This window comes from Pistacia vera, unplaced genomic scaffold, assembly GCF_008641045.1.
Source record: "Pistacia vera cultivar Batoury unplaced genomic scaffold, PisVer_v2 Contig470, whole genome shotgun sequence".
Lineage (NCBI taxonomy): Eukaryota > Viridiplantae > Streptophyta > Magnoliopsida > Sapindales > Anacardiaceae > Pistacia > Pistacia vera.
The window spans coordinates 678,937-819,067 of record NW_022196302.1 but is presented as its reverse complement, the minus strand read 5'-3'; the positions used below and the strand labels follow the sequence as shown (position 1 = coordinate 819,067).

At 36.6% G+C, this 140,131-nt stretch overlaps 15 protein-coding genes, 1 long non-coding RNA gene, 4 other non-coding genes and 1 pseudogene across 28 annotated transcripts; 13 read left to right on the top strand and 8 right to left on the bottom strand.

Annotated features, from left to right (window-relative positions):
- The first annotated feature begins 1,110 nt into the window (after positions 1-1,110).
- Positions 1,111-2,756, top strand: LOC116146013 (cytochrome P450 83B1-like). The gene is made up of 3 exons (XM_031431425.1): positions 1,111-1,583; positions 1,656-1,989; positions 2,127-2,756. The coding sequence occupies exons 1-3, from the start codon at positions 1,111-1,113 to the stop codon at positions 2,754-2,756; spliced, it is 1,437 nt and encodes a 478-aa protein (XP_031287285.1).
- Positions 2,757-11,949: 9,193 nt separating this feature from the next.
- Positions 11,950-27,803, bottom strand: LOC116145972 (protein RCC2). 2 transcript variants are annotated; one of them, XM_031431393.1, is made up of 17 exons: positions 27,349-27,803; positions 27,043-27,104; positions 26,872-26,939; positions 26,327-26,448; positions 26,062-26,167; positions 25,887-25,938; positions 25,477-25,594; positions 25,347-25,377; positions 25,213-25,236; positions 24,941-25,065; positions 24,639-24,720; positions 22,930-23,052; positions 22,787-22,840; positions 22,612-22,681; positions 22,159-22,192; positions 21,748-22,008; positions 11,950-12,103 (listed from the first exon to the last, which is right to left on the bottom strand). In XM_031431393.1, the coding sequence occupies exons 1-17, from the start codon at positions 27,548-27,550 to the stop codon at positions 12,006-12,008; spliced, it is 1,632 nt and encodes a 543-aa protein (XP_031287253.1). In that variant the 5' UTR covers positions 27,551-27,803; the 3' UTR covers positions 11,950-12,005. The 2 variants fall into 2 exon arrangements, with proteins under 2 accessions (XP_031287253.1, XP_031287252.1); XM_031431392.1 differs by lacking the exon at positions 11,950-12,103 and having other exon boundaries at positions 21,354-22,008.
- Positions 12,788-21,108, top strand: LOC116145966 (annotated as a pseudogene).
- A 511-nt stretch (positions 27,804-28,314) lies between the features above and the next one.
- Positions 28,315-31,766, bottom strand: LOC116146057 (probable transcription factor PosF21). Its single transcript, XM_031431472.1, has 4 exons — positions 30,578-31,766; positions 30,366-30,498; positions 30,153-30,237; positions 28,315-28,926 (listed from the first exon to the last, which is right to left on the bottom strand). The coding sequence occupies exons 1-4, from the start codon at positions 31,675-31,677 to the stop codon at positions 28,679-28,681; spliced, it is 1,566 nt and encodes a 521-aa protein (XP_031287332.1). The 5' UTR covers positions 31,678-31,766; the 3' UTR covers positions 28,315-28,678.
- Positions 31,767-32,196: 430 nt separating this feature from the next.
- Positions 32,197-33,839, bottom strand: LOC116146012. Its single transcript, XM_031431424.1, has one exon. The coding sequence runs from the start codon at positions 33,301-33,303 to the stop codon at positions 32,197-32,199; it is 1,107 nt and encodes a 368-aa protein (XP_031287284.1). The 5' UTR covers positions 33,304-33,839.
- Positions 33,840-34,906: 1,067 nt separating this feature from the next.
- LOC116146071 lies at positions 34,907-34,993 on the top strand. The gene has a single exon (XR_004130465.1). It is a non-coding gene; the product is annotated as a small nucleolar RNA snoR64a (small nucleolar RNA).
- Positions 34,994-35,057: 64 nt separating this feature from the next.
- Positions 35,058-35,143, top strand: LOC116146070. Its single transcript, XR_004130464.1, has one exon. It is a non-coding gene; the product is annotated as a small nucleolar RNA R38 (small nucleolar RNA).
- A 57-nt stretch (positions 35,144-35,200) lies between these two features.
- Positions 35,201-35,293, top strand: LOC116146072. Its single transcript, XR_004130466.1, has one exon. It is a non-coding gene; the product is annotated as a small nucleolar RNA snoR20a (small nucleolar RNA).
- An 89-nt stretch (positions 35,294-35,382) lies between these two features.
- Positions 35,383-35,463, top strand: LOC116146069. Its single transcript, XR_004130463.1, has one exon. It is a non-coding gene; the product is annotated as a small nucleolar RNA R38 (small nucleolar RNA).
- A 485-nt stretch (positions 35,464-35,948) lies between these two features.
- LOC116146058 (protein BASIC PENTACYSTEINE6) lies at positions 35,949-39,824 on the bottom strand. Of its 3 annotated transcripts, none has more exons than XM_031431473.1 (3): positions 39,668-39,824; positions 37,476-37,635; positions 35,949-37,328 (listed from the first exon to the last, which is right to left on the bottom strand). In XM_031431473.1, the coding sequence occupies exons 2-3, from the start codon at positions 37,542-37,544 to the stop codon at positions 36,384-36,386; spliced, it is 1,014 nt and encodes a 337-aa protein (XP_031287333.1). In that variant the 5' UTR covers positions 37,545-37,635; positions 39,668-39,824; the 3' UTR covers positions 35,949-36,383. The 3 variants fall into 3 exon arrangements, with proteins under 3 accessions (XP_031287333.1, XP_031287335.1, XP_031287334.1); XM_031431475.1 differs by lacking the exon at positions 39,668-39,824 and adding an exon at positions 38,992-39,394; XM_031431474.1 differs by lacking the exon at positions 39,668-39,824 and adding an exon at positions 38,371-38,533.
- A 1,087-nt stretch (positions 39,825-40,911) lies between these two features.
- LOC116146038 lies at positions 40,912-43,671 on the bottom strand. 2 transcript variants are annotated; one of them, XM_031431445.1, is made up of 4 exons: positions 43,660-43,671; positions 43,277-43,498; positions 42,258-42,428; positions 40,912-41,304 (listed from the first exon to the last, which is right to left on the bottom strand). In XM_031431445.1, the coding sequence occupies exons 2-4, from the start codon at positions 43,370-43,372 to the stop codon at positions 41,221-41,223; spliced, it is 351 nt and encodes a 116-aa protein (XP_031287305.1). In that variant the 5' UTR covers positions 43,373-43,498; positions 43,660-43,671; the 3' UTR covers positions 40,912-41,220. The 2 variants fall into 2 exon arrangements, with proteins under 2 accessions (XP_031287305.1, XP_031287306.1); XM_031431446.1 differs by having other exon boundaries at positions 43,277-43,487.
- Positions 43,672-45,569: 1,898 nt separating this feature from the next.
- Positions 45,570-46,943, top strand: LOC116145973 (histone H3.3). Its single transcript, XM_031431394.1, has 5 exons — positions 45,570-45,702; positions 45,806-45,911; positions 46,214-46,290; positions 46,394-46,484; positions 46,601-46,943. Exons 2-5 carry the CDS (start codon positions 45,840-45,842, stop codon positions 46,769-46,771), a joined length of 411 nt encoding a protein of 136 aa, XP_031287254.1. The 5' UTR covers positions 45,570-45,702; positions 45,806-45,839; the 3' UTR covers positions 46,772-46,943.
- Positions 46,944-51,064: 4,121 nt separating this feature from the next.
- On the bottom strand, positions 51,065-52,870 carry LOC116146039 (aldehyde oxidase GLOX-like). Its single transcript, XM_031431447.1, has one exon. It carries the CDS (start codon positions 52,805-52,807, stop codon positions 51,161-51,163), a length of 1,647 nt encoding a protein of 548 aa, XP_031287307.1. The 5' UTR covers positions 52,808-52,870; the 3' UTR covers positions 51,065-51,160.
- An 8,579-nt stretch (positions 52,871-61,449) lies between these two features.
- On the top strand, positions 61,450-62,062 carry LOC116146033. The gene is made up of 3 exons (XR_004130456.1): positions 61,450-61,583; positions 61,719-61,825; positions 61,933-62,062. It is a non-coding gene; the product is annotated as an uncharacterized LOC116146033 (long non-coding RNA).
- Positions 62,063-62,088: 26 nt separating this feature from the next.
- Positions 62,089-75,250, top strand: LOC116146011. Its single transcript, XM_031431423.1, has 14 exons — positions 62,089-64,423; positions 64,610-64,751; positions 64,981-67,269; positions 67,398-67,491; positions 68,023-68,447; positions 68,548-68,560; positions 68,694-68,758; positions 69,018-69,134; positions 69,185-71,473; positions 71,602-71,695; positions 72,227-72,651; positions 73,222-73,923; positions 74,078-74,152; positions 74,596-75,250. Exons 1-14 carry the CDS (start codon positions 62,157-62,159, stop codon positions 74,659-74,661), a joined length of 9,063 nt encoding a protein of 3,020 aa, XP_031287283.1. The 5' UTR covers positions 62,089-62,156; the 3' UTR covers positions 74,662-75,250.
- Positions 75,251-76,664: 1,414 nt separating this feature from the next.
- LOC116145974 (V-type proton ATPase 16 kDa proteolipid subunit) lies at positions 76,665-96,764 on the top strand. Of its 2 annotated transcripts, none has more exons than XM_031431396.1 (3): positions 76,665-76,869; positions 95,650-95,935; positions 96,323-96,764. In XM_031431396.1, exons 1-3 carry the CDS (start codon positions 76,791-76,793, stop codon positions 96,453-96,455), a joined length of 498 nt encoding a protein of 165 aa, XP_031287256.1. In that variant the 5' UTR covers positions 76,665-76,790; the 3' UTR covers positions 96,456-96,764. The 2 variants fall into 2 exon arrangements, with proteins under 2 accessions (XP_031287256.1, XP_031287255.1); XM_031431395.1 differs by lacking the exons at positions 95,650-95,935; positions 96,323-96,764 and adding exons at positions 76,959-77,244; positions 77,632-78,073 and having other exon boundaries at positions 76,670-76,869.
- A 793-nt stretch (positions 96,765-97,557) lies between these two features.
- LOC116146022 (1-acylglycerol-3-phosphate O-acyltransferase) lies at positions 97,558-102,059 on the top strand. 2 transcript variants are annotated; one of them, XM_031431432.1, is made up of 10 exons: positions 97,558-97,880; positions 98,245-98,481; positions 99,063-99,109; positions 99,248-99,366; positions 99,459-99,619; positions 100,046-100,155; positions 100,234-100,333; positions 101,157-101,280; positions 101,370-101,505; positions 101,753-102,059. In XM_031431432.1, the coding sequence occupies exons 1-9, from the start codon at positions 97,663-97,665 to the stop codon at positions 101,493-101,495; spliced, it is 1,242 nt and encodes a 413-aa protein (XP_031287292.1). In that variant the 5' UTR covers positions 97,558-97,662; the 3' UTR covers positions 101,496-101,505; positions 101,753-102,059. The 2 variants fall into 2 exon arrangements, with proteins under 2 accessions (XP_031287292.1, XP_031287291.1); XM_031431431.1 differs by lacking the exon at positions 101,753-102,059 and having other exon boundaries at positions 101,370-101,746.
- Positions 102,060-102,797: 738 nt separating this feature from the next.
- LOC116146021 (probable LRR receptor-like serine/threonine-protein kinase At4g36180) lies at positions 102,798-106,328 on the bottom strand. Its single transcript, XM_031431430.1, has one exon. It carries the CDS (start codon positions 106,326-106,328, stop codon positions 102,918-102,920), a length of 3,411 nt encoding a protein of 1,136 aa, XP_031287290.1. The 3' UTR covers positions 102,798-102,917.
- Positions 106,329-109,314: 2,986 nt separating this feature from the next.
- Positions 109,315-113,313, top strand: LOC116145970 (protein ACCUMULATION AND REPLICATION OF CHLOROPLASTS 6, chloroplastic). The gene is made up of 7 exons (XM_031431391.1): positions 109,315-109,717; positions 109,818-110,048; positions 110,191-110,415; positions 110,611-110,871; positions 110,979-111,945; positions 112,316-112,452; positions 112,858-113,313. Exons 1-7 carry the CDS (start codon positions 109,433-109,435, stop codon positions 113,149-113,151), a joined length of 2,400 nt encoding a protein of 799 aa, XP_031287251.1. The 5' UTR covers positions 109,315-109,432; the 3' UTR covers positions 113,152-113,313.
- Positions 113,314-113,461: 148 nt separating this feature from the next.
- Positions 113,462-119,928, bottom strand: LOC116145969 (kinesin-like protein KIN-7E). Of its 3 annotated transcripts, none has more exons than XM_031431387.1 (11): positions 119,405-119,928; positions 118,754-118,843; positions 118,550-118,650; positions 118,320-118,433; positions 118,125-118,206; positions 117,969-118,036; positions 117,811-117,876; positions 117,586-117,710; positions 115,079-116,822; positions 114,077-114,351; positions 113,462-113,969 (listed from the first exon to the last, which is right to left on the bottom strand). In XM_031431387.1, exons 1-11 carry the CDS (start codon positions 119,619-119,621, stop codon positions 113,621-113,623), a joined length of 3,231 nt encoding a protein of 1,076 aa, XP_031287247.1. In that variant the 5' UTR covers positions 119,622-119,928; the 3' UTR covers positions 113,462-113,620. The 3 variants fall into 3 exon arrangements, with proteins under 3 accessions (XP_031287247.1, XP_031287248.1, XP_031287249.1); XM_031431388.1 differs by having other exon boundaries at positions 114,077-114,345; XM_031431389.1 differs by lacking the exon at positions 119,405-119,928 and adding an exon at positions 119,010-119,081.
- A 9,416-nt stretch (positions 119,929-129,344) lies between these two features.
- On the top strand, positions 129,345-131,354 carry LOC116146056 (protein DMR6-LIKE OXYGENASE 2-like). Its single transcript, XM_031431471.1, has 4 exons — positions 129,345-129,699; positions 129,857-130,092; positions 130,499-130,826; positions 130,936-131,354. Exons 1-4 carry the CDS (start codon positions 129,424-129,426, stop codon positions 131,197-131,199), a joined length of 1,104 nt encoding a protein of 367 aa, XP_031287331.1. The 5' UTR covers positions 129,345-129,423; the 3' UTR covers positions 131,200-131,354.
- The last annotated feature ends 8,777 nt before the right edge of the window (positions 131,355-140,131 follow it).

Sequence of the window (140,131 nt, the reverse complement as noted above, 5' to 3'; positions counted from 1 at the left end):
TGGATTTGTCCAAGATGATCCTCCTTCTTTGTATTCTTTTTATTTTTAATGAAATTACTAGTTTACCCAAAAAAAAAAAAATATCTTTATAATATTTAAATCTTTTTTTATTAAGGATGGTTTTCTAAAATTCTGTTATTATATAATATAGGAGATAAGCGACATTGCAATGATACCAACCGCTAAAATTTTGTGTTTTTGTAAAGATGAGTTAAAATTGAAAGCGATACAATGAAGACTACATGTTAAATGGTTTCTTAAAATTCCCCATATAACTATCCATTGAAAGACTCCTTTGGTGCCTACCAGTCGGAGCTATATCTCTACTAGCACGCCTCTTGATACCTTCCCTCTTCTCACTTGAACTGGTCCCCGTCAAATTTCCATTGGCATGACTTTCCACTTCGTTATCACTACTTTCACCTCCATTTGTCTTAGTACCACTAGCTCTGCTATCCAAATCGTTATCCTCGGTACCTTAAATATAAAAAAATAATAATAAAGAAAAGAAAAGTTAATTTTAACCTTTAATTTAAATGGTACTTTGATCATTGTGATTAAAGGGGTGGTGGGACTTGACAATGTTTTTTATTTTTTATCAGCATAAAAGTTAGAATACATGAATCTTAAGAATAAAGTAGTAAGACTGATTAAGTAGATGATGGTACCATGATTATAAAAAAAAAAATTGTTTAATTTAATAAAGAAAATATATTTGTATTATTTTAATGAATTAAGGAGAGAATACGAATCACCTTAGATGGTCGCATGAAGTGGTTGAATATAAACTTTTGAGATATTATTTATGAGATCTTGAGTTTAATTCATCTTAATTACGTGATTGAATAGAGACTCTTAAGGTATTAGCCATGAGATCCTAAATTCGATTCACCTTGATACTAAAGGTTTATCCTATGATTAATTTCAGAGTTATTTTATCATACGGTGTTTTAGTTTTTATTGTAAGTAATAAATTGACTTTTGTTTCAACACCATGAAAAGTAAAACTAGAAAGTTCTCCAATATCTAGAAGCGTCTCATTTCCCTTAGTTTTCAGAATAACTGAAGTCTATTTATTGAGGTTATGGTTTTGCAGAATAACATAGTAGAATGGCATTCCTTACCATCCTTTTCTTTCTTCCTATCTTCCTCTTTTTTCTTATCCAAAGACGCAAAACCCACAAAAATATTCGTTTGCCACCTGGCCCTCGGGGTCTTCCCATAATCGGTAATTTACACCAGTTTGATGGTTCAAAACCTCAAAACGTGTGGAAGCTCTCTCAAAAGTATGGCCCCCTTATGTCTTTGCGTCTTGGTTTTTTGCCAGTCTTAATAGTTTCCTCTGCAAAAATGGCTAAGGAGGTCATGAAGACTCATGATCTTGAATTTTGTAGTAGGCCTGCCTTACTTACTTTCAAGAAGTTATCATACAATTGCTCTGATTTGGCTTTTTCTCCATATAATGATTATTGGAGAGAGATGAGGAAAATATGTGTCGTTCATCTCTTCAATTCTAATAGAGTTAAGAATTTTCGTCCCATCAGAGAAGATGAAGTTTCCCGGATGATTGAAAAGATATCAAAGTCAGTTGTTGCTTCTAAACCCGTTAGCTTAAGTGAGCTAATGATGTTTCTTACAAGTACCATTATTTGCAGATTGGGTTTTGGAAAGAGGTATGAAGATGAAGGAACTGAAAGAAGTAGATTTCATGCTCTACTTAATGAAGCTCAGGCCTTGGTTGCTAGCATCTGTTTTTCAGATTGTTTTCCCTTCATGGGCTGGCTTGACAAACTTACAGGCATGATAGGTCGACTCGAAAACAACTTTAAGGAATTCGACAGATTTTATCAGGAACTCATCGAGGAACATTTAGATCCCAAGGAACCTAAAAATGATCAGGAAGATATAATTGATGTTTTACTTCAAATACGAAAAGAACGAGGATTTAAAATAGATGTTAATTGGGATCAAATGAAAGCAGTGCTTACGGTATTATATTTTTCTTAATCCAAAATCTAATTTCTCAGTTTTTTTTTTATATTTAATTTTTACCGTTATATCTCCAAAAACCAAAATATAATTATTATTCCACGCCCGTAATTTTTGTGTTTTTCATTTTCTTGCAGGATGTATTTATCGCTGGCACTGACACAAGTGCAGCTACTGTGGTTTGGGCCATGACCTTGCTAATGAAGAATCCAAGAGCAATGGAGAAAGGTCAAGAAGAAATTAGATCTTCAATCGGAAATAAAGGTTTTGTAGATGAAGATGATATTCAAGAACTGCCGTATCTTAAAGCCATAGTGAAAGAGACATTGAGACTGCAACCCGTGGCACCATTTCTAATTCCAAGAGAAACAATGGAAAACTCCATCATAGAGGGGTATGAAATACCACCTAAAACACTCGTTTTTGTGAATGCATGGGCAATAGGAAGGGATCCTGAAGCCTGGGGGAACCCAGATGAATTTGACCCTGAGAGATTCATTGGTAGTTCTGTTGACTTTAAAGGTCAACACTTTGAGTTTATACCATTCGGTGCTGGGCGAAGAATTTGCCCAGGATTATATATGGGACTTGCAACGGTGGAGCTTGCCCTTGCTAATCTTCTTTACAAATTTGATTGGGAAATGCCCTCTGGGATGAAGAAGGAAGACTTAGATTTTGATGCTCTTCAAGGTCTTACTAGGCACAAGAAAAATGCTTTGTGTCTTATGGCTAGACATATAAATAACAGGGCAAATTCAGCACTTTGATCTATCAATTAAGTGTTTGATGTAAACGAATTTACCGATCGCTATGTGTAATCGATTCTACACTGGACTGCCGTTCGATTGGTTATAATAATGTTCTTCTTAATTGTTTTCTGCTGGTGCTAATGGCTATGTAATTAATAAAATAAAGTTCTTCTTTGTTACAAATTTCAGTGTGTTCATTTTCTGGTGATAAAAGATAAAAATAAAAAATCCCATTTTCCCTTGTAAAATGGACGGTGAATACCCATCAACATCATCTATATAATATCCTGCCGGCTTATATTATATAGGAACACAAATCATACATAATAATTTCACGTTATTAAACCGACTTGATTAGTTGATTGTGTGTTTTGATTTTTAACTTGTCATGTTATCTATCTAAATCAGTTTTAATGTCACATCAATTATTCAAGTCATTTTTAAAATCACATCAATTTTTAAGTTTAATACTATCTCAATATTTGTCCTAATCTTTAGATTAATAAAAATAGAGGGTTGAATGTTGAATCCTTTTTATTTCTATTATTTAAAAAAAAAAAAAAACAATATTGTTACTTCCCTTATTATTTTACTGGGATATATTTGCTAATTTCTTATTACTTAAATTTGAGTTGACATATATGTAGACAATTATTGTAGAGTGAGAGAATATCGACTGTATCTATATGATATTTCTCTCTTTTCAAATTATATTATTGCTCTTAGATGTTTCTTTTTTCGATATAATTTTAGTTCTATAAGAAAAATATTTGTATATTCATATGTTGCTATTTGAGTTGTTAGAGTATTTAAGCTTATTACACAAGACGTGATAACAAATTTAATTAATTATTTGGCAAGAAAGGAACATCATACTTTTCCAAGGTTTAAAAAGAAACCATGAAGCTCTTGAAAAGCTTATATGTGAAAAAGTTAGATTGCGGTTATTGTCTCTTAAATTCAAAAGAAACCCCAAAGTCCTCTCTACTTTACAAATATAGGATATCTATTTGACAAGAAAGGAACATCAGACTTTTCCGAAGTTAAAGAAGAAGCTGTGAAGCTCTTGAAAAGTTTATATGTGGAGAAATTAGATTGCAGTTATCTTCTCTTAAATTCAAAAGAAACCACGGAGCCCTCTCTACTTTACAAAGATAAGATATCCCGGTTGCTTGAAATGGATGTTCTTTTGTTCATTCAAGACAAACGTAAACCCTTGGATTAATCTAACGCTTGTTAGAAATTCCAAAGGTTAAGGACCTAATAATACGATTTCATTAACAAAATTGAGTGCATAAATCTGGTGATAGGGATACTTAACCAACTGAAACCTTTTTCTGATATCAAAATTCTACAAAAATTAGGACGACCACAAACAAATAAATGCTGTCTCCTAACTAGGACCACCTCACCTGATGACGATCGAAATAGAACAAAATAACTTTGGTGTTTGGCCTTCCTATACTACTGTTGATTGAAAATATCCAGTGAGCATTATTTGGTCCCAATACTCCCATAACAGTAGGGGCCTGGTGTTGTCATTGTTCATGAATAATTGCCACTTACAAACAAATAGCCGACGCCCCACTCGTGAACTGCCCTCTTGGCTGTTGGCCTTATTATTGACTGCAAAGTTGTGGTTGGAGGGGGGCTGCCTTTTTCTTGCAGCCCCTCCTCCTGTTGTGTGAATGCGTTTCCTCTTCTGACAGTACAAAGGATTTTTTTGCCTTAGTTATTTACTTATTTGTATACACCCTTATCTGTAAGGGTAATGCTATATTTACAAGTGAGTCACGTTAACCCAGGTGTCTCACCTTAACCCATAATTTGTATTGGCCACAAATCCGCAACATTGCTTGAAATGGATCTTCTTTTGTTGCTTTGTGATGCATACTGTATAGAGTATAGACCTTTTGTATAGTGGCCTTCTTTTATTTATGGTGACCTTCTGCTCTTTTGTCCTTCGGGGCTTGTTTTTCATGTGACTTGCCTCTTTTGTCCTTCGGGGCTTGTTTTTCATGTGACTTGCCTCTTTTGTATCTCTCTTGGACTTGTCCAAGATGAACCTTTTGTGAGGTTCCCATTCTTTGTATTCTTTTTATTTTTAATGAAATTACCGGTATATCCAAAAAAAAAAAAAAAAAAAAAAAAAAAGATCAATAGGGTCCATTTGTTTTAATATTTTTCCCCTATCCTACTCTTATTATTTCCAAAATACACATTTATTTCCCTATTCTAAAAATACTATTATATTTTATTCAGCTATTTTTTAAATCCCCTAAGTTTATTAATTTAACTAAACAACCCCCAAAAAAATTTAAAAATTGACAAAAACACCCCCACCACCTATATTTGCCAGATTCCAGCCACCACCTCGAAAGGTGGTCAGAATCTGGTATAATGGTGTATTACTGGCTAGATCTGGCCGATAGTACATCATATTCCTTTTTTGGCTAGATATACCGTGGATCTAGTCGAAAAAATCCAGATCTTCGGCCGTAGCTAGTTGTCAACGACGACCTAGATATGACTGTCGTTGACCATCTTTTTGTCTGGCCGTCAATGGTCATATCTAGTCATAGATCTGGCCGAAAATGGCCATCTCGGCGCACGACCAGCCATATCCAACCGATATGGCAACTGTGGCCATCCTCCAAGGGTGGTAGCCAGTATTTAATGGATGGGTAGGGGTATTTTTATAATTTTTAATGTTTTTATTACAAGGGTGTTTAGTAAATTAACAAACCTATAGAGTGTTTTTGTTAATTTTTAAATTATACCTTGTTATTCCCACCCAACTCTTACTTTTTCAAAAATACTATCTAAAATACTAAAACACGCACCTATAATATTTAAATCTTCTATTATTAAGGATGGTTTTCTGTTATTATATAATATAGGGGATAAACGACATTGCAACGATACAGACCGCTAAAATTTTGTGTTCTTTAAAGATGAGTTAAAATTGAAAGTGATGCAATGCCTACTACATGTTGAATGGTTTCTTAAAATTGAAAGCTTTCGGTATACATATACACGAAAAATTTAGAGTAATGAATAAGGCACAAACTATTTTCTTTAAAAAAATAATAATAATAAAGAAAAGAAAAGTCAATTTTAACCCTTTAATTTAAATGGTACTTTGACAAATGCGATTAAAGGGGTGGTGGGACTTTGAGATATGAACACAGTTAATCTCAAACATACGTTACCCTGAGACGGGTATGAAATATCTATAAGACTCATTTTTGTGAATACATGGGCAATAGGAAGAGATCCTGAAGCCTGGGAAAAACCCAGATGAATTCTACCGTGAGAGATTTATCGCAAGTTCTATTGACTTTAAAGGGCAACATTTTGAGCTATCAGCTAATACCATTTGGTGCTGGACGAAGAATTTGCGTTCCCAGGAATTTTAATGGCACTTGCTAATCTTCTTTACAAAGTTGATTGGGAAATGCCGCCTGGGATGAAGAAGGCTGAAAGAAGACATTTAATAAGAATTAAGAGAAAGAATGATTACTGGGAGTTTTGTCTGAGGCCAAGACTACAGCGAAGGTGTCAGGTTCTCGGGAGCAAGTAGAGGTGTTCAAAAAAATGCAAAAACCGAACCGAACTGTTAACCAAACCGGAAAACCGGTTAACCAAAAAAAAGGTTAGGTTATGGTTCAAAAAATTCAAAAAACCGAATTTTCGGATCAGGAAAAAATAAAAAGCGGTTAACCGAAACCTTTTTTTGAACCGGTTTTAAAAATAAAAATAAAAATTATATATTAAATAAAATAATAATATTATATATTAAATAAATAAAAATATTATATATTATATATTAAATAAAATAATAATAATATTTTTAATGTATTGGTAGTAGCGTTCAATAGATATGTATGAATGTTTAATTTTTATTTAGATATGTATTATTTATATTTACAATTTAATTTAGGAAAAAATAAAAAAAATAAGTTTTATAAAAAAAAATGGGGAAAACCGGTTCGATTTCGGTTTGGGAATTTTTCCGAATTGAAAAACCGGTTCGGTTCAAAAAAGCCGGTTAACCGCTTTTGAACACTCCTAGGAGCAAGTAGGTGGTTTTGAGTAGTCGAGATTGAGTATTGGAAATTGTTCTATAATGAGAGGGCAAGCTTTTGTTTTTATAGCGAACTCAAGGGGTTGGAATCCTAGTATGACACTAAGTCCTACTTTGGGAGATAATCCCTTTCAAGAAAGAAAGATGATTTCTTATCCTTATCATATTGGGCTTACTAGTTTCAGTAAGATTCATGATCTTAACAGAAGAGGAAATAGAATATGATTCTGATTTCCTATTTATGGACTGTTGTATGCTAGTGGGCCGATAATCCAATTTAGCTTAACTCATAGGATAACCCAACTCATAGAGTGGGCAGCTCACAAGGTGATTTTAAGCGTAAGCCTAACCAGAGTTGGGTTAAGGCCTTAAGTCGTGACATGTTTATTTTGTTATCGGGGCTCGTCAAATGCAAAACAATTTTTTGCCCATACAATTGTTTAATGAGTCACAACAATACCAAACTGACCCTTAATTTGAATGTATTTTCCTCAAATTATAAAATGAATTTAATTTGCCCACTACATTATATATTAAATACACTAACTCATTGTTATATTAGAAGGAGATTGTTGTTGATTTTCGTAAGTGTACAAAATCGTGCAAATAATAAAGTATATAAATACGGATATCGAACCCAAGGGAATTACTATTATCAATTACCAATTAAACTATCATATTACTATTTGATCAATCCAAATTTTATGAAAGAAGAATCTAAATTAAATAAAATTAACAATTGAAATTAAAAAGAAAACTGAATAGAGAACAATTAAAATAAACCTTTGGGTAAAAATAAGATGACTAGACCTAGGGCATAGACTTCACACCAACTCTTATTCATATATATCGATCTCTTATACTAATTTTATTAAGCTCTTTTAACAAGTCAAACTCCCTAAATTTCCAATAACTTTCTTTCAAACAATTATCAAATTAACCCCTAATTATTAACCTAGATTATCTCTAATCAGATTTAAGCAATTGGAGATCATTACGCTCTATAGAGTTTACCAAAACCTCACAAGTCGCGGTAACCTATCTCTAGCGTTTCGCTCAACCTATGGTTTTACTACCATAGACCAACTAAGTATCATCTCTCGATCTCAACTTAGTCCATTAGTTCATTCAATTCTTGGGCCCTTAAGAATCAAAAGCATTAGGAATAATAGTAAAACTTAGGAAGAATTCTTAATAAACATTAACAATCAAAGATCAATACATAATTAAGAGATTGGGCTACATCCTAGCCCTAGAGAATAAATTTAGTTCATAACAAACATGAAAGAAACAATCATCTTTATTAAAACATTCATCATGAGTTTACAAAAAAAGAATAAGGAAAACTTCTCTATATTGTGAATCAAAGCTCCAGAATATCTGTTACTTCTCTTCTCTCCAGATTTTTCTCCCTTTCTTCTCACCCAAGAATCCCTTAAATAATGCTAAAAGACTTCTATTTATATCCCACAAGGGTTAGGGTTTGTTTTTCCTTAATTCTATTTGATTTAGAACCCTTAACCCTATTCTCCTACCTAAAAACGGATAACAAGTTAGTAACTTCCGTGACTGTGCCGTGGCACTGTGCTGCGGCACAGTAGCTACTGGAAAAAGTGTGTCGCGGCACTATGCCACGGCACAATAGCTGCTACCCTTTTCCCGTATCATTCCACTATTCTTCAAAGATATTTATATTTGAACTTAATAACGATGGAATTTGGAAAAGTTGTAAACGTATGAAATATAGCCCTTTAAATCAGTTTTCCAACGGTTTAAGAATCGTCTTAATCTGAGTTCTACAGCTCAATATATTCTCAAAATACCGAGGCATACGCAAGCTGGAACGTAATTTAGAATCTTCTCTTTACTTCAACTTCCATAACTTCTTTAATTCAACTCCGATTCTTGATCCGTTTGTTTTCACTTGTCACTCATTCCGTTGCAAACATGATTCTTCATCCGAGCATAACATTTAAGTACTAGTGACCTGAAAAACACTCAAAAACACCCGTGATCCTGTAAAAGGCAATTATGAAAATATTAAGTAACTTTACCAAATTAAGCATAATTTCCCACAATTAATCCCCCAAAAACCACTAACTAAATGTGTATTTTCAAGCTCTTATCAGAGATCTCGTTAATATATTAACAAGGGTTAGACACATATATTGCGTGTTATACAAAAATTTGAAAAATAAAAGGAATTAACTATCTATTTTAAAAATGTCTATGTAGGCAAAAAGAGGTTGTGTCTCTTTTAATATATATAAGGTTTCATATATTATAGTTAAACAATAAACCTATAATATTCTCCATATATAAAACGTATTATCATTGTAAGCCGTACGCTCGGTATCGAAGTCGGCAACTATGTCACCACGTGGTGGCCAATACGATGACAACATGTTCATTTGAAATTAATTAATGTATAAGTACTAAATATTTAATGATCATAATTATTGGGTAATCTCGGAGTCACATGATAATTCATTTATTATACTGAAATTTTTTGTAAATATTTTGAGTTGAACCCTGGAGATGGTGATATTAAGAGACATGGCTAAACCCAAGGATCCTGTCCAGCTGATGCGGGATTTGCTTCTATCAAAAGATTCCCTTCAATTGATTGAAAATTGAATATAATTACTTGATTACATTCATTGATTCATGGTGAACTATATATGCACGCTACACATGTTGATCATCTAGCGTTTGTGTTCTTATTTTCGATATATTTAATTGTCAAACTTCATGGGAAAAAGTTGGAGGAACATCAACTTCATTGCTCTTCGATTATATATATGGGTTTCGTCGTTTTGATAAATTGAAATCAAATTGATTAGATTAATGTTTTACTGTATAAATTCAGCATCCAAATAAAGGAACCAATTGTTTAAATATTGAATTAATTGTTCGGTTCCTACCAAGAAAACTATATGGTAAAGATACTGTTTAAACTTTCAACAAAATCATGAAAGAAGACATCTTCATATACCCAGGTTTAATTTATAGCAGAGAAAATAGGTGATGCATACAGCATATACAATCGACTAGTTTAGAATGATATCGTAAGATATTGGTAAAAGATTTCACAATATTTTTTTAATTTTCTCTGCGACTGTGTTGTTACGTTGAGATTTGATAGCAGCTTTATTTATTGATATAAATATAAAACGCCGATAGTGCGAATCAAATAATTTGACCTAACAGCTTAAAATATTTATGTAACAGTACAACTTTAATATACGACAAGTAATATTCACATGTATTATTATAGATTGAAATACACTCAAACCTAATTTAATAAAAACTATATATATTAAAATTACTACTGTACACATATGCCAAAAACAAAAAAGAAGAAATCCTTTTAGATAGCTTTAAAATAAATCCTTTCCCACATTGAAAAATTTGTAATATTTTATATTAATATAAAAAAATTTATTGATAAAAATATAAAACACCAATAGTAAGATTGAAATAATTTAATCATCATTGGGTGGTCCAGTGATCAACTAAAACTTTTTAGTGTATTACTCAAGAGATTCTGAATTCGATCTATTTAGATTGTTGATAGCGGTGGCCACTGAAAGGATTTATCTGGTTGTCAACTTCACAGTCCTGAAAGATTAGTTGAGGTGCATGCAAGCTGCCCGAACCCGATCACAACAAAAATAAATAAATAAATAAATAATTTGACCTAACAGCCTTAAATATTGATGAAATACATTAAAATCTAATTATTGATAACCTCTGAAGTCTATTTATTTAGGTTCTGGTTTGCATTTGCTGTATGATTGAAACATACAACACAATGGCATTGCTAATCATCCTTCTCTTTCTTCCTATCTTCCTCTTCTTTCTTCTCCAAAGACAAAAAANTCGTCAGTCTGGCGCGCACCCACTGCACTGGCAGGAGCATGCTGCTTACGCCAGCACGCGACGTGGCCGCATCTGAATGGCTGCAGGATCTACCTAGACTCTGACCACTTATGCTGACTGGGCTCTACGTCAGTCCTACTTTTCCAGGCATAACAAAAACAAAGGTTTTGTAGATGAAGATGACTATCAGAAACTCCCTTATCTTGGAGCTGTAATTAAAGAGACATTAAGATTACAACCGGTGGATCCATTTTCGGTGGATCCATTTTTAGTTCCAAGAGAAACAACGGAAAAGTGCATTATAGAGGGGTTTGAAATTCCAGCTAAAACGCTCGGTCTTTGTGAATGCATCGGCAGTCGGAAGGGATCCTGAAGTTTGGGAGAACCCTGTGTAATCGATTCCGCAGGACTGCAGCTCGAAGGTTATAATAATGCTTAATGATAATCCTTGTAATTATATTTCTGTGTAATAGATGTCAATGGCTTTGTAACTAATAAATATGGTTTTTCTACATGCATATTTATAGCAGCAATAGTTTCACCTACTGATCATTTTCGTTGATAGAGGAGTGGTCGTCAACAATATTGTTGATAACTGGTTTGAGTTCGTTAATTAATAATACAGTAGCTAGGATGAACAACGCTTCTTAGTTCTTACAATATAAATCATATAAATTCCGTAGTATATGACATTAACTTTAAATCGGGAGGTTCATCTTCATCCCTTTGGTTTGTCAAAAATGTACCTTATCAGTTACCTCAATTAATTTTAAAAAAGCGGCATTTTCGTCCTTCAACATTTAACGGTTGTTACTTGAAATTAATCATTATAAAAAGGTTATTCTTCCGCATGTTAATTAATCACCATTTTACAGTGGTTGAACAATGCCTCTGAGAGTTTTGCCGTTTACTCATTACTGTCATCCGAACAAATAACAGGGCATAAAAAGTAAAAAGGTGAAAACAAACAGAATAAAAGTCGAGAAAATTTCAAACACCTAGTTTCAGTGTGGCAATGAGTATAAGAATAAGAAAATTTCCTTGAAATATGAATTTTGGTACAAAAAGCACTCGAAACATTTCTCTTCTCCCTGACGACAAATTATAGAGTTAGTCCAGTAATGTTGTTGTCAACAACCAATCATAATAAGATGGTGAGCAAGCGTTTGAAAATATAAATTGACCAAAAAAAAAGATAAAAAATAACGCAAATACTCCCCCGCCTGTATAAAACAAGGTACACTTTCATCTCTACATAGAGAGAACAAAATTTCGGATTTAAAGAGGGTGCATGTAAGTTATGACTTACGAGGGCGTCCCCTCTTTCCGGTTTTTCCCTGAGTAGGTTGTGAGCTTTTATTTGCCGAAGGAGGGCGACCCCGGCCACGCCTTGTACCTTGGATGGTATGTGTAGTAGACCTGCCATACTGGTCAGCAAAAATTATCTTACAATGGCTTAGACTTAGTATTTTCACCGTACTATGATTACTGGAGAGAGATGAGAAACTATGAGTTATTCATCTCTTCAACCCAAATAAAGTGCAACAATTTCTTCCCATTCGAGAAGATAAAGTTTCTCTTATGTGGAAAAGATGTCAAAGCTATGTTGCTTCTAAACCAGTCAACTTGAGTGAGCACATGGTGTCTCTTAGAAGTGCCATTATTTGTAGAGTTGGTTTCGGAAAGAGGTACGAGGAAGAAGGAATTGAAAGAAGTAGATTCCATGGTCTATTAATGAAAGTCAGGTCTTGTTTGTAAGCTTCTTCTTTTCAGATATTTTCCTTATTAGGCTGGGTTAACAAACTCACAGGATTGACACGTCGCCTCCATAACAACTTAAGGCACTTGACAAATTTTACGAGGAACTATGAAGAGCATTTAGAATCCAAGAACACTAAGATTGATCGACAGGATATAATTGATGTTCTACTGTAATTACGAAAAGAGCGTGGACTTAAAATTGACCTCACTGAGGATCACATCAAGCAGTGTCATGGTCTTTATTTTTCCTAATGCAATTCTCAACTTTATTTGATTTTCATATATGCTATATATTTTAATTAGCTTCAAATACAATTAACATGCCTCATCTCCTATATTGCAGAATGTATTTATTGATGGCACAGATACAAGTACAGCTACTCTTGTTTGGGCCATGACCTTCCTAATGAAGAATCGTAGAGCCATGATGAAAGCCAGCAGGAGAAGTCAGATGTGAAGTTGGATGGAATCAAATTTTTTAACATAATATTAACTAATCCGGAGTCACATGACAATTCCTTTATTTAGTGAAAATTTTGTGAAAAATATTTTGAGTTGCACCCTAGATATGGTGATCTTAAGAGGCTAAACCACAAAAGATACGCTTGATCCAGTAGTAGAAGCTATAAATATCTTATATAAAGTTCAAATGTATACTAGTATATAAATAATTTAAATGTATACTCACTACAACAAAATTATTCTACGGTAATATGTAAAAAATGTATTGCCGTAAAAAATGTTACCAAAGATAAACAGTAACATTAATGAATATGATATTGCAGCCCATTTTACTAAAAAATAAGGTTTTGGTAACACTTAAAACTTGTTATTACTAATTGAGTAATGTTATGTTTATAATTGAGTCATACAGCAAAAAACAAAGGACAAAATAGTCATTTTAAATAAATTTTGTATAATTTTTATCATACTGTATGACTAAGTTGTAAGCAAAACATCATTATTATTAATTATTTTTTGCACTTATTAAAAGTTATAAATGAACTTTCAATAAGTGTAATAAAATGCAATTGTTGAATATATAAAATGATTTTAGCTTATACTTTATAAATGCTATAAATTAGGTTTTCCTAACGTTTTAAAAGTGCTACATATGTATTTTGAATTTTTTGGGTAAAGGAAATTTTACAAAAATAAAATAAAAAGTACAACCTAAGAGACAGGAATCATCCCTAAACTAAAGCAAGTACCTTGGACAGACCCAAGATACCAAGTTACCAACCTACACAAAAAAAACAAGGTGATCACGGATTTGCACTTCAAGAGAAACCCACCACAATCATGAAAAGGCCTATACAAAAGGAACCTCCAGCCAAAAAAACAAGGCCTATAACCAAGAAAAAAGGAATCTGCACAAAGTATCCTTACAATCTACCAAGCAATTACAAAAACCCAAAGGATCTAAACAAGCAGCACAAAACGACAGCCTACATTCAAAGCAGTAAAGACAGAGAATAGGGGCAGCATCATCAAAATTGCCCACCCGAGAATAAGGAGAAGGAAAACAAAGCCTCAAAGCCACCTATCCAAGCCGTAGCTGGAAGCTTAGAACTCACATTGACACTGCCATTCTTCCTTCCAATAGCCAATCTGCTTGCTTAGCAGAAATCCTGGAAAAGACAACTAAACTTCCTCCTATACTTTTATACGTATAATTCCAGTGAGCTGTATGTTTCTTTATCAGCAGGCTACTACCAAACGTAACCTGATTAAGGAGGGAAACTGTAGGGGTCTGCTGCTGCCAGGTACAAACAGGACGAAAATTCTGCTGCGTTTTCCAGAGGATATTGCTGCATACAAAAAGGTTACTGACATAAAAAACAGAAAGAAGAAGGGGCCCTATCCTCCTGGTAACCCCCATGTACCACCAGAACTGGCACCAAGTATTGAAATAGTGCCACGAAATCACCCCTGCTTCATGATCCCAGATTTCTTGAGGTCTGCTTATAGCTCCACACAAGATACAGATACAGACCCGTTCTGGTAATTCATATAGCAAGGCCACACCCCCCAATAAACAACATTGAGAATAATACAGATTGTATACATCCAAAGAAAATCCTCCGTATGAATATTAAGCATCATTTTTCTAGCATCCTTCATAACCCAAGCTGTTCCATACACAGAGGCCACGAACCTATAAGCATGACCATCGTCAAGTACCAACATTAATACAATCAATGGGAAGATCCCACTCTTCCACCACCCTTCGGACTCTATTAATACAATCAATAGAAATACATTAAAATCTAATTATTGATCACCTCTGAAGTCAATTTATTGAGGTTTCGGTTTTGCATTTGCTGTGTGATTGAAAGACACAGTGGCATTGCTAATCATCCTTCTGCTTCTTCCTATCTTCCTCTTGTTTCTTCTCCAAAGACAAAAAACACCCACCTGGCCCTCAGGGTCTTCCCTTAATTGGCAATTTGCACCAGTTTGATGGTTCAAACCCTAAGAATGCGTGGAGACTCTCTCAAAAGTATGGCCCCTTCATCTCCTTGCGTCTTGGTTCGGTGCCAATCATATTAGTTTCATCAGCAAAAATGGCTAAAGAGGTGTTGAAGACACAGGATATGGTATGTTTGATAAGGTTTTGAAAGTTTCACAATTCAATATTACTGCTCTGTTTTTCAATGGTATTACACACACATTACAAGTACTCATATGAGGGAATATATACACTTTAACAGGAGCTATTCTAAGTAAGTATCCTAGAATCAAGGCCATCAATTGCAGAGTATAAACTATAAACATGGAAAATGTTAGCTGGTACATCCTTGATTGAGTGCTAAGAATTTGCAGTCATATTTGTTGCTTGTTTTGAAGAGATACTCTTTGTTGGAGGATACTTCTGTTATACACCCCTGCAAGATAGAGCTACCATCGGCTAAGCCTATCTTGGCTTGGAGAAATTCTGTCTTTTGACGGTAGAGACCTTTGGTAAGAAGATCAGCCAACTGGTCCTTTGTGTTAACATGATGAACAGTTAGAACCCCACGTTGAACCATATCTCTGACAAAATGAAGATCAATCTGAATGTGTTTCATGTGAGAGTGCTGCACTGGATTAAAGCTCAGATGAGTTGCACCTAAATTGTCACAGAGCAGCTTGGGTTGTCCAGATAAAGTCAGACCAAGTTCCTTGAATAATGAGAGAAGCCATGACATCTTAGAGGCTGCATTGGCAAGAGCTCGATATTCTGCTTCAGTGGATGACCTGAATGCGAGCCCCTTCGGGACTCAAGAGGAGGAGACCTGCCCCAGCTCTCTTTCTGTTCGATGATCCATCGACGTTGAGGCTTCAGGTCGATAGATTTTGAGCAGTTTCTTAAATGACTTCGCTGGGCTGTTGCTTCGACTCATTCATCGGATGATATGAGAATTCTGATATAAAATCGGTGACGGCCTGCCCTCTGATGATTGCTTTCAGTCTGTATTTCAGATCGAACTGACTTAATTCCATGGCTCATTTAAGCAACTTGCCTGATGCCTCTGGTTTTTGGAGGACTGGCCTGAGCGGGTAATTGGTCATTACATGGATCGTATGGATGTGGAAGTAAGGTCACAACTTTCTGGAAGCGATCAGCAGGGCATAAGCTAATCGTTCCATTTTCAGATACCGCATCTCGGCATCTAACAGACGTTTGCTCGCGTAATACACTAGCCATTGGACCCTATCCTCTTCCCAAACTAAGGTTGCACTGACCGCGAACTGAGAGACGGACAGATACAAGAGGAGGATCTCTTGCGGGAGAGGTTTGGACAGAAGAGGCAGCTTCCCGAGGTGTTCTTTAATACTCTGGAATGTCTGTTCACACTCGGGAGTCCACTCAATTTTTTTGTTAGCCCTTAGAACATTGAAGAACGGCAAGCTGTGATATGTTGCCCTCGATATGAAACGACTGAGTGCCGCGATTTGCCCATTGAGGCTCATGACCTGTTTTTTGTTGGTCGGCCTTTTCATTTCAAGGAGAGCTTGGATTTTTTCGGGGTTGATCTCTATTCCCCTCTGGTTAACCATGTATCCCAAGAACTTTCCCGAGGACACTCCGAATGAACACTTGAGAGGGTTTAGCTTCATTCTGTATTTCCGGAGGATGTCGAACATCTCAGCGAGATGCGCTATGTGATCTGAAGCAACATGCGACTTGACCAGCATGTCATCTATATAGACCTCCATCGATTTCTCGATCTGCTCGGAGAACATTCGATTAACCAGCCGCTGGTAAGTTGCGCTAGCGTTCGTGAGGCTGAAGGGCATAACTTTGTAGTAGTACAGCCCCCGATCTGTAACAAAGGATGTATGCTCTTCGTCCGATGCGTACATCGAAATTTGATTGTATCTCGAGTACGCGTCCATAAAACTCAGCAACTCGTGCCCGGAGGTGACGTCCATGAGTTGGTCAATCCTGGGTAAGAGAAAAGTATCCTTTGGGCATGTTTTGTTGAGGTTGGTGAAGTCGACACAGGTCCATCACTTGTCGTTGGGCTTCTTTATTAGAACCAAGTTGTCAACCCAGCTTGGATAGAGCGCTGCTCGGATGGATTTGTTCTGAAGGAGGTTATCTACCTCAAGTTTCAAGGCAGCATATCGTTCCGAATCCATCGCTCTTCTCTTCTGGCGAACTGGCTTGGCTTCACTGTCGATGTTCAAAGCATGACAAATAATATTCGGGCTGATCCCGACCATATATGCATGTGACCATGCGAACACATCGATATTCTCTCTGAGGAAGCTGGTCAGTTCGGTGTCGAGTTGGGGGTTGAGATTGCTCCCAATCCTTAACATTGTGCTCGGCTCGCTCTGGTCAACCAACGCCTCAGACAGGTCCTCAACTGGCCCACTAGAAGGGCATTCTTGGATGCGAGGATCCATATGATCATCGGCTGGGCCAGGCTGCGGCTCGATCCAACTGATCGCCATTGCTTGTCGGGGAATGCCGCGCAAGATGTCTTTCCCTTTGCACGCCATCTGCACTGCCCTAACATAATAGTCGCGAGATGCGCGCTGTGATCTGCTAACTTCCCCTATCCCTGTCAGGGTGAGGAACTTCATCTTCAGATGGTATATCGAAGTGACCGCCTTGAAATTTCTCAACAGAGGTCGCCCTAAGATACCATTAAAAGCGGATGGGCAATCAACTATTAAGAACTCAGTTACCTTGATCACCTCGTCGAAGTCACCCAGCGTGACTAGAAGCGAGATCGTTCCTTTGGGGATCAGGTGGTCTCTTGTAAAACCATATAGGGGGATCGAGGCGGGCTTCAGGTCAGCCTCGTCCAAGTTCATTCTTTCGAAAGTTGCCTGGAACAGGATGTTCACAGCACTTCCGTTGTCCATTAACATTATGTAGACGTCGAAGCGTCCTATTAGGGGTGTGATCACCAGAGCGTCATCATGGGGATGATGCAGGCGAACTGCATCCTTTTCGGAGAAGGTAATCTCCTCCTCTTTACGAACCTTTAGTGGTCGTCGCGTCATGCTCATCACACTGATGGGGTCGTGATGGGTTGCGCGAGCATATGATCCCCCAAAGATCATTCTGACGCTGTAGATACCCTTGCAATCACGACGCTTCTTTCCTGGTTCCCCTTGATTTTTCTCCTGTACGGGAGTGGAAACATCAATATACTCTTTGAAATGCCCTTGCTTGATGAGGTCTTCGATTGCCTGTTTGAGAGCTCGGCACTCATCGGTGTGATGCCCATTATCCCGATGAAAGCGATAGCATTTTTTACTATTTCTGGCTGATGGGGGATTTTTCATGGGCTCGGGCTCTTCGAGCAGGCTGGCTTCTTCTGACTTGTCAAGAATAGCCGATACAGATGCATTCAAAGGCATATACTAATTTCTGTCGTGATCGCGACGAGGAACTGGAGCATAAGACTTTTTGGGCTTGTACAGCGGTTTCTTTCCTTTTCGTTGATCGTCATTAGCCTATCTGCGATCAACTCTCTTACTTTCCCCCTGACTAGAGGCACTACCTGAAGCGTCGAGGTCGCGACGGTGGAGTGCCGCTACGAAGTTTTGAATACGGAGGCACGTCGCCGCAAGGTTGTAGAAGCGGGTGAGGGAAACATCATCCTCAGCCTGTAGCTCTTTCCACATGTCGGTCTGTGGGCGAAATCCCGCTATGATGAGAGTCCGAATAGACTCTTCGGGAGTGTGAGCTACCTTATTAAGTTTTCTGTGGAGTCGATCGATGTAAGACTGGAGGGATTCATCCCTCTCTTGCCTTATGTTACTAAGGTAGCTTAAAGGCATTGAGAACTTTCGGTTTGCTTGGAAATGTATCAGGAACGTCGTGCTCATCTGAGGCCACGAACTGATCGACCCCACTGGGAGCGACCTAAACCACCGTTTGGCATGAGAGGTTAGGGTTATTGTCAAACAACGGCACTTCGCCAAATCTAAAACCTGGTGAAGCTTCATCAGGTCGTTGAATTCATACAAGTGATCCTGCAAATCAGAATTTCCATCGAACGCCCGCATATCAGGCATTCTAAATCTTGATGGGAGAAGGGCGGCTAATACTGCCGGAGAAAAGGGAGACACTGCTACGACCTACCCTTGCTCGTTTTGCTGAGCTTTTAACTGATCTAGAGCTCGCTGCAGCTCCTCAATCTGAGGCAGCGGAGCTATCTGGAGATTGCTTTCCCCCATGCAAGTTCGACCCTCGCGATTGTGATTGAGGAAAGTCCAGAGGTCGGATTCCTCTTCGCCTCGACCGGCAGTTTCGGCTGCTCTTGACACACGCTGGCTAGAGTCGTGTGATGGCGATGAACAGTGCAGGAAATTTTCACGACCTCCGCGGTGGTACAAACCACCCCAAAAAGTGTGGGAAGCTCCCGCACGATGACAACCAAGATTGTTTTTCTAGCGGTGATGAGAATCGTCCCGCCCAGCATTTTTATGGGGGTGTTCATGCGACGTGGCATGGGACGGCTCAGGCTGCGACCTTTCACCGAGTCTTAACGCCATAGGTATTCTACCCGGGGCGTGATCGGTGTTTACCGACCCTTTGGGGCCCTTAGGCTCGTTGTTTGCCACTTGCTTACCCTTCCTTTGACACGCTGCAGTGCGTGCGGCTTGGGCTATCACCCTTCTCCGCGCTTTCAAACGACCTGCAGGCGTTTTTGGTGGTTGCACCACCCCAGCTGATTTGGGTGGCACGTCCTGGTCCAAACGGTCCAACCTTCGGTTGACCATTTGGAGAGTATTGTTGAACCTCTCCAGGTAGCTCCTGATGGTAGGGTCAAGTTGTGAACTTGAAGGGATATCCCCCGCGACATTTTGTGGGACCAAAGGCACCCCGGGAGAAGTGTCCTCCTGCACTTGGGGGATCTCCTCAGCACCATGATTGGTTCGTTCAGGTTCGAATCGGCGAGCCATTTGTTGTTGTAGGACCAATTAGTCAGAGATTCTCCTGATGAAGGACGAATACTAAATCAGGCCCTCCTTCTAGCGTCGAACTGTTGATGCATGCTTTTGACACCAACTAAACGAACGTGTGAAATGCTGAGTTGGCTCAGAAGACACACGTGATTAGGGGATTGAGAATGCAAATGGTGACAAGACAATGTTTGAAGTGGTTCGGATGCTTGACCAAGCGAATCCTACGTCCACTGATATTGTATTTATATTTAAAGGATCAGGTCATAGACTAGCAAGCTGATGAGAGTACAAATGAGAGAGAGAGAGAGAGAAAGAGAGAGAGAGGGAGAGAGAGAGAGAGAGAGCTACTACAGAGAGAAAATAGCTAATCAAGAGTACGAATGAGTCAATCCACAAGCGGGAGAGAATCTCTTTATTTATAGTGGGATACATTGAAGTAATCATTACTGAATCCGTAAAAAGGGGGTCAGGTACCGTGCAAATCCTCCTTTGCGGCCCGTTATTCACCTACTCGCGTGATCTCCTCGCTTTATGCAGGGATTGGACACGTGGACGACCTCCAGTCTTTCGTCAGTCTGGCGCGCACCCACTGCACTGGCAGGAGCATGCTGCTTACGCCAGCACGCGACGTGGCCGCATCTGAATGGCTGCAGGATCTACCTAGACTCTGACCACTTATGCTGACTGGGCTCTACGTCAGTCCTACTTTTCCAGGCATAACAAAAACAAAGGTTTTGTAGATGAAGATGACTATCAGAAACTCCCTTATCTTGGAGCTGTAATTAAAGAGACATTAAGATTACAACCGGTGGATCCATTTTCGGTGGATCCATTTTTAGTTCCAAGAGAAACAACGGAAAAGTGCCTTATAGAGGGGTATGAAATTCCAGCTAAAACACTCGGTCTTTGTGAATGCATCGACAGTCGGAAGGGATCCTGAAGTTTGGGAGAACTCAGATGAATTTTACCCAGAGAGATTCATTGGAAGTCCTATTGACTTTAAAGGGCAACATTTTGAGCTTACCATTCGGAGCTGGTCGAAAATTTGCCCAGGTATACATTTGGGAACTGCCATTGTGGAGACTTTCTAATCTTCCTTACAAATTTGATTGGAAAATGGAATCTAGGATGAAGAACGAAGACTTAGATTTGGATCCTCTAGCAGGTATTACCGTGCACAGGAGAAATGCTCTGTGTCTAGTGGCTATACACTATACATAACAGGGAAACATTAAGCACATGAAGTGTTTAATGTAAACCCATTTGGAGAACCATGTGTAATCGAGAGTTTATAAAAAAAGGTTATTCTTCCGCATGTTAATTAATCACCATTTTACAGTGGTTGAACAATGCTTCTGAGAGTTTTGCCGTTTACTCATTACTGTCATCCGAACAAATAACAGGACATAAAAAGTAAAAAGGTGAAAATAAACAGAATAAAAGTCGAGAAAATTTCAAACACCTCGTTTCAGTGTGGCAATGAGTATAACAATAAGAAAATTTCCTTGAAATATGAATTTTGGTACAAAAAGCACTCGAAACAATTTTCTTCTCCCTGACGACAAATTATAGAGTTAGTCCAGTAATGTTGTTGTCAACAACCAATCATAATAAGATGGTGAGCAAGCGTTTGAAAATATAAATTGACCAAAAAAAAAGATAAAAAATAACGCAAATACTCCCCCGCCTGTATAAAACAAGGTAAACTTTCATCTCTACATAGAGAGAACAAAATTTCTGATTTAAAGAGGGTGCATGTAAGTTATGACTTACGAGGGCGTCCCCTCTTTCCGGTTTTTCCCTGAGTAGGTTGTGAGCTTTTATTTGCCGAAGGAGGGCGACCCCGGCCACGCCTTGTACCTTTTCCATCTTCTGATACGCTATTAGCCCCCTTACCTCGACCTCTGCCAGAGCCCTTCCCACCTGACTGTTTCTTATGGTTCATCTCTCCATTAGCCTCTTCTTCACTGTCGTCACTTACATCATCACTGTTCTCTTCCTCCTCTTCCTCTTCCTCTTCCGAAGAACTTTTTGATTTTTTCCTCTTCTTGGACTTATCAGAAGCTTTAGCAGCACTCTTTTTTGTGGAAACTGGAGCTTTATTTTGTGGTTCCTCGTTCACTGCAGGAAGAGTAATTCCTAATTAGTAACGCAACCAACCCAGGTGTCTCACCTTAACCCATAATTTGTATTGGCCACAAATCCGCAACATTGCTTCCTATAAAGGGGCAGACAAATGACTAAATACAGAAGCTCTTAACATCAGCTTACCTTCACCAGAAGCTTTGCCGTCATGTATATCAAGCTGTAAAAAACACAAAAATTAGACAGCTCCCACCACATCAGTAACAAAATTAACAAATAGCAGCTACAAAATAAAAACTTTGAACATATATAATTAATCCAACAGAATCCAAAGCCTAGTTTGGTTCACCCACAATGAAATTTAATAATCCAAAAGAGGTTGAGTTAAACATACACCTATGAGGCCCTTTCATGCTTGAAAAATAACGCTTTATAACTCTAATTCACTAAGTGTCTAATAAAGCACCATTGCTCCTATCCATATCAAGGCGATGAATAAAAATATTGCACTCTACTTTCCATAATAGCGCTAACAAGCATTCATGCACTTTTAACCAGAGACTTCATCATAAAGCACAAAGAAAGCCATTTAAAGAATGCCAATTACATGTGTTCTATCAACTATTACAGAAGAAATACCTGATCAAGTCGGTCACCAACATTTGTTCTATCCACTATAACCATGGAATGGCCATAACCACATGCAACACTACCGAAAAAGAAAAAAAAGGAAAAAAAAATCATGTCCATACATAAATTTTAAGAATGGGAATTAGAGGTGTTAATAATAATTAATATACTAACGAATACCCACCTCATAACATGCATGGCCTCGAGAATCTCTACCTTTTTTGGCATGGCTGAAGACCTGAAAACAATAAACACAAAATTGAATATTAAGAGAATAAAGGGATAAACTTCAAAGACATAAAGCCATAATATGGCAAGATCACATACTTTTGTCCATTAGGGCCGTATCCCAACTCTCCATATTGAGCATGGCCCCAACTAATGCAGGAGGAATCAGCACCAACAAAATGGTGCATGTTGCCTGAATCCATGCAACGTAAATTCCAACCACTGAAGAGAAGAGTAAACGGTATTAGTGCAATAAAAAACTCATAGTACCCAAGCAAGCACATCAAGTATCATAACCAAGGTTCTGAAAACCGGACCGGACCGTCCGGTCGGACCGGTTCGACCGGTGACCAGCGACATTTCCGGTCCGGAATACGTAAAAAAGCGCTAATGCATTAACCGGATTGGACGCGGTTGGACCGCCAGAATAGTGGAATCGCGGTTGAATCCGCCAGATCCGGCACCGATCGAGGGAGAAATCACCGCCATTAGACTTGACGGCATCTCCACTACAAAACCTTGCCATTTTCAGTGGCCGTCGTCAGCCATCGTCGCTCGCCGTCCACCTAAATTCACGCGACCGTCAGAGTTCTTTTGTTGATTCCGCGGATTTCGGCGCGATGGAACTCCTGGCACCATCATCAGAGTCGTCGGCACCTACACATCAAAAGCCCCAAGATTCCAGCTTCGATTGGCCGTCGATCATCGCTGCGTCACCACTCACCAGAATTCTCGCATGACAGGGGTGTTTTAGATAGATTTCAAACCTTAAGGGAGTATTAAGGGGTGTTTTTGATGAATTTTAAACCTTCAGGGACTAAAATGTAATTTTACACATTACGGTCAACCGACACAATCCAACCGGAAACCGGACACTTGAAGGGTCATTGTCCGGTCTGGTTTTCAGAACATTGATCATAACACCAAAAAAAAAAAAAAAAAAAAAGACCACTGGACAATGAAGACAAGTGCAAGACCTCTATCCTCAACCAATAAAGACAGCTGAACTCTTTTTCAACAGATATTCACCAACACACATTGACAATTGAAAAAAAAAAAAAAAAAAAAATGATAAAATTGAAATTCCTTGTAATATATTCAGATCAAATATAACTGAAAAATTGTATCTAGTAACATAAGTCTACTTCACTCCACAAAGAAGCAGCTTAACAAATTTGGTACATCTCTGCTTTAACCGTAGAAACTCCACTGCAATCCCGCACGTAATCAGTAGATTCCTTATTTACACTCAACGGTCTCTCAATGGAGATAAACAATTTTAGAAAATAACAGGATATATTGTTTCAAGACCACTCTGCTACAACTTGAACTAAAGCAAAAGTAAGATCACACGTAAGAACTCTGATTTTTTTTTTTTTGGGAAAATCACACATAAGAACTCTCTAAATAGCAAATTCAAAAGTAGGAAAGACTTGATCAAAGATAACAATTACGCTGAGCGGATTCTTGATAAAAGATCGGTTGCATCAGCCAAACAGAAATAAAAAATATCAATAGTAGTAAAATTATAAAAAAATAAAAATAAAATAAAAAGAGAAGAAAAAGAACAGTGAATATTAGGCTTCAAAGATGGTTCTTAACTTGTAGCTTAGTTGAAACCACCAAAAGAAAAGACTAATAACTAAATCACGCTCTGGCCAAAAAAAAAAAGTACAATCTAAGAGAAGAAAATCACAAACCAGGATTCACACAAAGGAAGGTAGGTATTGTAAATGAATGATGGTGAGAATTATGGCTACACAAAAACAGCAACGAGTACATTGAAAATAAATTAACCAGAGTATAACCTTAAATCCAAGAGAGGTTTAGGATACATCCAGTCATCACCATTATTCTTTAATTTGCCCCACATGTACAGCTGTCCACCACCTGGAAACAAGGGAATCAGTAACAAAACTAAATGCTAATTTCCTAAAGGCAATGGCTTGCAGAAAACATATAAGCAACAAATTCCAAACCTTTTGAAATCAGCACTTGTTTAATTCATGCCCAAGAAGTTTACAAAGTGTGATAATCACAGGATTTGGTAGGGGAGTAAAAAGCTCCCAACCAAGTAGTGTTCAATTAAAATATTAGTAAGATACAATACCTGCAGTACATGAAGAGTTCACAGAACCAGCTGAAATGACAGAATCAGCAGGCAGAACATTTTGCCTCTGAAAGATGTCAACACGACGAGGGGCCCACTCATCTTTCTGCTCTCTATGTCCAAGCCTACAAGATTGCAAAAAGAAATCATATGAATGATCCGTACAACAGATAAAAACATTCAAATCCAAAAATTTGCTTAAATAAAAGGTATGTTTCCTTAGCCCAAAATGCATCCATCAAGGTAACTTATTTGAGATAGCAATTACCAACCTCCCATAACCACCGAAGCCCCACCTAAACATAATTTCAGCACAGATGTACAGTTAGTTGTCACCACATATCACATATCTGGAGAAAGATAAAGCATAAGTGTATCAAATGATATCAAACAAGGGTGTACTTACGTGTAAACATAGCCCTTTGAATCCACAGCCACTGGATGCCAAAATAAAATTAGAAAACAAGACAGACAAATACATGAAATTTTCTGAAGGAAAACAAGAGAGAGAGTGAGAACAAATGTTAATTGTCAACCTGTGTGGTTTGTTCCACATGCAACTTTGACAATGGTTTCTCCAGCAAGAGAAGCTATTGCTCTAGGGCGAGGTTGAGCTTCATAAGCAAGCCTCACAGAGCTATCCTTAGTATTGTACTGCAAACACATAAGATCTTATGTCAAGATTTACAAATATGAAGTCCCATTAGCAAGTTTAATCTGGAATTGTTACTTAACACCACCCTTTCACTGCCACTGGCCATCCACAGCATTATAGCAATACCATTACTAAAACTTTACCCTCCAATAACTAGAAATCCAATAATTTATTGGAAAATCAACTATTAGGTTACGATAACATAAGGCATCCGAACTATGTAATATGGTCTGGGAACATGGAAAAATATAAATTACTGAGAGCATAAAAAACAAACTTCTATGCACATACCTCGTTGTCTGTTCCATGCCCAAGCTGACCGTACTGTGGTAGGCCAGCAGTCCTACAAACCTCCAAACATTTTTCAGTAAATCAGTGAGCAGTCAACAATATTAAAAGCCAAAAAGCCTGAATATTATCAGCTAACAAATTAAGAAACTGAATGAAAACAAATATACAACCATACAGTATAGATGCTCCTTCAACTGATGATAACCACACAGTAAAGTCAGCCCCACATGCAGTACTTTTCACTTCAGATACAAGACAGCGAACAGGAGATGCCTCAATTTCTACAAACAAATAAATCAGTATAAAGATTATAAATCTATTCACATTCTCCTTTGAAGTGCAACGCAATGATGCGATAACAAAAGGTAATTCACTCCTTAGATAAAAATATGTTTGTGATGAAACATTGTACACAACGAACTTCACAAAACTGAACTCACCATTTCTTGCTGAACCTGAACCCAGTTGCCCATGTTTATTCCAACCAAAGGCTAGGGAATGACCATCTTCAGTAACCACCACAGTGTGGCTCCTCCCTGCTCCAGCCTTCGTAATTTTGTACCTTCAGCACAAACGATAATAAGGATCAGATGTTAGCCCTAGAATATTCAAACATTCGCTGACTTAAAAATTGTATTGATTAACAATTAACAGAAAATTGCCGATTTTGGGATACAACAAGTTAAAAACAGAAAAATCACTATTTTTAACTCTATCCTGAATGAATCAAAGTTGTCTTTCCCGAAACCATAAAGCTAAGAGGAAGCTACTAGCTCAGATGTTACACTCCCATGCAAGAAAGATGTCAATTATTTCTCCATTCTATGATCAGTGGGGACACAAATTGTAATAAAAAAGGTTGACTTAAAGATAGGAACAACCCGGCCCATGCTTAACAAAGGCGTAGAATTAAGGAGGCTTCTCAACTCTACTGGATTAAAGCTATACAAACAAAACTGACTAAGTTAAGAAAGCAGCAACTTACTTTGAAAGCTCGGAAACAACGGTAGGCCTATCACGCTGAATTTTATCCCCATGACCCAGTTGACCCTTCTGTACAGACACAGCTAAGTTTCATCAATAGATATGAACAACACTGAGTATTGAAACATATACATAAGAAAACAATACAAAGGTGAGTTTAATAATGTCATGCCTCATTTCGTCCCCACGTGTAGCAACGCCCTTCAACATCTAACGCCACACAATGACACGATACTACAACACCATTTACACAAAAATAAAATAAAAACTCAATTCACAGTAAAAACTATCAGCAATAAGTAAACAAACTATCTAATAGATAATGCTATAAATCAAATGGACATAAAAATTATATATCTTTCCAATTTGAGAAAAACATCAACTTTGACGAAACATTATTTAAGTTTTGTTTAAGAAAAAAAGCAGCGTATGTACATTCATACGTGTCTATATACAGAAAATGAGCTGTGAAACTAACCGCAACCAGAGGCAACGAACCGGATGTCAATACCAACGAGAGGGCGGAGGCGGGTGGGGGAGACCAAGTTGCCTTCAAGAGTACCTTTACGACGACCAACCAAATCCCAACAAGTGGATCCACAAAACAAGAGTTCTCCTCCCTTCGCTACCTTCTTCTCGTCCTCTTTTTCAACTTTCTTCTCGGCTTGAACCTCAGACATTTCGAGTCAAACCCGGCAAACAAGAGTCAAAATTTAGAGGGAGCACAGATCTAACGGGTGGAATTTGAAAAAGGAGGAGCAACGGCTAGGATAAGAGTGAAAGTGGCGGGAAAGAGAAGGGCAACGGGCAACGGCTAGTAGAGTAGATGATTGGGGGAAGGGGGTTTAAGGTGAAAGAAAAGAAGAAACAGAAAAAGAAGGAAACCCTAATTCAAAAACGAGGAAGAGAAGTAGTTGTGAAGAAGAGTGTATAAAAAGGGATTGTTTTTGGGTTTCCGAGAATAGGGTCTCTTTTAATTAATAAAGGAAATAAATTGTGGAGAGAGAATGAAGGATTGTGTTGGGTGCGGTCAAATACTCATTAGATTTTGTTTATCTTCTCTTTCTTTTTCTTTTTCTTTTTTCTTTTTCTTTTCTCTTAGTTTAGTTAAAAACTAGTACCTAACCTAATACAAATTCAATTTGTATTTTATTAAAAGTCGAATAAAATAACACGAGTTTAAACGCGCTCTGTTCGTTCCCTCTGTCAGTTCTATCTATCTAGCTATCCTGTAAGTTATGGGCCTCATCATTCTATGGGCCTGACATCTCTCAATTACAAAGGATTATCAATTTAGTTTTGATTGGTGAACTGGAAATCAAAACTTGTTAATGAAGCAGCAAAGTACGACTTAATAATATTAAGGTTCTCGTAATTTTTAACGTTATTTAGGAAACAAGTTGTGGGAAAGATGTCACAATTTCATATAACTTAGGCCCTGTAAAAAGGTAAACCCAACTTCAATTGGATGAAAATAATACAATTATCTTCATTCATTTCTTAAAACAAGCCCCAGTACTAGTTTCAACTTTTACATCATTGGCCAACGGCAGACATAACTACGATTAAACATAATTCATTTCTCTATAAACTGGGAGATTGTTCAAGGAAGATAAATGAACAAGCGAAGAATTCAGCTTCAGTTCTACATTGTCTACACACGAAAAACCAACCAGAACATATAAAACAATGGTAAAGTTCTCTGTAAAAAATATATATTTATAATAAGGAATACTGAAGCCAGTATAATATGTGCTACGGGGGTTCAGAAACTATGCAATTTGAATAAACTTGACTTGACAAGCCTATTACTTTGGATCACGGATAGCAGCCTCAGCCTCACCATTCTGCTGCTCGGACTGCAATTGCTTACACTGGGCCTGCTGTTGTAACTCATAAATATTGATTTGGTTTGGCTGCTGATGCTGCATTTGGAACATCTGATGACTTATTGAAAGCTGCTGAGCCATGCGGCTTGAAAGATTGGTCTCTCCACTCACCTCTGCGGCTGCAACCTTTAATCTTTGTACTTCTGCAGCTAATGCCTCGTTTAAAGCTGCCAAATCAATCATAAAACAAAATCAATGTTTTACACCAAACAAAGCCCATAAAATCAACATCATCCCAAACAAGTGGGAGTGACTTCAGATTTTAGATAAGTTAACAGGCAAGGGAAAACCAATTCCCATGATTCACTATATTATATAAAATGCAGGAGTAGCAATGAGCCAAACCACTACACGATAAGAACTTGAATCAGCCATTTCGAACATTACGAGGAACAAAACTATGATCCCAAGTAAAGCGGGAATTTGATTCTGCAACACTAAATTTAAGCTGATAGAATGGTTTACAGTCAACATTACTACATTGAGCCAAAAAGATATAATACTTATAGTTGCATCATTCTACACTTCACTTCTCAGAAAAGATAACTACCTATTCACAATAATTAGGATTATAAGTTTGATACAACATTGGACAATAGAAGAAAAGTTGCTGCTACCCATTCAAGACAAAATCTCAACTATTGCAATGCCTGATGAACCAATTAAAAGATAGTGCCCAAAATAACAAAACAGCAGTTTTGCACCAGTTACATCTAATTAGATGGCATACTAAAAATAGTCAATTGAAAACTGGTTTCACCACTGTTTTATATTTCAAGAAAAGAAACGTAAAGGATTCCTATTTGTAACTAAGCAAAACATGCTCAGTTCATTTTCATCGTCTGTCATCAGGTTGGACATCTTTTGGACAGTTTAAAATGGATTTAATTGCTTTGAGAGTCTTCCCTATTCTTATCACTCTTTAAACACCTGAGTAGGGGGGTGCCTTTATTCAGCAGAATACTCATAATTACATTGAAAAATTAACAAGTCTCATAGATAAGCTGCCTCAAGAAACCAGATAACTTTGAACAATACTTTTCTTAAATTTATTTTCATTCTACTCAAAGATTTTCTGATCAAATAAGCAGGACAAAAGAAAATTAGGAATAGCAAGCTCTGGAAATCAATGCCTGCTAAGAATAGCCAGAGTACATAACGTATTAAATCACATAGAGGTATCAATCGATAAAAAAGAATGCAATGAGAAGAAAACTCTCTTCAGACATTTTAAGATCTCATATTATAGCAAACCTGGATGAAGAATTTTAGACATTGATTTGGTCAACATATATTATGGCAAAACATCAGATATTTGCAGCATGTAGATAAAAGTAGGTCTCAGTTGTAATGTATAAGGAGAGGGCAATTAAACAAGAAAAAAAATTTATACCATCTTTGAGTTGAGCCTGTTGCTCCATGGCCTGAAGACGGAATTTCAATTCATTGTTCTGACTCGTAAGCCCAGCTGAATCTCTCTGAAAATATACAAGGTAAACACGACCAACAAGTAAATAGGTAATATTTAATCAAGAAAAAGGGAGCAAAACACATAAGAAGCGACCATCCAGATAATTGGGCTATTATCAACAGCTTAGATACACACCTGTAACATTGTAACCTGGGTAGACAATGTGGTTGCTTCTGTCTGCAGAGTTTGCACCTTTTGTTCCAATTCAGCAATGTATCGCATCTTCCGCTCTTTGGAGCGAGCAGCTGATTGACGATTAGCCAAAATCCTAACACAATCAAAGAAAAGAAATGAACTCAGTTATGGAATAGTAACTACACTACATCCAAAATTCAAAAGTACAATACCTTTTGGCACGTTTGGGATCTGACAATGCAATCTCAGCAAGCTTATCATTTGCCAAAATCTTTTTCAGCTCAGCTTCACTGAATTCACCGTTCAACTCCAAGCTCACCTTAGCTAAGTTCACATCAATTGAACTGCCAGGAGAAAGTTGAGTTCCGAAAGGAAGCTTTGTTGACTCATCATCAAATTGAAAATTCCCCATATAACTATCCATTGAAAGACTCCTTTGGTGCCTACCAGTCGGAGCTATATCTCCACTAGCACGCCTCTTGATACCTTCCCTCTTCTCACTTGAACTAGTCCCCGTCAAATTTCCATTGGCATGACTTTCCACTTCGTTATCACTACTTTCACCTCCATTTGTCTTAGTACCACTAGCTCTGCTATCCAAATCCTTATCCTCGGTACCAGACGAGTTCAATGTATCAATATTGTCCAAATTCATGTATTCACTGAACAAATCATCCACCAACTCTGGTTTCTTCTCACTTATCCCTTCTGCATTATTACTTCCATCCTTGGCATTCCATTCCGATTCTCGTTTCACCAACTGAATTGGCTTTTCCACCTCAACTATTCCCCTACCCCCAATCGGTATCAATTGTGGCGAAGATTGAATCATTGCAGAAAATCCTAGAGGAATATCACTACTGGATCGCCGATGACCTTTACGAGGAGGCAAATTCTCAGCAGCCCTCGAAGCATTAACTCTACTAACAGGAGTAGGAATCGATAATCCATGAGAATTACCAACTCTTTCCTCCATATACACATTATTCGAAACTGTATCAGACACTGGTGATTCACGATAAGTCAATGGATTGGACGGACTCAGCGGAGGCAAGCAATCAAAACCGGATGATTGAGACAAAGACCTATAATGGGATGCTCCCAAGTTGGCATTTGAACGAGACGCCATCATCTGTGACTGTGAATAAGGCAATGAAAGAGGATTATTTGGGTGTGAAGGAGGTATACCTGGTCTCCTGTTGTTCTCGGGACTCATGTTTTGAGATAATTGACCCATTTGACTCGCACCGTAATTGGGAACATCCAAATTGTTTCTTGCCTTGGTGATTGAAGCTGATTCAAGTTTCTGCATACTAGAGCACACTACTTCTTCTCACTGCCCACAATTTATTTTCCAATCTTTATAACAAAACCCTAACTCCTGAAATCATCAACACTTGAAGAAGAATTGATACCCGGGAATCTGAAAAGAAAGTAAAGAAAAAAGAGAAAAAAAAAAAAAAAAAGAATGGCTGTATCGAGAAGCGCAAACTATACTCTGGTTTGATGTGCCGAATACAAATACAAAAAGAAAAAAAAAAAAAAAAGAATGGCTGTATCGAGAAGCGCAAACTATACTCTGGTTTGATGTGCCGAATACAAATACAATGAATCAATACAAAGTAGTGTAGAAGTCCGTACACGGCAAATGAGAGTGAATCTGAGAAATAGAGATTTGTTAACCAAAATATGGCGGTAATCACGCGAGATTTACAAACATGCCAAAACTATAAAACTTTCTATAAACCTCAAAATTACCGAAATACAAATGCAACAACACCCACTAAAGCTAAGCCTTATGTTTTGCATAGGACAAGAAGGGATTTTATTGTCACTGTCGTGGCTCTCCGCGTAGACGCGTTTTTGTCTCGTGTGAATGTTTCCCCCCCTTCACCGCCGTTGATTTTTCTGTGTANCTGAATTCACCGTTCAACTCCAAGCTCACCTTAGCTAAGTTCACATCAATTGAACTGCCAGGAGAAAGTTGAGTTCCGAAAGGAAGCTTTGTTGACTCATCATCAAATTGAAAATTCCCCATATAACTATCCATTGAAAGACTCCTTTGGTGCCTACCAGTCGGAGCTATATCTCCACTAGCACGCCTCTTGATACCTTCCCTCTTCTCACTTGAACTAGTCCCCGTCAAATTTCCATTGGCATGACTTTCCACTTCGTTATCACTACTTTCACCTCCATTTGTCTTAGTACCACTAGCTCTGCTATCCAAATCCTTATCCTCGGTACCAGACGAGTTCAATGTATCAATATTGTCCAAATTCATGTATTCACTGAACAAATCATCCACCAACTCTGGTTTCTTCTCACTTATACCTTCTGCATTATTACTTCCATCCTTGGCATTCCATTCCGATTCTCGTTTCACCAACTGAATTGGCTTTTCCACCTCAACTATTCCCCTACCCCCAATCGGTATCAATTGTGGCGAAGATTGAATCATTGCAGAAAATCCTAGAGGAATATCACTACTGGATCGCCGATGTCCTTTACGAGGAGGCAAATTCTCAGCAGCCCTCGAAGCATTAACTCTATTAACAGGAGTAGGAATCGATAATCCATGAGAATTACCAACTCTTTCCTCCATATACACATTATTCGAAACTGTATCAGACACTGGTGATTCACGATAAGTCAATGGATTGGACGGACTCAGCGGAGGCAAGCAATCAAAACCGGATGATTGAGACAAAGACCTATAATGGGATGCTCCCAAGTTGGCATTTGAACGAGACGCCATCATCTGTGACTGTGAATAAGGCAATGAAAGAGGATTATTTGGGTGTGAAGGAGGTATACCTGGTCTCCTGTTGTTCTCGGGACTCATGTTTTGAGATAATTGACCCATTTGACTCGCACCGTAATTGGGAACGTCCAAATTGTTTCTTGCCTTGGTGATTGAAGCTGATTCAAGTTTCTGCATACTAGAGCACACTACTTCTTCTCACTGCCCACAATCTATTTTCCAATCTTTATAACAAAACCCTAACTCCTGAAATCATCAACACTTGAAGAAGAACTGATACCCGGGAATCTGAAAAGAAAGTAAAGAAAAAAGAGAAAAAAAAAAAGAATGGCTGTATCGAGAAGCGCAAACTATACTCTGGTTTGATGTGCCGAATACAAATACAATGAATCAATACAAAGTAGCGTAGAAGTCCGTACACGGCAAATGAGAGTGAATCTGAGAAATGGAGATTTGTTAACCAAAATATGGCGGTAATCACGCGAGATTTACAAACATGCCAAAACTATAAAACTTTCTATAAACCTCAAAATTACCGAAATACAAATGCAACAACACCCACTAAAGCTAAGCCTTATGTTTTGCATAGGACAAGAACGGATTTTATTGTCACTGTCGTGGCTCTCCGCGTAGACGCGTTTTTGTCTCGTGTGAAGGTTTCCCCCCGTTCACCGCCGTTGATTTTTCTGTGTATTTTATTACATGCATAAATCTTCTGTATTTATTTATTATGGTATCTCTGTATAAATATTTCGTTAGGAGATTGTGATACGTCGGTACAAAGTGTTTACATGGAGATTAACGTGTAAAGTGAGATTGGACTAAAAAACTTGAGTACACTTTGAAACATTGGAGTTTTCTCTAGTCAAAACCAGATTACTAGTTAACAAACCATTATAAACATTGATATCATCGAACTTTGATTGTATCAATAGCATTGGCCCCTCAAATATAAATAAATTAATCATTATATATATTTAAATCAATAATACTAATCTCATAAACAATTTTCATTGACATTTTCTATTAATCTCATATGACAGTTTGCAATTAGCTTAGTTAGAGGAGATTTGTTATTAGATAAACGAGACTCATGCAAGCTGACTTTAGTGAAAAGTATTTGTGAGTATAATATTACCCAATTTAAAATTTATTTAAATTTGGTTAAAACTTTGATATTGGACATTGGTCATAAAATTTTCTTGAAATTACAAAATCTCCGCGAAAAAAAAACACTAGATCATAGAGACAGCACCATTTATTTATTTTTTCAGATTTGTTTAAAATCTTTTAGCCCATGGATCTCCGCCTAATTACAAGGGCTCCACCGTCCAGTTATATATAAATGAAATTTATTTTTTATTTTTTTATCTTTTGACCAGTACGGCCCAAGTTTTGGAGCAGTCACAGGACTGTGACCAACATGGTGACATGGTCTCAAACCACTTGTCTGTGATAGGGTTTTATTGACCAAATCACCAAAGATTTTATTCTTCCCATCTAAAATCACCGCCGTCGGATTAAAACCCGTGCCAAAAGGCCCAAAACCAAACCGCTGTGAAGAAACCCTCCTTTACAGTTATAAAAGGAGAAGGTGTTGCACTCAAGTCTAAAACCCTAGTGTAGTCTCTAAACGCCGTAGCTCTCTTCTCTAAGTAATTATGCTCTTCTTTCTTGACGGTTTGGATCTTAGCGTCCATCATCACGTACCTTAACCTTATCTTTTTACTTTCTTTTTTATTACTATCATTTTCTATACGATTCCGAGGAGGCCAAATGACGAGCATGCCGAAGGGTTGAATGCTCAGACTTTGTTCTGGGTATTATGATTCCTTTTTTTTCATTATTGAATAGGAAGATCTGATGCCTCTTCATGCAAGTTTTATTCTACTATGATTAATTTGTAGTTTATTTTCTTTCTTTTTGGTTTTGTTTGTGGATGAGGAGAAAGCCTGAAATATACAGTTATCCCTGTCTGATTTATAGGTGCTGATATTTGGTTAAATCTGACACTTTTGTTTCCGAAATTCTCTTAGTTATTAGAATCAAATTCATGTTATTAATTTTTAATGGAGCCTATGATGACATTTTTGAATGAGACACTGAAATGCAAGTGGTTTAACTTGCTTAAAATGTCGAAATTTTATGAACTAGGACGGTCTGAGGCTTTCTATTATCTGCTTTTCATATTCATTTCCATGTAAATGCTAAATTGATATTTTCTTGACGGCATTTCCTTATAATGCAATAGTCAGTGTTTATGGGTGATGAGAACATATATATTACAGTTATCCCTGGCTGATTACTTGTGCTGACAATATGTGATCTGACATGAACACTGTAAAATCTTCGATCGCTCTCCTGTTAATGGGATGGTAGTGGAAATGGGGGTGGTAGATGATGATTCAAAGTAGATTTCGTTGGTATTGATCGGATCGGAGTCTGGTCTAAATATTCAACTTACTAATCGGAAATGGGAACTAATTGAACGCTTTGCTTCCTATAAGGCGGAAGGCCATCAGAAAATGAAAATAAGTTATAAAATTGTAGATTAGGAGGGTCACAGAATGCCATCAAAGTAAGTACTTAAAATGTCACGTTTCCTAAGGATTTACTTTATGGTTCGGGATCTAGAAATATCAAACCAGCTGTTGGACTTGGCCCTGCGTTAACAAATGAAAAATGAGCTTTATATTGGCGGTTTACAATGCAAGAATGAAGAATCTTACCCTGTTGAATAAGGGGAGGATTATTGTTTAGGTTACTAATTAACTCAGATCCCAAAAATTGTTATATAACCCTGAACAGCTGAACATGCGGTCTTTAGCGGAAGAAACATCTACATAATGGATTCTACTATAAATTAACACTTCTGTTCATACAAGTACAACAAGAGGTTGAGATACTGCCCTCTACAGTTATCTGGAGCTAACGAGTAGGATTAATTGTAGCTGACCAACGTTAAACTAGCCAATGAGAAACAACCCTTCATTCTCATTTAAATCATGGCTTACTCAGATTTATCATGAGACAACAAAAATGATGACAAAAGATTAAAAAGAAATCGGAAAGCGAGAGGATCTACTCATCCATCTCAATAAATTCTCTCCCATCACCGACCCAGTAATTCACATTTTAGCTACATCAATTTTTTATTACCTCCACAGCTCATTGGAAAAACCATGCCCATGCCCGACCATCACATGCTGATTCTATGTTTTCCCTATTCCTCCATCCAAATCAAAATTTCTTAACAACTACTTGATTGTGATGTAGCGATTTGTTCCATGCTTGGCCCAATGGTCCTTCAGATCAACTGGATTTGACAGATCATGGCCTTCAGCAGCTAACCGGCTAAGCAGCTTGTTGAATGCACTTCCACTCATCTTCCGACCACCTATTCGGGCATGCCGTTTGTTAGGCACTGCCGGTAGTGGATACATCGACAAGGAGGTAGTACAACATGCAGACTGCCAACCCCCACTTCCCCACTTGTAACACTGTCTTAGTGTCCCAGTGCAGGAGCATACAGGTGCTGGCATGGTTGATTCATCAAATGTAACTTGGTTCAATCCCAGAACTTGACCCTTCCAATCAGACTTTGAAGTTGCCAAATGTTTGTTTACATCATCACTTCCACCATCCAAATCTTGCACATTTTTCCACTCTTGTGGCTTCCCAAACACAATCTTATTTAGGTCTTCAGTTTCCCTCTTAATCTTCCGTGGAGGTTTTGATGTCTTCTTACTAGGTGACATCACCCTGGCCTCCTTTGCTCGTTTACCCCGCCGTGGCTTTCCAACCTCATTAGCCCCAGGAGACATGGGGATGCCATCACTTGTATGCATCTCCCTTGCACCATATGCAGCTTCAGTCATATGGGTCAGATTATGTACATGCTGCTGTGGGTGGTGTATGTGCTTCACCCCACGGCCAATTTGGCATCCTGGTGGACATGAAGACATACTACCACTAGTCAAGGAATTTTCTCGATATTGAAGACTTGCAATGGCATTGTCTCGTTCCAACATAGCATTGTTACGTTCAGCGATTGCCGTATCTCGCTGCAGGAATGCGATGTCTCGTTCTGCGATGGCTGCCTTTTTCTCAGAAAGAGCTAAATTTCTTTCTTGTATGGCTGCATCTCTCTCAGCCATAATGGCCATTATCTGTTTCATCGTTGGTTGATGATGCACAAACCACTGTTATAACACCAGTGAAAGAATAATCATCAGACAGATTTTATGTGAAAAAATCTTCTCACTGCAATTGTAATGGTGACAAAAGGCATTTATATATTGTTAATCCACACTGTTCAAGTTTCAATTTCCCACAGTGCTTGTAAATACCTGGCCCTGAGCTGCCTTATACTGCTCTGCTTTGTGTCTCCCATTTTCACGATGCCCACCGTCATCCATTTGAGATGCAAATGTAATTCAAGATGGCAAATACAGTATGTGGAAAAATGCTTGGTCAATTAAACATCATAATCATTCATGGCTACATATCCTGCATCTCAAAGTAAACAAAGGACGACAATTAAAAAATAATTAAAGAGAAAACTATTAATGGAAACAACCCCTGCATGAAGACGGACACGAACGCTGAAGTGAAGCCCCAAAATGAATTGACGAGATAAGATAGTAAGAATAAAAATCACAACCAAACTAGCAGAAGCACAACTGCTTAAGCAAATTAATGACACCAATTGGTCAAACAGAAGCATGCACATTTCAAACATCATAACACCACTTTGCAGCTTAGGTGGCCAATATCTCTCACATATGAGCAGCACTTAAGCATACCCATACTATAAGCAGCCAGTCCAGTTGGGAGTCCAAAGCTTTATTAGTTAGATGTAAAAATGTTGGGACAAGGTCTGAAAGGTTATAAGCCTAAATTAATAAACCCCAGAAGTATTTGAGAGTTTAGGATGAAAGGAAGGCTGTAAACCTCAATAGAGTAATCCCAATAGTTTCTCAATAAGAAGAACAAAGTATTAATTGGAAAAAATTGAAAGCAAAAATAACATCAGATCTTGACAACCAAAGAAACAAAAACATTGCAATTAGGAATCCTTACTTTGATGTCAAAACAAGACTTCAGGAAGTAAGCATTACACCTGCCATATACTAGCAGGCTAGCAGCAGAATGATAAAAAAATCAACTGCTTTTGTTCACGTAATACCAAATCATAATTCCTATAAAGCAGGTTTTATTCTCTTTCAAACAAGAAGAATCTACCTGAAATTGCAAACTATAGGTTTAATTGGGTCTTGTCTAACAGTCCTGCTCTTGTTCATATTGATCTTCAATTCTAGTGGGTTTTTATTGAATAGACTCCAATGGGAAAAGCAATCTACATCATTGTGGCTTGTCCTTGGTAGTGTATATTAAAGCAATTCAATCTTCAGTAATCTGTATCAATCAAAAGACCTCGTTGATGTTGACTCCATCCAAAATTTAAGTAAATAAAATTACTACCCTTCAACAAACCACTTTTAAAAAGATTTTCCATATTATAGACAGGCACACTGTCTTTAATAATCTCACCAAATGGCTAATCCCATAATTATCCATAGAATGCCAAAGCTTGCACGGTTATAGCCACAACAAATAAGAAATGAATAAAAAGGGAAGTTAGAATCCACACAAAAGTGAAAATGCAGAGAGAGAAACACATAGATACTTTTATTGTCATGTTATTTGCACAATCACCATCTCAACAAGCAGTTAAAAAGTTCTAGGAGCTCATTCTTGAATATTGTCAATTATATCCGATTATATTCTAAGAAGGCCCTGAAAATTTATAATTTAGGATTCAAATGATTATATTGCACATACAATTAACTAAATCTTGTTTACCATTTCCCAATTCTCCTCTTCTTTCCAGAATCAAAATCAATTTCTCCACGTCAAATTCTTTATTTCCAAGATTAATAGTATCCCCGAGAAGTTAAACACAAAATCTCAAGCTTTACATTAATTCCCACTATAGACAATATGTAATAACAACTTTCAAACACACGCCCTGGACAAAAAAGCATTTGCAAATTAGTAGTTATAAAGAGGAAACCAGATAGCTTCAAAAATTGCACAGAAAACCAAGTCGCTAGTAAGAAACCAAGCATAAATGTTTCACCTATAACCAGAAATAAACTAGAGATCCCAAACTCCTTTCTAGTCAAACACTGAAAACGACCCTAATCCTTACTTCCTTAGCTTCACCAATGACTTGAGTTCAAAATCACCAGCCCAACCCTCTTAAATAACCCCCTTTTCCACCGCTGACCAAAACAGCAGAAATCAAAAAAGCATTAAGCCAGTCAAAGCAAGCTTCACTTGCACACACAGACGCACACAAACCAAAAACTAAAATAGAACAAACTAAACACTAAAACAAGTAAATATTACTTGAAATATAAAGTAAAAACCATTTTCAAAGAACAAAAAACAGATAGATAACAATGATCAATTACTTAAAATTGAATAAGTATAATAAAAACAAAAAAGATAGAAAAAAGAGGAAATCAAAACTTACAAGTAAAAGAAGCAGGAAGAGAGAACCGAACCCTAATTGGGGAAGATGAAAAATCTGTCGAACGGAGAGAGAGAAAGGTAAGAGAATTTTCAACTTTATGTCTTTGGTTGGGTATTTACTTCGTTTTCTCTTCATAACTCGTCTACTGTTGTCTAGTTTTTTTGTTGTTTTTTTATTTAATATTTATCCCCTCCCACTTAAAGTTAAACTTAAGTTACTGCCTGGTGTAGGTATTTGACACTGTGAGCAAGTTTTGTTTGCTGTCTGGAGGGTGCGAATTTGCCACCTCCCATCTACAAACTCTGTTCTAACCGTCCAATGTGGGATGTGCCTCGAGATTCTTGTACAGTGGACGGTTCAGATTGTTTTTAGTTTTTGTACTAGTGGATTGGGTGAGGAGAAAAAGACAAGATTGTTTATTGCTTCATTTTCATTATGGGCTCTGTTCATTTGCTCTGGCATTGATGTACTTGAGTTCAGAGTTTATATTAAAATGTAAACAATTAATGACTGTTTTATTTGGACATTATGGTATGGCAAGAGGTAATTCCCATACCCTTGTTTTTTTTATCAGTAATACTGTATTTATATTATTTTCATACAATTAACTAATTTAAAATTAAAATTAAATTTTTATCCAATCATATTTTATTGTATAATATTGTATGAGAAATATTATATGAAAATAATGTATGTATAATATTATTCTTTTTTTATTTACTGTTTTTAATTAATTTATAAGGTATTGAAATTAATAGTCAAATAAAGTTATAATGATTACCCTATTAATAATCAAAATGAATTAAATTCAAGATCTTATAAGTAATATCCTAAAAGTTCTTATTTAATTACTCGATTATCCGAAAGTGGTTCTTCCGTACTCTTCTATCTTGTATTTGTTTTAATTTTTTTTTTTTTTAAAAGAAAGAGGTTAAACATAATGATTTGATGATAACCACACATTTATTTCTAATTAATTGTGAATTTAACTGCAGATAAATAACATGTTCTTCATTTAGCTTTTTATTTTGTAATTTTTGTTGAAAGTCGATCTTTAACCAAACGACTTGTGGGGGTCTGTCCTTAAATGAAACAACATGTTGCGCGAAGAAGCCTTTTAAATTGTAGCAAGAGACGTGATGCAGCTGGTCTGGGCTACAATGGCTTCATCTTACGATGCCCAAATGAAATACTTGAACAACCAACAAATTCTAAAGATCAAAGTTAATTATGCGTAAAACTTATAACCTCATAACGTGAAATTTATAAATCAAAACTGTAAAACTTGTAATATGCACTTTTACATGATTGTATTATATTCACAGCCATGTCTATGTTGCCACAGGACTAAAGCAAATATCATTCATGATGCCAGATGTTTTCCATTTGCTCATGTGCCCAGACCTGGTTCAATCAGGCTTGATATGAATGACACCCAGTAGAATCAAAATGTGGCCTATAACAAAAGTACTCAGCATTCTTCCACAAAATTTTTTCTTTCTTTATTAACTTCTTGGCCTCGCAATATCTCGAGCAAAACTTTATCTCAAACCTCAATCTATGCTCTCCTTCGTGTCTACATTTGACTTACTCAGAATAAGTACTCCAATTACAATGAAGAGAGCACCTGCAAACCACTGTGAAACAAACTTTTATCAGAAATATATGATTTAATGAGAAAAAAAATCTGAAAACATGAGTTTGTCAGTCACAAGGTAAAACGGTTATGAAATCAAATACCGGGAAAGATTGATACTTACACAATTCAGTAGCTCAGAATGTAGAATTAAAAGTTAATACAAGTAATGACATTGATTTAAATTTGCCATATAGATGATGAAATATTGTGGCATTTTAAATTATTACCACATCATTGTAACTAAACCTGAGATCTCAAAACAAAAACACATGATATTTGTTTCTTTTATCAAAAAAAAAAATATATATATATATAATACTTAAATAAAAGAGTTCACTTTTCACTTTATAAAGTTTGTCACTAGGATAAAGCTTCTGCTGATTCACGCCCCAATAATGGAGAGCGATGTTAGAACTCATAATATTTCCTTGCATATTTTTTATAAACTCAAGTTATTGTTTTTATCACCAGTAAAAGGTATAGGAAATCAGTAGTTCTACTATGAATACATACTAGGATTTTCAGACCTGGGTTTGAGCACAATCATACTGAAACCAAGGGCACATGGATCTCCCTCAATTTTGTTACTCCTGAAAACATCACATAGTTTGGAATTTCCTAGTGCTACTTACCCTTTTACTTGTAAACCGCCCATACACATATTCACGAGCACTTTTCAGTACTGCATTTTACTAAACCAAGTATGCAATTTGAAATCATCTTCTACCACAAGCAGAGGTAATCAGTGATTCATTCCATGATCATTAACAATTGAAGAAACAATCATGGACGAGTATATCAACTTTGCAGACGATTTTTTGAAAAGGTACAAACAAATCGTATTTTCATGATGCAGGTAGAATCCTTTTAAGATCTAAATAGATCTATGCATGCAAAAAAATTGCAGTCAAAGATCTTCAACATCAATCAATCACAGAACCCGATTGTTACCTGAAATGGTAATGGTTCCCTGAACAAAAACAATCCAGCAAGACCAGAAGATAGGAAGTTAGTAGCAAAGTTTGTAACTGTCGCCTGTAGGGATGAGAGAGCTTTAAGACTGTTGACATAACAGCCCCACATTGTCACGTTAAACACTATGACCATTCCATAGCAGACGAGCTGTTAAGCACAAGAAGCATTCATAGATCAACAGCATGACACAGAAAAGAAGAAGAAGAAGAAAAAGAAAAAAAAAGAAAAAGAGAGAGAAAAAAAAGGCTTAAATTGAAATGGAACAAAGATAAAGAAAATGAATATAACAAGATGAAAGGGGATTAAGAAACCAAACTGAGGAAGCATGTGTTAAACTTATGAACATAGATATCTAATATCTATTGATCAGATATGGACTAGAAATAAAAGGAGACCCAAAGATAACAAGTCACAGAGAAAAGCTTTAGATGCTACATTACAAACATGGGTTTTGCTACAATACAGTGCTGTAACAATATTTCAACACAAAACTTGTAAATTCATAGCCAAAACTTTTAAACAAAAAACGTAAAACTTGTAATACACACTGTTACATGGTTGTATTATAGCAACAGCCTAAAAACAAACCGCCTAAAAACATATATAAAATCAAACAAGGACTACTGGGCTAGTCTAGCAGAAACCTTGTAACTAGAAGTTGAACCAAACAGCCAAAAGAAAAGCAGCCACACGCAATTAACAGGCTCGATGAAAAGAAGACCACAAGCAATTAATTTACACAAGTTTACTACTCTTATGTTAACAATCCAGAAAAGCCAAAAATTTATGTGCCAAATCCTGAAATCCGTTCTCGGCATATGAATTTTTAAATTCCTCGACTAAGGTTTGATTTAATGAATTGAAATAGACGGGATGTGCTTTCTACAAATTACAAGCTAAAATCGACAAGGCAGATTACAGAGTGGGATAATTTAATTAGTGAATAATAAAAACGTAAGTTGTTATGAGGATCAGAGGATGAGAAAAGAAGATACCTGAGATGAGAAGAGCTTAGCGGATATGGCAGCCAGAGCAGCATTCAGTCCGGCGGAGACTGCCCACACATAGCCTGCGCTCTTTCTTCCACCCATCGCCGCTGCAGCAGCGTCAGTAGACTGATGTTTGGGTTAGAAGAGAAGCCTTTATAAGCGTTTTTCTCCTTCTTTTATCGAATCCTATCTACCACCGTTACTTGTTTCTCGCCGACTAAGCAATTCCTTAAAAAAAAAGAGGGGGATTACAACAAAAAACCTCTTCTACACCTACGAAAAGGGGATTTGTAGATTTCACATCTACTTGAAGTGGGGAAATATGATAATCTTCGTCATGAATTATTATTATTAGAAAAAGAAAACAATTTGTCGGATTTCCATTTTACCTGATCTTCAATTTCTAGTCCGAAGCCGATAATGGAAATGGAGAGAAAAGAAACCCCATACTACAGAAATTTGATGAATTTTCTATTGAATGGTACACAGTTATACATCGACCAGCAAGAAGAAACGAAGAAAACAATTATCTAGCCCCGCATTTCGATACTGATTGAGGTTGCGTTGCTGTGTCAGAAGAAGGATAGCTATACTGATTCGGTATATTCTAAAAATACCCTTGGTACTATATTGACGATCTCACAAAGATTGAAATTCAGTGAATTTCCATTTACTGATCTTATCTTTTACGGAATCGATCCCCCTTTGACTGTACAAGNAAAAAAAAAAAAAGGTAAAACACCAAAGTATGAGTCATCAATAATAGTAGTAATACTACATCAACAACCCTTTTTCACAAAACTTTTCTCACAATCGTGACGTGATAGCTCGCAATTGACAGTTTGCAATTAAGTAAAACACTAAAGTATAAATCATCAATAATAGTATCACCTCTGTTCGGATTATAACCTGACCGATATATAAATTGTAACTGGCATACGATTTCACGGCCTTGCAATGGTTGGGCCACAATTAAGGAACTCTGTTGGTGGGCGTGGGCCAAATGGGAAGTTCATGTGGACCAAAGAAATGGAGCATTTTGCACCTAGGTGAAGTAAGATCAACAAGGGTCAATAAGCATTAACCATATTTGGATGGTCGAGTGGTTAGATAAATCAACAACTTTTGAATTCAAAACACTTCGATTGAAAGGGTTCCGAGAGATTAGTAGAAGGTTTTTTATTACCTTTGACAAGAACGTTTTTTTCTATTATACTCATAAACTTTTGTGAAAGAGGATATATGTATTTTTAGTGTTTCTTTTTCAACAAGGTAATTGTTCAGCAGGGGTGTTCAAAAGTGGTTAACCGGTTCAGTTAACCGTTTTTCTAAACGCAACTGGTTTTTTTAGTCAAGGAAAATTCCCGAGCTAAAACCAAATGGGTTTGAGAGAAAAACCAGTTTTTCGGTTAACCAGTTTTGAACCGATTTTTTTTTTTTTTATTGGATAAAACATTTTAAAATTTTTTTTTCCTAAATTAGATTGTAAACATAAACAATACATATCTAAATAAAAATTAAACATTTATACATATTAAAAATTAATAATATATATTTTTATTTTGATTTAATATATATATATATAAACCGGTTTTGATTTTTTCCTGAATCGGTAACCGAACTAAAAATCTTGTTTTTTGAATTTTTTTTAACTGTAATCGAACTGTTTTTCAGTTCAGTTTGGTTTTTTCATTTTTTTTGAACACTTCTATTGTTCAGACACACAATCTATATTCAGGACATCTGTCTTGTTACAATTTTGATTAATAATTCGTATTTATTTTTTCTTACAGAAAATAGTCCAAATATAATTCAGTAGTCATAAAATGTACAATATCACTCACTCATGAAACACAAAAAATATTTTCTGTCAATTGGGATGGTTGCATAAGCAGGGATGGCAATTTTTAGATGGTTATTAAATTTGAATTATGTTTGTTTTTTATTGTTAACGAAAGAAATTGTAATCTTACTGTCATGCAAATCGTATTGTCCAAACTGGAAATGGATCAGGATTCAGGAGTCATTGGATTTAGCGGTAATTACCGAAATAGACATACTATTACAAATAACCATTAGGATATGGACAAGTGGCAATCCTCATATCATTAAACACAACTCGTGAGTTGCAATAACCACAACTCATTCTGTTTTTTATCTCACAGAAGAAACACAACTCGTCCACGCTGGCAATCCTCCTATCAATTAACGAGCCAATCAGAAGCGAAAACACCGATCAAGGAATTTTCTAAAATTCCTGAACGTCGTCGTTTTCCTTATTCCCTAATCAAACCGACCTAACCCCACCCTTGCCTATATAAACTGTACTTCGCGTGCTTCTAATTACCGTGTTGCTATTGATTTATCTCTCTTAAAAGGTCAAACAAAGTTCCCAATTTGCTCTCTGTCTCTTTGCTTTTGTGATTCAAAAGGTAAGCTCCCGTTTTGAATCGTTATTTTGAGGTGTTGGCTTTGACAATATTTTGGCGGCGTTTGCAGATCTGATTGAGTTCTGTGGTTTTTGAATTTTGGCAGAGTGTTTAGACTCAGCGTTCTTGATTGAAGAGGAATGGCTCGTACCAAGCAAACTGCTCGCAAATCAACCGGAGGAAAGGCTCCCAGGAAGCAGCTCGCCACAAAGGTACTTCTGCTTAGGGTTTCGAATTTAGCTTTATTGTTCTTTTTGTTATTTTGTTGATAATCCGTTTGGTTAGAAGGAAATTAGTTTGTTTGATTTTCTTGTATTCGTATATTTTGAAAGAAAATGACGTTGGTTACTGGTTTAATATCTATATAAAGGGGTAGAACTGCATAGAATTAAACTCAAGTACTTGTCTAGGGTTTCAAGATTTAATTGAAATTCTCTGTGTCTTACATTTGAGCTAAATATTTTAGAAATTGCCGTTCTAATTATTATTTTTGGTGGCAATTAACCAAATATAGGCTGCAAGAAAATCTGCTCCGACCACCGGTGGAGTAAAGAAGCCTCACCGTTACCGTCCCGGAACTGTTGCTCTTCGGTAAAAATTTTGGACTTTTATTCTCTTTTTGGGAATTATTTATTCTTGGTTTTATGATTATTCTGCTTTCTTGCCAATAACGTTAATTGTGTTAATTTTACAGTGAAATCCGTAAGTACCAGAAGAGTACTGAGCTTTTGATCCGTAAGTTGCCCTTCCAACGTCTTGTTCGTGAAATTGCTCAAGACTTCAAGGTATAATACTATAATTCCGTTTAATACTCTTGGCTATTTGTTCTCTTTGTGTTAATTGTTGGGGTTTGTTTCCTGATATAGGATTGTTGTGCTTATTTTTACCTTTGTTGTGGCAGACGGATCTGAGGTTTCAGAGTCACGCGGTGCTCGCCCTTCAGGAAGCTGCTGAGGCGTATCTTGTGGGTCTGTTTGAGGACACCAACCTTTGCGCTATTCACGCCAAACGTGTTACAATCATGCCTAAGGATATCCAATTGGCTAGGCGAATTCGTGGCGAGCGTGCTTAAGTGTACTCCCGATATACTTGCCCCTCAGATTTGTATTAATTAGGGTTTTAACAACTTGGTGCTATTTCTTTTGTTTTGTAAAGAAGGATGATATGAAACATTTGGAAAGAAGTTTGTAGGATAATTGGATATTGTGGAACCTATTTTATCTAGATAAAAATCTTATTGTGTTTGTTAATTATCTTGTTGCTTGATGGGTTTTATGTGTTTTAACGTTTTGCTTAATGTGGTGTTTGTGTGAACTCAATCTACGTTGTGTACTTTTGTTGGGGCATTGGATGAATGGAGTACTGGTTATCTTGGTTGTCGGTACACTAGAAAAAACCGGGTCGAGTCTGTTCATTTGTAGCTTGGGTTGATAAATGAAGCCGTTTTCGGTAGAGTGATGGTTAAAGCTAGTTGAACCGGAACCCGAAATTATTTGAAAAATTAAATTTATGCATGTGGCAGGCTTTTATTGGGAGATGCTATTACTTTCAATTTCCCTACTGTCAGTAGGGGTGTCAAGCGAGTCAAGCCGCTCGTCGAGTGGCTTAGCTTGGCTTAACAACAGCTTGGGTTTGCTTGGACAAAGAAGTCGAGTCGAGCTTTGATCGATCGACGCTTTGGCTTCTCGAGCTCGCAAGCGTCAGCCAGATTGAAAGGGAGTTAAAATGGTAGTTTTATAATTATTATGGGGTATATGAACTTAGAAGGTTTCGAAAATGAGAAAGACATTTGGTTATGAGAAAAGTGTTTTGGAAAAAATTAAAAAAAAAATTAAATTGAGTGGATATTATAATATAAGATTTATAAATTAATAAAATATATATATATATATATTTTTCTTTTATAAAACACTTTTTATAATAAAATATTAAAAATTAATAAAAACACTTTTAATCTACCCTCAAATAACGGATAGTTGGTTTATTATTGTCAGAGATGGTTGGAGTCATTGTAATAAAAATATTAAAAATATTTAGAGATATTTAATTAAATTAATAAATTTAGAGAGTTTAAAAAAAAATTGAATAAAATTAAATAATATTGTAAGTTTTTTGATATTTTACTGTTTAATTTTTTTGAGAATACTAAAAGTAATATTCCCAAAATCCAATCAAAATGAAGCCATCCATGTTCCCAAATCAATTAAAAATCGAATTGCGAAAAAACCTAAAACCTAAATCAAGTGACTTTGAAGTTTGAACTCTCTTGTATGAAGAAAGTAATTTTGATACAACTGAGCTTTTTTCGAACTTCAGCTGAGCTACCCAAGTTTGGCTCGGCTCGATTTGTTTATGCCCCTAATTTACTAATCCATGAAAAGAAAAAAAAGGTTAAAAGTATTTTTGGTTGCAAAAGATTAAATAATGTCATTTGAATTTGATAAAGGAAAAAAAAAGTATCAACCCCATTGGACTCAATTGTATCGGGTTGGGTTAGGTCAAATCATACCTGGACCCAAAAGTGTCGGCACATAAGTTAATGAATTGATGATGAAACCATTTCGGTTCCTATACTTCAAAAGAGTTGTTGACTCATTTTCTGAATCGGTTAAATTTATAGCCTGATAGCCCGATTATGATTCAAGGCTAACTGTCCACATGTTGATGATTACCTATTAGAATTTCTCACTGTTGTATGTTAGTTGCCCATATGTTGATGCTTAGTTGCTTACATATTTGTACTTCTCACTCCAAATGGTAGGTTGGCTGCCCATACGTTGATGCTTACATATTAGAACTTCTCACTGCAAATGGTAGTATATAGTGTATACATAATAGTTTTTATATTGTAGACACTATATTTGTTAATAGTAATACTATACTCACAAACTCTTCTTATTTCTTTTCTCTTATAAACGCGATGTGTCAGTTAGTAATTAGTCAGTTTACAATGGGTCTTGTCCGTCCAACAACGAGTCCTATTATCATGTCAGTGTTTGTGAGAGAAAATTATGAAAAGTATTTATCAACTTATCTTTATTAATTTGTTAAAAGATGAACTCAATTGATTCCGCAAATGAGAATGTACATGACACATTGCATAGATGACACTGTCCAGCGTGAGTTATGCTATGGATGATAGCCCAAACAATACTAGCTCTCCTCAAACAGTAAATTTATAAACCCTAAAATCCCTTCGAGAAGGCCCAATTCTGTTTGCAAGTAAGTCCAGAGTTTACCTGTAGAGTGATACGATAGAAAATGCCTAATCATGTTTGCGACTAAGCCCAGAGTTTAGCTGTAAGCTGTAGAGTGAATAAGAGACGATTTATCTTGGGTTCTCGGCAGTCCATAATATAAAAAAAGTCTTGAAGAGAGATCAATGGAACAGCAATAGCTTTCTGTGTGATGGGGTTAAATCAGATGATTGGAATGGGTATTGAATCAGACCCGTGAAGGCGTGAACCCTGGATTCAAGGTCCCAATAACCCGTGACACACACAAACTGCCATTCCCCCGCACACACAATTTGCAAAAACTGCCGACTCTTTTGGCACACGTGATTACACTACACCCATTCTTATTCTCTCATTTATTTCGAGCTTTTGGATAAAAACATGTCTTCTATCACTCACATGATTACCACTCTCTTCCCTACAACTTTACTTTTTCTCCATACAGATTCTGTAGGTCGTTATTTCATCCGGAGCTCTTATTTCATTTTTGTTTCATCTTTTGCATGTTGCCATATGTACTTCATTTCTCACATTTTGACTACAAATCAAGTTTCTTTAATTAGATAGATGTGTATTTGTATTTACTCGACTGTTTCACTTTCATCATTTTGCTAGCTCTTCAGAAAATGGCTCGACGATGTTTACAGTTTTGAGCGTTAGGAACAAGAAGCCACAGCTGGGATGAATGTGAAGTTTTCATTTGGACCATCTTTGTTCTGGCAAGTTGAAGATTTTTTATTATAGCTCCATTGCACCATAAATTCAACAAACCGCGCACAATAAAAATCTTTGATTTCTTTGTGAAGTGAAAATTGAAAACTTACTCCGTGAATGTATTCATTTTCATTTCTTGATTCAGCTTGAAGATTAAGATTAAAAAAGCAATATATGACAGTGGGTATCACGGGAAGTAATGATAAATGGAAAGGCTTAATTATGGAAGAAATTAAATGGCTATATGTTATTAGCTCCAAAATATGACAAGAGAATAAAACAATTTAAAAGCAAATCGTTGTCAAAGTGTGACAGGCTATGTGAGTGTGAAATTCGAAATGTGACTTTCTGCCTAAGCTAACTAAGAAAATGACTGGTGGGTCAGTTTGACTCTTTTTATATTCAAGGTGCTCTTAAGATGATTTAGTGATTTTGACGTATTAGCTAGTAGATTCCACACCAACAAAAATTATTAAGAGATGAGTACAACATATGTCAATATTTATACCAGCATCTTCTGTTCAATCTATTGGCGCCTTCTGGAGTTGGGAAGCAGGAAATCCAATCCAAGTGCACAAGAATACTTTGATAAGAGGGAAAACAAGATCTTCAAAGGCATGACAAAAAGCTGAAAAAGAGTCATCACAGACAGTAAGGCAAACGCGATCAACATGTTCATTTACTGATTTGATTGTGAGAACTGAGGAAGTTTCCTATCCCCAATAGATACCGATCCCACTCTGTCTTTTATCGTAAAATCAACTTGCGGAAAACTTCCATTCAAAGAAAAGTTATGACATTCTTATAATTTCTACAAGTTTCAGCTTTATCAAAAAACGTATACGGTATTGTATTTTATCATGGACAGAAATTTCTATAATTAGTTAATTACCCCGTTTAGTAGTCTTACTTGGCTAGCTTTTCTCTAACTACTAAAGCGGTTCCTTGTTCTTCCTTTTCAAACGGCTATCATTATCATTGCATCGCAGACAAACTAATTTGATTAATTCTACGTAAGAATATGGTTTGGCAGTTTGGAAAGCTTCTTTTTTCGGCGCTGGCAAATTCTATTCCAGTCTTGAGAAGCAAAGTTAATTCCTGCCTGGCTGGCTTTTGCCAACTTGCCATGTCGCATTCACCACCATTAATTTATACTTTATCCATCTTGGAAGGATCATCCTCGTAGTTCATACATACTTACACAATTTATGCGGTTGAAACTTCACCTCTTATTTCATTTTTATTATAAGATTCTGTGAATTCACACTGGGTAAGAAATTGTCACAATCAACAGTTGTAAAAAAAATTAAAACAAAAACTACACAGTATTTTAATTTATTTTCAATTGGGCAAGAGGACTAGATTGTTGGGCCTGGTGTCGAAGCAACGTTGCTGGGTTAGCACTGATTATTGGATTTTTTTTTTTTTAATGGCCATTAAAAAATCTCAAAAAAATTTGCTAGCTCGGCAACGGTACCGTATTTCAATTCGAAGCATTAGAAACCAACTAATTATTGTAGATGGACCCAAATGCCCTCGCTTGGAATGTCTTGATGAACCACAAACAGAAGATAATATCCAGCCGGTGCAAGATTACCCGTCTTTGGAGTCGTTACTTCAACTGAGTACTTCAATTTCCCCAGAGGGTTCACCTTCTCACTTCCGAGCACCAGCAATCTCTGACTCATTGAGAAGGAATGCGTTGTAAATGAAGGTGACACCATTGTTACAGACAACTTATCTAGAGCCACTCTGCCGCTCACCGTGAAACTTACCACTAATTTTTGACCATATCGTAGATTAGATTGAGAGCCCGGCAACAAAATTTTTGGACGCAAATTTGAGGATCCTGCGTCTAAATAAGATGGAGAGAAGGATTCCAAGCTTAATTCTGTAGGAAAAAGGACATTTGTGAAGTTATAGTAAATATGAGGATTGCTACCACCGACAAGTACCCGTCCATCTCGAAGCAAAATTGCTGTAGAATGATACATGCGCGGTATGGTGGTGGGGTTTTGTAACTCGAAACGTGACCCGAGTTTGCTGTCGGGTCTGTAAAGAACAGGATTCAAAACCGGATTTCGTCCGAATTCCCAACCGGCAGTCCCTGATGCTGCACCATTAATGATTAACACATTGCCATTGGGAAGCAATGTCATGTCTCCCATGACTCTAGCTGTAGGCATAGTCTCCATGACCCACTGTGGATTTGGGTCGGTTATTGTGATCCGGCCACACGTGGCTAACGCTTTAATAAATTTGCCTCTCACTGCCTGAATATATGATCCTGTTGGAGCTCCACCGCACACCAAAACTTGAGCGTCAATTTTAGCTGCTTTTAAGTTCTTGAGTGGAAGCAACACTGATGAACCCGTGCTTGGATAACACCGTGGATCCCCACCAGGCATTTTTGGGTATGTCTTCACTACTTTGTTCTTTGCATAATCCAACAATATAGCTCGATTGTTTGCGAAAATAAATAAATTTCCATCCACATTAAGATGAACAAACGGGTACAAATTGTTCTCTACACCACGATCACTAGTTTCAACCAAAAATGGCAAACTGTATGTATTTGATGCAGCATCTTTGGGATAATATTCATAGTTAAACTCTCTTCTCCCGCCAATAACAATCTGCCTTCCATCTGGTAGAATATGATTTGTAGCATACCATCTTCTTGCTGCGAGTCCATTCTCAAATTCTTGCCAATCACATCCTGTACCTGCACACGGCTTGAAAATTCTGATCCTTTTCTCACCATCATTGAATCCACCGGTTTGAACCAGACGACCATCAGGCATTAGAGCACCTGAAGAGCACCAAACATCGGTTTGGACCATAAGGGGTCTAAATGAATTTTTCAAAACATCATACTCAATTGAATGCGCAGTGCAATCAATTTTGAGAGCAGTGTCACTGGGGTCATTTCGACATTTTCCATTTGGTAACGATAAATTAGAGTGACCAAAATCAGTCCGGTCAAACATTATGACACGGTCATTGTTGAGGAGTTGCATGTGCATGGCTGATATGCCAATGCTTTTTTGTAGGAATTTCCAGCTGCCGCCACCGGCTGCATGGGTGAGGAGCCGGTGGCAGGGTTGGGTTATGAAGAAGAAGAAGAAGAACAAAGAAAGAATCAATGTCCGCCTCATTTTTTGTTTTTTCAAGTATTGTTTGTTTGGGTAATCTGGTCGAATTTAGTACGCAGAATATGTGTCGAGCTTGTTTGCTTATATACTCGTGAGAACGAGATAGAAATGAGTATCCCACACGTAACTAAACGCGTGAGAGTTTTGCAAAAACTGATTATCTTTGTTTAAGTCAAATGGGTACACTTTTGATAATAATAAACATGGAATTTCATGTACATATGAAGTGTTAGGAGGAATTTTAATTTTAATTTAATGATATTATATCCACATATGTTAGTTGTAACTTGTAAGAACATCTGGTTAGGTGGTGTTTAATGGATTCTTTAAATGGTGAATGATAGAAGCCATTTAAATTTGGTGGGAAGACTTTTCGAGTCTTTACTTTTATCATTCAGTTCCTGTAATAATCCCACCACAAAATTTCCAGTACAGTAAATTTCCCTGCAAAATGTTACAACCACAAAAAGTTTGGCCCCAGTGATTAACTAAGATGACATTTAATTACAATGATAGGGTTTTTTGTCATCGAGTTGATTAAAGCGTCACGCTCACGATTAGGTATAAAAATTATCTTCTTCCTCTAATTATGAGAAACTAATATTGATCTCTTTAAAAGTTCTATCAGTTCAATTAAATGTAACAGTGTAAAGGATAAAGCAAATATTTTGAAGTAAAAATTGACAATTTTTGTCAATCAATTAATCATTCATTTTTACATTCAACAACAGTTACATATCAAATCGATCGATCGATCAATCAATCAATCAACCAAAATTTCTGATAATTTACTCAAATTTTTTAGTGGTTTTATCAAAACTTATTGTAATTTCGCCAAAAAAAGTCAGTGAGCTATTACATGTTGTTGATATATATAGAATTTAGACACATAATAGATGGGTTCTTAGAAATATTATCTGCTTTGAGCATTAAAATCTGCACGATTTTGTTATGAAAATGCGCCTTTGAGTGGTGAGGGTGCCTCTATACTATACAAGCGAACAAGGCCTCGTCTCTTAATCGATGTTGGACGTTGACACCAACACAGTCTCCAGAGGTAAGGGCTTGGGAGTGGCCTAGGCCCTCCTTTTAGCATCAAAATATTGATGTTGAAATTTGTACCAAAGAGAAATATGTAGGATCCGTGATACAATCTACTTAGGAGTTTGTGCAAAACCTGTGATCTTGATGTTGGATCAATGGACGAATAATGAATTGAATAACAACAAAAAGTTCAGATTTTTAGTGTAAATCTTACGTCTACTGTTATGATATTAAAAACAAGCATTTTGATTTACAAAGAATTTACAATTGTCTTTTTGTGACCTATTATCTCTCTCCCTAAAAATACATTACATCTGGGTTTGAGTTGGAGATGAACTCAAATTCGATAAAACAAGATAACGTGATCTTCGACATTGATTATGGAATCTCTATTACGAGATATCTACACCTGCCAAAAGGGAATTTATCTACTTCAAATTCTCCGCACAACACATTTACTTAACCAAAACGCCATTGATGGATAGCGAGATTAGTTTCTAAAAAATTAGGGGAAACACGGTTTTGGGTCAATCCTTAGGGGGTGGTACTGTAACAAGCAATTTGTTGCTAGTGTCATTAAATACTAATTGCTAGCAAATGAAAATTAGTTTAGGAGGAGGAAGTGGGACCACGCGCTTAAAGAAGCGAATGTGTGGAAATACTAAAGCTGGTTAACACGTGCAAGAAAGTGGGTTTGAGCATACACGGCCAATCTCGAATAGTAATCTGTAACGCCTTTTTACCTTTTTGATTCTTTGTTCTAGTTTAGTCGGTGAACTGAAGGCTGTTTAATTTTTTATTTCTCAATGACAGCTCAAACAAATATAATATATTATTATATATGCAAAGAATAACGTTAATATGATTAGATTAGTTCCTTTGATGTTTCATGTCGTTTTTTTCTTTGTTTTTAGTTCTGGAATTACTTGCCATATTTTACTCATTTCTAATGATGTTTGGATTCTTTTTAATTATAATTTAACCAACCCATTCGTTTGGTTTGATTTAATTTAATTATATATATATATATATATTTTTTTTTTTTTTATGATTTCCCTTCACCTATTTTTCTTTTGTTCTTAGAAAGTAGATTCCTTGTCAACTTAAAAAAATAGCCATTAATGGTGTGGGCCGAACCTAGCCCAAAATGGAGGAATCCAAGAATTATTTTTNCATCGAGTTGATTAAAGCGTCACGCTCACGATTAGGTATAAAAACTATCTTCTTCCTCTAATTATGAGAAACTAATATTGATCTCTTTAAAAGTTCTACCAGTTCAATTAAATGTAACACCGTAAAGGATAAAGCAAATACTTAGAAGTAAAAATTGACAATTTTAGTCAATCAATTAATCATTCATATTTACATTCAACAACGGTTAAGTATCAAATCGATGAATCAATCAATCAATCAAAATTGCTGATAATTTACTCAAATTTTTTAGTGGTTTTATCAAAACTTCTTGTAATTTCGCCAAAAAAAAAAGTCAGTGAGCTATTTGATATATATAGAATCTTGACATGGGTTCTTAAAAGTATTGTCCGCTTTGAGCGTTAAAACCCATACGATTTTGTCCTGAAAATGCGTCTTTGAGTGGTGAGGGTGCATTTGTACTATATAAGCGAACAAGGCCTCATCTCTTAATCGATGTGAGACTTTGGCACCAACACAGCCTCCAGGGGCAAGGGCTTGGAAGTGGCCTAGGTTCTTCTTCTAGCATCAAAATATTGATGTTGAAATTTGTACCAACGAGAAGTACGTAGAATTTGTGGTGCAATCTACTTAGAAGTTTGTGCAAAACCTGTGATCTTAATGTTGGATCAATGAACGAATAATGAATTAAATAACAACACAAAGTTCAGATGCTTAATGCAAATCTTACGTTTACTATTATGTTATTAAAAACAAGCATTTTGATTTACAAAGAGTTTGCAATTAGCTTTTTGTGACCTATTATTTCTCTCTCTAGAAATACATTACAATTGGGTTTGAATTGGAGATGAACTCAAATTCGATAAAACAAAATAACGTGATCTTCGACATTAATTATGGAATCTCTATTGCCAGATATCTACACTTGATTCCCCGCACAACACATTTACTTAACCAAAACGCTATTGATGGATAGAAAGATTAGTTTCTCAAAAATTAGGGGAAAAACGGTCTTGGGTCAAACCTCAGGGGTGGTAGTGTAACAAGCAATTTGTCGCTAGTGTCATTAAATGCTAATTGCTAGCAAATGAAATTAGTTTAGGAGGAGGAAGTGGGACCACGCGCTTAAAGAAGCGAATGTGTGGAAATACTAAAGCTGGTTAACACGTGCAAGAAAGTGGGTTTGAGCATACACGGCCAATCTCGAATAGTAATCTGTAATACCTTTTAACCTTTTTGATTCTTTGTTCTAGTTTAGTCGGTGAACTGAAGGCTGTTTAATTTTTTATTTCTCAATGACAGCTCAAACAAATATAATATATTATTATATATGCAAAGAATAACGTTAATATGATTAGATTAGTTCCTTTGATGTTTAATGTCGTTTTTTTCTTTGTTTTTAGTTCTGGAATTACTTGCCACATTTTAGTCATTTCTAATGATGTTTAGATTCTTTTTAATTATAATTTAACCAACCCATTCGTTTGGTTTGATTTAATTTAATTATATATATATATATATATTTTTTTTTTTTTTATGATTTCCCGTCACCTATTTTGCTTTTGTTCTTAGAAAGTAGATTCCTTGTTAACTTAAAAAAATAGCCATTAATGGTGTAGGCCGAACCTAGCCCAAAATGGAGGAATCCAAGAATTATTTTTACCCGGGTCTACATCAGACACCCAAGCAGCAAGCGGGTCAATTACGTTGGAACTGGTGAAATCTACAAAAAGCAAGCAATAAAAATGCCTTAATTCAATAACTCGGAAAAGTAGTTTAATTTGTGTATATTTAGGTTGATTAAGAAATGGAAAAGTTTTGGAACCAAAAACAAACAACCCAAGAGTCAAATGACCCAAAATGATTTCATATACATATATATACACTAGCTAAGATTTGACGAAAATATGTGTGGTTCAGAAGGAATTCAGTGTACTTTCCATGGAATTATTAAGTTAAGGCTTAATTAATTACATTACTCTTTTTGATGAATTTAAACATGTGAAGGAATGCTTCAGGTATTGATATATAGGGTAACTAGGACCGAAACGTGTCTACGAAGAAATTGGGATCTCATTTCCATCGGAAAAATATTCCTTAACCGAAGGCTGGTTCAATCTCTTATGTTGTCTTGTAATGACAAACTGTAAAGAATAAAAGTTGAAGGGTCATCAAGGATATTTGTCAACCATCTTTCTATTTAAAATATGTATCTCTTCTTTAATTTGTACATACTTCCATTAAAGTGTTCAAAGGGTGAAATCTATGAAAATTTAATTAGCACTAGCGATGCAATATCATTATTCGTCAATCTATTTGTTTATGGATATGGTCGACTTCATTCAGATATTAATTATCCCTTGATTTAGTAGGTGAAGTGTATATTCTTATCATCAATAATTGTCAAAAGACGTGCAAATCAAATAGCAACACATGGTTTTATAATGTAAATGATTGATATATATATATATATATATAATATTGTATTGTTATTATTTTTATATGCAGAAGGATATAATATCATATAAAATTATTAAAATTGTGTTATATATTATTGCTTCTTTGATACATTTAATTAAGCAGCATAAATTGAAGATTTAACTAGCAAGAAAGAAAGAAATTAACACGACTTCACAACATTCTGTATACGAATCGGGTTTAAGTCGGGCTCTATCCATGCCTGAATACAAACGATATTTCACTACATGATTGATTTGAAATCTTATAACGTTTTCTTCACGTCTCACCACTTTGATATATCATTTATTATATTCATTAAACATATTTTTTTTTTTGTGTGTGGGGACTGCAAACTATTTATATATTTCTCTTTCACTAAAGATAAAGACTTTGAAATTGCGATACCAACTAAATTTACATATTGAATAAGACCTCTAGACTGATACAAAAACTTATCAATAATATCCATCTGTGATTGTTAATACTTGGAGTGCTCAATTTCGTTTAGGACAAGCTAACTTCTTTGATATAGCTCCTTCACCCCTTGTCGGTGAAAACGATTTTACAAATGGACCACGTACATTAAGTGTATTTTATTTGTATTTATATGTCGGTTAAAGTTGTTAAAGCTCCATTCATGGAGATGACTTGCCTTATTCTTTTTTTTTTTTTTGGTATGCGAGGGTGTCTGGATCAGCTTACGCGCACATCAACTAGTCACTTGAGGTCCTAAAGTTAACTGTCAGGTAAGTCTCTAGTGGTTATATTTATTTAGTAGTCGTAAAGATTCGATTTAAAAATCTCTTGAGTAATACACCTAAGAATCCTAAGTAAGCCGTCAAACTCTTTAGAGTAGTTAACTTACCTTATTCAATCACCAATAATCTATACTAAACCATTTAACAACTTCTTGAAGAACCATTAATCCAAAGCTTTTTTCAATCCTTTTGCAGTCAGCAATGAAGTTCACTAACCATATTAACTCCACTTTTCTACAAAAGAATGCTCCAAGCTGCTTTCAGTCTTTGAATTTTTTTTTTTTTTAAATTTTCTATCAAGAGTTTGTCTTGAATATTTATTATGTATATTTAATTTCAATGCCGTGGCATAATGGGGAAGCCAACAATTAGGTTAAGATTATAATAATAATAATACAAATGTTTGATTGGCAAAACCTGGTCATTCACAAGCACGATAACGACCCTTCTTCTTAGATTCCAAACGTTCAATCGACTAATTAATTAGATAAACTCCATTTTCTATATATTATAACCTAATCCCTTGAATTAAAGCGTTGACGATATTTCTCTTACAGCTAAGCTACACTAATATTTTAAGAGTTTAGACAAAATGGATAAATACAAAATATATTAGACATTATTCATTGTTTTCTAATTGAAAATTTTTTGTTCAACTATTAGCTACCCTTGTAAAAAGAAAACTATGGCTGCCCTTTGAATTATAATTAGAGATTATCAGGTTGTTGGAACATTTCAATCAGAGCATCTTAATAAGACTAATAACCTAGTTTACTAATTCCATTGGCGTTTTATCTTTTCTCTTGACTTACATTCATGAATTCGTATATAATTCTTGATTAGCTTTGTTTATTCGAAGTTCCTCTTTAGAAATCAATTGTGGCCGTCTATATAGATACTTTCAGGGTAGCTAGCAGTAGACTGAAAGAACTATATTGTTTATGCAATACTAGTGACATAAATAAGCTCTTTTTGATCGGTCATTTGTGGTGGCTTTCTTAAAGAAATTCCTTTTGTTATTTGAAAAGTTATTCTAAAGAGGATAGAACTATTTTATTAATTAATTTTTTATAAGCTTACGTATTTTGAATTGATTAGTGACATGCATCTATCTGATATTTAATTGGTGTAGGCTGTATGTGAAGAAAATAAAGCATTGAAATCGAAGTTTGAGAAAGGTGTTTCTCAATTATTATTTTTTTTTTCCTTTTCGGAAGCAGTCTCTGACCCGTAAAGACAAAGGTGGCTTTCCAGTTATTGTCACTAAAATGAACACGCCATATTCTTGAATCTTGAGCACATGCAATTAAATGGAAGACTGCGTTTTAATTCCCGGCCCCGGCCACTCTGATCTTTATGGATGGATGGATCCATGCAGCTGTTTACCAATATGATTTGAAAAAACAAATGGAAAACCTTTAATGAACATTGGCTGTTTCTTAACAAACCAGACAAATATTTTCTAATGAGACATCATTATGTAAATGCAGCTTACATTAAACGCGTTGGGACCAATTTAACAGAACCTCAAATTTCGCTGAAGATCAGTGAGAAGTAGTGCAATAAAACTACAGCAGGATTCAAAACTTTTTCAATGAGATTCAACACTATTCACTGGACGTGTATTCCGTGTTCATTATTGAGTGTTTGAAGAACTTCCTGCAAGTTTGAAAGCATTAATTTTAAATATATATTTCTTGTTAAGCTAGCAGCTTGCTGTTAATTGTCGATATATCTGACATCAATATGACTTTAATTCATGGATGTTACTCATATCTATCTCATATACAGGAATCGGGGATCCATATGAAAAGAACTTCCAGATCTTGCCAGTTTTGTCAAGGAAAATAAAGAGGGGCCGCCATCCTTCAACCAGCTAAACTTTTGATTGAATTCAATTCAAAGTTTTGAAGCAATGGTTTCTACTTTGTTCGTTGAAACTCTAGTTCCTTAGCTGTTTTAGGATTCTTTGTCTTCTTCTTTACGTCAGACTACAAGAAATTTGTTAGCTATAGCTTGGCTAAGGAAGATGGGGCATGCCTTTCCAAAAACCTCTTATCTAAATATTAGCCTCTTATATTTTCCATGGTCCACGTATGTGGTGTTAAATACCTCCTATCCATAATCAAATAATGTTAATATCTTACGTCGGGATCTCACTCCCATCAATCATGATACTCAAGCATAAGGACTCTTTCACCTATTATTATCAGGTCGATCTTTTGGATTGGACTCTTCTTTAGGCTTGAATTCTAACATTAATTGATGTTTTCCTATATTAAGATGCAGTGTGCTCTTACAATATTTTGTGATCCACTATAAAATCACAATTTGTTATCCTTCATTAAGGTTGATTATACTGTAAATTGGAATTTCTTCTCTTCACTGCCTATGTTTTTTTTTTTTTCCCCAATTTTCCACTAAATGAGAGAGAAATATATAGCAATTAGCCTTTGGTCACTAAAATTTCGATAGTGAATAAGTGATAAGGCTTGATTTGCGAACCATCTATGTTTTCGACTGGGAAGAGAAGTAAATGAAAATTGGGTTGATTTGATATGCAGGCCTGGTGACTTTGTCTAATCGAGTGGGCTTCAAGTATCTCAGTTTGGCCGAAGGTTCCTGCCGTTGGGCCTAAACCTATTGTTTGAAGACCCACGCCAGTATTGGCCTGAATGGTCTTGGAAGTTGTGCAGTATTCTGGATATGGTTCAACTGTTGCATACATGATACATTCATGCTTAAAAAAAGTAAAGGGAAGGTTGGTTTTCCATTTCCATCTCTATTTGAAAGGTTGCATGCCTTCAGTTTTTCATCTTCAATTTTACTGCTTTATTTTCATTTAAATTGTAAATGGGGTAGGGTAACTCACAGAGAAAGTGGGTGTTTGGACTAAATATAAGGCTGCATTTGTTTACCTATCCTGTTCCTATCTTTATGTTTTATACTTTGGACATTTTTATTCAGTGGGCTACCAAGAGACGCAGGCCTCCTAAGTGGGCTCCAACCCTTCAATTCACATTTGGAAGTCTTGTAGCGAGCAATTGAGCATGCAGTTTCCTTTTATTGTAATTGAATTACATATCGGTGTAAATTGTTATTGTAAGAGCACATTATTTTTGGTGGAGAATAATAATTATTGGAAGTATTACTAAAATTGTGACAGTGTGAAATTCACATAATAACCACAAATCATGTGAGTAAATGATAAGGTTAATTATATCAGTCGGTCTTGTCTTTGAAATTATGGGTAGTCAGAAAGCTTTACCAAGAACTCTTATCTTCGAACTGCGGGAGCCCCCAGGGGGTCTAAATTAATTCCGTTATAGTAGCAGTGGAATATACTTTACAAAAAGTCAAAATTAGTACTAATTTTATAGCTTTCGCCTATATTCCTTTCATTTATGCTTATGCGTCCGTTATTTTTCTATTTATATTCCTAATTTATTTTTAAAAAAATTTATTTTTATTTTTGTTTTACTATCCTCGTCGCGGCGCAGTATAAAGAACTCGACCTCCAGTTCCAGAGACAATACGCTAACGTGCGCATCTCACTCTCCGCGTCAAATCCATTAACGTCACCCGTATCACTGCTTCTTTTACTCAGGTTTGCTTGCCCATACTCCCTTCCTTGCTGCGTGACTCAGTTGCTCTGTTTAAAACCCTAGCTTCTTTAATTTAATTTTGTTTTCATTTTATTGTTGTCGAATTTAGAGAAAAAGGCATTGTGGATATCTGCGCCAGAGCTGACTGATTGAGAGAAACAATATTGAGTGTTACTAACATTGTTTTGCTAGTAATTTGCTTGCGTTTATATTCGCTTTTTAATTGGCGCTGAGATTTTGGGGTTGTAGAAATTTTTTAGTTTTATGGCTTTATTTGGTTGAAGAAGGAATCAAAACACGAAATATGAGCTTTAATTTTTTGGTAATAGAGAAATGGAGAGTGATGATGCGGTTCAAGGCTTGCAATTTGATTCAAGCACTAATGCTAAGCTAGGGTCGCAAAAGAGTTCATTACAAAATTTATTAAAACCTAGGGCTAAGAAAATGGATGGTGAAGAGAAGAAGTCCGAGTCCAAGAAGAGGTCCAAACCTGTTGAGATTGGTTTTGATTCTGATGATGATGAGCCCATTGGGTCTTTGTTTAAGTTGAAGAAAACAAAAAACCCTAAGAAGGTTAAGGCTACGTCAGATAGTGAAAAGGGGCAGAAGGTAGAAATTAGGGAAGAGAAATTGGTGGTTGAAGATGAGGATTTGGGGGGTATGGATGATACCTTGGCAAGTTTTAGGAAAAAATTGAAGGGTCCTAAGAAAAATACCGGATCTGGGATCCTAAAGGGAAGAAATTCATCTTTGAGTGAGTCTTTTGAGGACGTCGGCGTGTTGGATGAGAAGTTGGCATTGAAGGATGTGGAGAAAGTTCAGGAGATTGGTGAGGATGCATCTGATGTGACCATGGGTAAAGGGGTTGAAAGTAAATGTAAAGGGAGATTTAGGAGACCGAAGACTGATTCAAAGATAAAATCAGTTGGGGCTCATTTTGCGAGTGATGATGATTTGAAGGGTATGGAGCCTCTGGGTGATTCATTGGAGGATCAGAAAGAGGAAGAGATATGGCCTGGGGAGGGTTCCAATCTGTCTTTGGATGAAAAGACGGATGACTCATTTTCTGCTTTCTTTCAGAGGACACAATCTGGATCAATCAGGAAATCTCATGTGAATTCTGGTTTGAAACAGAATGGTAGGGATCGAAGCTTTGATGAAGGATATAGCCCTAGCTCTGAAGGTGATTTAAAGTCTGTAAGGAGACCTCAGTCTGCTTCAGCTACAAAAGTAAGGCAGAAAAATTCAAAGTTCAATGATAGTTCACATCTGGTTTCTGATTTGAGTAAATCGGAATTAACCTCCAGTCAGTATAAGAAAATTGAACCTTTGGTAGACAATAGCGGTTTGAATGTTCAAGAGGAACCTATTCTGGATACTTGTACCTCAAATGAAGTTTATGGTATCAATGGCAACATGAATGCTTGTGCCTGCGTGGATGATGGTTCTGGCTCTAGCCAAAAGGCTAGTTCAGAAACTCAATCTATGGAGGTCGGGTTAAAGCTTTGTTCTATGGATAAGGCAAGCGCTTTGGTCCCTGATGACCAAGAAATGCCCATTTCTGCCTCTTCCCCAGAGCAGAAGGGAGAATTTTACAAGTATGAGGGTGAGTGTAACCGAGGTTTTTCTCATGCATTGAGGCAACATTCAAGGAATGCTTCAGCAATAGACAATTCGAGTTCAGACCATGAAGTTTCCTCTTCTTTAATTGGAAAAGAAGTTTCAGTGGCTTGTGTAAATGATGAGTTAAGAAACAAATCCTGTAAAACTAAATCCAAAGAGATTCAGAAATCAGCTTCTGGAAAGATGCTGCAGGTTTCCTCAAAATCTTTATCTCAGAACTGTTCAGGGACTGTAAAATCAGATCAATATGCAGAAGGTTTTCAGCAAATTCCACCTCTTCTTTCTGATCCTTCCTTGAATTCCTTGAAGGTGAGCAAAACTTTTAGTGATCCCAATACCTGTAATGAGGAGAGAGGTTTTGCTTCCACTTTTTCAAAAGAGGAAACTGCTGTAGTATCTAATGGTAGGTTATCTCCAACAACTGAAATGTTTTGTGGACATCGGGAATCTGGATTTACTTTTCAGAAGTGTAGCTCTGGTTTCCATCAAGATCAACCTTCTGATGCATCGAAGGGAACTTGTGTTCCAGGTCATGAGCCTCTCTCTATTGGTGAAGAGGCTAATAGAGATTCTTCTTCTTCCATGACTCCAGATGAAAATGGAAGTTCTCCAGAAGATGCAGTCTCTATGCCTGATTCTGAAAATAAAGGTAATAAGTTATCAGCTGTTCAACGTGCTGCGCGCATTGCTAAAAAGCGCAGGCATGGAGACATGGCTTATGAAGGGGATGCTGACTGGGAGAATTTGATAACTGAGCAAGGTTTTCTTGAAAGTCACCAGGTTGTAGACTATGATCGGTCTTTAAGAGGAAGAGACAAGTTTTATTCCTCTTCAAATACTCTTACTGATGCTGAAAATGGTGGGACTGCAGTGGTGTCAGCAGGGCTGAAAGCTCGTGCAGCTGGTCCGATCGAGAAAATTAAATTTAAAGAGGTCTTGAAGCGCAGAGGTGGGCTTCAGGAATACTTAGAATGCAGGTAGTTATTCATCGAAACCTGGTTATTCATTTGATTGGATTTTTTCTTTTTTGGGCATACTGCAGATTCAATTTGTATTTTAAAATAAAATTGAACTCATCATATCATTTGGGGTAAAAGATTTGTTTACTTTAATAGATATTACCATTACAATGAAATGGAATTTAATTGCTTTATGTATTGCAGGAACCAGATCTTAAGTCTTTGGAGTAGAGATGTTAGCAGAATTTTGCCACTCACGGAGTGTGGGGTCACTGATACTCCTTCTGAGGATGAGCCGCCACGTGCTTCTTTAATTAGGCAGATCTATACATTTCTTGATCAGAGTGTAAGTCGTGATGTCTAATGTGTGTTTTTTTTTTTTTTTGTGTCAATTTTTTTTCTTTTCTGCTCCCTTGTTTATTGATCAAAATTGATGTGCCTACTTGTTTCTTTTTTATGCTCGTCGGCTCTTTAGATAGGTTTTGATGCAATTTTGCAAATTTTTGTGCTTTGGAGGGTTGATGAATTCCTTATCCCTTAAAATGCATTTTTTTTTTTTTTTTACATTTTGACAGGGGTACATAAATGTTGGTATTGCTTCTAAGAAGGAGAAAGCAAATCATGTAGCAAAGCATAGTTATAAACTTTTCAAAGAAGAAAAACTCGAGGGAAGTTCTGGGGATTCGGTTGCTGATTCAGAGGATGGAGTTGCTTTCATCCTTGGTCAGGTTAAGAGTTCTGAAACTTCTGTGGAGGCCAAAAATGTTGTTATATCTAATGATGGGAACCAGATATTAGAAGCGAAAAAAGGCTGTTCGGTTATCCCAGAATTACCTAATGTGACAGAACACAAACCATGCCCAGCTGATGATTGCTTGCAAAATGGTGGCACTGATTCACCTGATAGATTGGTAAATGTGGATATTTTGAGGGCTGATCCATCTTGCAAAATGGTTGATGGTGGAGAAGTTCCGATTGTAATTGAAGTGACGAATGACTCACACAGTGTTCAATCTGCTTCTCATGATGATGTTTGGGGGAACCAACATGTGCACTGTGATTCAGAAATCAGGAAGAAAATCATTATCATTGGGGCAGGTCCTGCTGGTTTAACCGCTGCTCGCCACTTGAAACGTCAGGGTTTTTCTGTAATTATACTTGAGGCTCGGAATAGGATCGGTGGTCGTGTTTATACGGATCGCACGTCTCTCTCAGTTCCTGTGGATCTTGGGGCTAGCATAATTACAGGTGTTGAGGCTGATGTGGCCACTGAAAGAAGACCTGATCCTTCCTCATTGATTTGTGCTCAGCTGGGCCTAGAGTTGACTGTGTTGAATAGTGATTGCCCCCTTTATGATATTGTTTCTGGTCAAAAGGTTCCTGCAGATCTGGATGAATCTCTGGAAGCAGAGTACAACAGCCTTCTTGATGACATGGTATTGCTTGTTGCCCAGAAGGGGGAACATGCTATGAAAATGTCTCTTGAGGAGGGTTTGGAGTATGCTCTTAAGAGGCGCCGAATGGCACGATTAGGAAGAGATTTTGAAGAAGTTTATCTGCAAAGTTCGATGGATGCTTATTCTAAAACCAGCAGTGTTGACAGTAGAGTTCCTGGTAGAAATTGTTCTGAAGAAGAGATACTGAGTCCTCTTGAAAGAAGGGTTATGGATTGGCACTTTGCCAACTTAGAATATGGTTGTGCTGCTTTGCTCAAGGAAGTATCTCTTCCTTTCTGGAATCAAGATGATGTTTATGGAGGATTTGGAGGAGCCCATTGCATGATTAAAGGTGGTTACAGTGCTGTTGTTGAGTCTCTTGCAGAAGAACTTCTCATACATTTCAACCATGTAGTCACAGATATCTCATATAGTTCAAAGGACTCTGAAGTAAATTATAGTCAGTCCAAAGTCAAAGTTGCCACATCAAATGGCAGTGAATTCTCAGGAGACGCTGTGCTTATTACTGTGCCTCTTGGGTGCTTGAAAGCAGAAAGTGTAAAGTTTTTTCCCCCGTTACCCCAATGGAAGTCCTTGGCCATCCAGCGGCTTGGTTTTGGAGTTCTTAATAAAGTAGTATTGGAATTTTCAGAGGTCTTTTGGGATGACACTGTGGACTACTTTGGAGCAACTGCCGAAGAAACCGATTTGAGGGGGCAGTGCTTTATGTTTTGGAATGTCAGAAAAACAGTTGGTGCTCCTGTTCTTATAGCTTTAGTGGTTGGTAAGGCAGCTATTGATGGTCAAAATATGAGCTCGTCTGACCATGTAAACCATGCAGTCCAGGCTCTCCGTAAAATTTTTGGGGAGGCTTCAGTACCAAATCCAGTTGCATCAGTTGTGACTGATTGGGGCAGAGATCCTTTCAGCTATGGTGCTTACTCATATGTAGCTTTAGGAGCATCTGGAGAAGACTATGATATATTGGGCAGACCTGTTGAGAACTGTTTATTTTTTGCTGGTGAGGCTACCTGCAAGGAACATCCTGACACTGTTGGTGGTGCAATGTTGAGTGGGCTTCGAGAGGCTGTGCGTATAATTGACATATTGACCACTGGTAATGATTATACTGCTGAAGTAGAGGCAATAGAGGCTGCCCAGAGACAATTAGAGTCTGAAGGGGATGAAGTTGTGGACATAGCAAGGAGACTTGAAGCTGTTGAACTCTCCAATGTCTTGTACAAGAACTCTTTGGATCGGGCCCTTATATTGACCAGGGAATCTTTGCTGCAGGATATGTTCTTTAATGCAAAAACCACTGCAGGACGGTTACATTTAGCGAAAGAGTTGCTGAACCTTCCTGTTTCAACCTTGAAGTCATTTGCTGGGACCAAGGAAGGGCTGACCATGCTCAACTCTTGGATATTGGTATTCTTGCTTTCAGAATATTATTACATCAATGCTCCAAACTCTATGAATTTGGTTAATGAATGCACTTGTTCTTCTGTTCTTGATTGAAACTTTTTTAAGTGTATATAAACTTTTCATTATTACAGGATTCAATGGGGAAGGATGGGACTCAGCTTTTACGTCATTGTGTTCGTCTTCTTGTGCGTGTTTCTACTGATCTACTTGCTGTGCGTCTGTCAGGTAATGTTTTCTTCATTTTTGTTTAGGTCTAGTGTATATGCATACATCATGTATTTATCTCTGTAAGGAAACATGCATGCAGATAGATTGTGTCTGTCTTCAAAACTGAGGAGTGAAGACTCATTTAGAAGATTGTTGCTCTTTGTATGATTTGGAGCAAATCTTAGGGAGAGCTATTCCAAAGTTCTCTAGGACATTTTTTTTCGCAAGTTTAGGAGTAAAAGTGAAAAGTAGATTGTCTAATTCAATTGAGTCTCCTTAGAATTGTTAGACTATGCTGAACTTGTTGAACCAGTGGGCTGAGGTAAATTGTATAAAATTTCAGCACAAAAGGTGTATTTTGAAAGTTTGATATATACTTTGCAGATAGTATCTGTAGATATGTATGATTTTATGTATTTTGTGTTGCATGTAAATATTTCTCTTTGTTCTGTGTTTCTTGTTTGTCTGCCAGGTGTTTTTCTTTGGAAGCAAAGAGTTAATATGTGTTTAATCATGATATTCAATTTAGTTTTTTTCTTCGTGGTGTAGGCATTGGGAAAACTGTCAAAGAAAAAGTTTGTGTACATACTAGCCGCGATATACGTGCCATAGCTAGTCAATTGGTTAATGTGTGGCTTGAAGTCTTCCGAAAAGGAAAAACTTCTGGTGGTGGACTAAAGTTTTCCAGGCAATCAAATGTAGTAGATTCGTCGAAGAGAAAATCTCTTAAAGATCCAGCTTCAGGCAAGCCACCTCTACACTCACATCACAGTGGTTTGGAGAATAAAGGATCTGCTGGAAGCCATTTGATTTCTAGTGCAAACATGAGGAGAGAGAATGGCAGACTAGATACTGAAGTGGAAGACAGAAATTTTGCCATGTCTGAAGAAGAACAGGCTGCCTTTGCTGCTGCTGAAGCTGCTCGAGCAGCAGCAGAAGCAGCTGCTCGAGCTGCAGCCGAAGCAACTGCTAAGGTTTGTTTCTCTTGTTATGCTACTCATGTGCACTAATCAATTCATGAAGTGCCTCTATCAATCATTTATTTTAATACCATGTATTCAAATGTTTGTTCAGGCTTTAGTCCAAGGTACTGGATTTATATGTGTCTTTAATATGTTTATGCAATTGTTTTGGCTTGGTTTATACAAAATTTTGTTTTCAAGATATTGATGCTGTTTTTCAATAGTGATTCATATTTGAATTGCTATGTGCAATTGTAGTTCTATTTGAACTATCCGGTCATTCTTATGTTCTCTTTAAGATAATTAATGTGATTGGCTTTCCTGTATAGAATAATTCAGCAGGCTGGGGCCCTTTCATTTATTATTATGTTGAGGCCATTAACTCATGCACTGTCGTAGTGATGATACCATTGGTGATGTTCTTTATTACCTTGAAAGTGGCATAAGGGGGCTTGAGAGCACATTTATGAACCCAAACTATCCAGAAAATATCTTTTTTTCCCTTTGTTTTATTTTCCCACCCTTTTCTTTTCTTTTCTTTTCTTGTTCATATATTTATGATTAATGGTTTATAATTTCCAGACATTTGCATCCTCGGGGCCACAGCTTCCCAAGATACCTTCCTTTCACAAATTTGCCAGGCGGGAGCAATACGGGCAAATGGATGAATTTGATCTTAGAAGGAAGTGGTCTGGTGGTGTTTTAGGAAGACAGGATTGTATATCGGAGATAGACAACCCTTTTGACAGGGGTACATAAATGTTGGTATTGCTTCTAAGAAGGAGAAAGCAAATCATGTAGCAAAGCATAGTTATAAACTTTTCAAAGAAGAAAAACTCGAGGGAAGTTCTGGGGATTCAGTTGCTGATTCAGAGGATGGAGTTGCTTTCATCCTTGGTCAGGTTAAGAGTTCTGAAACTTCTGTGGAGGCCAAAAATGTTGTTATATCTAATGATGGGAACCAGATATTAGAAGCGAAAAAAGGCTGTTCGGTTATCCCAGAATTACCTAATGTGACAGAACACAAACTATGCCCAGCTGATGATTGCCTGCAAAATGGTGGCACTGATTCACCTGACAGATTGGTAAATGTGGATGTTTTGAGGGCTGATCCATCTTGCAAAATGGTTGATGGTGGAGAAGTTCCAATTGTAATTGAAGCGACGAATGACTCACACAGTGTTCAATCTGCTTCTCATGATGATGCTTGGGGGAACCAACATGTGCACTGTGATTCAGAAATCAGGAAGAAAATCATTATCATTGGGGCAGGTCCTGCTGGTTTAACCGCTGCTCGCCACTTGAAACGTCAGGGTTTTTCTGTAATTATACTTGAGGCTCGGCATAGGATCGGTGGTCGTGTTTATACAGATCGCACGTCTCTCTCAGTTCCTGTGGATCTTGGGGCTAGCATAATTACAGGTGTTGAGGCTGATGTGGCCACTGAAAGAAGACCTGATCCTTCCTCATTGATTTGTGCTCAGCTGGGCCTAGAGTTGACTGTGTTGAATAGTGATTGCCCCCTTTATGATATTGTTTCTGGTCAAAAGGTTCCTGCAGATCTGGATGAATCTCTGGAAGCAGAGTACAACAGCCTTCTTGATGACATGGTATTGCTTGTTGCCCAGAAGGGGGAACATGCTATGAAAATGTCTCTTGAGGAGGGTTTGGAGTATGCTCTTAAGAGGCGCCGAATGGCACGATTAGGAAGAGATTTTGAAGAAGTTTATCTGCAAAGTTCGATGGATGCTTACTCTAAAACCAGCAGTGTTGACAGCAGAGTTCCTGGTAGAAATTGTTCTGAAGAAGAGATACTGAGTCCTCTTGAAAGAAGGGTTATGGATTGGCACTTTGCCAACTTAGAATATGGTTGTGCTGCTTTGCTCAAGGAAGTATCTCTTCCTTTCTGGAATCAAGATGATGTTTATGGAGGATTTGGAGGAGCCCATTGCATGATTAAAGGTGGTTACAGTGCTGTTGTTGAGTCTCTTGCAGAAGAACTTCTCATACATTTCAACCATGTAGTCACAGATATCTCATATAGTTCAAAGGACTCTGAAGTAAATTATAGTCAGTCCAAAGTCAAAGTTGCCACATCAAATGGCAGTGAATTCTCAGGAGACGCTGTGCTTATTACTGTGCCTCTTGGGTGCTTGAAAGCAGAAAGTGTAAAGTTTTTTCCCCCGTTACCCCAATGGAAGTCCTTGGCCATCCAGCGGCTTGGTTTTGGAGTTCTTAATAAAGTAGTATTGGAATTTTCAGAGGTCTTTTGGGATGACACTGTGGACTACTTTGGAGCAACTGCCGAAGAAACCGATTTGAGGGGGCAGTGCTTTATGTTTTGGAATGTCAGAAAAACAGTTGGTGCTCCTGTTCTTATAGCTTTAGTGGTTGGTAAGGCAGCTATTGATGGTCAAAATATGAGCTCGTCTGACCATGTAAACCATGCAGTCCAGGCTCTCCGTAAAATTTTTGGGGAGGCTTCAGTACCAAATCCAGTTGCATCAGTTGTGACTGATTGGGGCAGAGATCCTTTCAGCTATGGTGCTTACTCATATGTAGCTATAGGAGCATCTGGAGAAGACTATGATATATTGGGCAGACCTGTTGAGAACTGTTTATTTTTTGCTGGTGAGGCTACCTGCAAGGAACATCCTGACACTGTTGGTGGTGCAATGTTGAGTGGGCTTCGAGAGGCTGTGCGTATAATTGACATATTGACCACTGGTAATGATTATACTGCTGAAGTAGAGGCAATAGAGGCTGCCCAGAGACAATTAGAGTCTGAAGGGGATGAAGTTTTGGACATAGCAAGGAGACTTGAAGCTGTTGAACTCTCCAATGTCTTGTACAAGAACTCTTTGGATCGGGCCCTTATATTGACCAGGGAATCTTTGCTGCAGGATATGTTCTTTAATGCAAAAACCACTGCAGGACGGTTACATTTAGCGAAAGAGTTGCTGAACCTTCCTGTTTCAACCTTGAAGTCATTTGCTGGGACCAAGGAAGGGCTGACCATGCTCAACTCTTGGATATTGGTATTCTTGCTTTCAGAATATTATTACATCAATGCTCCAAACTCTATGAATTTGGTTAATGAATGCACTTGTTCTTCTGTTCTTGATTGAAACTTTTTTAAGTGTATATAAACTTTTCATTATTACAGGATTCAATGGGGAAGGATGGGACTCAGCTTTTACGTCATTGTGTTCGTCTTCTTGTACGTGTTTCTACCGATCTACTTGCCGTGCGTCTGTCAGGTAATGTTTTCTTCATTTTTGTTTAGGTCTAGTGTATATGCATACATCATGTATTTATCTCTGCAAGTAAACATGCATGCAGATAGATTGTGTCTGTCTTCAAAACTGAGGAGTGAAGACTCATTTAGAAGATTGTTGCTCTTTGTATGATTTGGAGCAAATCTTAGGGAGAGCTATTCCAAAGTTCTCTAGGACATTTTTTTTCGCAAGTTTAGGAGTAAAAGTGAAAAGTAGATTGTCTAATTCAATTGAGTCTCCTTAGAATTGTTAGACTATGCTGAACTTGTTGAACCAGTGGGCTGAGGTAAATTGTATAAAATTTCAGCACAAAAGGTGTATTTTGAAAGTTTGATATATACTTTGCAGATAGTATCTGTAGATATGTATGATTTTATGTATTTTGTGTTGCATGTAAATATTTCTCTTTGTTCTGTGTTTCTTGTTTGTCTGCCAGGTGTTTTTCTTTGGAAGCAAAGAGTTAATATGTGTTTAATCATGATATTCAATTTAGTTTTTTTCTTCGTGGTGTAGGCATTGGGAAAACTGTCAAAGAAAAAGTTTGTGTACATACTAGCCGCGATATACGTGCCATAGCTAGTCAATTGGTTAATGTGTGGCTTGAAGTCTTCCGAAAAGGAAAAACTTCTGGTGGTGGACTAAAGTTTTCCAGGCAATCAAATGTAGTAGATTCGTCGAAGAGAAAATCTCTTAAAGATCCAGCTTCAGGCAAGCCACCTCTACACTCACATCACAGTGGTTTGGAGAATAAAGGATCTGCTGGAAGCCATTTGATTTCTAGTGCAAACATGAGGAGAGAGAATGGCAGACTAGATACTGAAGTGGAAGACAGAAATTTTGCCATGTCTGAAGAAGAACAGGCTGCCTTTGCTGCTGCTGAAGCTGCTCGAGCAGCAGCAGAAGCAGCTGCTCGAGCTGCAGCCGAAGCAACTGCTAAGGTTTGTTTCTCTTGTTATGCTACTCATGTGCACTAATCAATTCATGAAGTGCCTCTATCAATCATTTATTTTAATACCATGTATTCAAATGTTTGTTCAGGCTTTAGTCCAAGGTACTGGATTTATATGTGTCTTTAATATGTTTATGCAATTGTTTTGGCTTGGTTTATACAAAATTTTGTTTTCAAGATATTGATGCTGTTTTTCAATAGTGATTCATATTTGAATTGCTATGTGCAATTGTAGTTCTATTTGAACTATCCGGTCATTCTTATGTTCTCTTTAAGATAATTAATGTGATTGGCTTTCCTGTATAGAATAATTCAGCAGGCTGGGGCCCTTTCATTTATTATTATGTTGATGCCATTAACTCATGCACTGTCTTAGTGATGATACCATTGGTGATGTTCTTTATTACCTTGAAAGTGGGATAAGGGGGCTTGAGAGCGCATTTATGAACCCAAACTATCCAGAAAATATCTTTTTTTCCCTTTGTTTTATTTTCCCACCCTTTTCTTTTCTTTTCTTTTCTTGTTCATATATTTATGATTAATGGTTTATAATTTCCAGACATTTGCATCCTCGGGGCCACAGCTTCCCAAGATACCTTCCTTTCACAAATTTGCCAGACGGGAGCAATACGGGCAAATGGATGAATTTGATCTTAGAAGGAAGTGGTCTGGTGGTGTTTTAGGAAGACAGGATTGTATATCGGAGATAGATTCCAGGAACTGCAGAGTGAGGGATTGGTCTCTTGATTTCTCTGCTGCTTGTGTTAATCTTGACAATTCAAGAACTGCTGATAACCTCTCACAGCGGAGCCATTCTAATGAGATTGCATGTCAGTTGAACTTAGGTGAGCACTCTGGAGAAAGTGCTGCTGCTGCTGCAGACAGCAGTATTTTCACAAAAGCATGGGTTGATACTGCTGGTAGCGTGGGGATAAAAGACTATCATGCAATTGAGAGGTGGCAGTCTCAAGCAGCTGCAGCTGATTCTGATTTCTTCCATCCAGCCATGCATATAAAGGATGAGGAAGATTCAAACACAAGTTCTAAACCACGCACCTGGAAGCATGATAGACGAGCAAATGAGAGCTCTGTTTCACAAGTTACAATAAATAATGAGTCACTTGAAAACCGTTCTCGAGGGGCAGATCGTATTAAACAGGCAGTCGTGGATTACGTTGCATCATTGCTCATGCCCCTTTATAAGGCAAGGAAAATTGATAGGGATGGATATAAGACAATAATGAAAAAAAGTGCAACAAAGGTCTGTTGTTTTCCTTATTCTTCCGCTCTCTTCTTCCTGTTATATCTCAAGTTTATGTTGTTGGATCATTTAATATTGTAATTGGGTCAAATAGATTAACTGGTGCCTGCTGGTTTCCCCTTTCTCATCCTTTATTTTTTTGTTTTGCAATCAGGTGATGGAGCAGGCCACAGATGCTGAGAAAAACATGGCTGTTTCTGAGTTTCTTGATTTCAAGCGCAAGAATAAGGTAAGCACTCTTTTTGTATGGTATTGACATTAGATCTTCTTACTCATATATGATGTGATACATTTGTTTTTTAAATTTTATCAAAACGGAGATCCTTCTAGGTCAATGAAATGTTGCTGTTGTTGGGTTGGCTTGCATATAACCTTTTTGATGGAAATTTGTATCTTTAGTCATCTCAAGTGTCCTGTATTGTTCCTTTTCTTTTTTCTGCTTTCTCTAACAAATGGGAAGGATTATTGTTTCTTATTTCATTTGATCGTTTCCTTTCAGCATGAAGAGCAAATAGATATACATCCTCTTCATTGTTTTAATTTGTCAAGCAAACTATCCTCGTTGCTATTAATTTGTTGTAGCCTCTAGACATTCCTTTGAGAAAAAATATACCTTATTCTGTAAATTTGTTTACTTGATTAAACTTTTATTCCTTGGACGCCTTTATGCAGATTCGTTCCTTTGTGGACAAATTGATTGAGAGGCATATGGCAATGAAGCCAACTGTTAAGTCATGATGTTATTGTGGATTGGCTGGCACATTTTTTTTCCTCTGCGTCTGTGCAAGACCCACAACAGATGATGGTGGTGTGGGGGTAGAGTTCTTGATTGGGCTTTTCTTGTCTACACGCTTACATCAAACTACCAACATGCTTATAAAGTCCCGAAGATGTCATGGAAGAAAGGAGATGGCTTTTTGCTTCCCGTTCAATCATAATTGGTGAATCTTGATGGAAATTGCTCTAGTCTGATGTGTTCAGAATTGGTAATGTAAAGTTAGCCAGGATACCATTTCTGAATATGGCTGTGGCCTTCTGTACTGAAAATGGGCTTGGCATAAGTGTATTAGCTCATTTTTGGCAGACATCAACATGTTTTGAAGATGAGTTCAGATTGCCTCTAGCAATTGATTCATTGTAGATGAAGGTTGGAATCCGAAGGGTGGAGAGGATCAATACCCTAATCTTTTATTTGGGGACAACCTTAGATGAGACATGACTTGTTCTTGACTTTTTTTTTTTTTTTTCATGTTTTCATTGTACAGTTTAGAAATGTTTTAGTATTGACTAGCATACTGAGTATTTTTCTATTTTCTTTTCAGAACTACTCAATATTGTCATGATTTTTTAAGGGAACATCAATTACTAATCTCTCTTTCTCCAAAATTGTCGTAGTTTTCATGCTCTGACTCCCTTTCTGTTGGTGGTGCAGTCGGATATACTTCATCAATGTTATATGGAGCTTAACCTCTGTTGTTTACATCTCTGTTTTATTTGATTAACTATCCAAGTTTATCGTATATTGGACGTATGACAGTTGACTCTAATTAAAGATTGTTATTGTTCATGGATTTGATGGTTTGACTTTGTATCGAATTAGCATATCAAGTCTTGACAACTCCTTCAGATTGAATTGATTCTTGAAATCAGTGGAATCTCTTGCCGTTCTGTTTCAGCCATTAACCAGTGTGTTTGTTTGCTGCTAGGTCTGGAAAAGTACTGTGGTTCTCTGGCTCTTGTGAGGTATGTCCTTTGTTTCTTTTTATCAGTTATGCCTGCTGTGAGGTCATTGAAGCAAAGTTCTTTACCTAATCATTTTGCAGGGTTATTAGAAACTGGCTTTTATTCTTGCCTTTAGAATGGAGAATATCCTGTGGATAGCATGTGATTATGATTTGGAAATCGAAGTTAGGAAAGAAATCTGGGTCCTAAAATAAGGCAGAGGCTGATCCCATTGAATGGGAGAAAAAAGTAGAGTTGTCTGTGCAATTTGGGAGAAGGTGCGTAGCCTCTTTACTGAACGTCGAGGATTTTAGGGTCTTATTGATCAGGTAATTTTGTAGATTTGTAAATTGGATGCAGTTCAAACTTCAAACTGACCAATGATCTGGACTTTAAGGTGCATTTTATTTTGCTGGTTATTTTAATGAAACCAGTATTTTTATTGGTATATTGTAGAGCAAAATATTATCATATAGTCGTCATCTTCATCTGTATTGCTCTTCGGACTCTCGTTATTGCCACTGAAAGTTGAAAATGATGATTATCTCTTTGAACTTTGTGGCTTCAAATAAACAAAACATGGAAGAGTAAAGTTGTGGGTGTTCATGCTATCCAAATTGGTGTGCGTATTGTTTTGTAAGATAAAATCTAATCTTTTTAAAAATTGAATTTTTAGATCTCCTGGCGTATGCCTTCTTTTTCTTTTTTTTGACAAAAACAGCTACAATGTCTCGAAATAATTTCCAAATTCTCAGTAAATTATGTTTTCAAAAACAAATAAAATGATTCAGATATGACTTGAAACTAAAAATTTACTCACAATCATTTTTTTTTTTTTTTCTCAATGTAGTCGTGTTTTTTCCTTATATGGGGTCTAAACAAAGATTAAATGGTCGAAACCGAATTTCAAATGGGATTGGGTCGTTGATTATCCACCGTTAAATAAAAAGGCCCATTTAATTGGCTGCCAAAAAGCCCATCGCATTATTCTTTTATCTAATATTCATTTTTGTTTTTGTTTTTTTAATTCTTTTTAATAAGCGAATAAAAGATTTCAATTCGAAGACATTCTCTGCAGAGGGACTCAAGACCAAAACATTCTCAGATCCGATCCATCTCTCTGCAAATCATCAAATCAAATCAACATGTCTTCAACATTCAGTGGCGATGAAACCGCTCCTTTCTTCGGCTTCCTCGGCGCTGCTGCTGCCCTCGTCTTCTCCTGTAAGAACCAAACACATATCTAATTAATCCAGTTTTTTAATGGGTCGATTTAGCTTTTTGATCTGGGGTTTTGATTGGGTGTATCGCAGGTATGGGAGCTGCATATGGAACAGCGAAAAGTGGGGTAGGTGTGGCGTCGATGGGAGTGATGAGGCCAGAATTGGTGATGAAGTCTATTGTGCCGGTGGTCATGGCTGGAGTGTTGGGTATTTACGGTTTGATTATTGCTGTTATTATTAGTACTGGGATTAACCCTAAGGCTAAATCTTATTACCTCTTTGATGGCTATGCCCATCTTTCTTCCGGTCTCGCTTGTGGCCTCGCTGGTCTCTCTGCGGGTATGGCGATCGGAATCGTCGGTGATGCTGGTGTTAGGTATAATCTTTCTTTCCTATCTCAGTCGTCTACCTGAAAAATTAAGTTGGTAAATTGCTTTAATTTGTCTTGCTTACAGTATAGAATGATTGATATTTTGTAGCAGTGTAACTTTGATTGGATACAATATATTGATTAAATATGTGCCATGTTTCACTTCCTTTGTGAAGTCAGTGACTTTCTGTTTGGAATTATCTCATTATGATCCGGATGCTCTATGCTATATGTTTTTTTATATTTTTTATTGTATTATGCTGTTTTCTAATTTTGTCTTAAATGTTTCATTATCTTTATTTTTATGGCCATTTGCTTCTGTTTTTCTTGGGAGTTGGTCGGCTTATAACTTTTAACTGAAGATTTATCATAACTTCAACTTGTAATGTGCAGAGCCAATGCACAACAGCCAAAGCTTTTCGTAGGGATGATTCTCATTCTCATTTTCGCTGAAGCTCTGGCCTTGTATGGTCTCATTGTTGGCATCATTCTCTCTTCCCGAGCTGGTCAGTCAAGAGCTGATTAGAGTAGAGCGTGTTCTGCTTACTGTTGTTGTGGCCTGTCATTAAGAATTAGTTCATATTTTCTGTGGTTGGAAGTGGTACTCTACTGAAGTATTATCAACTTCAAAATTTATCGTCTGTGGGTGTGAGTGATTATTCTACCAGTCGGATTGAATGACTGTGGAACTGGAAACTGACGGTAGAATGTAGAAGTAGAAATTAGTTTCCTCAGTTAATAAAATAATGTTGTCATTGTTTAATGTTAAATGCTTTGCTTTTTGTGGATTCAGTTGTAATTTTCATAGAAAGTTGCCTATAATTATTTTGCTATACTTTTCTGGTTTTATGCTATGGGGTTGATAATTCAGTTGGCCAGATAGCAGTCTGAGATTAAAGCCCCTAGTAAACAACTCAAAATAAAAGAAATTTGTGTTTTGACGTCCTGTAATTAGAGGCAGTGGTGCAGTAGGATTACAGCTGAAATCTGAAGTAGTATGGCTGTTCGGGAATCTGAGGGAGAGAGGGTTGGCTTAAGTTCTGGGCTTAAAAGTTAAAATCATTAATGAAAGGGAGAACGACATTTTCCCACTCAAGGTTTAACGAAATGACACTTTCCCATCCATTAAGTTTCAAAATGACACTTTCCCAACCTTCGTCAGGTTCTGTTAGGGTTTTCTGTTAATATTTGATTTAAAAGATAAAAATACCCTTAAATATTTGATTTTATAATTTTTATCAATTTGTCATATCAATTGGGTTAATTACCAATATACCCACTCTTTAAATATAAATAATTGACACACTGTCAATTATATATAGCAACATAAATTACCAATTTGTCCTTCCAATTTTTTATTAAAAATAATTTTTAAATGAATTAAGTTACCATTGGATTTTTTAAAATTTAAAACTTTCAGAATCACCACTCTGTCCTTATAGTTGTTGCAACCCTACACTGACATTTATATTTAAGTTTTGTCAATTTAAACCCAAATAAAATTAAGTATTAGCATTAGGACTGTAAACGAGCCGAGCCGGCTCGCGAGCCTCGGTAAAAGCTCGATTAGAGCTCGGCTCGATAAGGCTCGGTTCGACTCGACTCGAACTCGGTTCGTTAACCGAGTCGAGTTCGAACACAGTGAAGCTCGGCTCGTGGGCTCGCGAGCTTGGCTCGGCTCGATTAAGCACTATACACTTCACAGGGTGTTTTGGTAATTTTTTAAACTATTAGGTATTAAACTAACATTTTCCAATGAAAAAGGTTTAAAAAATGATAGTTTCCCCCCCAAACTGCAAATTTGAAATAACACGAGTTCCTTATATCTTCTCTCACTTTCTATTCGTTTCGTCTTTGTTAGTCTTTTAGGGTTTTGGTTTAATAATTTCTCCGCCTCGGTAAGTTCGCATCGATTCGACTCTAAGTGGATTCTCTTTTCTTCGTTCGCTGCTTATCAAATTTTCGATTGTTGTCTTCTTCTTTGACTACTTACTATTTTCGGCTTGTTCAATTTGCGCTTGGACTTTTTAGACTAATTTTTCTTTGTTTTGGTTTTTTCGATGATAATAAATACGAATTTAAGGTTTTCTTTTTGTCATAATTGATGTGTTGACTTTTCTCGATGTGCAGGTGATATTTGAACTTTGGTTTCTGCAAGGAAGATGGAAGATTGATTCTTTTATTTTATGAGTTTTGTTTGATGAAATTTGTGTGGGATTTTTAAATTGGGGTGGAATCTGAGAATTTTTAATTGGATTATAGCAGTTATTTGTCTTTTGTTTTGTCTTGAGTTAAGTTGGTCTTCAATTTTTTTCTCTCAACTGAGTTTTAGTAAAATTGGGTATGTGCTTTCTAGTAAAACATAAGGGCTCACGAGCCTTATCGAGCTCGAGTCTCAATTTTGAGACTCGCCAGGCTCGAGTTTGACACTGTTGTAAACGAGCCGAGCTCGATAAGCCAAAAACTCGGCTCGGCTCGGCTCATTTACACCCATAATTAGCATTACTAATATTTGAAAAATAAGAAATCCAGTTCATAAAATTGCAGTGCATATATATATAAAATAGGGAATTCAATACAAAGAAAGCAGATTTCCACAAACTTTCTGCAAAGATAAAAAATGGTACTGTAGAATTAATAGAGAAGCAAAAGTGTATAACCAAGTAGCCACAAATTACAAAAATTACAGAGAGGAAGCTTTGCCTTATCTGATCAGGAGCTTTAATTTTACATTGATTACACCCAACCTTGTCAACATATTAAATATATTTTCCCCTTCTAAGCAACTGCTTCCAAAACCTATCCTGGAAGTGGAAATAATTTCCTCTGTCAAAACAGGAAATTCTTGGAAGACTTCAATCTTTTGGCTCCCTTTAGTTCGTTATTTTACACTTTTGAGAATAGTTTTCTGAAAAAAGTTGGGTTGAGTTGAATTGAGTTGTATTTAATAGTTTTTTGAAAGAAGTATTTGCATTTAAAAATGTTGTTTATTTATTAGAATTATCTAATGCTGTGCGCTTGCACCTAGTGTTGTGTATTACCTTTATGAACTCCCACATCACTCGTGCCATCAGTAAGTTAGTTGAACGTAGGGGTATTTTTGGTAATTCAGGTGAAATATCTATTCAAATCACTTGTTCAGTTTGGTTAATTATTTGAATATTATAGTTGAATTAAATAAATTAATGAATAATTGTTTTATCTATTTTTTTAAAAAGGATTTTAAGATAATATTTTGATACATTTTATTTCAAATTTATATTATTTGATTATTGAACTTTTCAATTCACATTTAAATAATATTAATTAGTTGTTTGGTAATTTTTTAAGGGCTTAATTAAAAACAATTTCTCCATAATAAGTTCAACCACTAATATATCATTTAAAAACACGACATTAATACATATATAAATTAATAATACGAAGCTACTAATAATCATCCCTCAAAATTCTTTGTACCCCAATATTCAGTTACTAATATGAGCTGGACTCATGTTCTGCCCACAGAGTAGTAGTTATGCTATCCCTCACCCTTCCCATGTCGTCTGTATTACGTTGAGTCAGTTGATTCGAACCCGTCCCATTTCCTTCCTCACAAACTCCATTCCCATTAAACCTTTGGAAGATAGAGTCGTTCGTATCGAACCTTTTGATAAAATTATGAATGACACAACATGTCATAACAATGTTAGCTTGCTTCTACAACGGGTAATTATTCATGCCATCAAGAATGCAGAACCTTTTTTTAGAAACACCAAAGGTCCTCTCCACAACATTCCGAAGCAATGCATGTCTGTAGTTAAACAACTCCATAGGTCCAGAAAGGTTACGACGTGCATCGGGAACATGATAAGGAACTCGTCTATGTGGGGCGAGGAACCCACCACTGTTCGCATAACCCGCATCTACTAAGTAATATTTGTCTATAATGAATAACTGAATGTTATTCGAAGAATCATAAAAAAAATGTTTATAGTTTAGCTACAGTACATAAACAAGTTAGTTATACCTGGAGGAGGATGCGGGAAACCCGAATCAGGATCATCTAGAACTGAATTTAGAATCCTTCCGTCATGGGCAGATCCTTCCCAGCCAGTGACAACATATGTAAACAACATATTGAAGTCGTAGACAGCCATCACATTCTGCAACAATGCCCCTTTACGATTTCGATACGTATTAGCTACCTCAGCTGGCGTCGATCCACGTATATGTGTACCGTCAATCGCTCAAAGACAGTCTTGTTGACAAAATTGCATTTTAGTAATATGTGAAGACGAACAACAATTATGAAACAATGAACTTAACTATCAACTAATTAAAAATAATTAAGTAACTTAAAGAATGGGTAGAAGCTTGGGTCGGTCGATATCTCCAATGGAACATCAGTGAAGTCAAGTGGCTTGATAAAGACTGACGTCAACTCCAATATCGCATCACAAACTGCATGGACATATCTATAGATTGTCTCACCGGAATGCTGGTAATCCTCCCCACAATCACGACTTGACGCATTTTTCCCAATTGTTGTCAAAAATATCATTACTTGTTCTTCAATACTCATGTGTCTGGTTACTTGCAATTTGCCTCGTTGTGCCAATATATAACATAAGGTTTGAAAACACCTTTTGCTCATGCGACACTTATTGTGAATTCTTTTAGGATGACCATTTAGTAGTTCCACCATATAATCGTGACCATTTAATGAAGATATATTTATAGGTTGGCGTGGTTGCATGCTAAACTCCATTTCATATGTAATAGCCCCACACAATGCAGTTGCAGCATATATATAAAACTGTACTTCGTCACTCTCATTATCTTGATTATGGTTTGTATGGCTAAACGATGCCATCTAAACCTGTCCATTGTAATAATTGCTTCCATTAGTTCATACTTTTTTAATACCAAAATATAAATAACATTCAATTTTAAATATATGAATCATTGCACAACAATAGATGGTGTATCGGTTCTTAGAACAAAGCAAGTTAAGTCTGTAATACGAAGAAAGTAAATATAAAATATCTCAGATGTCAACAGAATCAATAAAGACTAACAAGCGAAAACAAGTTCAATAAGGAAGTCCTAAACCGTCATCCACGTACGGCGGATATCATTATAAACCCAAAATTCCCTGTTCGCATGTGACATGTTCAACATAAGCTAACGCCACTCTAGGTTGGCAATTAAGTACTTCAAAGCATCCAAATATACTTGCGATGGAAGTTGCGTACTTTCCAAAATTGCCTGACAATTTTCCAGGGAATATCGATCCGTCCTAACACTTGTGTTCTCTTGGTTCCCATCACTGCCACTGCAAGTTGATGCCGCAGATCCCATAGTCTTATTGGAAATAGCTTTCGCCAACTGAGTCATCACACCCAAAAATGGGTTTCCCTCCCCGTCTCTCCTTCTTCTCCTCCTATTTACAGATCTGCTATCTCCAGACCTATTAGATCATTTTTCTCTAGTTGATCTATCTGGATCAAGTTCAAAGTCATCTTGATTCATGTTTGCCTCGATAGGATCGGAAAAACACATGGTGGATGCCGCAGGTTCAGATGCAGATGTGAAAGCAAATCTGCCAGTTGCATTTTGCTTCTAGAATATGACCTCATATAACTCTCTATCAACAAGTCCTTTATGTAGGAATTGTTGCGCACTAGGGTTTTGCTGTTATTGAAAAACAAACATACATTAATTTATATTTTCCCAAAACAAAAAGTGCATACCGACTACTGCGTTATAAGAATTGGAAAAAGGAAAATGTTGTTTACTTTTATATATTCTTCCCATATCTCTTTAGGACATGTTGGAGTTTAAGACTCATGATCCCAACCAAACCCCGTATGTTCTATTAGCATACGCCAAGACCTGTATGTCAATTGCAAGCGTTGGTACTTAGAAGCCAACTATTGCACTTCCAGTTTCTTCTGTGCTACATTTTGTAATTGTTCACTAATCCTCCTATGGTCAGAAGCTCTTATTGCAGTACCGTGGGTTGTTTTCACCCACTCAGCCAACAGTTCTAAAAACCTATGAGTGAGTTCAGCAGTCCATTGAACGGACTCACTCATCTAATAATAGTAGGGTGAGAACAACAATCATGATTGAAATATTGTAACAATTAGGATACATATCAATATGAACATATGCAACATGTAACATTATAAACAAAACATATAGAAAATATTACCTTGTTTGACCCAACACTGCTTTCAACGGAAAGTACGGGGAGCACGACGGTCAAGGTAGACCAACAAGGTCTTCTGTGTACCCCAATTCCGAATAAACGTCGAATTGTCTTCTGGTGTCGAAAGTAATGATCAATCCTGCGATGGTGGGCTGAGTGATATGTACATGTGTTCATGACATTGTAAGTAGCTATTGTGATGAACTTGCAGTTATCAACCTACAAAATGATTAATACATAAGTTAGACAAATTATCACCTCTTCAAACCATTGATTAGTTTGCTGGAATGAATAAGAAAATAGTGCATGATGGGGGTTGAATAGAGCTTCATCAAGCAATGGAAAATCTGGACCAGTTCCTTGTCCCACATTTATGATCTAATTGCAAGGCCACCTCATATCAAAAAAATGCAATATGAATGATCTAAAAATGTTTTGAGACAGATAGTAATATTTCATAGTAAACATCAATAAATTGCAGCATGAAGGATTTCATCCGTAGAAAACTTGAAGAAAGCATCATTAATAGAGATCAGTTACTCCTCCAAAGATATCCATGCAAACTAACCATGTTGTAGGTATATAGCTGACAAGAGCATGCTAACTTAAAAAGTAATGAGTTCAAATTAGGCAGCAAAAATAGTACCTAGCATTAAATAACAATTTTAGTGAGTAAACAAAGCAAAGTACAAAATTCAAACCAACTACTGATAATGTAAATTGAGTTTTTCCTCAGTCTATATATCAACCTCGCCATAGCTAATTAATAATCTCTTAAATGCAGCTTTCATTGACTTAACCAACATGGTCCAAATGCATTTTATGCAGTAATTCTATGCATCATAAACAATAAAAACTGTCTCAATTTCACGAATATAAAAAATTACAAAAATAATCTAAATATATTCCATAGGCTTACACACACATAGCAAAGTCCGATCCCTACCCCCACTGCATCCTAATTAATTTTCACCCTAGCTATAAAGTAATTAGTTCAAGCAAAAAGTACTCTCCATTGCCTCAGTTAATTAATTCTTCAATGGCAGAAATTCAAAAAACTGGTTAGGTGTCAAGTTCGCATCAAATGGGAGATATGAACTGGTCAACTTATAAAGACTATTACTGATTGGAAAGAGAGACAGAGATGGGAAACTGCGGTAAAAAAACAAAGAGATCACTAACCTGAGAAGAAGAACTGAAAGATTTTCAATTAGGTCCAAATGCCGAATCTGAGGTGTTGATGACGAAATGGGAGATATGAGCTGAGTTGTATCTGGATCTGAAAGGAATTGGAAACGCAGCAACGATTCTTGACGGCAGGATGGAGAAAGTGTTCTATGGGTTTGGGCTGAGTCTGAAACTTTGTTGTATGATCTGAAATTTTCAGTGAAGAAGGAGAAGAAGAAAAATGGGTGCTTTGTGCTTGGTTGATGGACTGAGAGAGGGGAAGGGATTTACGGCTCTACTTTGGTGGAGAATAGTGGAGTAAATGAAGAGAAGAAGGAACTGAAAAGCTCAGTAGCAGTTGGGCGAGAAGGAGGAAAAGTTATTTCAGTGTGTTTTGTGCTTGGTTGATGGACTGAGCGAGAGGAAGTCACGGGTGTGTGCAGTAAATAAAAAGATGAAGATGCATTAAAGATATCAGTTGTTGTTGGGAGAAATAATAGCGAAAAATTCACAAACGGTCAAAAAAATACTGAGTAATATTGAGAATCTTTTGATGGATATGTGAACCAAACGCAACTTTTGCTGTTACATTTATTGAGAAAAGCATTGATAGTTTTTTAAAGACTGAACCAAACAGAGCTTTTGCCTTCATGATGTCTCCATCTTTCTAACATCAGCTCTACACTTGAAATCATAGCTGGAATCATACCCTACACAGAAAAATATACCATTCTTTAATATTTTGTCAATTGAACAGAGAACATCAAAGTAGCTACCAAACAAGGCAAAATTTGTGACTGATCCCATCAAAATAACCATCAATTGAATAGAGGGCAACAAAATAACCACCAAACATAAAAGTAACCATCATTCTTTAATACTAGGCCAAGCAATGTTGAAAGATAAATTATGATTGTCCCATCACCACCACAAATTTGTAAATCAATTAGAATTATGTTGGCCAATATATAGGGCTCATTTATATTCTGTGGACCATTAAAGACACTATAAAATTAATACTCATAAAAACATTATCACAATTTTCTTAAGCCATCATGATGTAACAAACGTTGAATAATAAGCCAAACATGTGCAATGCTATAGAAGAACTGAAGATAATGCATAATAATAAGCCAAACCTGAGCATGTAAATCCAGGTCTGGTTGCTTACTGGAATCTAATTTCTTGATGGCTACAAACTACCCACTTCTCAGAACATCAAAATACACTCTTCCATATGAGTCCTAACCAACTAATGAGTCTTCATTAAAGTTAACTATTTTTTCCTTGAGTTAATCAATTGAAATGTTGATTTAGACTATTTTTTTATGCTTAGCAATAAAAAAAATAAGGCTGAAACAAACAATACCACTTATAATAAATCATAATTGCCACCTGCTGTAGTGAACATTTATTTGAGTGTCAGCCAAATGTTCAACCCAGCACCAAATCCAGTATCCAAACTATTTTCAAATGACTAGTGTCTAACTCTCTAAAACAATGTAAAAACCACTCATCACCACAGCAGGCCAGATTAATGCCTAACCACTGAAAGAAACCAAGTACTGATGTAAAAATAAGAGTCAAATCACAATTATACTTACTTATAGCAATACTAAGAGCTCTACTAACTCTTTGCTGATTGTTACATAACTAACAATAACTAAGATTCCAAAGCAATCTCAGTTCCTTAATACATGTCATCAAGAAGCTTACAGATTATTATAACAGTAATAACAAATGGAGACCCTCAATTTTACAACATAAGGGAAAAAAATGTCAAATGGACTTTTCATGTCAATAACTTTAGAGTCAGAAATGGCATTACAGAGTAAAAAATCATCCTTAATGTAATGGATCCTTCGAACACATTCTCAGAATGAGTATTATGTGCACTCAGAATGGAAATAGCCTATATTGTTCATATCCGGCAAATACAAATTTAGATATACTGAGAAACAAAGAATACTATCTAACATGCTCAAGGCTATTGTAATCATCATTTATCTTTGAATATTTCCTCTCCAATTTCCTTTTTGACTCAGGGCCCAACCATAGTCGTTTTGAGGAGGCGTATAATGCTGATGTGACACATAATCTTGGCTTGTTTGAGCATAAGGATGAGCATATGGTGGCGGTGGATAATTGTGATGACACCATAAACGCGAATTAGATCAAAATATGACTGTTGAGAACTTGTTTGTTTTGGAAGTATCCCACCCATCAACTATTTGACTGACATATATTTTGAAATATCAGGCAAATGTAAACATAATTAAAAAAGCTTATCTAAAAGGACCTTTTCAAGCAGATTCAATACCATAAAAACACAAGCTGAACAGAAATGAAAATCTCAATAATGCAATCTACCATAGATTTAATGACAACAAAATTGATTGAAAACTACTCAATCATCTTATATGAATATAATAAAGATAGGAAACGAGACCATTAGAAGTGAAATCAACAATGTATAACAACGATACAAAATCTTAATGCTACAATTTAAGCAATATAAACTCCAAAAAGTTTCTAAATTCAATCAAAGCTTTGCAAAGTTTGGTCATCAAGCAGTTACTACAAATAACAATAGATAAATTTTTTACTACTTAGTCCTTGCATCACCTAACAATGCATTTCCTCTAAATTCGAAACTACCCATTATCTTTAACTCCAAATTCAACAAGAATATTGAAGACCCAACTAAGCTTCTGATGAGTTCAGATCTTCACCACCATTTCCAACCCAAAAAACAAAAAGCAATGACAATTGAACTAAACACACTTGTTAAAAGAAAGGAAAGGGAAAGGGAAAATCTATATGTGTAGTGTAGATAAATATAAGTTGAGATAGACAGACCTTAGTGAAATTTTGTAAGGTTCTGCAACAAGGTTAGAGAATTGAGAGTGGGTGTCAATGGGCGAAAATACCCATGTCGAAGTGGTGCTGTAGTTTATTAAAAAGTAGACAAAGAAAAAATGAAAAAGAAGCTGATATGGTATATCTATGATGAGCAGGGGAGGAGATGTGTTGATCGCAAAACCAATAACCCTAGATCATAATGGCTTACAAAGAGCAAGGAGAAAAGGCAGCCAACCATTCAGGCGACACTCATCGAGATTTCAATTTTTTATTTTTTATTTTTGTGGCTAGATTGAAATGACCATATTACCCTTTTTCATAACGGAAAACCCTAACAGAACTTGACGGAGGGTGGGAAAGTATCATTTTGAAACTTGGTGGGTGGGAAAAGTCGTTTCACCAAACCTTGGGTGGGAAAAAATGCTCTCCCTTAATGAAACTGTTATATCCACCAATTTTGTTTTAAGACACCTGTAGCCTTGTAAAGCTTATTAACGGGAGAATTACTTTAAACACCCCGATTATTTCCTCATTAGCTACTAGGGCTGTGCAAATCCGGATATCCGATCCGAATAGGACATTTTTTGATTCGATCCGAATTTTCGGATCAAGCTATTTGTTGATCCGAATCCGATCCGAATTATGTGGATATCCGGTTATCCGGATATCCGATTATTCGGATCGGATAATCGGATATCCGAATTTTAAGATTTCCTTATTAAAATTTAAAACCAAATAATTCAATCCTTCATTTCATTGGGCGTTCAATGAACTACAAACATAAGCAGTTAGAATGTGTCACATTTCATAAGAACAACATCAAAGTGAACAATAATAGGGGAACGACATTTTCCCACTCAAGGTTTAACGAAATGACACTTTCCCATCCATAAGTTTCAAAATGACACTTTCCCAACCTTCGTCAGTTTGTTAGGGTTTTCTGTTAATATTTGATTTAAAAGATAAAAATACCCTTAAATATTTGATTTTATAATTTTTATCAATTTGCATATCATTGGGTTAATTACCATATACCCACTCTTTAAATATAAATAATTGACACACTGTCAATTATATATAGCAACATAAATTACCAATTTGTCCTTCCAATTTTTTATTAAAATAATTTTTAAATGAATTAAGTTACCATTGGATTTTTTAAATTTAAAACTTTCAGAATCACCACTCTGTCCTTATAGTTGTTGCAACCCTACACTGACATTTAATTTAGTTTTGTCAATTTAAACCCAAATAAAATTAAGTTAGCATTAGGACTGTAAACGAGCCGAGCCGCTCGCGAGCCTCGGTTAAAAGCTCGATTAGAGCTCGGCTCGATAAGGCTCGGTTCGACTCGACTCGAACTCGGTTCGTTAACCGAGTCGAGTTCGAACACAGTGAAGCTCGGCTCGTGGCTCGCGAGCTTGGCTCGGCTCGATTAAGCACTATACACTTCACAGGGTGTGTTTGGTAATTTTTTAAACTATTGGTATTAAACTAACATTTCCAATGAAAAAGGTTTAAAAAATGATAGTTTCCCCCCAAACTGCAAATTTGAAATAACACGAGTTCCTTATATCTTCTCTCACTTTCTATTCTTTCGTCTTTGTTAGTCTTTTAGGGTTTTGGTTTAATAATTTCTCCGCCTCGTAAGTTCGCATCGATTCGACTCTAAGTGGATTCTCTTTTCTTCGTTCGCTGCTTATCAAATTTTCGATTGTTGTCTTCTTCTTTGACTACTTACTATTTTCGGCTTGTTCAATTGCGCTTGGCTTTTAGACTAATTTTCTTGTTTTGGTTTTTTCGATGATAATAAATACGAATTTAAGGTTTTCTTTTTGTCATAATTGATGTGTTGACTTTTCTCGATGTGCAGGTGATATTTGAACTTTGGTTTCTGCAAGGAAGATGGAAGATTGATTCTTTATTTATGAGTTTTGTTTGATGAAATTTGTGTGGGATTTTTAAATTGGGGTGGAATCTGAGAATTTTTAATTGGATTATAGCAGTTATTTGTCTTTTGTTTGTCTTGAGTTAAGTTGGTCTTCAATTTTTTTCTCTCAACTGAGTTTTAGTAAAATTGGGTATGTGCTTTCTAGTAAAACATAAGGGCTCACGAGCCTTATCGAGCTCGAGTCTCAATTTTGAGACTCGCCAGGCTCGAGTTTGACACTGTTGTAAACGAGCCGAGCTCGATAAGCCAAAAACTCGGCTCGGCTCGGCTCATTTACACCCATAATTAGCATTACTAATATTTGAAAAATAAGAAATCCAGTTCATAAAATTGCAGTGCATATATATATAAATAGGGAATTCAATACAAAGAAAGCAGATTTCCACAAACTTTCTGCAAAGATAAAAAATGGTACTGTAGAATTAATGAGAAGCAAAAGTGTATAACCAAGTACCCAATTAAAAATTACAGAGAGGAAGCTTTGCCTTATCTGATCAGGAGCTTATTTTACATTGATTCACCCAACCTTGTCAACATATTAAATAATTTTCCCCTTCTAAGCAACTCTTCCAAAACCTATCCTGGAAGTGGAAATAATTTCCTCTGTCAAAACAGGAAATTCTTGGAAGACTTCAATCTTTGGCTCCCTTTAGTTCGTTATTTCACTTTGAGAATAGTTTTCTGAAAAAAGTTGGGTTAGTTAATTGAGTTGTATTTAAAGTTTTTGAAAGAAGTATTGCTTTAAAAATGTTGTTTATTTATTAGAATTATCTAATGCTGTGCGCTTGCACTAGTGTGTGTATTACCTTTATGAACTCCCACATCACTCGTGCCATCAGTAAGTTAGTTGAACGTAGGGGTATTTTTGGTAATTCAGGTGAAATTCTATTCAAATCACTTGTTCAGTTTGGTTAATTATTGAATATTATAGTTGAATTAAATATTAATGAATAATTGTTTTATCTATTTTTTTAAAAAGGATTTAAGATAATATTTTATACATTTTATTTCAAATTTATTATTTGATTATTGAACTTTTCAATTCACATTTAAATAATATTAATTAGTTGTTTGGTAATTTTTTAAGGGCTTAATTAAAACAATTTCTCCATAATAAGTTCAACCACTAATATATCATTTAAAACACGACATTAATACATATATAAATTAATAATACGAAGCTACTAATAATCATCCCTCAAAATTCTTTGTACCCCAATATCAGTTACTAATATGAGCTGGACTCATGTTCTGCCCACAGAGTAGTAGTTATGCTATCCCTCACCCTTCCCTGTCGTCTGTATTACGTTGAGTCAGTTGATTCGAACCCGTCCCATTTCCTTCCTCACAAACTCCATTCCATTAAACCTTGGAAGATAGAGTCGTTCGTATCGAACCTTTTGATAAAATTAAATGACACAACATGTCATAACAATGTTAGCTTGCTTCTACAACGGGTAATTATTCATGCCATCAAGAATGCAGAACCTTTTTTTAGAAACACCAAAGGTCCTCTCCACAACATTCCGAAGCAATGCATGTCTGTAGTTAAACAACTCCATAGGTCCAGAAAGGTTACGAGCGTGCATCGGGAACATGATAAGGAACTCGTCTATGTGGGGCGAGGAACCCACCACTGTTCGCATAACCCGCATCTACTAAGTAATATTGTCTATAATGAATAACTGAATGTTATTCGAAGAATCATAAAAAAAATGTTTATAGTTTAGCTACAGTACATAAACAAGTTAGTTATACCTGGAGGAGGATGCGGGAAACCCGAATCAGGATCATCTAGAACTGAATTTAGAATCCTTCCGTCATGGGCAGATCCTTCCCAGCCAGTGACAACATATGTAAACAACATATTGAAGTCGTAGACAGCCTCACATTCTGCAACAATGCCCCTTACGATTTCGATACGTATTAGCTACCTCAGCTGGCGTCGATCCACGTATATGTGTACCGTCAATCGCTCAAAGACAGTCTTGTTGACAAAATTGCATTTTAGTAATATGTGAAGACGAACAACAATTATGAACAATGAACTTAACTATCAACTAATTAAAAATAATTAAGTAACTTAAAGAATGGGTAGAAGCTTGGGTCGGTCGATATCTCCAATGAACATCAGTGAAGTCAAGTGGCTTGATAAAGACTGACGTCAACTCCAATATCGCATCACAAACTGCATGGACATATCTATAGATTGTCTCACCGGAATGCTGGTATCCTCCCCACAATCACGACTTGACGCATTTTTCCCAATTGTTGTCAAAAATATCATTACTTGTTCTTCAATACTCATGTGTCTGGTTACTTGCAATTTGCCGCGTTGTGCCAATATATAACATAAGGTTTGAAAACCTTTTGCTCATGCGACACTTTTGTGAATTCTTTTAGGATGACCATTTAGTAGTTCCACCATATAATCGTGACCATTTAATGAAGATATATTTATAGGTTGGCGTGGTTGCATGCTAAACTCCATTTCATATGTAATAGCCCACACAATGCAGTTGCAGCATATATATAAAACTGTACTTCGTCACTCTCATTATCTTGATTATGGTTTGTATGGCTAAACGATGCCATCTAAACCTGTCCATTGTAATAATTGCTTCCATTAGTTCATACTTTTTAATACCAAAATATAAATAACATTCAATTTTAATATATTAGCCGCACAACAATAGATGGTGTATCGGTTCTTAGAACAAAGCAAGTTAAGTCTGTAATACGAAGAAAGTAAATATAAAATATCTCAGATGTCAACAGAATCATAAAGACTAACAAGCGAAAACAAGTTCAATAAGGAAGTCCTAAACCGTCATCCACGTACGGCGGATATCATTATAAACCCAAAATTCCCTGTTCGCATGTGACATGTTCAACATAAGCTAACGCCACTCTAGGTTGGCAATTAAGTACTTCAAAGCATCCAAATATATACTTGCGATGGAAGTTGCGTACTTTCCAAAATTGCCTGACAATTTTCCAGGGAATACGATCCGTCCTAACACTTGTGTTCTCTTGGTTCCCATCACTGCCACTGCAAGTTGATGCCGCAGATCCCATAGTCTTATTGGAAATAGCTTTCGCAAACTGAGTCTCACACAAAATGGGTTTCCCTCCCCGTCTCTCCTTCTTCTCCTCCTATTTACAGATCGCTATCTCCAGACCTATTAGATCATTTTCTCTAGTTGATCTATCTGGATCAAGTTCAAAGTCATCTTGATTCATGTTTGCCTCGATAGGATCGGAAAACACATGGTGGATGCCGCAGGTTCAGATGCAGATGTGAAAGCAAATCTGCCAGTTGCATTTGCTTCTAGAATATGACCTCATATAACTCTCTATCAACAAGTCCTTTATGTAGGAATTGTTGCGCACTAGGGTTTTGCTGTTATTGAAAAACAAACATACATTAATTTTATTTTCCCAAAACAAAAAGTGCATACCGACTACTGCGTTATAAGAATTGGAAAAAGGAAAAGTGTGTTTACTTTATATATTCTTCCCATATCTCTTTAGGACATGTTGAGTTTAAGACTCATGATCCCAACCAAACCCCGTATGTTCTATTAGCATACGCCAAGACCTGTATGTCAATTGCAAGCGTTGGTACTTAGAAGCCAACTATTGCACTTCCAGTTTCTTCTGTGCTACATTTGTAATTGTTCACTAATCCTCCTATGGTCAGAAGCTCTTATTGCAGTACCGTGGGTTGTTTTCACCCACTCAGCCAACAGTTCTAAAAACCTATGAGTGAGTTCAGCAGTCCATTGAACGGACTCACTCATCTAATAATAGTAGGGTGAGAACAACAATCATGATTGAAATATTGTAACAATTAGGATACATATCAATATGAACATATGCAACATGTAACATTATAAACAAAACATATAGAAAATATTACCTTGTTTGACCCAACACTGCTTTCAACGGAAAGTACGGGGAGCACGACGGTCAAGGAGACCACAAGGTCTTCTGTGTACCCCAATTCCGAATAAACGTCGAATTGTCTTCTGGTGTCGAAAGTAATGATCAACCTGCGATGGTGGGCGAGTGATATGTACATGTGTTCATGACATTGTAAGTAGCTATTGTGATGAACTTGCAGTTTATCAACCTACAAAATGATTAATCATAAGTTAGACAAATTATCACCCTTCAAACCATTATTAGTTTCTGGAATGAATAAGAAAATAGTGCATGATGGGGGTTGAATAGAGCTCATCAAGCAATGGAAAATCTGGACCAGTTCCTTGTCCCACTTTATGATCTAATTGCAAGGCCACCTCATATCAAAAAATGCAATATGAATGATCTAAAAATGTTTGAGACAGATAGTAATTTCATAGTAAACATCAATAAATTGCAGCATGAAGGATTTCTCCTAGAAAACTTGAAGAAAGCATCATTAATAGAGATCAGTTACTCCCCAAAGATATCCATGCAAACTAACCATGTTGTAGGTAATAGCTGACAAGAGCATGCTAACTTAAAAGTAATGAGTTCAAATTAGGCAGCAAAAATAGTACCTAGCATTAAATACAATTTTAGTGAGTAAACAAAGCAAAGTACAAAATTCAAACCAACTACTGATAATGTAAATTAGTTTTTTCCGTCTATATATCAACCTCGCCATAGCTATTAATATCTCTTAAATGCAGCTTTCATTGACTTAACCAACATGGTCCAAATGCATTTATGCAGTAATTCTATGCATCATAAACAATAAAAACTGTCTCATTTCACGAATATAAAAATTACAAAAATAATCTAAATATATTCCATAGCTTACACACACATAGCAAAGTCCGATCCCTACCCCCACTGCATCCTAATTAATTTTCACCCTAGCTATAAAGTAATTAGTTCAAGCAAAAAGTACTCTCCATTGCCTCAGTTAATTAATTCTTCAATGGCAGAAATTCAAAAAACTGGTTAGGTGTCAAGTTCGCATCAAATGGGAGATATGAACTGGTCAACTTATAAAGACTATTACTGATTGGAAAGAGAGACAGAGATGGGAAACTGCGGTAAAAAAACAAAGAGATCACTAACCTGAGAAGAAGAACTGAAAGATTTTCAATTAGGTCCAAAGCCGAATCTGAGTGTTGATGACGAAATGGAGGATATGAGCTGAGTTGTATTCGGATCTGAAAGATTGGAAACGCAGCAACGATTCTTGACGGCAGGATGGAGAAAGTGTTCTATGGGTTTGGGCTGAGTCTGAAACTTTGTTGTATGATCTGAAATTTTTAGTGAAGAAGAGAAGAAAAATGGGTGCTTTGCTTGGTTGATGGACTGAGAGAGGGGAAGGGATTTACGGCTCTACTTTGGTGGAGAATAGTGGAGTAAATGAAGAGAAGAAGGAACTGAAAAGCTCAGTAGCAGTTGGGCGAGAAGGAGGAAAAGTTATTTCAGTGTGTTTTGTGCTTGGTTGATGGACTGAGCGAGAGGAAGTCACGGGTGTGTGCAGTAATAAAAAGATGAAGATGCATTAAAGATATCAGTTGTGTTGGGAGAAATAATAGCGAAAATTCACAAACGGTCAAAAAATACTGAGTAATATTGAGAATCTTTTGATGGATATGTGAACCAACGCAACTTTTGCTGTTACATTTATTGAGAAAACATTGATAGTTTTTAAAGACTGAACCAAACAGAGCTTTTGCCTTCATGATGTCTCCATCTTTCTAACAGCTCTACACTTGAAATCATAGCTGGAATCATACCCTACACAGAAAAATATACCATTCTTTAATATTTTGTCAATTGAACAGAGAACATCAAAGTAGCTACCAAACAAGGCAAAATTTGTGACTGATCCCATCAAAATAACCATCAATTGAATAGAGGGCAACAAAATAACCACCAAACATAAAAGTAACCATCATTCTTTAATACTAGGCCAAGCAATGTTGAAAGATAAATTATGATTGTCCCATCACCACCACAAATTTGTAAATCAATTAGAATTATGTTGGCCAATATATAGGGCTCATTTATATTCTGTGACCATTAAAGACACTATAAAATTAATACTCATAAAAACATTATCACAATTTTCTTAAGCCATCATGATGTAACAAACGTTGAATAATAAGCCAAACATGTGCAAGCTATAGAAGAACTGAAGATAATGCATAATATACCCAAACCTGAGCATGTAAATCCAGTCTGGTTGCTTACTGGAATCTAATTTCTTGTGGCTACAAAGCAGGTATGGGAGCTGCATATGGAACAGCGAAAAGTGGAGTAGGTGTGGCGTCGATGGGAGTGATGAGGCCAGAATTGGTGATGAAGTCTATTGTGCCGGTGGTCATGGCTGGAGTGTTGGGTATTTACGGTTTGATTATTGCTGTTATTATTAGTACTGGGATTAACCCTAAGGCTAAATCTTATTACCTCTTTGATGGCTATGCCCATCTTTCTTCTGGTCTCGCTTGTGGCCTCGCTGGTCTCTCTGCGGGTATGGCGATCGGAATCGTCGGTGATGCTGGTGTTAGGTATAATCTTTCTTTCCTATCTCAGTCATCTACCTGAAAAATTAAATTGGTAAATTGCTTTAATTTGGATTGCTTACAGTATAGAATGATTGATATTTTGTAGCAGTGTAACTTTGATTGGATACAATATATTGATTAAATATGTGCCATGTTTCACTTCCTTTGTGAAGTCAGTGACTTTCTGTTTGGAATTATCTCATTATGAGCCGGATGCTCTATGCTATATGTTTTTTTATATTTGTTATTGTATTATGCTGTTTTCTAATTTTGTCTTAAATGTTTCATTATCTTTATTTTTATGGCCATTTGCTTCTGTTTTTCTTGGGAGTTGGTCGGCTTATAACTTTTAACTGAAGATTTATCATAACTTCAACTTGTAATGTGCAGAGCCAATGCACAACAGCCCAAGCTTTTCGTAGGGATGATTCTCATTCTCATTTTCGCTGAAGCTCTGGCCTTGTATGGTCTCATTGTTGGCATCATTCTCTCTTCCCGAGCTGGTCAGTCAAGAGCTGATTAGAGTAGAGCGTGTTCTGCTTACTGTTGTTGTGGCCTGTCATTAAGAATTAGTTCATATTTTCTGTGGTTGGAAGTGGTACTCTACTGAAGTATTATCAACTTCAAAATTTATCGTCTGTGGGTGTGAGTGATTATTCTACCAGTCGGATTGAATGACTGTGGAACTGGAAACTGACGGTAGAATGTAGAAGTAGAAATTAGTTTCCTCAGTTAATAAAATAATGTTGTCATTGTTTAATGTTAAATGCTTTGCTTTTTGTGGATTCAGTTGTAATTTTCATAGAAAGTTGCCTATAATTATTTTGCTATACTTTTCTGTTACTTAGTTTTATGCCAGATAGCAGTCTGAGATTAAAGCCTCCAGTAAACGACTCAAAATAAAAGAAATTTGTGTTTTGACATCCTGTAATTAGAGGCAGTGGTGCAGTAGGATTACAGCTGAAATCTGAAGTAGTATGGCTGTTCGGGAATCTGAGGGAGAGAGGGTTGGCTTCAAGTTCTGGGCTTAAAATCATTAATGAAACTGTTATATCCACCTGTAGCCTTGTAAAGCTTCTTAACGGGAGAATTGTTTTAAACACCTCGATTATTTCCTCATTAACTGCAATGTAATAGTAATATTAAACGAAAAAAAACGGTGCATCTCTCAGTCTACAAGTAACCTACTAAGCTGCACCCGCCCCCCTCTCCCTCATTATCAGGAGTCTTCCAGCTTTACAATGTAGCTAATTACAATTTTTGAATTTTTTTTGAAATTAAGAGAAAAATTTGTGGGACTAAATACACTACTACATAAAAAAAAAATTCATTTTGAGGAAAAAAATCTTGACATGTGAGGTTTAAAAGAAGCTGCCCTTAGTGCTGCCTTGACCTCGGGGATGCAGAATACTGTATTAACCTCTTTTAAAGATTAATCGAGATCCTCGTTAACAAAAACCAATATTCAGTTGGTAGATGTCGAATAAGATTTTCCATACTTGAGGTTCAAGAAAAGGAAAGGCTCTGTCGTTACGCACGTGCCACGTAACGTCACTGCATACGTCAGTGATAAGTCATCTTTGCCCCTCAAATTTTACTAAATCTAGCGCTCGCCCACCCGCCACACGAAAGTTCCAAGCTTTTGTGTGGGTTAAAATTCAACGTGGCGATATGTATATAAATAACAGCGCCTTTGAATCGCAAAACCATTTGCTTTGATTCCCAATCTTATGAATCTGATTCGTCCTCGGAGTCGGTGGTCTACTTCTATTTCAAAAATGGCTGAAGAAATAAGCAAGACCGAGCTACGATCATCTGCTTCTTCTACCTCATCAGAAACATCTACAACCGCTAAATCTAGATGGTTTTTGCCCTCTGTTCTCCGTTGGATCCCCACTTCCACCGATCATATTATCGCTGCCGAAAAACGTCTTCTCTCTCTAGTCAAGTAATTCTTCTCTCTACAAAACTTTATTTTATTTTTCTTAATTTAATTATTTATGTTGGATTCTGGTTATATTAGCCCGCAATTGTAATGTCTTATTTATAGACCAAATTGTTCATCATTCCAACTCGAAACCATTTAATTTTCCCTTTTTTATTTAATTTAATATATATATTTTTTAGTTTACTTCAATTTCTATTTTTTAAAGTTTCTTGAGAAAAAAGTGTTCCAAAAATATTATAGACATGATGAAATTTAGGTAGCATATGTTAATTGATTCGCTCCAGCTTCACGTGTATGTGTATTTGTTTATAGCTCATGAGAGCTTTATTGACGTGGGATGATGGGTGAATCACTCAAATTTCAGGACTCCATATGTTCAAGAGAAAGTTAATATAGGTTCAGGTCCACCTGGGTCGAAAATCCGGTGGTTCCGTTCTTCAAGCGATGAGCCAAGGTTCATCAACACGGTTACTTTTGACAGCAAAGAAGGCTCCCCCACTCTTGTAATGGTTCATGGATATGCTGCATCTCAAGGCTTCTTCTTTCGCAATTTTGATGCTCTAGCTAGTCGATTCAGGGTCATAGCAGTTGATCAACTCGGGTAAGATTTGACATTATGGCATGCTTGATTATGGTATTCCATGTGTCCTAAATGGTATGATTTGCTACAAGCCTTAGTTCTGAAATTTGTTGGTATGTTTAATGCTTGTGGTCGTATTGATAGTAAGTGCTTTGTATAGTGTTTAATTTTATTGAGCTTCTACAGTTCACCATCTTGATAGTTCCATTGATATTGACTAAAGATCTTGCTAATGAAATGGGAAGTTTCTCTTTGGTTACTTTTGTCTATGGTTCATTGCATGTGTAAGGGATGCTGAAACTCAATAGCTTAATGCTAAATTGTAGTCTTCCTGTTGGCTGGTGCCAAACTGCCATTGAAGCAAATATGGTGACCCATTTTTGGGCTTTTTTTTTAAGAACTTTGTAACTTTAATAAGATTACATAGCTGGGGTCTGTGTTCATTTCTTATGGTTGGTTCTTAACCTCTGCAATGTATTATAGAATTAGGTTTCTTTTCTTCCGTTTTTTAGTCATTTTGTTCATATAGCCCTCACAATGAACTCTTCAGGCTTTAGGTTCGTAATTACATACATTGGTTCTTAACCTAACCCTTTTTGCAGTTGGGGTGGATCAAGCAGACCTGACTTTACATGCAAAAGCACGGAAGGTTAGTTGTGATTTTGTACTACTTCCTGTTGGTTGTTTTTGCCTTGAGTTTTTGGAAAGTGCTCATTATACTACTCTATTATCTAGAGATAGGTTACTACATACAAGAATTTAATCTGTAATCTGTTTGATATCACAGAAACTGAGGCATGGTTTATTGATTCCTTTGAGGAATGGCGCAAAGCCAAAAACCTTAGCAACTTCATATTACTTGGGCATTCGTTGGGAGGGTATGTAGCTGCTAGATATGCTCTCAAGGTGATTACTTTCCCATCTTAATTTGTTTCCAGATCCTAAGAGTAATATGATGGTAACTTTTTCTTTTCTGATGATAATTGTATTTATTTCAGCATCCAGAGCACGTTGAGCACTTGATTTTAGTTGGACCTGCTGGATTTTCATCAGAATCAGATGCTACGTCTGAGTGGCTTACCAGGTTCAGGGCAACATGGAAAGGAGCAATTTTGAACCATTTGTGGGAGTCTAATTTTACTCCTCAGAAGATTGTTAGGTTGGCTTGTTGACCATATGTGTGTTTGTGTTTGTGTCTTTTTCTTTATTTTTGATCATGCTCTCTGCATTAATGTTATGAACATGCACCAAATGTTTTAGCCATTAAACTTGCTATGAGATCAGATTTCTTATTGTTTATCAATATAAAACTTCAGTTGGGGATTCTTTATTCAAATTGACTTTCTAATTCATCCTGTAGCTGTTGAGCATAGTTTTCATTTATTTAAACTTGGTGGCAGTTGTAATTTCCAATTCTTTTATACCTTCTATCCAAGTTTGATTATGTTTGACGTTCCCTTGGTGTTTTGAGAAATCATTTCTGGCCTTTTTGTATACCATAAATGATTTCAGATAGGTTTGAGTTACCTGTATTATTCCTTGGTTGTGGCTTTGGATATTTATTTATTTTTATTTCTTTTTGCAGAGGTTTAGGTCCTTTTGGTCCAGATCTTGTACGTAGGTATACTAGTGCTAGATTTGGTGGATACACATCTGAGAGCATATTGAATGAAGAGGAGTCCAGATTGTTAACAGGTATAAAAAGATTTTTTATTTTGTGTATGGCACACATACATTAATAGGTATCTTACTTTTTTCTTCTCTCAATTGAAGATTATGTATATCATACTTTAGCTGCCAAAGCTAGTGGAGAGCTGTGCTTGAAATACATATTCTCTTTTGGGGCATTTGCTCGGATGCCTCTTCTACACAGGTTCGATGCTCCGGCTTGATCTAAACTTATCTCTTAACATCAATGATCAAGTTCTCTTGCTTTTTGTTATGTTACATGCTTTAATCTTGTTGATTTCAAATTATAATATCTGGTAGTATCTTCTTTATATTAGCAGTGAAGAAAGCAAGACGTTGATTCTCAAGTATTATTCTTTTATTTATTTACTCTTTTTGTGTGTGTGTGTGTGTGAAATGTAATAATTGATTGTATCAAGTTTTTTTCAAAATACTGTAGTTAATGGTGCCTCTCTCTGGATAATGGTTTTCAGAGTGGTGAAGTAGAATTTAGGGGTGTGTGTGTGTGTGTGTGTGTGTGTGAAATGTAATAATTGATTGTATCAAGTTTTCAAAATACTGAAGTTAATGGTGCCTCTCTCTGGGTAATGGTTTCCAGAGTGATGAGGTAGAATTTAGGTGTTTGCTGGCTGTTCACATATGGTGGTTTCCCTTGGGAGTCTAGTGGACCATATTGGCCAGCCCCTTTGGCCCAAAGAATGGGGAAATATCCCTTTTCTACAAATGTATAGGAATGGTACCATCTAAATTTATTGTTTGTGTAGTCTATGCCTTTCATCCGAGAGACTCCTCTCATTGTCTTGCTAAGGGCCATCTGTTTTTGCCCTTACAATGATTTATGAGTTTAGGGCCACTGTCTTGGATCCACTATTGGATGTCTTAGGATGACGCCATATTTATTTTCAGTTAAGTGGGACTTAGTTTTGTTTGACATTCTTGATCTCAATATACAATTAGTTGGGAGGTGAAATTTTTATGTCTGATCTGTTCCATTCTTTTGTTTACAGTGCATCAGATTGGAAAGTGCCAACCACTTTCATATATGGTGTCAAAGATTGGATGAACTATCAAGGTGCGCAAGAAGCCCGCAAGCATATGAAAGTTCCTTGTGAAATTATTAGGGTCCCCCAGGTATATCTCGTCTACTCACTCTCTCCCACTGGCTTTTTTCTCTCTGTATTTATTAAGGCTGCTAAATTATTTATGATAAAAATATGCAGGCTGGGCATTTTGTGTTCGTAGATAACCCAAATGGTTTCCACGCAGCCATGTTCTATGCTTGCAGGAGGTTTCTTTCACCTGACCCTGATAATGAATCTTTTCCTGAAGGTCTTTCATCAGCCTAGAAAATGACAGGTTTTACCTTTCCCTGCCAATTTGTATAATTTAATTACATGAATTAATTGGTCAGATAAGCAAATTCTTTCTGGCAATAAGACATTCTTTACGCCCATGTAGTCTCCAGCCTTGTACATTAACACTGAATAAGTGATTTGTAATGTTAATGTGTAGATTCTTTTATGCCTTGGTTATCTGTTGTCTAGATGTATTCATGCATACCAGATATTTATCTTTGAACCAACCATAACATTTTTATGGGCAGATGTAGAAATAGAATAGGATCAATGTAAGACTTTAATCATGCCAGCCATTGCCAGCCAGGCTGGTGATTGAAGAAACTCATGCTGCTCGTAGCAATTAGCTAGCTGGAGCCCAGGGACAATCAATAGTTTACGAGTCTGCAACAAAATAAGGAGCTCACTGAAATTTTCTAGTTTGAGCTTATTAACTCCTCCCTAACCAGCCTAATTGGTTGGGAAGCTTTGGTTTAAATTTGAGAGCAAAAGAGCAATCCTGGAGTAAAACACTTAATGTTTCAGCTGCAAATTAAATGGCGTAAGACGAACCGTGTGTAAACAGTAATGTGTATGATTTATGAGCACTGAAATTTGGCCATTTTATTGCATTGACTAGTTTTGAGAGAGTGGGTGAAAATGAAATGCTGTAAATTAATGTCTAACTCGGACTTGATGATGACAGATTGAAAGATTCAGTATAAATAGTGTTGCCCTGTCCATTGTCATGACCCGATTAAAAATAGTGGGGTCGGGTCTGAATTCTGAAGTCAGAAGACGCATTGAATACCCTGTCAAACACAAAAACTCACAGACTCTGTCTATTTATCATCTATCTGTATTTACTACAGAATTTAAAAATTATAGCTGATAAAGTGGGACCCAATACCGGAAACCATACAACTTCCGTGCCACCAAATTATTGTTTCACTAAGCAGGGACCACGTGCTGGTCAATACACTAATTAAGCCTACGTGGCAAGAACCCAAAGAATCTAAGGGCTCCTGTTTGGTCTTCGGCCTTGTCAGACTGCAGCTCAACACATTCACGGATCCTGACGCCATCTCTCTTTTTTCGATAAAGACACTTTCAGCTTCGGTCTTCAGCTACTCACATTAACGGCTACTTTCCCCTGCCTTTATTACTCGCCACGTGGGATTCCTTATTCATTTGGCGGGAATGAGCAATGGGCTTTATCACCCATTTACTTACGGAAACATAGGAATTCAGTGGAACCCGCAACGGCGCCGTTGGGTCAAAGGGGAAATAAAGATAGAAAAAAGACAATCTTTAAGTATTAAAAAGGAATGATTTTTGATACAACACACATATATCTTAAATAGACAAAAGATAAATGTCCAAAGAATTGACTTCTTCACGGAAGTGATTCAGTATCAATTACAACAAAAATTTTCATATTGGGGAAGGTAGTGAAGTGGGATCAGCTGAGGACGGCATATCTGGTCCTACCCTGCAACCTTCAAGCATGAAAACAATGTCGGCCATTGATGGTCTATCAAGTGGATCAGGGGCTGTGCAAAGAAGCCCCACTTTAACACCTAACAAGAATTCTTCCCACTCAGATGACTCAGGGTCTAATTCCAGTAGTCCCGGCTCTAGTAATTCTGAAATTTGGCCCCTTTGCAATTGCTTTTTCACCCATTTTACTATATCTTCATCTTGTGTAAACATAACCGGTTTTCTCCCTGTTAGTATCTCTAACAATACAATCCCAAAACTGTACACATCAGCTTCTTTTGTTGGTTGACCGGTTAATGCTGCTTCAGGTGACACATAGCCTAAAGAACCAATTGGAGTAGAAGATGTTGAGGCCTCAGCTGGCGTTGCTATAGTTAACCGGTCTAGTCCAAATTCGGATAAATGAGCTTCAAAATCAGCATCAAAAAGGACATTCAGCGGCTTCAAATCTCCATGAACCATGTCAAGTGAATGCAAGAATGATAGTCCACGAGCTATGCCAAGTGCAATGAGGTGACGCATAGGCCAATTTAGCACATGTCCGTCTTGATGAGACGCTTCTTGAAGAAGAGTGGCTAAGTTTCCATTAGGCATGTAATCATAAACAAGCAGCCTTACATCAGGTGGTCCTGCATAGTAGCCACGTAACACAGTTAGGTTCCGATGCTTCACCTTGCCTAGCAATTCAGCTTCTTTACGGAAGGTTCCTTCATCAATGGAGCCATCTGGGAGGCGACGGATTGAGAGTACCATTCCATCTTGAAATGAAGCCTTGAATACAAGACCATATCTTCCTCTGCTTAGTACATTTTCCTCATCAAATTGCCTCGTAGCTTCCAATGTCTCTGCATATGTTATTTTGTTATTGAACATAACAAGTTTTGGTCCTCCATTTTCTCCGCTTCCACGACCCCTTTCAGCTCCTGAGCTTCCGCGTGCAGGGCTTGGCTTCTTCTCTCCACTTGCCTTATCTCTAAGCTTCTTGCGCCAACGTAAGAGGCTATAGATATAGCCACAACAGCACAATGCCAAAATACAAGCTCCAGCTACAGTAATACAGATCAATATAATCAGCCTCTTCCTTTTTCTCTTTCTTACATTTGCACATTCTCTATCTAATGGCTTTCCACATAGTTGACGATTCATTTCAAATACAGAAGGATCACTGAACCGAGAACCTAGCACTTTCGGAATCTCACCTTCAAGGTTATTCCTTGACAAATTTAAGTATTTCAAGCTAGATATGTGAGATAAATTTGCCGGAATTACTCCACTCAGGCTATTTGCAGAAAGATTTAGCACTGTTAGGTCCAATAACTTTGACAATGAGTCTGGTATGTGGCCTGATAGGTGATTTACGTCCAATGACAAAGAAGCCAGAGATGAACATTTAGAGATCTCCTTCGGGATTTCACCAGATAAATCATTCTGACCCAAATCAAGCTTCTTCATATGAGATAAGTGAGAGATATCAATTGGAATATTGCCACTCAAACGATTCAAACGAAGCTCAAGCACTTCAAGACCAGAACAATTACCAAGCTCTGCTGGAATCACCCCAGAAATTCTATTGCGGGACAATGAGAGAACAGCCAATGACGGAAGAAATCCATAGGTTGCCGGAACCTCACCAGTAAAGGCGTTGCCACTGAGATTCAGATATTGCAAACTAACCAAACTGCTAAAGCCTTCAGGAACATCCCCGGAAAACTTGTTCTCTTCAAGTCTGACAACTTGCAGACTCGGTAACCCAAAAAGCTCAATAGGCAATTCGCCAGACAAATTTTGCTTACTCAAATCCAGAGTAGATAGTTTCATCAAACTCCCAATACTCCCAGGAATCTCTCCAGAAAACCCACAAGCGCTCAAATTAAGAACCAGCAAACTCTTCAAGTTCCCCACATTATGAGGAACCTCCCCTGCAAATCTGTTGTAACTGAGGTTCAAAGTAGTCAAATTAATCAACGTCATTATCCCTTCCGGTACATTTCCTCTGATATCATTTTCGCTCAAATTCAAAGTTTCAAGCTGAGAAAGATTCCCAAAACTCATGGGAATCGAACCGGAAAACATATTCCTTCCCAAAGATAGAGTCTTTAAGGTCCCCAATCCACCCAAAAAAGCAGGAACTTGACCGGAAAACCGATTTCCTTCAAGATCAATAACCTGTAACAAGCTACATTTCGAAATCTCATTAGGAACTAACCCATACAGAGAATTATTGGCCACTCTAAACTCCTCTAACTTCACAAGATTACCAACGGCAAACGGTAGATTCCCAGAAAAGAAATTTCCAGAAAGATCCAACACTCTTAGAGTAGTCACATTAGTCAACCAAGATGGGAACACGCCACGTATGCGATTTGTTTGGAGGTCCAAAACCTCCAAACCACTAACACATTTTCCATTTTGCGGCTTAACAACACCCGTGAACGCATTAAACCCCAAGTGAAGAATCTTTAAAGAAGAGAAATTACCCCAAACACTGCAATAAAAACTTAGAGGAACCGTACCCGAGAGTTCATTTCGCGACAAAGACAGCACTTGAAGCGTAGAAATGCCCCCAATAGTGCCCGGAACCAAACCTTTAAGCGCGTTATCTTCCACGCTTAAATGTATAAGCGAAGAACAGTTTGATATGGCCGAAGGCAGTGTACCATACAAATCATTTGAGTCCAGCCACAAATACTCAAGCGCTTGAAGTTGACCAACACTCGCCGGAACTTCACCGGAAAATAAATTATACGATAAATTAATGAGCTGAAGCTGAGATTTTGATGAGAAATTCCCCGGCATAGCACCCGTAAAGGTGTTTGATGATAAATCCAGATACCGGAGAGATGGTGAAATATCACCAGAGATTCTCCCGGAGAGAAGATTATGAGCCACGTTGAGGACTAGTAAATTTGTAAGGTTAAAAATGGAGGGCGGGAGAGTACCGGAGAGTGAGTTGTATTGCAAGTAGATAGCGCGTAAGAGAGAGCATTGAGAAAGAGCAGTAGGTACTGAGCCATTAAAGTTGTTAGAGTGGAGGCTTAATTTGCGCAACTCACGTAAGTTAGCGAGCTCATCAGTGAGTCGGCCAGTGAGTTGGAAGCGAGGCAAGCGAAGCTCGCGAACTCGGTTGTTATAACAAACAATGCCGCGCCAGTCACAGGGAGCGGACGGCGTGGACGAGTCCCAGCCGTCAAGTGCACCAAGAGGGTCCCTCAGGTTGCGCTTGAAGGAAGTCAAGGCTTGTATCTCCGATAAAACCAAGGCGCTGGGCTGAGCGTAGACAACAAGGGTTGTAGTAGTGAAGTGGGTTAGTATGAGAAAGAAAAAAATAGCCGTTACTGTTGCCATGGAATGGTGGTCGTGGTGGTGGAGGGTGAAGAGTGAAGAAAATAGTTGTTAGGAGAGTAGAAGTGATGGTGGGGTTTGAGGAGGAGCGTGTGTTAGTAGTAGCAGAGAGTTGATCGTGGAGTGGAGTGGAGTGGAAACAGTGCTTGACAGAAACGACGCCTTTTGTTACGCCACAAGTGTGTTTTGTGTGTTTATTTAATTGGGTTCCCTTTCTCTTTCAATCTTTTCTACTGTGTTTTTGGTTTGGTTTGGTTGGGTTTCGTTCTCACTTCCCAAAAAGGTGCACAGCGTTTTTATTTTTATTTTTAATTTAAGGAAAACAACTGGGGCTTTTTTTTTTTTTAACTTGTTTGTCATAGGGAAGAAATCATTAAGTCTTGTGCTATCTTATCACGAGGGGTTTTCGTATTGTCACCTCACAGTCTAATAGAGGGTGTTGGTCTTTGTGACTTGGCCACTTGCATTTGGGTCAGCCGATGCTAGATTTCATGACAATATTTAATTTGCAAAATGTGCTTCTTTGACTACTGGGTGCTGCAACTCATCACAGTCCCTTTCAAATAATCTATTATGCCAAGTGTCAAAGAATTTGATAAAAGAAACTGGAGTTTCAAGTATAATATAGTCGACCAAATGCTTTTCTGAACATGGAATGTGACGATTTTTGGTAAAAATTAGACATTAGAATCATCAAACTGAGTTGGAAATGATTCTTATTACTTTCTGCTCCTTCCTTCAACAATGGCAAAGATCTATTTCATGCATGGTGGAAAGTCAATTATCCCTACTTTTGATTGGCTAATTTGAGTTTTTCGGCTCCTCTCCTCTCTCATGATTAACAGCTAATTTTTAGCTGTTTTAACTTAGACTTTTACAACAACTATCCAGACTTCGCCAAAACCTTGCAATAACAAGGTCATAATTTCCTTCTTATACTGGACTAAATTGAGCTTCATCCCAAGCCTTCATACTTGTATCCTTTGGCTCCATATTCAGCAAACCAACAAACATCAAGTATTTGCCTTTGTGAGATGTTTGATATTTGTTTTTTTCACCGTCAGGTACTTTTAGCCATAAACAGTGAGGCCAAATGATAAGTTAGAGATAGTCATAGTATGTTAAATTAGGCACACTACAATTTCCTTGCAATTAATGACTCACTCACGCCAACAACCACTATTCAATTCCATAATTTCTGGAATTTTAGTGAGAAACCAATCAACTATTATCCAACAAACAATTAGGGGCATCAGCCTTTGAGCTTAGTGGGCTTCCATGGAAGCATCATTGAGGAAAAAAGAAAAAGTGTTAAGACATGATTGTTAAGTTGTTTTGTATTAATTCTCTCTCATAATGCTAGATTGTCAATTATGATTGCACAAGTCATTGAGGACCAATTTTGTTATCATATTCATTAACAACCCACATCCACATGTTAGCTGCCATTGCCAAAAGTTAGTCTTCACTAATGTAAACCAGATGCTTCACTGTAAATTAATTTCAGTGATAATCCACCCACTGTGTTATAGATGGTAAACATCATTTTAAATTTATTGCTGAAAAGAAATCTCTAGACATGACTCAGTGCCTGCCATGTGATTTTTTGTGTTTAAAAAAAGTCCTATTCTACTGAAATCAACGGGACCAAGGCCCAGTCATTTTCCCTCAAAGCAACACCGAGCAGGGTTGGGCCTTCCATGACTATTGTGAAGATAATCAACGTTTAACATAATCCACCCAAGGTTTAGCCAAATCCGAAGTTCATACCCTAGTTCTATTTATTCCATATTCCCACCCTTCAACTAACACTGTAAGTTAATTTTAAATTTTGATTTGTGCAATTACCATCCTGCCCTTCGTTCTTATTTCACCCCACCCAATCACCATCACCCTCACCCTCACCATCCAACCACCACCACCACCCACCAAACCCACTCAATCGTCATTCAGGCCTAATTTGGCCTGATTCCGACGTCAATTGACCAACCCAACACCACCATCAGGATCCTCTCATCTCCCTCTCGAAAACCCCTCTCATCTCTAACTGTTTGCTTCCAAACCACCACCACCACAGTCGGCCATTCTTCTTCCCAACACTAGCCAGCCAAACCACCACCATATTCGACCCTTCTTCTTTCCCAACACATTCACCACAACACACAACAGTCAAACTAAAACTTCAGACAAAAAACTAAATAAAAAATCAGCTCCACGACCCAATCAAACTCCCATTTCAACTAATTTCACAAAACCCAAAGTTGAGTGGCGGCGATGAACAACGAGCAATCATGGTTGGGAAGGATGGGGGTTTTGAAGGGGAGATGCTTATGAGTGCAAGGGTGGTGTCGTTTGGGGTTGAGGCCGCCAAAATCAGCCAGAATCCGGTTGGAGACAATCGCACAACGCATAGAAAAACCTAAATGTGGTCGGTGTTTTCTAGGTTGGAATGGTTGGTTTTAATTGAGGAAAGGCTGGAGTTTTGATGTGGGAGGTTTAGGGAGGCAGATGGTGGTGGCTTTGGGTGAAAAAAAAGCTAGAAAAGTGGCAAAAAGGACGGCAGCTGGACTGATTTAAGAATACGCCCAGGCTGTGCTTTACGGGATCTATGGGGTGGGGGATCGCGATGGTCGACGAACGGTGGCAGCAAATAGTTAGAGATGAGAGGGGTTTTCGAGAGGGAGATGAGAGGATCCTGAAGGTGGTGTTGGGTTGGTCAATTGGCGTCGGAATTAGGCCAAATTGGGCCTGAACGGCGATCGAGTGGGTTTGGTGGGTGGTGGTGGTGGCTGGATGGTGAGACTGATGGTGGTTGGGTGGGGTGAAATAAGAACGAAGGGTAAGATGGTAATTGCATAAATTAAAATTTAAAATTAACTTACAGTGTTAGTTTAAGGGTGGAAATATGGAATAAATAGAACTAGGGGTATGAACTTGGGATTTGGCTAAATCTTGGGTGGGAACATGTCGTTTGCTCCCAGATAAATTATACAAGAGAAGAGACCTACCTACGCCTGAAAAGTAGGATATCGTCACACCTTTAATAAATCCGAACACCTGAAGCAAGGGTTTAAGCTGAAGCTCACGAAATAAAAAGGGAAAGTGCAATGCATATCCAAGGTCTGACTCTGAGACATATTGACTTTGGTCTTCGAAGTCCACTGCTAGTTCCTTTACCTCACCCTCGTAAACCCTCCAAATTCAACTCTTCCAATGCTGGTTGCTACACCGTTTGTTCCGCCAGCAAGTGGGCTGACCGCCTCATCTCTGACTTCCAATTCACCACCGCTGACCCTTCTCCTCTCCCCTCAACCACTATCACTCTCACTCCTCCTCCTCCTCCTCTTTCTCCTCCCGAGCGCCACCTCTCCATCCCCCTCGATTTCTATCAGGTCTGTATTTTATTTAATTTATGTTTTCTTTTTCCGGAATTTATTTTTATTTTTATTTTTTTTTGTAATTTAATGAGCAAATGGTATGAAATTTCAATAGATTTTAGGCGCCGAGACTCATTTTTTGGGAGATGGTATAAGAAGAGCATATGACGCTAGGGTTTCTAAACCACCTCAATATGGGTTTAGTCAAGAGGCATTGTTCAGCCGTAGACAGATTCTTCAAGGCGCTTGTGAAACCCTAGCTAACTCTAGTTCCAGAAGGGAATACAATCAAGGTCTTGTTGATGATGTAGACGAAACGATCCTCACTCAAGTCCCCTGGGAGAAGGTAATTGCTTCTTTGCCTATTTTGTTCATTCAACGTGAATAATGGAGTTGAACATAGTAAATAACAAGTGAAAGATCTCTCGAATTTTCTTTTTTGTTTGAGAGGAAGATTATTAATACTAATAAGTGTTGAAATTTGGTAGGTGCCTGGAGCATTGTGTGTGCTGCAAGAAGCAGGGGAGGCAGAACTGGTGCTTAGAGTTGGAGAGAGTTTATTGAGAGAAAGACTGCCCAAGTCTTTCAAGCAAGATGTTGTCTTGGCAATGGCACTTGCTTATGTCGACATGTCTAGGGATGCTATGGCATTGAATCCGCCTAATTTTGTCACAGGTTGTGAACTGCTGGAGAGGGCTTTGAAGCTCTTGCAGGTAATGCCAACAATGTTTTCCTTCTAGTTGAGCAATGTTAATTCTTTCTGAGGCTAATTTAGATTGGAAATTTATGATGATTCAAGTATTGATAAATGAGGTTGGCGAGTTGTTTTTTGTGGCTACAGTTTACTCAATTTGCTGCCATTCTTTCAATACACTGCTTAATTGTAATTACTTATATTGGCTAAGTAGGAGGAAGGAGCCAGCAGTCTTGCTCCAGACTTGCAGGCGCAGATTGATGAGACTTTGGAGGAGATAACCCCACGTTGTGTTCTGGAACTTCTAGCCTTACCCCTTCGTGATAAGTACCGTGCAAGAAGAGAAGAGGGTCTTCATGGTGTGCGTAACATATTATGGGCTGTTGGAGGAGGTGGGGCACCAGCAATTGCTGGGGGATTCACTCGTGAAGGTTTCATGAATGAGGCCTTCTTACGTATGACAGCAGCCGAGCAGGTAGCAGACTAGATTGTCTTATTAAGGTCACCTTTGGCCTTTATATGCATACCGATCAATTTCCTAAATATTTTCAAAAATTTTGAAATGTTTTTTCCCCATACAAGGTTGAGCTGTACAATGCCACACCACATAATATCCCGGCAGAAAGTTTTGAAGTTTATGGAGTGGCACTTGCACTTGTTGCTCAAGCCTTTGCGAGTAAGCAACCTCAACTCATTCGAGCTGCAGATAGGATGTTCTATCAACTTCAGCTGACTAAGCTAGTACCTTTAGGAGACCCTGTCTCTGTCTATTCTCCCAAAGAAAATCATGAGTTGGACTTTGCGTTGGAGAGGGGTCTATGTTCACTGCTTGTAGGTGATGTTGATGGGTGTCGTGTATGGTTGGGCTTAGACAGTGATAGTTCACCATACAGAAATCATTCTATTGTAAATTTTGTCCTGGAGAACTCAAAGGTTGATGATGAAAACATTGAAAAGGATCTTCCTGGGCTCTGTAATCTGTTGGAGACATGGTTGACAGAAGTGGTTTTCCCCAGATTCAGAGACACCAAAGATATGCTGTTCAAGCTTCGTGATTACTATGATGATCCCACCGTCCTGAGATATTTAGAGATGCAAGGAAATGGTGATTCACCCTTAGCTGCAGCAGCTGCAATTGTTAAAATTGGGGCTGCGGAGGCTTCTGCTGTTCTTGATAATGTAAAGGCTAGTGCAATTCAGGCATTGCAGAAGGTTTTTCCTCTTGGTCACCGCGACAACAGCATGAAGTATCAAGATGGAGAGAGAACCAATTATTTTCCTCTTGTAGAAACTGATGAGCCTATGGAGAAATTTGATCATGATGATTTTTTCATGGCTGATATTCCTGGAACAAGTAGTTCTGATAAATTAAATGAAGAGCAATTGATTACAGAAAAAATTAAAGATGCTAGTGTGAAGATTATGAGTGCTGGTGTGGTAATTGGGTTGATGACTTTTGCTGGCTTGAAGTATTTGCCTGCTAGGAACAGTATATCTGATCTACGAAATTTAATTGGTTTACCTAAGGCATCTGATGTCACTGATTTGGGTATGGTTTTTACTTAAGAGTCGCCTACATGAATCCTTTTTGGAACCATTTCAATATTTGCTAATGCCATGTCTTTTTCTCACAAGTGATGTGAGAATAACTGCTGTGCCTAAATCCTCTTTGCTACCCTGCCTTTTTTTCACTCTTCAACTATTGGTTCAGGATAAAATTCTTGATTTGTATGTTTCTAAAACTATAAGTCTTCATGGACATTCAGTTGATTTTATGGGAGAGCTTCCAAAATACATAAATCTAATTTTTGATTGATCAAAGGAACTGATGCAATGGCAGACGTTTCATATTTCCTTGTTTGCTTCTAAAATTTCATCTTCCTGAAGTTTTTAGTTTGTTTTCTTTATGAACTGTGCAGGGTCCTTCAGGTATGAAAATTCTGGGGAGGAATTACCTAGAATGGATACAAGGTTAGCAGAAGATTTAGTTCGCAAGTGGCAGAATGTCAAATCTCAGGCTTTTGGACCTAATCATTCCCTAGTGAAATTGCCTGAGGTAAGAAACTTGCAGTTATAGTTTTCTTTTGTAATTGTTTGAACACGCACACTCGTGTTGCGTTTTGAACTTTCACCTTCTTAGTAGCATTTGGGATATGCATTGAAATGGCATTTATTCGTTTTTTATTTTGTTTTGTTTTGTTTTGTTATGATAATACCATCTTCTGAGTGACTAGTATTTTTACATCAAGGGGACACTTCATTGGACTACTATATCAAGTATCAACTGTTTTGTGTTTCTATCTGTTTTTTTTATAAATGATCCTGTCTTCTGGGCTATGATACGTTGTTGACTAATTACTGATAGAAATCATGAATAAATGAAGTGTTTCTGAAATGTTGTGATCGACCACCATATCATGGAAAATCATCTGTGTTTCCTAACACTAAAAGAATCTGCCAGGTTTTGGGTGGTCAGATGTTAAAGATATGGGGAGATCGTGCAGCTGAAATTGCAGAACTTGGTTGGGTATATGATTATACTCTGTTAAACCTGAGCATTGACAGCGTGACTCTTTCACAAGATGGGAAGCATGCCTGGGTAGAAGCAACTGTAGAAGAGTCTGCCAGCCTCACAGACACAGTTCATCCAGAGAACAGTGATTCAAAAACCACAACCTACACAACGAGATATGAAATGTCAGGTTCGAATTCAGGATGGAGAATCACTGAAGGATCTAAGATCATTTATAAATAATGTATAGAATAGTTATTGCCATATGATAATGCCATCTTTTTATTGTCACCTTATATATGGAGGTGGTATTAGTTGATATTCCTTTGAATAATGGAAGGTACATTTTCCCCAAAATTTAGATGTGGTACTTTATAATAGTTTATATCTCTTAAGCATCTTGCATTTGATTATCTATCAAGAATTTCAACAGGGGAACGATGTTGATTGGATTGTATATTTATATCTTAGATATGTTGCTATAATAAAATTTAGCCTCAATCCAAAGCCACTACCTAGCTTACAAATTCTCAAATTTATTTGATTACTATAATGTGGCAACAAAAAATATCAAATTAACAAATAACTAAGGTCAGCTTGAAAGTTTTCCAATTTACAATAAATGGAACCGTGTAAGTGAAATGGAGCATATGGAGAAGATCCCAAAAAATTAGCAAATATACACGTTGGTATGTCCCTATCATCGACAAATTTAAAGTAGTACAGAAGTAGACTTGGTAAGTACAGAAGTAGACTTGTTATGTATCCAGCAGAATGATTTTCGGTTAGTAGATCCAGCTAAGAAGCTGAGTCCAAACACTTCCTTAGGGGCTTGGCCTGGCTTTACAAAGCCTACCAACTTTGCAACAAGAGAAGCACTTTCATTTACATGGTTCAAGTCTTTTGTATATGTCCAAATACGGCGTGCTAACTGTAGACTTCTCTGCTTTGTGTTTAATGCAATATCCCATTTCTGGTATAGTTCCTCTCTCTCTCTTCTTGAGAACTTTTGATGAATTTGCTTGCTCAGCGCTTCTCTCTCCCGATATAGAGCCTTCAAACTATGCCATCAACAAGTCACATATAATTTCCGTTGATGTCTACTTAACAAAATAACAAAGTAGTTGACAATTTGGATTGGATCAAATATATAATCATGATTAAATACCTTGCATTTAAACTCTCTTTGCTGATATTACCGCCCTTCAGAAAAGATAGCCTTCTAAGCTCCACCTCCATGTACACAGAATCTGATGGGTCACCTTTGAACAGCAGGTAGAAGTAAGTTCTGTGTACCAATGGTACATTGCATGCATTCCAAAGTTCAATTATCTCTTTCCGTCTGCTCTCGAATTCTGCAGGCCAAGTAGAAACTTGTTGCACAGCATCCTGTCCTTTCTTCAATCCAGCGTCCTTCATATTGTTCATCACTGCTTTCTGAACCTACCACACAGTCATTCCCGAATGCTATTAAGGCCAAAACATGAAAATAAAAGATAAAAACCCATGGTATTTCAAATATATTTGCACCACATAGGTTAAACTAGTCTAAAGTATCTCAAGAAACGTTCATTATCTAGCTTGACTCATTGTTCTTGGGATGCTATCATCAGAGAGCTGTTTTGAGTAGAATCAAGACATAATGAAACATATCAGATTAGTTTTTCTTCGGAAAACATATATTCAGATAGTTATTTTCACCTCTGTCAAAAATGACTCTACCTAAGGAGGAGTAGACTACATCCATAGCACTCAGAGAAACTATAAGATCCTGAGCAAACCTCATAAATCTCAAAATAGACTCGGTTCTTTAAAAAGAGATGACCTCAGTTCATTAAAGAATTTTCAACTGTAAATATACAAACACTAAATAGGAATCAAAAGCGAAAGAGATAAAAACTGCTTAATATTGCAATATTTCTTAAACAATATGGTAAAGTAATGCTCGAAGCCTAGGAACTAGAACACAATATTGTTATTTAGTGCTGGTAATTCTAAAACAACATTTATTTCCTCACATGAGTTCATTTCCTGGGAATCCATCAAAACAAATAAAAATACAATATTAACTGCTAGCCAAAAAAAGACTAACATGAGAATCAAGAAAATCAAAGAATGTCAAATGGAAAGAGCGAGAGATGGAGCACGGTGAAGGGGTGGTAGTTCTTACCAGATCATCACCGTATTTTCTCGGAGGCTGAACTTTGCCCATTTCACTCTGTCCTGGAACAAAATTGCGGATGCTGGAATCTTCTGTTTCTGACTCTTTCATGCGTGGTGATTGGATGGAAGCACTATTAACAGAAGTTTGAGAATGTTTTCGGCTAAGATTTTGAATCTCGTACTTCCATTCTGAAAGCTTCTGGGGAATGCCTATTGGCCCTCCGTGGAAACTTTTTTCAGACCTATCAGTTGGTTTGTGTTCTGCCTTCTCAAACCAAGGAGAAGGTGTGTTCTCACTATGTTCGTAACTGCTAGTAGTATCGTCTGCATCTGACTCTTTAAAGCTTTGTGATTCCACCGAAGCTCCACTAATGGAAGTTTGAGAATCTTTCCTGGAAATATTTCCAAACTTGGCACCATACTTAAGTTCTGAAAGCCTTCGACTTCCAGCGATGTTTTCTACAGAACAGTTAGGTGGTGTATTCTCACTGTGTTCTGCCTTCTCGAACGCAAGGGAAGATGGTGTCGACATGAGAATGGCTCTGCAACTTGCGCTTCTATTTATTTTTGCGCTACTGGAGATACACGCATCTGCTTCAGAAGAAGAAGGAGTTTGTTCCTGAGGGTATAAATTGACAAGATAGTGGATGGTTCTTTGCAGTTCCTGAATTTTTTGTTTCAAAGCATCGTAAGTAGGATCTTTACTTGTGGGGCTTGACTCTTTATCTTTCTTCTGAGGGCGTGATACTGCAACTTCACCTTTTCCTTCTTCTTCAGGACCCTGTAAGGACACATCATTTTCTGTTTCTCTCTTAATGCTTGACTCTTCCACTTCGATAGATGATAGTGCATCCTCATCTGTGGCTTCTGTCATTGATAAATTCCCTTCTTTTTCTCCAGGACCAGGTTTGAGCGCATTAGCTTCTTCTTCCCACTTAATGCTTGACTCTTCCGTTTCAATATCACCAACTCCCTCGCATGGGGATGATACAGCATTCTCATCTGTGGCTTCTGTCTCAGATAATCTCCCATTTTTTACTCTAGGACCAGGTGAGAACACGTTACCTTCTGTTTTCTCGTTAATGCTTGATTCTCCTGTTTCATTGCATCCAACTTCCTTGCCGGTACCCTCAAATTCTTCATCAGTTTTTTGAGCAGTCTCTTCCCAGCCTTGACACGGATCAAGCCCAACAAAATTAGGAGCGCTGTCATCCAGCACAAAATCGCCTTCAGGATTCTCAGAATTCTGAAACTTGGGAGTTTTGTTGCATGTATCAAGTCCTGCATGAAGAGAATTGGGCGCATCTGGTGAGTCTAATACTGAATATTCATCTAGTCTTGATTGTAGCAAATTCTCCATCCTCAATTCAGCAAGATCACGTTGCCGAGTCAATTCTCTTATCTCTTTTTCCATCTGTTCTATAATCAGCTCTTTCTCTTTCAGCAATGTAGCGGAATCATATGTCCCTGAAGTTGATCCTAGGCTCTTCATCTCACTTTCCAATCTAGCCAATTCTCTTTGTAACTGCTTTACTAATGCCTTATCGGACATCACCACATTGACCTGAGCATTAGTAGCTACTTCTTTAGCACAGGAAGCAAACAAAAGGGTATTTCTTGATTGTTCAATTTGACTTCGAGCAGGGCTCATAGTGCAAATGATGGCAGTTCTAGCATTGCCTCCTAAGGAATTTTGCAGAATTCGTGTCAGCTTAGAGTCTCTATAAGGTATGTGTGCGTTTTTTCCCTTGCTGCATCCAATCATGGGAATATGTTGTTAAGAAACAATGGTAAAAACTAAATTGATAAGAACAAACAGAGCAAAATAAAAGAACAAGAAAACAAGTTCTTAGCAAGAACAACCAAAATCTAAAATTACGAGTGAAAGTGAACACAAGCACAGGAGGCACAGTTTAGTGATTCAAAGAAACGGTAGTTTGCACACAAACAAATCTCCATCCTTAGCTCAGTCACCTCAAATTTTAGAAAATATTGCCTCATCCTTTTTCCCCGCTTCCAAGTGGTAACTCATGGTCAATCAATCAATAAGTTCCTTGCATAGACAAATCAATAACCTAATATCAACCCTAACCATGACATTCAGTACGGTGTCATCAGAAAACTTACTATACCACTGTAAGCATCTAAGAAGGACAAGATGTCATGAATGAGGCCTGGAATTTGGTTATGGTTAACAAGTTCAGGAGCTATGAATAAAATTGAGGGTACAATCCGTCTACATCAACAAGAAGAGATGGATAAGATGTATCCATTCAAATTTGTGATTGTTACAAAAAGTCATAGTTTGAAAATTCTCTGTTTGTGAAGGTATCCATCAAGACCACCTAAAAGTAAATTGTTTTGCAACTTCAATACAAGAAACTCAAGTCATTGTAATATTTCATGTAATATCTTATATTAACACTTGAGTTCATCCTAAAACAATTCTGATGCTAAAGCAAATATTGAGTTTTCTAAGGCCAATAAAAATTTTAACTACCAAAATTGTTCAACCTTAATTTGCGAACTACTTTTCCCAGTGTCAACAAACTGCGATTTATGTGGGAACCTTCTTTCAATCTCACACCAGCGGATACTGCCTGAGAAGCACGCTCGCTGCCCGCAAGATCAACAAAATTCTGCACAAAGAAGCAAACTTAGGTTTCCTATTTTGAAACCTGGCAGAGTCTTCACAGGAATTCTGATTGACCAATAATTATAAGAACAATTATATCATACCACAGTAGCTGTTAGAGTGGTGGATTTGTCAGCACCTATATATTCACGAGCAGAACTTTCAATTGTCTGCAAGAATCCAACAAGTGGTAAAATAAAAAGTGTAAGATAAGAGCTTACGCAAGCAGGAGAATTGCTACTTATTTATATGACATACATACCAATCGCAAAATTTGATGGGATCTGGAGCTAGTTTCATTTAGAGAGGTCTCTCCTATCTGCCGTTGAGCTGCAAGAATTCAGCAAAAAGTGAACATATAATGCCAACTGCTGAAAACAAAACTAGATTTGGTTAATGCCATTAATAGTGCCCTTACCTTCACAGATAGCAAGGAGCTCCTCCATATGGCTCTTGTCTCTCAAAGTCTCCTCAGTGAGTCTCTCAACAACAGTCCCTCTCTGTTGAAGTCAAAAAGTGTTACTAAAGGTGTTTGTGCCCTTCAAAATAAACTTATACCACAGCAACATTTTGGCCAGATGGAAAATTTTATTTTTATTAAAAACAAAATCACCTCTGGATCATCTAGGAGTCTAAGTGGGGTAGTATCTGAGATAAGGAGGTCTCTGACAGATTCATTGTAAATCTCCATTGCAGAAAACTTCAACACAAATTCTCTTTCTTTATGCTGAAATATATAGATAGAAGTAGAAATGGTCATCTCCATGCTGGAGGACAAAGGATTGTATTTGTGATAGATTTCAAGAATTTAAAGTGACAGAATATGTTGAATATTCGTTTTACCTTTTCTACGTAATTATATATATCTGATGCGGCATATTCAGTAATGCCACGCATTGTATATGTCTTTCCACTGCTTGTTTGACCATATGCGAAAATGCTTGCTGGATATATATATATATATACACTTAAAAAATTATTAGAGGAGAATTTGGCAATGAAATATCAACAGATAGAAAACAGAATAAGAAATAAAATATTACTCACAGTTGATGCCACTGACTACCGAAAGGCTAACTTCTTTTACTCCCTCCTCATACAACTTCTTTGTGGGGCTGTCGTATCCAAATACTCTGTCTATTCCCAATACATTGGCCAGAAGCAAAAGGAGAAGACAAAATAGGAAAACAAAAGTTATAAGATTATTATTTAACCAGAAACAAAAACTAGTTCGATAATTATTCAATTGGTTAGTAATGGAGTTAATTCAACCAGAAAGTCCTGTGGGAATGTTGCCACAGACCTGAATTAAAGTCTTGATATGAGCTTAATCACCTTTTTAACTTTTAGTTTCAAAATTTTCCAACTTCATGACCCAGAATCTTGAAATCTCAGACCCAAAATTACAACAGAAAGCATTAAGCAGGAGAAGAGGAAAGGAAGCTCAAGTACAGTTGGCAACCACAAGAAGACCCATTCCCCAAAGTGTAGATAAAATACATGAGAATTCTAATGACTGAACCCCAAACCTTGATGGTCCCGGGCCAAAAATTCAAACCAAATCAGAACACAAGTATTTGAGAACAAATTTCCAATATTCTAAATCCTATAATAAAAGGCTTGTAGAACAATGAGAAAATTGTGAAGGGCCGAACAAAAGAAAAATGCTATGAAATGAACAATGAAGTATTAGCTTACCAAAACTGTAGGCTGCTGGGAACATGGATCGCTCTGGTAAGGTGTTCTTGAAGATGATGGTGTTGTTGTTAATGCATTCCCAATCTGAAACATCATTTCTTGCAATTTCTTTGTCGTTCAAAGGCCTTAACCTAACAAAAACTTGAATCTTCTCTTCTTGGCCGCTGGGTAGGGACAGATCCTGAGTTTCCCCAGGAATTAGCTCCTCCCCAGCCATTGGCCTCTTAGCCCCTCCTCTTTTCTTTTATAATTCAACAAACACTTTTATTACAAACTTCAAATTATATGTTCCTCTCCTACAACAATGTGCTCCTGCTTGTCCTCTTTGATGAACTTTTTGTGACTCAGGGCTCCAAATGCAGTTGCTATGAAATATAATTTTCTACCAAATATTTCTGGTCTTCACAATTGGTCCTGCAACACCAAAATCCAAATGAAAAGAAATTGAAAAAAGAAACTTTATATACAAAGTTTAACTAAAATATGTGGTTCCGTACAGCAAACAAGGGGAAGAAAATTAGATATTAATGAGAAATGCGTCAATGGAGGAAAACTAACCCAGTTATCCAATAAAACAGAAGACTGGTTTTTAAACGCTGAAAGACGAAGACAAAAGAGTCGAGAAAATGAGTTAAAAATGAATACCGCAAAATCAGAGAAAATCTACTAAAAACAGTAATCTATCTTTGTCTTTCTGTAGGATGAGGGATAGAAAATGGCTGCATGTCTCATTATGACTTGGAAATGTAAGGACCGTTGAAATATAACCGCCAAAAATAACTAACTAATTTAATCTACGACGTGCCCTTGTTGACTAATAATATGGTATCAGAATTTGTACGTAAGAAATTTTGTATTTTTTAACAGCATATCTAAAATAATTTATATGGGTCTCGACTAATCTTTCTAATTATACATTAATAGTAAAATATGTATGTCAAACAAATCCACAGATGATTAAAGAATTAAATTTTATAACCCAAACTACATTTGACTAATTTATATAATGATGGTTTTCGGTTAATGGCATTGGAGTACTTAATTTCATAAATAAAGAATTAGTGTAAAGTTTATATATAAACCTTATGGACCAGTTGTATTTTTGTAGCTTCTAGTTTTGGTCACCAGTAAATTTGTTCTTTATTATTGGACATTTTATTTGAGATAGGATCAACAATAAAACATTAATGTGTGATATTTAATTACTAATTCCAAGCATTACATGACGGGACATGATTAAAAAACAGTATCGCAACCCTTTCATCACCAAAAATTGTTTCTGAACTTACTCTTAAGTTCTTGTATTAGTGTGTAGAACTAGACATTGGGGGGCAATGAAGAAGAAACTGATGATTACTAGAAATAAGTAATTTAGGATTGGGAATCTCTTTGGTAAGAAGATAAGTGGCACTTGTTTTATCATTTTAATAACAATTTTTCTTATAAAATCCAAATAATTCTTGAAAACAGTCAATAATATTTATGTTAAGACATAAAAGGACATAATTCATATATTATCATCATTATATTTGCAAATGGACAATACTTATTTATTAAAAACAAAATGATAAAAAAAAAATATTAATATTGGCAGTAATTGTTTTATAAGTTTATGGTTATATTGTACCTTAATTGTTTTTTTAAGTTTTGTGGACTTTGAACTAAACAAAGGTTCACAAAAAAATCTAGCCAAAACAAATTTGAAAATGAAAACGATTGGCTTCTTCTTCTTTTACTCTTCTGCGTGAGAAATGCATCACAACATTAGAGGTAGAAAATGAAAGTAACAAAATTTCTTAAATGATAAACTAATTTCACTACTGAAATTATAAAAAAAACAAAAAAAAAAAAAAAAAAAAAAAAAAAAAAAGAAGCAAAAAACAGAACATGTTAATAGATTTACGAAAGATGCAGGCACAACCATGAGGATATTATATTTGCCTCTTGCATGCTATTAAACGGCTGTGATCACTTACAAATTCAAACAAATCAAAAACATTAATCGCAACCCTAAAATTACAAGAAAAGAAACCTTAGACTTCTTACAATTAACAAGACACTTCAGTTCTTGGCAACATATACTCACCGTCCCTATAATGGGTCGAAAATCATTATACTCTATTTATTTCAAAATACCAATTATTATGTGCTGATAAAGACTAGAAGCTAAGGGAATGATATGGGATGTAAAGTCCAACAAAGTTAATGCATGGTATTTCATATCTTACAAGAAGGAAAGAGAACTAAAGTTCCAGTCTCCTTCTACAATTAATTCCATCAAAACATGAACTAAGAGCACCCACAACTCAAAAATCTAAATTCATCATGAATGATTGAACCGAATGTAAACTAACCTAGCGTAATGACACAGACTTTGGACGAAAAAGAGAAAAAATTTCTAAAAGAGGATACCACAATTTCAACAACTCAATAGCCACTTGTAGACCTCCTATCATCAAGGCTACTTCCCCAATCAGCATCAGCATAACATTCAACACCTAATTTTATAGCAGGTCTGAACTGTAAACCATAATTTTGAGTGCCCTTGATGTACCTTAACACTCTCTTACAGGCCTACCACTGTAGTTCTGTTGGAGCTCGCAAGAATTGGCTAAGTTTGTTGATAGGGAAGCTGATATCTGGCCTTGTTAAAGTCAAGTACTGCAGGGCTCCAATGGTGCTCCTATATAGGTTAGGATCATTAAAAGGAGCACTGTTAGTGGCAAACAATTTTACTCCAACAGCCATGGGTGTAGAGCAAGAGTGAGCATCTAATATTTTTGTCTTGACTAACAGATCATTGATGTATTTGGACTGTTTTAGGCGAAGTCCTTCATTTGTTCGAGTAGCTTCAAGACCAAGAAAGTACTTCACTGACCTAAGAGTCTTTAAGGCAAATTTGTCATTCAAATCCTTCACAAGTTTATTGGTAAATGAAGCATCTGAACCAGTGATGAGTATAACATGCACATAGACAAGAATATAGGTTACTTGGGTGTTATGCTTAAGAATAAAGAGGCTGGAATCTGAGATTGAATTATGAAATCCATGAGACAAAAAGGCTTGTTTTAACTTGTCAAACTAGGCTCTTGGTGCTTGTTTAAGGCCATAGAGAGCTTTTCGAAGTTTGCACACATGAGAAGGATGGTGTAGGCTTGTAAACCCTTTAGGTTGATGCATGTAAACTACCTCATTCAACTCTCCATTGAGGAAAGCATTATTGACATCAACTTGTTGGATGTCCCAACCATAGGTGATAGCAAGACTTAAAATGATTCTAATAGTGGAAGGCTTAATAACAGGGCTAAAGGTCTCAAAGTAATCCAAACCAGGAGTTTGCTGGAATCCTTTGGCTACTAACCTAGCCTTATACCTTTGTAAAGAGCCATCAACACGAAATTTGGTCCTAAATATCCATTTACTGCCAACTACATTCATATCAGGAGTCATGGGAACAAGGGACCAGGTATTATTCTTAACCAATGCATCAAATTAACATTGCATGGCCTCTTTCCATTCTGGACAACAGAGGGCCTTTTTCACTGAAGATGGTTTAGGATGCACAGTAGATTGTCTTGAAATGAGAAGAACAGTTTTGTTGGAAGCACAACAGCTTTGGCCCTTGTTATCATTGGGTGTGCATTACTAGAAACTTGAGTACCAGTAGGAACAGTAGAGAACTGTGATGGTTCCAAGTCAACTTTAAGTAAACAAGTGGGTAAAGTGGAGCTAGTGGTAGGAGAATGAGAATTCAAAAATTGAAACCTGGTTAAATCTACTTCAAGTGAGTAGTTTGGTACTGAACTATTAGAGTCATATAGGGTGCTAGATATGAGTTTAGATATTGGACTTGTATTAGAAGAAGGAGTAGAATCTGTGATGTGTAATGATTCTGAGGAATGCTGTGATTGAAGATCTGTAATAGGTTCAGGACAAGGATTAGTTGCTGCTGTAGAAGTCTCTTTCCTAAAAGTTGTGATGGGAATGGTTGGAGGACAATGCCTTGCTGGAGAACTTTCAATAGGAGCTGGAATGCTTGTATCAGTTGAGGAAAAAGGAATATGAACAGGAACAAAGGGAAAAACATTTCTAGTGGGCATGTTTACAGCAACTACGTGACTAGGAGAGACATTTTTGGAAGGACTGGATGAAGAACAAAAACCAAGAGAGAATGGAAACTCAAATTCATTAAAATGAACATTAGGAGTAATAAAGACCTGTCCATCAGCCCTAAGACATTTGTATCATTTGTGGACAACACTATACCCTAGGAAGACACACTTGGTAGAATGAAAATTGAATTTGCGTCAGTTATAGTCTCTAAGAAAAGGAAAACATGCACAACCGAAGACTTTAAGAGAGGAATACAAAGGAGTAAAATAGAATAACTTTTGGTAAGGAGAAACAAAATTTAAAACGGCTGTAGGCATTCTATTTATTAAGTATACAGTTGTGTCAAAGGCATTCCACCAATATTGTAAAGGCATTGAAGCATGAGCAAGTAATGTTAAGCTAGTCTCCACTTTATGTCTATGTTTTCTCTCAATTCTCCAATTTTGCTGATGCACATATACACATGAATGTCTATACTAAATTCCAGTTTTGTTAAGATAAGGAATTAACCTTTTGTATTCACCCCCTTGGTCAGATTGAAGACATTTGAGCTTAAGACTAAACTGCCGTTCTACTAAATGATGAAATTTAATGAAAACTGATTGAACTTCAGCTTTTGTATGCAAAGGAAACAACCAAGTAAAAGGACTAAAATCATCAATGAACTGAAGATAGTACTTAAAACTCTCAACTGAAGCAATGGGTGCAGGACCCTAGACATCACTATGGACAAGTTCAAGAGGTTGTGTAGCTTTAGAAGAGGAGACAGGAAAATGATTTCTTTGTAGTTTTCCAATTTTGCATGCATCACAGTAAGGAAGAGTTGAAACAGGCTTTGATTTATGAATTTGTGACATAATTTTAGAAAAGACCTCAAGATGTGGATGTCCTAGACGTTTGTGCCATGCTGAATTGGAATTATCAATATTATAATTGATCTGATGAGCTAAGTGAGGACAGTTTGACATAATAGGTGATGTACCAATGAAATTGTTTTTATGACTGAGATGTTCAAATTCATGTGAACTAGTTAACAAACCATGCTTGAGAAGCACTGAATCAGAAACACTGTAATCATTAGGTGAACTAGTTGATAAACTATGCTTATTAACTACAGAATCAGAGACATATAAGCTAGTTGATGCATTATGTTTATCAAGCACAGAATTAGAAACATATAAATTAGTGGATGCATCATGTTTATCAAATGCAGAATCGGAACATGAGTAACATTAGCATTATCACAACTGGAAATATTGGCAGAATTATTGGTGATTTTATTCTCAGAGAAGTGGTTACTGTTAGGAAACAATCCATTGAGGCAGCGGAAAACAAAAACAATAATAACAAGGATCGTTCCATAGAACCAATATCAGGGTACAATTTTACAGTCTATACCAAATAAGAATCTGCAGAAAATTAATCTAGAGTTTAAGAAATCATACGCACGTTTGGAGGCTCCTCCAAATTTGTCTCTGAATGTATTTTGCTACCGACCTAAGTGTAGGGTCAAACCGACGTAGTCCACACAAAGACAATCGCAAGGAATTAAGGAGGGATTTGCTAGATCCCTCTTTAGCCTTAAGAACAAAGAAGAAATGAAGAGTAATTGATTTTAGGCAAAAACCCAAATTTGGCGTGAGAGTGTTTTTGGGGGCTGTGTGTTTTCTCTTTTATGAAATATTGAATGAATGAAAAACTCTACCTTTTACAATTAAAACATTTATTTTATAGTAACATTTTAATTGCCCTATTCCCATATGGAATAGGCTTGGGCTCCAACCCAAACACCCCATGTTTCCAAACACTCCCAATTAGATATTTATTTTAATTCATCATTATCTCAATTAAAATCCATTAATATATATTTAATATATATATATATAACATTTAACAATAATGATAATTTATTTAAATATATGCTAACAAATATTTAAATGTAATTTCACTTATTTAATTTTTCTAACAAATTAAATAAAAGGCTACGACCTCAGCAAATTTAATTGCACTGTGAAATTACCAAAATACCCTTTCGCCCAAAAAGACGAAAACGCCCACAAGATGTTTGAATAAAAATATATGAATGATTGCCTCTTAAACTAGGCTTAAACATACAACAAGAACAATACTCTCAAATGTTGTCAAATGAGTATAAGAGAGTGATGATTTGATTTGGATTTTTAGCTCAAGGGATTATGTGAGAATGCTTTTGATATGACTTTGTATATCTAATATTCTCTTTGTCTTTCTTTACAATAAAATGCCCTATTTATTGCTCATCTCTTCCCTTTGAAGCAAAGAGTTATTGCTGCATTTAATACAACTCTGAAAAGCCTATAGACATAGAGGAATAGGCGTTACACCATCACGAATGTTCGTTCTTGACACCAACGATCAATTTGAACAAACTTTTAAGGTTTTTGGAATGATCGTTCCACCATGACGAACAGTTGTACCACTATGACGAATTGTCATTTCACCACGGGGAATGGTCGGTCCATTGGCTTCTTACAAATCCATAAAAATTCCAGAAGCATGCATGACTTCTTGAAACGATGACGTTCTGCCAAGAACGATCTTTGAGTGTGAACGATCATTCTACCATGAGGAACAATCATTCCACTGTAGATACATGAACTTTAGCTTGATCTTCGAGGCTTGACTTTGAAGATTTGTCAAAGGTGCGAATTTATTTGAATTATGAGTACTTTGACTTTTGACTTGAATGGAACGGGCATGCTACTTGGTCGTGTCGTTGAGAGCAACTTGACTTCATTTTGGACAAAATCATGCACAAACATGTGAAACAGTGTCATGTTGAGAGGAACGTGCATCTGAACAACTCTATGAAACAAGGAACGGTTGTTCCTTTGTCCTGCATGGTTGTACCAATCAGGAAATGTGTATTTGGTTTTTGGTTATGACTTCTTATCATACATTAGCATGTTTGTTAGAGAATCTAGCTATCAATTTTTTGTTTAGTTTTGGCACATCAAAACACATGATAGCTCAACACAGATAATATGTACTTGGTTGAACCCGAGGTGCGACAATTAGTATCAAAGGCTACCTAATGGTGTGGTTAGGGGAGCTCGTGTCGTAGTGTGGTGAGACAACCTCATGAGGATTCACGGTTCATATAGAGGAGAGTTTGTCAAATTCTGGGAGCCTAAGGTTCAATTTATAAGACTTGGGACATGAGGTCCACAAGGTAGAGAGTTCGCATCCCACATTGCTTGCAAAAGGAGTCCATCCATAAGATGGAGAGTTCACATCCCATATTGCTAGCAAAAGAAGCTTGTGATTCAATTTATAAGTCCTAGATATTTATAACTAAGTAAATGCGTTTTTTGTGAAGGATTCTTGTATGAAGCCCAAAAATAAATACATCAATAATTACTTAGTTAGAATTGAGATGTTAAATGTACCTTTATATATAACGTAATCCATAATTATTAGTCGACCACATTATCTTACAATATACTGAATTGAGAAGAAGCTGATAGTGCATTCCATATAGGGCTGTATACGAGCCGAACCGAGCCGAATACTACGGTGTTCGAGCTTGGCTCGTGAAAATTTAACGAGCTTGAGCTCGAGCTCGAGTTCGACGAGCTCTGAAAACCAGGCTTGAAGCTCGAGTTCGTTAAATATTTTGAACTCGAATTCAGCTCGCGAATCGCTCGTTTATAAGTCCTCAATCCAAAGCAATCCATCAACAATCCTTCAAAATAGCCCCAATACAAAGCCAACCCACTAATCATCACCAACCATCATCAGATCCAAAGCCAAATAGCCACAAATATATGACTCAAAATTCCATCAACTGTGAGAGATAGAAGAAAAGAGAAGAGGAGAGAAAAGAAAAGCAAAGAAAAGCAAAGAGGGAGAAGGAAAGAGATGGAAGAGCGAAGGAGAAGTAAGAAGAAAGGTGAAGAAAAAGGAAAATGGAGGAGGAAAAAGACGAAGGAGAAAAAAGATGAAGAAAAGGGAAGGAGAAAGTGGCGACGCTGGAGAAAGAAGATACGGTTTAGGAAGTGGGATAATTTATATTGGATATAATAAATTACATATAACCCCCTGATACTTAAAAAAATAGCACTTATACCCTTTCGAGTCATTCACGAGCCTATCGAGCCGAGTAGTGGGTGGTTCATAGCTCGGCTCGAGAGGGTACTCGAGCCGCTCGAGCTCGAGCTCGGCTCGACAAAAGTCGAGCCGAACCTGGCTCGCTTATAGCCCTAATTCCATATAATTCAATAATTGACATTTTTACTTTTCAATAATTCACATGAGTACTTCCCGGTATTCTTAGCGTAACTTTTGGAATTTCATTTGCACCACTTGCTTTATGCTTAGACAATAGACAACCCCACTGAAAAACGTATGCCAAATTTGGATTGAAACTAAGTTCGACAAATGATCGATTGTGATAGTTACATCTCACCTCATAATAACGTCACTGAGAGAGAGAGAGTACCTAAACAGAAGTTGAAGAAATTTGGCTTTGGCGATCATTCATGATTGATGATTCATGCGCGGCCCAATTTTTCAGTGTTGCCCTCCCCCACCACGATTTGGTTAATAGTGGAGCTCAAATTAAGGTATATTAATTTACTGTCTATTTTCGGGACGGAAAGTAAGAAGCAACTAATCGGAGGACCAAATTTAGATTAAAAAATTAATTTTACTGGTTTCAATATAGATAATTTGAGATGATAGTTTTAGTCTGATGTAATTTCAATCCTCTTCTATGTGTCTATCCATCATATATATATATATATATATATATATATATATAATGCAAAACATGAATTCAAAAGCTTAAAAAGACTAGAATTTTTAAAATTTTTACAAAAACTATTATGCAAAAATATATATAATTTTTAAAATTACTTCTAATGAGTAAGTTGAACTTTTTTTTAGGTTTACTTAAAAGTATAGAGACTCGATATTAGTTATAATTAAAACTCATAAATAAGAAATATCTCCCTTAAAATAATCGAAAATTTTAATAGTGAAAGAATCAAATTACAACAATTAGTACTAGATTAATATGAAATTATACGACAATATATCAATGAATGTATTGAAAATATAAGTGGAAAATCTACCACTTGAGATATCTTCAACGCAATTTGTAAACCTATCTAGCTGTCGCACTAGCGGTCTGTGCATGCACATGCAATGGCTGGCGCCTCTCAAGACCTGTCAAATTGCCTACCTACTTTTTCGAAGGCAGACAAAAAACTGCGGTGTTCTTTGTCTCTAAAAGAGGTAAGTACATTTTGGTCCCTCTAACATTAGGTTCAATAATTCGGAAAATAAAAGTTTGGTTCCTATCAATTAGCCTCCGTTTTACAAATTTTTGGGCCGCTTAAGAAAAGTGATAAGAAGTCTAAATTCCCCGATTTTGTATTTTGAGAATTAACTTAAGAAATTAACATAATTATAAAATGAAATTAAAAATAAAAATATTATAAAATTAAAAGTTACAGATAAAAAAGACCTCAACTTGCATTCTGTTGGGTCTGCGAAGGCGGGGTTGGGGCTGGAGCGGGGCTGCTGCTCAAGGGTGGTGTTACGTGGAGAAGAGGAATAGTTGTGTTAGGGCTTTACGAGGGAGGCTTTGGGTGTATGTTTATTTTTTATTACTTATTTTAAATTATAAAAGATCATGGAAATACTAAGGTAAGTAGGTAACCCTAAGCAGTTTATTTTAGTGTGACAGGCATTTAATAGACATGGACCCAGTTGTTATTCTGAATTTACTGGACCTAACATTGCTAGGCAAACTTTTAGGGACCAAAGGATATACCTCATCCATGATTCTATATATCGTGCGTTCTGGACCTCTTTTGTTCACAACTTGATTATTTACTTCTTGCTCTCTATTTGAATCTTTCATGGCTGAGACGGCATCACTACCGCTGGTTTCCTTACCTAATAAAATGGCCACTGTAAAAGTTTTAGCTGAATCTCCCGGCCTGTCTTCCATACCATCCACTTACACTTTCCCCAAAAATGAAAGTGATAAAAAATCTTCAGTTTCAGACACTGAATATGATGATAATTTAATCCCTGTTATTGATTTCTCTTTACTCACTTCTTCATCTCCTGAGGTTCGCTCCATCATCATCAACGACCTCCGCGAAGCCTGCCAAAAATGGGGCTTCTTCAAGGTATACTTATGTATTATTCAACAAATATTGCAATTTTTTACTTGTTACTCTCTTCAACAACATCACGTACAAGCTATATATGTAATTCAGTTCTTGAAAATTTAAGTTAGAGTTGATGAAATGCAGTAAAATTAATATATTGAGTTGGTGGGCTTAGGTGATAAATCATGGGGTACCGGAGATCCTAATGAAGGAAATGATGGAGGAATGCAAAATTTTTTTTGATCTAACAGAAGAGGAGAAGGGAGAATTTGAAGGAAAGCATGTACTAGATCCCATAAGAAGTGGGACTAGCTTTAATGCATCTGTTGAAAAGGTCTTCTGTTGGAGGGATTTTCTTAAGGTTTTTGTTCATCCGCAGTTTCAATCTCCCACCAAGCCCTGTGGATTCAGGTATTAATGTTAATGAATCCATTTTTATGATATTCAAAATTCAAAACTAAAGTACCCTTTTTTCCTTCCATTTCAATAATGACTTTGAAATATTTGTCATTATTTAGCCGAAGATTGAAGTGAACTAACTAAAGTACCCTGATTCATGAAATAGAAAATCATTCATTTAATCTTTATGCTCCAAAATGCTTAATATTCATGGACATTAGTCTTAAATACTAAAAAAATGGAAATATCTGTTGGTAAGATTTGAAACCATGGTTAAAAAGATCTCAATGACTTTTGGCTGTATTAAACTTCGGAAGTAGGAAGTAGCTATTTTTACTCATAGCTCTGTAAAAAACAAGCAAGCAGTTCTAGCTAGCTAGGTCTTCCTTGAATTGACTACAATTTCTTGTTCCTCCAGAGAGATTTCAGAAAAGTATTGCAAAAGAACCCGAGAGGTGGCAAGAGAATTGCTTAAAGGAATATCAGAGAGCTTGGGTCTGGAAGCCTCCTACATCGACAAAACTCTAAATCTTAATTCAGGTTTGCAACTACTGATTGCGAACCTCTATCCACCGTGTCCACAACCTGACCTTGCAATGGGATTGCCCCCTCATTCTGACCATGGCCTTCTCACTCTCTTAACACAAAATGGTATTGGTGGTCTTCAATTGCAACACAATAGCAAGTGGGTCAATGTCGATGCTCCACCCAACTCTTTTCTTGTCAACACTGGTGATCATATTGAGGTGCATTTCTTATCTATTAATTTTATTTTGTCCATATGCATTTTTCCTTATATATAACTCTCAACTTTTGTCTTCTGAAACTAATAAGAGATCATTGCTTTGGTGGCAGATTCTGAGTAATGGGAAGTACAAAAGTGTTGTGCATCGAGCTATTGTAAACAGTAAGAGTACAAGGATATCTTTAGCCATTGCAAATGGACCATCGCTTGACACAGTTGTTTGTCCGGCACAAGAGTTGATAGATAATGAAAGTCAGGCTCCAGCATACAAGGGGATGAAGTATATTGAGTATTTGGAACTTCAACAAAGCAACCGACTCCATATAAAATCCTGCTTGGACCGAGTGCGACTGCTAAACTTGATTAACATATAGTATTAAATATATTATCGACCAATTGCTTCTCAAGGGCAATACTAGGGAATTTCATGTTTAATCATATTGTTATGAATTTCATTTTGTTAATGACCAAAATGTTTTTTGAGAATTGGCTCAACATAAGGAGGTTAAGTTCGGAGTTATAGTTGTCAGAGTTGAAGTTTGCAAATTATATAGCTCATAGTTATATCTTATTGGCTGTTACAGTCAGTTTGGGTTAATGATTGTTATATAAGGGGGAAGCTAGATCAGGAGAGAACGAAGGGTGCGTTTGTTTTGCAGCACTAGACTGTATTAAACAAGTGAACTAAGGGTGCGTTTAATTATTTAATTTTTTTCATAATTATATTTTTATACAAATAATTAATTATATATTTAGAACGACGTTGTACCAAACACGTGAGAATATTAAATTTAATTCACTTCAATACTATCGAATTCACTCCAATGCAACACAAACTATTCAATCCAGTCCAGTACGACATGTCAAATGCACCTCAATAAAAGTTAAATCCGAGTAGGATTAGAACAGTATAGAGTTGGAATTGTAATTGCACTAAATAAACCCTACTCTACACTCACTACGTTTTTAAGCTCTCACAACATATTCCAAGCTCTTTTGTCTCCTCTGTAGCTCTCTTTGTTGCTTTCACACTCTGCAATTCCATTACTACTATATAAAAGCTCATTGGTGAGTGGTGAAAATGTTTATAGATGAGTTTTTGTAACACTCATCCATTTGCGCGTCATCATTGTGCATCTAGACGAAATTGATTGTTTGTAACACTCATCTTTATTCTCAAAAGATAAGTGTTAAAAACTATGTAAAAATGGGTATTACAAACAGTCACTTTTTTTTTTTCTAGACGCACAAGATACGTTTAAAAACTCAAAACAGTCATCATTTTACTTTTTTTTTTCTTTTAATTCCCTTAAAAAATATACAATGAGTGTTTTATTTAAGCAAGATCAAAGCATACCGCTACTTCAACAAAACATATGCTTAACCTATGTTTCCTTGTTATGGTAAAATAGAGAAAATGCATTTAACTCTTTGGAGATAAAGAACTCTGAAGACACGCACCTATCAAATGCTCCTTCCAATGGCTAGAATATATTTTAAGGAAAATATTGGCATGACCCAAATGGGCATTGTGCCAAAGCATAATATATTTGTGCTTTGTTTTTATTTTTTAATTTAATATTATAGTAAATTACATTAGATTTATTATTCTTTTTTAAATATTTATTTATATTTATTTACATTACATTATAATTATTATTTTTATATACTAACTTGAATTTAACTTTACCTAAAATCTTTAAAATTTTGTATTAATTATGTGTAATGACTCTCTCTCTCTAGCTAGTATACTTGTAAAATAACAGTAAAAACTTATTAAATATATATAAGAAAATATATAAACGAGTATAAAAGTATGGACTCATATTTAATTTTCTTTATACACAAAACTTTACATAATATAATAAAGTCTCAAAATATTAACTTGACAGTTTTGCCCAACCCTTCCGCTGCGTGATTGTTCCAAACAACCGCATTTCACTTGTTACTTGTAAAAATATTGGAAACAACGGAGTGAGCACTAATTGCTCAGTAAGTAAACCCGCTATGCTACCCTTTTCTCTTCGTTACTTAAATTTTGAATTTCTTTTCTTACTTTACATTTCCCCATTCTTCTCTATTCTTTCTCCACTCTTACTCTGTTTTTCTCTCTATTCTTTCTTTATTCTTTCTCTCTGTTCTAATTTTCCACTACTTAGATAACAGGCTTAGTATGATGTATATATATAATGCAAATGCACAAATGTATAAAATATGCATTTTCTTTTCTATTCTTCTTTCTTTTCTGTTTTCTATTTCTTTTCTCTGTATTTCTTTCTTTGCTTCCTTTTCTAGTCTTTCTTTCTTTTTATTCTTTCTTTTCTTTCTCATTCTTTTCTTTTCCTTCTTATTCTTTTATATTTTTCTTAGTCTTTTCTTTTCTTATTCTTTTGCCGATCGGATTCGGTTGAGGCATGGATTTGAAACCTTGGCCGTGTGAGTGTATTCCTCTTTCTCTTTTCTAAGCCACCAAAAATTGGGAATAAAACCCTCCATATTTAACGCCAAATCTGCCCAAAATATACACTCCAAAATTCCACTCCAATTCTTCCAAATTTCATCCAAACATTCATCAAACATCAAATACACCAACACAATTTCTCATGGATAAGTTATAATCATCATTCAAGACCAAATCCATCAACAATTCTACATATAACACATATATATGCATAAAAGAAATTCTCTACACAACATAACTTAAATCATACTTAGGGTAGGATTTACTTATCTTATATGTGAGCAATCCAAACCTTTAAGAATCTTCTTTGATTTAACTCTCTTCCTCTTAAATCCTATGAACACAAACCATCAAAATTCAACACTTTAAAAATTAAAACTCACTTCTTAGTGCAAGAATCTTACCTAAAGATGCTTGAGATTGAAAATCCACTCAAAAGTACCCAAAATCTATGAATTTCCTTTGAAGAAAAATTGAAGAAATTGAGAGAATATGGAGGTGAAAGTGGCGTGAAAATGGATGAAGAGTGGCTAGGGTTTCACTCTTCAATCCTTGATATAACATAATATTATATATAGTTTCCCATTTTGCCCTTGCACTTTCTTTAAAATTCTATCTATGTCCCTTAGTCAATTACCATAATGCCCTCATTTTATTGCATTCTCCATGAAATTCTATCTCTTTTCACTCTCCACAATTTTAACTAATTTTGAGTGAAAAGACTATTTTACCCATAATGAAAGGAGATAAACAGAAAGGAAGCTCCTGAATGGACAGTGGGAGGTGCTGATTCAATGGAAAGGCTTACCTCCCTATGAATACACTTGGGAGGATTTTGACACTATCCAATACCAATTCCCTTCTTTCCACCTTGAGGACAAGGTGGTTCTCCTTGGGGAGGGTAATGATGAGCAACTAAGGGGGTTGGTCTACCATGGGAAAAGTAGTGGTAAGAAGTAGGGGAATATTTGCTATGTAGGAGGTTAGGATTTGTTATGGGAGGACAGGTGGCCTGATAGGATTGGATGAAAGAGGAATTTTGTTAGGAGCAAAAAGGTGTCAGGAGGGAATAAAAAGGAGATGGAGAAAAGAAAGAGAATATTCAGAAAGAAGGTTAAGGTTTGGAAGGGAGGTGATTGACCCTCGAAGTTCAGTCTTATTGTTTATTGTTTTCTTTATTGTACTTAGCATTATTTTCAATTGTTATTGGTTTATTGGGTTGCTGATAGAACATGGCCTCTAGATGTATTGTTCTGTTTTGTTATCAATATGGAGAGAGTTATTTCTTTTCTGGTTGTGACCATTGATTGTGAACTATTGGATAGATTGTTTGGTGTTACAGGTTGATTTGCATGTCAGCTTCTATCAGTTTTTTATTATAATTTTCTGCTGTCAAATTCTCTAATTTTTTCCTCTCTTTCTTCGTTTTCTTCCTCTTTTTCATCTTTTACGATATGGGTTCAGCTTCTTTTGAGTTTCTTCTAATCTGGGCTTCGTTTCATATGTTTGGTCTTTTAAAGTAAACTCGAATGCTGGTTGACGTTGAAACAATCTCACCTTTGGGAAGCAACTTATCCAAGAATTTCGGAGTTCTGTTATTTTTACTTATGGCTTTGTGATTTTGAATGTATGGCTCATGATGCTTTTGCGCATACTTGTCTTCGAAAACTTATTTTTTGGTCATGGATGAAAACAAAATAGCAACTATTGCGAGCTTTGACCTTTAATTAAACGAGTCATGATTGTGGTCAAACTTTCATTAGTTCAGATAATGTGTGTTTGAGTTAGGTAAACCATTACGGGTGAATTATATTAACTCTCGAGTCTGTGTTTCATGTTACATAATTTTGACATTTTTTTCTTTTGTTCTTTGGTATGGATATTTGTTGTGCCTTTAACATGCATAATTTTTTTCTAGGTTCTCTTTAAGGTATTGGATTAATTGAGATTTTCTGAAAGATTTAATTTTTGGAATTCTTTTTGCCATTTGTAGAAAGTGCATAAACAAAATATTTATGGATGAGGAGATGGAACGTTGTCCAGTATGTGATATCCCTCGAGTGCCGTTCCTTTTGAGAAATTGAGGTGAGAGTAGAAGAAGAAGAAGGTTGGAAATAAGGTGAAGGTAAGAGCAAGAGCTGGGCCAAAAGGGTTTGGGCATAAGATTGATGATTTTGATGATGATTGTGTTAGGAATCGATCTACCCAACGCAGCAGAAAAACAAAAATTCAAAAGGATGAATCGATTCTTCTTTTGCCAAGATCCGGTTATTGATTATATAGTTTACATGTTAAAACAAAATTCTGCACAAAATAATATCAGTCCATTGAAGGATTAGAGATCTTGCATACATTTGTAGACTCTTTCAAGTGTCTCTGAATTTACTCTGCTACCGATTCAACATAGAATCACACGAACAGTGATACATACGAAGACAATCCGAAAAACCAACCCTTGTTTTGCTAGAACAATGGGATGGCTTCAAGAATCAACGGCTTTCAAAAGAATCAAGAAGAGAAAGAGTTTCTCTTCAATCTTATGCCTTGGACGTGGGGAGAGAGTAGGTAAGGGTGGCTACCTCTTTTCTTTGAATAATAAAAGTGAATGAATAATAATTCTTTTAACTCAAGTTGCACTTATATAGTGCAAGAGTTAAAACCCTATTCTTATAAGGAATAGAGATGAGTTCCAACCCTAATCCATCCTTGTATCCAAACACCCTTGTTTTGGTATTTTAAATTTTAATTAATTATTATTATAAATAAAATCAAATTATATATATATATATATATAAGATATAATATATATTTTATATATATATTAACATTTAATTAATAATAATAATTTATTTAAATATATGTGTACATATATTTAAATATAATCTCACTAATTTAATTTTAACATTAAATTATATATAGACAACAACCTCAACAAATTTAATTACACTGTGAGATTACCAAAAATTTTATCCTAAAAGACAAAAGTACCCCTCGGATAAACTAATTCTTAAATTATTTCTAAATGTGTGACCCGTAGGCTCCTCATCGTATCAACAGTGAGTAGTATCGCGATTAACACCAATTAATCGTTTCACTACACACAGACCAAGATTGGCCCCTAGCAAGGTATCATGGCCACCCGATAGATTCAGATTCAGCGAAATAGCTACCTATCAATAATATGGTTATTGTGCAATTAAATCCTTTCATCATCTGTTATCTCATCGAGAATAATAAATTGGATTGAGTAACAATTCAATTATAAATTGACAAAAACACTCCCACACACCTATTAAATGCTGGCAACTGGTGGCCGGCTGCTGAGAATATATGAGTGGGTGAGGGTGTTTTTGTCAATTTATAAACTTTTATTGTTGGGTGTGTTTAGTTAAATTAACAAACCTAAGAAGTTTAAAGATAGTTGAATAAAATATAATTGGATTTTCAGAATAGGGAAACAAATATGTATTTTGGGTTGAATAGGGATAGGATGGGGTAGAAATAATGCCCCCAACAGAGTCTTACAACTAGGTTTTGCAGACGATGACTACAATTGTTGTTGTGAAGGACGTTGATGAAAAGATGACTACAATTGTCCCTAAGAAGGACCCGGATAAAAAGAGGACTACAATTAGATATTTACAGAATAAAAGACCTTGTGGTTTGTCTTATGTAGAGCCGTCCGAAACTGTTGTCTCACTCTTGATCACCCGGGTGTTGTAAGATCCATAGGATACCAATGGGAGTGTGCGATGCCATTTTTCTCACCGTCATTGTAAAGTATATCTTGGATAACATATATGAATTAGAATAATTTAAAAGTAGAAACATGGGAAAGAGAAATTAGTTTTATTGGATAATAGCAAACATGGTATAGAATGGATCAACCCACCTAGTCTTTGAGCTTATTTGAAATAGAAAATCAGAACAAACCCTTTTTAACTGGTTTTTATTTTTAATATTTTGGGAAGAAGGGGATGGGGTGGAAGGAGAGAAAGCATTAAGATTGAGTTCTTGTTATTTTTAAGTTTGATTGTCAGCTTTTGTGGTTCACAAAAGAAAAAAAAAAAGTAATTATTTCATTTTCCTGCTTCTAATAGGTTGTTAATGACATCATAAATTTCACAACATTAAATTGAGTTTGATATTAATCCGTTATAAAATCCACGCCATGTAGTGTTGAATGTTGGTGGTAGCTGGAGCAGTGTAGGACAATTGGAGCTGTAAACTTCAGGCAGCTAGAGTAGTGTAGGAAAGTTGGAGCTGTGAACTTTAGGCAGCTGGAGTGGTGCAGGAAAACTGGAGTTGTGAACTTCAGGTAGTTGGAGAAAGAGCTAGTCTCTTGAATGCTGCTGGCAGTAACAATACTTTGTGAAGACACACGGAAGTCTTGAAAGGCAACTGGACTGCAGTTGATGCAATGTTGGAATCTTCATTGAACAAAGGCCTTCTTCTCTTCTATTTAAGGGCAACATAAGTTATGGAGAATAAAAGAGAGTTAGAGTGATTTTGAGAGAAAAATCAAAACACAAAAATCTCAGATTTGTATCTGTAAAAGAGAGAGTGCTACAAGAGAGGAAAAGTTTGTTTTTTTCCAAATTACATAGTGGATCTTTTGTCTCTACCATGGTTTTTTCTTGACAGGGTTTCCACATAAAGACCTTATGCCAGTTACTTTTCAGAAGCTACACCCTATAGGCTCTAGGTCCCGCAATCAATCACCATGATATTGTAGAGGACACCATTCCCATGGATTTTGTCTACAGTTGCCTAAGGTCAATTTGCTGTTAGGAATCAATCTACCCAATGCAGCGGAAAAACAAAAACTAAAAGGATGAATCAATTCCTTTTATGCCAAGATCCGAGTACATATTATATAGTTAACATGTTAAATAAGAATTTTGCAGAAAATATAAACGATCCATTCAAGGATTAGAGATCTTACGCACATTTGGAGGCTCTTTCAAATGTCTCTGAATCTACATCGTTATCGATTCAACGTACAACCGAATAAACGGTGATCCACATGAAAACAATCCGAATAACCAAAGAGGGATTTGCTAGATCCTCTATTAGCTTCAAGAATCAACTTGAATCAAAGGAAATCTTTGATTCAAAAAACCCAAGGGAAATGTGTGAGACTGTAGAGAGAAAGGGCTACCTTTTCTTTCAATAATGAATGACTGAAATACATTCAATCATTGTTCCTTTAACACACATGCACTTATATAGTGCATGTGTCAAAACCCTATTCCAATGAGGAATAGGCATGGGCTCCAATCCTTGTATCCAAACACTCTCTCTTTTGGTATTTTGTTTTAATTAATTATTATTATAATTAAAATCAATTAATATATTTATAAATTATATTAACATTTAATTAACAATAATAATTCATTTAAATATATGTGTACATATATTTAAATATAATCTCACTAATTTAATATTAACATTAAATTACATATAGATAACAACTTCAGCAAATCTAATTGCACTATCAGATTACCAAAATATTTTTTTGTCCTAAATGACGAAAATACCCCTTACACAAACTGGTTCTTAAATTATCTTCTAAGTGTGTGACCCGTAAGCTCCTCATCATACCGATAGTGAGTAATATCGCGATTAACACCAATTAATCGTCTTACTACACAAGACCAAGATTAGCCCCTAGCAAGGCATCAAGGCCACTCGATAGATTTGGATTCAACGAAATAGCTACATGTCAATGATATGGTTACCGTGCAATCAAATTCTTCCATCATTTGTTACCTCATCGAGACTGAAGTATAGAAATAGTTTCAACCTCAGTTACTCTCAATATGTTTGCATTCAGTTACTAGACCAATGACCGGAATGATAAATTGGATTAAGTAACAACTCAATCCCACTGTGGCCACAACATTAGTGTCATCGCCATTTAATGAATTGCACAGTGAGATAACTTCTCCCGTACCCGGGAGTGATGAATCCTCTGTCGATCTACTATAGTCTTAAAACACTCCTCGATGCAGCCAATCACTATCATATTGATAGCTCTGAATAGAACTGTGTTGGACTAGTGTCAAACTATACCAATCAGTGCACAAGACGCTCCAGCGATCTCAAGTCTAAGGATCACATGCACCACCATTTGTTAGAGGATTTGTTCCATAGACATTGAGGAATCCTCTGGTGGTTCGGTCCAGTGAACTTGCCTACAGCAAGCACCCATGTGTTGCACCAGGTTATCGGCAAACAACCTTAACAAGTGCTAATGTTATTTTACTTTAATTACAAATATTATTTAATATATGATATATTTTTGTATTATATCAACTAAATTGACCTATTTGGCACCACTATTACCCTTTAAAGAAACCTTCCATTTTACAATTCAAGCACTAAAAAAAAAAAAAAAAAAAAAAAAATCAATAAATTCTAAGGTATATTTATAGAAAGGAAAAAAAAAAAAAAAAACAAAACTAATAAAGGTTGCTGGCTTTGAAACAATCTTCATATTCTTCAAAATACGGGTTGGTTTTCACTAACAAAGTTGGACTCATTTTATAGCATTGATGTTGAAAAAAAAAAGTGAGCATTGATGTTGAAAATTCAAAATTGCATTTGTAAAAGTCTTGGGAGAAACTCTAAACTGATAAAATCTACTTTTTGGTTTTATTAATAAACACTAAATGAATTAAGAAATCATTGATATCTACAGTGATTGGTCTAAAAAGTAAACATTGATATATTCATATTCATAGTGAAAACGTACACGTGATCTGAGTTTTTTAAACTATTATGATTCATATACGTAAATTTTTTCTTTCAATTATACATCAAGCTCTAATTAAACAATGTCA

Excerpts from the sequence above, each read along its gene's own strand:
- LOC116146013 (XM_031431425.1), top strand. The coding sequence starts at position 1,111 with ATGGCATTCCTTACCATCCTTTTCTTTCTTCCTATCTTCCTCTTTTTT. Across the intron at positions 1,584-1,655 it reads ATGATTGAAAAGATATCAAA|ATTGGGTTTTGGAAAGAGGT; the intron begins GTCAGTTGTTGC and ends CATTATTTGCAG. Across the intron at positions 1,990-2,126 it reads AAATGAAAGCAGTGCTTACG|GATGTATTTATCGCTGGCAC; the intron begins GTATTATATTTT and ends ATTTTCTTGCAG.
- LOC116145972 (XM_031431393.1), bottom strand. The coding sequence starts at position 27,550 with ATGTCTGAGGTTCAAGCCGAGAAGAAAGTTGAAAAAGAGGACGAGAAG. Across the intron at positions 26,449-26,871 it reads GTTGTTTCCGAGCTTTCAAA|GTACAAAATTACGAAGGCTG; the intron begins GTAAGTTGCTGC and ends TTTGTGCTGAAG. Across the intron at positions 25,378-25,476 it reads ATGTGGAACAAACCACACAG|TGGCTGTGGATTCAAAGGGC; the intron begins GTTGACAATTAA and ends TTTGGCATCCAG.
- LOC116146057 (XM_031431472.1), bottom strand. The coding sequence starts at position 31,677 with ATGCAGAAACTTGAATCAGCTTCAATCACCAAGGCAAGAAACAATTTG. Across the intron at positions 30,238-30,365 it reads CCCAGGTTACAATGTTACAG|AGAGATTCAGCTGGGCTTAC; the intron begins GTGTGTATCTAA and ends GTATATTTTCAG. Across the intron at positions 28,927-30,152 it reads ACAGGCTCAACTCAAAGATG|CTTTAAACGAGGCATTAGCT; the intron begins GTATAAATTTTT and ends TTGATTTGGCAG.
- LOC116146058 (XM_031431473.1), bottom strand. The coding sequence starts at position 37,544 with ATGGATGACGGTGGGCATCGTGAAAATGGGAGACACAAAGCAGAGCAG. Across the intron at positions 37,329-37,475 it reads ATAAGGCAGCTCAGGGCCAG|TGGTTTGTGCATCATCAACC; the intron begins GTATTTACAAGC and ends GTGTTATAACAG.
- LOC116146038 (XM_031431445.1), bottom strand. The coding sequence starts at position 43,372 with ATGGGTGGAAGAAAGAGCGCAGGCTATGTGTGGGCAGTCTCCGCCGGA. Across the intron at positions 42,429-43,276 it reads CTAAGCTCTTCTCATCTCAG|CTCGTCTGCTATGGAATGGT; the intron begins GTATCTTCTTTT and ends TGTGCTTAACAG. Across the intron at positions 41,305-42,257 it reads GGGAACCATTACCATTTCAG|TGGTTTGCAGGTGCTCTCTT; the intron begins GTAACAATCGGG and ends TTTGTTTCACAG.
- LOC116145973 (XM_031431394.1), top strand. The coding sequence starts at position 45,840 with ATGGCTCGTACCAAGCAAACTGCTCGCAAATCAACCGGAGGAAAGGCT. Across the intron at positions 45,912-46,213 it reads GGAAGCAGCTCGCCACAAAG|GCTGCAAGAAAATCTGCTCC; the intron begins GTACTTCTGCTT and ends AACCAAATATAG. Across the intron at positions 46,485-46,600 it reads AAATTGCTCAAGACTTCAAG|ACGGATCTGAGGTTTCAGAG; the intron begins GTATAATACTAT and ends TTGTTGTGGCAG.
- LOC116146039 (XM_031431447.1), bottom strand. The coding sequence starts at position 52,807 with ATGAGGCGGACATTGATTCTTTCTTTGTTCTTCTTCTTCTTCTTCATA.
- LOC116146011 (XM_031431423.1), top strand. The coding sequence starts at position 62,157 with ATGGAGAGTGATGATGCGGTTCAAGGCTTGCAATTTGATTCAAGCACT. Across the intron at positions 64,752-64,980 it reads ATACATTTCTTGATCAGAGT|GGGTACATAAATGTTGGTAT; the intron begins GTAAGTCGTGAT and ends ACATTTTGACAG. Across the intron at positions 74,153-74,595 it reads ATTTCAAGCGCAAGAATAAG|ATTCGTTCCTTTGTGGACAA; the intron begins GTAAGCACTCTT and ends GCCTTTATGCAG.
- LOC116145974 (XM_031431396.1), top strand. The coding sequence starts at position 76,791 with ATGTCTTCAACATTCAGTGGCGATGAAACCGCTCCTTTCTTCGGCTTC. Across the intron at positions 76,870-95,649 it reads TGCTGCCCTCGTCTTCTCCT|GTATGGGAGCTGCATATGGA; the intron begins GTAAGAACCAAA and ends GCTACAAAGCAG. Across the intron at positions 95,936-96,322 it reads GTCGGTGATGCTGGTGTTAG|AGCCAATGCACAACAGCCCA; the intron begins GTATAATCTTTC and ends TGTAATGTGCAG.
- LOC116146022 (XM_031431432.1), top strand. The coding sequence starts at position 97,663 with ATGAATCTGATTCGTCCTCGGAGTCGGTGGTCTACTTCTATTTCAAAA. Across the intron at positions 99,110-99,247 it reads TACATGCAAAAGCACGGAAG|AAACTGAGGCATGGTTTATT; the intron begins GTTAGTTGTGAT and ends TTGATATCACAG. Across the intron at positions 100,156-100,233 it reads GGAGTCCAGATTGTTAACAG|ATTATGTATATCATACTTTA; the intron begins GTATAAAAAGAT and ends TCTCAATTGAAG.
- LOC116146021 (XM_031431430.1), bottom strand. The coding sequence starts at position 106,328 with ATGGCAACAGTAACGGCTATTTTTTTCTTTCTCATACTAACCCACTTC.
- LOC116145970 (XM_031431391.1), top strand. The coding sequence starts at position 109,433 with ATGCATATCCAAGGTCTGACTCTGAGACATATTGACTTTGGTCTTCGA. Across the intron at positions 110,872-110,978 it reads GTATGACAGCAGCCGAGCAG|GTTGAGCTGTACAATGCCAC; the intron begins GTAGCAGACTAG and ends TCCCCATACAAG. Across the intron at positions 111,946-112,315 it reads ATCTGATGTCACTGATTTGG|GGTCCTTCAGGTATGAAAAT; the intron begins GTATGGTTTTTA and ends TGAACTGTGCAG.
- LOC116145969 (XM_031431387.1), bottom strand. The coding sequence starts at position 119,621 with ATGGCTGGGGAGGAGCTAATTCCTGGGGAAACTCAGGATCTGTCCCTA. Across the intron at positions 118,844-119,404 it reads CCCAGCAGCCTACAGTTTTG|ACAGAGTATTTGGATACGAC; the intron begins GTAAGCTAATAC and ends TATTGGGAATAG. Across the intron at positions 118,207-118,319 it reads GACTCCTAGATGATCCAGAG|AGAGGGACTGTTGTTGAGAG; the intron begins GTGATTTTGTTT and ends TGACTTCAACAG.
- LOC116146056 (XM_031431471.1), top strand. The coding sequence starts at position 129,424 with ATGGCTGAGACGGCATCACTACCGCTGGTTTCCTTACCTAATAAAATG. Across the intron at positions 129,700-129,856 it reads AAAAATGGGGCTTCTTCAAG|GTGATAAATCATGGGGTACC; the intron begins GTATACTTATGT and ends TGGTGGGCTTAG. Across the intron at positions 130,093-130,498 it reads ACCAAGCCCTGTGGATTCAG|AGAGATTTCAGAAAAGTATT; the intron begins GTATTAATGTTA and ends TTGTTCCTCCAG.